The sequence below is a fragment of the Biomphalaria glabrata genome, chromosome 3, assembly GCF_947242115.1.
Source record: "Biomphalaria glabrata chromosome 3, xgBioGlab47.1, whole genome shotgun sequence".
In the NCBI taxonomy this organism is placed as follows: Eukaryota; Metazoa; Mollusca; class Gastropoda; family Planorbidae; genus Biomphalaria; species Biomphalaria glabrata.
Genome location: NC_074713.1, coordinates 16,354,337 through 16,476,306, shown reverse-complemented (window position 1 = coordinate 16,476,306; position 121,970 = coordinate 16,354,337). Strand labels below are relative to the sequence as shown.

General features: G+C 36.5%; 2 protein-coding genes across 4 annotated transcripts; one reads left to right on the top strand and one right to left on the bottom strand.

Annotated features, from left to right (window-relative positions):
• The first annotated feature begins 30,245 nt into the window (after positions 1-30,245).
• On the top strand, positions 30,246-113,836 carry LOC129925145 (neuroglobin-like). Of its 3 annotated transcripts, XM_056023701.1 has the most exons (6): positions 30,246-30,396; positions 35,068-35,205; positions 54,664-55,496; positions 97,151-97,253; positions 99,321-99,455; positions 110,936-113,836. In XM_056023701.1, the coding sequence occupies exons 3-6, from the start codon at positions 55,345-55,347 to the stop codon at positions 111,101-111,103; spliced, it is 558 nt and encodes a 185-aa protein (XP_055879676.1). In that variant the 5' UTR covers positions 30,246-30,396; positions 35,068-35,205; positions 54,664-55,344; the 3' UTR covers positions 111,104-113,836. The 3 variants fall into 3 exon arrangements, with proteins under 3 accessions (XP_055879676.1, XP_055879675.1, XP_055879677.1); XM_056023700.1 differs by lacking the exon at positions 35,068-35,205; XM_056023702.1 differs by lacking the exons at positions 30,246-30,396; positions 35,068-35,205 and adding an exon at positions 31,511-31,529.
• Positions 91,441-95,888, bottom strand: LOC106073260 (low-density lipoprotein receptor-related protein 1-like). Its single transcript, XM_013233777.2, has 2 exons — positions 95,741-95,888; positions 91,441-94,794 (listed from the first exon to the last, which is right to left on the bottom strand). The coding sequence occupies exon 2, from the start codon at positions 94,773-94,775 to the stop codon at positions 92,787-92,789; it is 1,989 nt and encodes a 662-aa protein (XP_013089231.2). The 5' UTR covers positions 94,776-94,794; positions 95,741-95,888; the 3' UTR covers positions 91,441-92,786.
• Positions 113,837-121,970: the final 8,134 nt, after the last annotated feature.

The following is a 121,970-nucleotide window of genomic DNA, read 5'->3' as shown; positions in this document are numbered from 1 at the left end:
TTTACTGACGTGAAGGGATACACTACATTTACTGACGTGAAGGGATACACTCCATTTACTGACGTGAAGGGATACACTACATTTACTGACGTGAAGAGATACACTACATTTACTGACGTGAAGGGATACACTCCATTTACTGACGTGAAGGGATACACTCCATTTACTGACGTGAAGGGATACACTCCATTTACTGACGTGAAGGGATACACTCCATTTACTGACGTGAAGGGATTCACTACATTTACTGACGTGAAGGGATACACTACATTTACTGACGTGAAGAGATACACTCCATTTACTGACGTGAAGGGATACACTACATTTACTGACGTGAAGGGATTACTTACTTAGACTTAGGTCCTCCCGCGCCGTTCGGCGCATTGGGCGGCAAGCTGTCTCCATAATGATCTGTCACTGGCAACGTCTGAAGCCTCCCCCCACCTGGTGTCCACCGTTCTGAGGTCCTCCATGAAGGTGTGTCGCCAGGTAATACGAGGACGTCCCTGTTGATCTTGAGAATTTAAATAATTCCAATTCTTACATAAAATATTACTTATGAACCCTGGTATGATAATATGATAATAATGGCAATGCCCTCGATTCCGAAGATTAAGGATGAGTGTAGCGTTTCCTATGACTACGCAAACCCAGTTTAAAAAATGTAAAGTTCCACTTTCAGACCTTGTGGTCTATAGGGCAGATGATATAAAGGTCATCTGTTTCTGTGGCCTACGGTTAACGGCCAGTACAACTACAAACCGCCTTTACTTTTCCCCAACTAATGTCAGGTACGCATTCGAGCTGGGTGGACTCAGAGGAGCCCGAAGACCCCTAAGTCACTGGTCGGAAGCCAAGCGCTTTATCGCTCAGCCACTGCGCCTTCACGCAAACCCAGTTGCGACCTGACTATTTTCCCGAATAAACTGTAGAGTGTGATCTACAAGGAAGATGTCATGCGATGACGCCTTAAAAAGCCATGCCATCAATTGATATGCTAGATTGATGCGTCTTCCTCAAAGGGAAAAGGAAAACGCTAGCAGGCAGTAACACTCGGAGTACAATTAGAAACATTCAGTAGGTTGTTGTTCTGCTTATTATCGAGTCCAAAGGTTTTAACGCAGTCAAAATTTGTCCAAAATACTGGAATCTCAGCTTAAAAATTGATATCAAAAAGTCATGGGGAAATTCATTATGAATTAAGTTATTAGATATTTGACTTTGAAAGCGTGAACATTGAGACTTTAAACTCCATCCACTATTTCACTCCACACGAGTGTGAGGAATTGAAAATCACTTTGATAAGCATGTCACTGATTTCTGTGCGAAGAAAAGTCAAGATGCAGAACAAAAAAAAAAACACTCTATTTTGTCGAACTATCAATTGCCAACTGTTGCCCAGTTACATGTCCATTAACAAAAAATACACTAAAAATAAACTAAAGCTCAGTTTAATTTCAAGTAGAAACCACAAAGAGTTATAGAAGGCCATCCTAGTTTTATGTTCATCATATGCTTAATATTGAATATTATTCAGAAATGCAAGATTTCAAAGAAACTTTTCATTTTGTGATTACTAGATAATTGAATTGTTGCTTTTTTTTTCTATTCAAGTTAGAACTTTATGGAACCAGGAACCTTCATGGAACCTACATGGGCGCTGATCTAAAAAAAAAAAACGGCTCTAACGATTTCCTAACAGTTGACGTATCTCGCTGAGAAAAGATTTACTAGCTCCTTGGTAGTGATGGGAACTAAACTAATTTTTTTTAGTTAAACTAAAACTAAGTTTGAACTAAAAAAAAGTAATTAAACTTTTAGTTAATCACAAATTGAAAAAATTAGTTAAACTAAACTAAGAAACTTTAGTTAAACTTTTACAAACTATTTTGACCTTTTTTAAGGACGAAACAGCCAAAAATGAAAAATATAAACAACAACCAATCTCTTTAGCAAAATGTAATAAACATTTATTTGTGCACATGAAAAAAGATTTAAATGTCTTTATGGGATAGATGTAGATCTTAATAGAATCACTAGATTAGACTAGAATGATACTATTATAGCAAGAAATTAGAAGTAATTGACCAAGTTCTAATATAAGTTACCTTTTTAGAAGTAATGATAAAACTGCATGTTGACTCGCTAACTAACTCTAGATTCTAGAATATTAATAATATCTTCTACAAACGAAATGATCCGAAATATAATCTGGATCTAGAATTAGATCTAGCTACTAGACCAAGATCAAATAATTAATATTTTAATCTAAAAATAATTTAAGAAATACTAGTTACTACTACTACTACTACTACTAGATTTAAATAGAGTCTAGTAGATATCTTAGTAACTCTAGATCTATCTAGAGATTTTAGATTATTATAATTATGATTATAACAAGATATGGGTATCTATAATATACTATAATATAATATACTCTAGTAGATAATACTAGATCTAGATCTAATAGATCTAGATATAAGTATAATTACAATAGAAGTAGAGATGTAGATCTAGTCTAGATTTAGTTAATTTAGTATTAGATATCTAGTATAGTGACGACTATTATTAGTAGGGCTATTATAGTCATTAATATTATAGAACAGCGATGCCCAAACTACGGCCCGCGGGCCAGATCCGGCCCGCGACGTGCTTCTATCCGGCCCGCCAACGCATGGGAACAAAATGTAAAAAAAAACAATTAAAAATTAAAAAAATGTAAACAAAAAAAAATTAAAAACTTTTTTTTTTAATTAAAAAAATTAGATTTTTGAAAAAGAATTATCTTTAAGTTAGGATTCTCACTCACTCTTTGATGGATTTCATCTTTATGTTTGGTATTCTAATATTCATAGTAAATATTTTTTTGTATTGTAAGAACACAAGTGTTGTTTTTTTTTCAATGGCGATAAAACTAGACAGCTATTTTAAATTCTTGAAAAATTCAGCCACTGTCTTGAGCTAGCCGTGTCCTTGACACCTTGTGTGTGCAACACAGAGATCATTGATGCATCGTTTTGGGTCGTGTTCTTTTGATGTCAAAGCGATTGGTACCGTATTGTTTAACGTTTGTGATTTAATGAAATGGAGAGCCTAAGAAACGAAAAGTGGACTCTGAATGTAGAAGCTTTACTTTTATGTGGAATATGATAGTAAGTCAACATGTTTGATTTGTAAAGAAAGTGTGGCTGTTTTTAAAGAACAGAACATTAAAAGGCATTATGAAGCCAAACACATAAACACATATGGTGGCATTCTTGGTTTGAGCCGCGAAGACAAGATTGTCAAGTTACGACTAGAGATTGGGGGATTGACAAGAATATTTAACAAAAAGAGACAAGAAAATGAGTCGGCGATAAGGGCCAGCTACAGAGTTGCTCACATCTTAAGTAGAGCAATGAAGCCTTTTTCAAGATGGCGAATGTGTAAAAAAGTGCTTACTAGCAGTGATGGAAAAAAAGTGTCCTGAAAAGAAGAATGCAGTAGAAGCTGTCAGCCTTTCTCCCATGACAATTACAAGGCGAGTGAAAGATATGGGGTAAATCCTCATTCACAATTAAAAGACAGAGCAGCGGAATTCGAAATGTTTTCTATTCCTGCTGAAGAGTTCACTGACATAACTGATACTGCGCAACTCTTGGTATTTATTCGCAGTACAATAAGCAACTTTGATATAACAGAGAAGTTAGCAGCTATGAGGAGCATGCATGGGACAACAACTGGAGAAGACCTGTTCAAAGAAGTGTCAACCATCATATAGGACCTTACTCTTCCTTGGAATAAATTAGTTGGAGTGACTACTGATGGCGCTAGAAATATGGTTGGATGTCACAGCGGACTGACAGCAAGAGTTATTAAAAAATTTGTTGAGTCAAATGGAACTGAACCCCTGCGGCTTCACTGCATCATTCACCAACAAATCTCTGTGGAAAGGTTTTGAATCTGGACCATGTGATGATGATTGTACTAAACACTGTACATTTCATCAAATCACAAGCGTTGAATCACAGAACTTTCAAAGATTTTCTGACAGAAATAGAGTCCGAATATGAAGACGTTCTATTTCACAGTGAAGTGAGGGGCTGGTTAAGCCGAGGAAAGGTGTTAAAACGTTGTTTTTTTTAAATCAAAACAAGTGCCACAACTGAACGACCCTTCATGGTTGTGGGATTTGGCTATTTTATGCGACATCACATCTAAATGAACTTAACACCAAACTACAAGGGAAAGACCAATTGATTTCGCATGTGTATGCAGACATATGTGCTTTCCAAATAAATTGCAACTCTTCATTCAACAAGCGGAAAGTGTGCATCTTGTCCACTCTCCAACCTGTACCACTCTACAAAATGATAAGCAGCTAAATATGTCTTCCCCTAAAGAAAGAATGATCCAACTTCTGAGGCTCTTGATGAATAATTTCAGTAAAAGATTTGTGGATTTTCAGAATTTAAAAAATGAAATCCGTCTTTTTGAAAATCCGTTTGCTGCCGATGTATCAAGTGCCCCGACAGATCTGCAACTGGAACTGATTGACTTACAAAGCCAGACATCCCTGCTTGACAAATTTCAAGTGATGCAGACCATTGACTTCTACTCCATGTTACCTGCAGAAGCGTTTCCAAATCTTCGAAAACAAGCGCTAAGGATGATCACAATGTTTTCAAGCACTTATTTGTGTGAACAAACTTTTTCAATGATGAAACGGGCGAAAACCATGTTACGTAATCGCCTCACGGATGAACATCTAGATTCAGTGCTCCGACTTGGTGTTTCATCTATGCAGCCAGATATTCAGAACATTGTTTTGGATAAACTTCATGCATCACATTAATTTATGCAAGTAGGTTCACAAATAAAACTATTAAAAATAGCATATTGCATTTTTTTTTCTTTTTGGTAAAATGGCCCGCGACACGAATGCCGAAAATTAAAATGGCCCGCAGACCGAATAAGGTTGGGCATCACTGTTATAGAACTATCATCTTTGCATCTTAGGTCTCAGTATAGGCCTAATAAGTAATCTAGAATTTTCTAGATATATCTAGATCTAATCTAGACTCTAATTCTAGAATAGTAGAATCTCTAAACTAATAGATCTATATTATTGACTTATAATTTTAAATTTACATTTAGATCTAAGACTACTAAGAGTTAGACTCTACTTAAGACTAAGAGACTAAAATAATTAAATATATAGACTATTATGACTATAGATCTAATAGTAGTAATAGACTAATACTAATAGACTAGACATCACTAGACTCTAACTTTAGATCTATCTAGTAAAAAGTTTTAAAATAAAAAGAGTCGACATTTCTTTTAGATCTATAGTAAAGCAAAATTCTTTGCCTGCAGCTATACAGGAACACACTGGTGTTTAATAAAAAAGCAGCAAAATGTAGATCTATAGAAGCAAGGAATTATCAGGATTTATCAAGCAGCGAAACTTGATAGAAATGTAATGAACACGTGTATTTTTTTTAAAAGGCGGGAAAAGCGGCCATTATAGGGTAAAGGTCAAAAGGCTTTCTAGTGACCTGTGCACCCTCTAGTTTATTCTCCTCTCTATCATTCATTATATATATTCTCTGAATTACATATATCTAAATATTTATTGGTATGACCGTATGTATGTTAAAAAAGTTTGTAAAATTTGTAATTAAACTTTTTAGTTTGTAACTAAAAAAAATTAATTAAACTAGGATTTTAACTAAACTATTTTTTTTAAATTAAACTTTGGCCTTAACTAATTTTTTTTAGTTAAACTAAAAGTTAGCAACTTTTTAGTTAACTTTTGCCCATCACTACTCCTTGGTCACACGAGGAAAACTCTAGTCTGATCGTCATAATTTTTCAAAATAAAAAAAAATGTAAATATGGCTTGAGAAACAGATTTACATAATTTTTCAAAATAAAAAATAAATGTAAATATGGCTTGAGAAACAGATTTAGATCTATAGCCAACCATGGGCGTAGCAAGGATTTTTTTTCGGGGGGGGGGGGGTTAGGGGGGGGGATTTTTTCTCCCCCCCCCCCGCCCCCCCCCCCTTCGATAAAAAATATTTGTATATATGTATGTGTGTGTGTGTTCATAATCTTTATTACATTCTGACCATTCATTCTTTTGGAACACGTTTATTGTGCCTTAGAATAGGTTCTTCCTGGAGTTAGTGGAAAAATTGTTGACTGCCCTCCATTGCCAGCAAGGGGCTCTGGGGGAGCTCTAGGCGCTCACCCTAGAGCCGGGCGGAGCCCCGCCGCCAAGCACTATTTCTGGCATAGAATGTCAACAAAATGCATATTCTGAGGTATCTACAGTGCATTTTCCTGCTATTAAAAAGTCTTATTTCAAAAATGTATGTGCTATTTTTACTAAGACCCTGCGCGCCGTTCGGCGCATTTGCCGTCAAGCTGTTTCCACAAAAATCTGTCACTGGTAATTTCTGAAGCCTCTTCCCACCTGCTCCGAGGACCTCCATGAATGTGTGGTGCCAAGTTGTACTAGGATGTCATCGCAACTCTTATTATGCGTAATTTATTTTGTCGGAGAACATGTCCCGCAAACCTCATGCGACGCTCTGTCACAATTTTCCTAAGGGGTCGACTCCCAGTTCGGCATAGGATTTCCTTGATTTAGACCCGATCTCAATAACTAACTCCTAAAATCTGTCTAAGCCATCTTTGTTGAGGCATATTTAGTGTTTTTCAATTTCGGCAGATGACTATTCATTTCACTTTATTAATGGAGCCCCGCAACTGGTAGAAATGTAACCTCTCTTAGATACGCTCTTGGAATTGGGTGACTGTAGTTTGTATTAGATTTTAAATCGAAAAGAGTAGTTTTATCGTCAAAATCATCTGTTAGAGGTTTTAAACTAAAAATCTCAGGACTTTGTTGTAGTTTTTTAAATTCAAAACCCCAATTTAGCTACGATCATAGAATTTGGTAACTGTAGTTTGCTTTAGAGTAACATTGATGATAGAGGTTTTCCACCTCAAAACGCTCTGTAGGGGGATTTTAAACTCAAAACCATCTGGAGGAGAGGAGTTTAAACTCAAAACCCCCAATTCGCTTGGCTACGCTCAAATAATTTTAGTGCGTAATTTGCTTTTTTTTTGACATTGATAATGTATTTTTTAACTTCAAACCCCGCTGGCGAGGGGTTTAAACTCAAAACCCATATGGCTACGCTCTTAGATTTTAGAGTGTGTAATTTGCTTTTTTTTTTATTGAAGATGTATTTTTTAGCTTCAAACTCCACTGGAGGGGAGTTTAAACTTAAAACTGAGTCAAAACCCATTTAGCTACGCTCATAACATTTTGAGTGCATAATTTGCTTTTTTTCCATTTTGAAGAGGGGGTCTATCGTAAATTTTGGAGGGGTTTTAAAATCAAAATCTTCCTTAACTGTCAACTTGGAATTTGGGGATTATCGTTTGCATTTTTTGTGTGTTTTGTTTTATAGAAAAGGGGGATTTAACTGCAAAAACCCCTGGTAGGGGGTTTCAAACTCAAAACACTCTGGTAGGGGGTTTTAAACTCAAAACCCCCTGTTAGGGGTTTTAAACTCAAAACCCCCTGGTAGGGGTTTTAAACTCTAAACTCCCTGGTAGTGGTTTTAAACTCAAAACCCCTTTAGCTGTGCTGGGGCAAGTGATGGTTTAGTATTAAAATCTTACCTAAAATAAAGAAAATCAAAGCAAAAAATCAGTCACTTAAGTCCGTCTCCCCCCCCCCCCCCTATAAGTTTTGAAAGGACTATCGCATCCTTGAAAGGACTCTCGCGTTTGGGAAGATTCAAGAGTTTTTAAATCCATGTTCAGGATTATATTTAATATTTTTTCTTTACTTTTATTATATTAATATTTTAAGATATGTAGTTGAAGGTATTGTCTTTTTTCAACAAAATGTAAATTTAAATGTTTTTCTAGTTTCTAAATTAACAACTACTTTTTATCATCAAGTTGTCCAATTCTTACTGCACACACGCTATTTGTTATTTTGCTTCTGACAGTTTGTTCAGCCAATTGACCGATGTCAAAAGTTGTGATTGATACAAGTGACGTACGTTCTGTGAGACAAAGCTGCTTGGAGTCCCTTGCAGTTTGTGTCCATAGTGATAAACAACAAATAACTTAGAAATAGACACACATTAGTTCTGACTTTAGTTCTGACTTTAGTTCTGACTTTTAGTTCTGACTTTAGTTCTGACTTTAGTTCTGACTTTATTTCGGACTTTATTTTGGACTTTAGTTCTGACTTTAGTTCTGACTTTAGTTCTGACTTTAGTTCTAACTTTAGTTCTGACTTTAGTTCTGACTTTAGTTCTGACTTTAGTTCTGACTCTATTTTGGACTTTAGTTCTGACTTTATTTCGGACTTTAGTTCGGACTTTATTTCTGGTTTTAGTTCTGACTTTAGTTCTGACTTTAGTTCTGACTTTAGTTCTGACTTTAGTTCTGACTTTAGTTCTGACTTTATTTCGGACCTTAGTTCTGACTTTATTTCGGACTTTAGTTCTGACTTTAGTTCTGACTTTAGTTCTGACTTTAGTTCTTACTTTAGTTCTGACTTTATTTGTGACTTTAGTTCTGACTTTATTTTTTTCACTTTACTTTTCTAAAACAAAGTAAATGTTAATATAAACGCTAGTCACTGGTGAAGTAACAGGTTGATATCTACTGATAAAGAATGGACATACAAAAATTAGATCTCATTTGTTGTCAACAAAGCATTAAGCTTAATGACACTATTACTTGTAAAAATGAATGCCAGATCCTTAGGAACTGTCGTCTGGATGGCCCCAGGCTTGAACCATGCATCCTGTCATCCACTGACGTCCTGCAGGAGGTTTTGGCTTGGACGTAATAATCCTCAGAGCTGAACGAACGTCCGAAACAAGTGCAAAAACTAAAGGTCACAAGTGGTCATTTAATTGAGCTTTATGACACTGAAGCTATTACTTGTTAAAATACTTGCATTGAAGCCTTTTTGTGCTATACATTTCAAATCGCATGATATTTTCGTAGCTTTTGCGAACTAAACGGGACAGAGGAAGGACATATCACACTAACACTATTTGCGGCTTCTCCCATTTAAGGGGCGCTAGAAGGATGCAATGATTACACCATTGCTGTGTTTTCATCTTGGTCTACAGCTCCTGTGTGTCGGGCCTAGGTACAAGCGTATTCACATTTCATCAAAAAAAAAAATAATAAAAACCAGATCGCTCACATTTAGAAGATCAAAAGTCTCCCGTTACATTTATTTGGAGAACGATACATTCGATGATGAAATTAGATTTTCAAAAGTTAAAAAAAAAAGGTTAAAAATCACTAGCAAGTTTTAAACTCTTCATCCCCCCCCCCCAACATGTATTAAATCTATAAAACTTTATTTATACATTTGATTCTTTGAACCTGATTTACTTTAAACATCAAAGTGGAAAAATAAATAAATAGAAGACAGGAAATCAAAGCATAGAATCAACTTAAATGTCTTTCCAATACCACATTTTCCTCATTCGACCATATCAGGGCCGTATTTACGATGCGCTAGACTGAGCAGTAGCATTATATAAAAAAAATATAATTCTAAACAGAATCACTAGCGGATCCAGAACTTTGGAGTGGGGGGCGATTTTTTTCCAAACCCTAACCCTAACGCCCAGTAAACCCTAACCCTATGCATAAACGTGTGTACAGCGCGCACACACACGCACACACACACGCGCGCGCGCACGCACACACATGCACACACACACATATTTATATATATATATATATGAGAATAAAAAAAGCAGCATTTCTTAAAATTCGTCGAAAAACAAAACAACTGGGGCAGCGCTATAAGCTTTCCTTGTGGGGTTCGGGGCGAAGCCCCGACGCCAAAAGCGTTTTCTTGCATTCTTCATTGCAGAAACGCATTCTCCTGACATCTACAGCTCATAATTCATCAATGCAGTTCGAGGCGAAGCCCCGACGCCAGAAGCGTTTTCTTGCATTCTTAATTGCAGAAACGCATTCTCCTGACATCTACAGCTCATAATTCATCAATGGAGTTCGGGGCGAAGCCCCGACGCCAAAAGCGTTTTCTTGCATTCTTCATTTCAGAAACGCATTCTCCTGACATCTACAGCTCATTATTCATCAATGGAGTTCGGGGCGAAGCGTTTTCTTGCATTCTTCATTTCAGAAACGCATTCTCCTGACATCTACAGCTCATAATTCATCAATGGAGTTCGGGGCGAAGCCCCGACGCCAAAAGCGTTTTCTTGCATTCTTCACTGCAGAAACGCATTCTCCTGACCTTAAGCTCATTATTCATACTATTAAAAAAGGACCTTTTGAATAATGTTGTACTTTAAAAGCCATTCTAATATAAATTTATAGGCTCTTAATACATTGCAAATAAAATCGATTTGTTTCTTGAAAAGATAGATACCCCACATATTTAGATTTTGGCTTTGAGGATCGCCGCCCAAATTTATTTAACTAGAAAAATATCAGATTGAGTAAAGGTTGGGAAAAGGCGACTATGAGATAATTGTTTGAGTTTAGAACTCTTCTCAATCATGACTCTTATACTGAAAAATTTCGTTTGAATTCTAACTTTTCCAATGCAAAGTCTTTCTTAAACTAATAATGATAAATTCATGTGAAATTACATAAACTCTGTCTGGAAATGGGAGGTGCGGTAGAGTGAAAATGATTAATCCTCGCTCCTTTAATAATTTCTGCTAAAGATTGCATTTAGCATTAAAGAATAGGGGTGGGGCGACTCGATATAAGAATTTAATTTATAGTATATATAAATTATATTAGTGACAGATTTTTAAAATATTGTAATTTCTTTACTATAATACAAAAAGAAAAAGTATTGATTTGTCCTATGGGGGAAATGCGATTGCATGTATCGCCCCTCCCACCTGGTACAACCCTTTTTCATTTAAATTTACTAATGATACAATTTGAGATTAGGGTGTGGTACGACATAATATACAATGGGTCACATCAATACGTAGTTTATATTATATATATATTTAAGTAATTTTGTTCACAAACTATGATTCTCCACAAAAATAGAACCGCCCCCCCCAGCACTCAGAGGGCTAGAGTGAGGAGGGCAGTACATGCAATCGCCCTCCCCCCAACCCCACCGAATCGGCCAAAATGCCTGAAAGGGAGCGACATAATATAAAATTTATATTTTAATTCAACTAATTTTGTTCACAAACTATGATTTCTCCATAAAAACGGACCGCCCCCCTCCCAACTCAAAGGGTTCAGGTGGGAAGGGCAGTAGAGGTATTCATCCCCCCCCCCCCAATCAATCGGCAAACAGGGAACGACATAATATAAAGATCGGTTAAAATATCAATAACAAGTTTTAAATATATATAGATATTTAATTGATTCTGTTAGCAAGCTGTGATTTCTACAAATAAATTGGACCGCCCCCCCACTCGAAAGTGTATGGGGGGGGGGCGGGATTGATACCATCGCCCCCTCCCGACCCCACCAAATAGGCCAACATACTAGAGGGGGGGGGGCGAAATAATCTAAAAATAGGTTGAAATATAAATAATTAGTATATATTTTTAACAAAAGTAATAAATTCGTATACAAATTGTGTGAATTCTATAATAAAATCGCCCGCCGCCCCCCCCCCCGAGGGGGAGGGGAGGTCGGCCGATTGGGGGGGGGGCGATCGCCCCTACCGCCCCCCCCCCCTGGATCCGCCAGTGAACAGAATATGCAAAGAGGAAAAATGAAAATAAATGTACCAGTACTCGCTATCTTCCCAAACACATGTGACATGTTATTTAATAAGTGCAGTTTATATTTCAGCTTGAAGAAGCTAAAATACTCCAAAACAAAAAAAAAACTGCGCAGAGCCTCAACTTCATAAAATGCGGCACACAATTTAATACCGAGACTTCTGCTAACTAAGTTTACATTTTGGGTGCTAGTTCATAACGTTCTGTTGAATAGGTCAATGACTGAACCTGGAAGAACTGTAAGGGAAAAAAAATATTTAAGGGGCTAATCCGTACAAATCGTTTCTCTGAGTGTAAAAAACAAAAGTTGCAAGAATTTCACCAAGACACTTGAGAAAAAGTTGCGAGAATTTCACCAACAAAAAGTTGCTTCTGTTCTGCTCGGCCGAGAAATCCCGTGAAAGGATTATGAGGCGGAAATCGATGGGGAGACAACCGCTGCTTAATGAGTTGTTGCCCTTCTCTTTAAATACAAACTCTTGAAAAAAAAACACACAAAAAAAAAACGAACTCTTTAAACAAAATTGCTCATCGTTATTAAGGTCATCAAGGAGTCGTTGCTCTTGGCAACGGATTGAAGTTTGTAAATAAATGTTTAGATCTAATTTATAATCTAAGTCAATATATAAGGCAGTTGGCTGGGGGAGGGAACATGCGTGCACTTAGTGCACTGAGTGGATAAAGGCTAATATTTGTTTTTTACCTTATCAGTGTTTGAGCCCAAGACGATTTGTTGCATACATGATACGTGTGCACATCAACTCTACCACCCAATCTCTTGTGCAATTCTAGAAAAACGTAATTAATTGCTGTGGTGTCAGGGCCGGCCCTGTGTGGTGCACATGTTAGAAATATTGAATACGATCTGACTTAATGTTAACAGTATAAAGATACACTTGATGCGATGGTTATAATACTGGTTTCACCTGATCAGTTTATAAGTGGCCAGGGCTGAAAGTAATTCTTCCACCAGTACAACTAGTCGAAGCAGGACGTTTTGGCGCCGCCATTTTGGCGCCGCCGTTTTGGCGCGAAGGTCGTTTTGGCGCGAGCCGTTTTGGCGACGGGACGTTTTGGCGCGAAATACATTATGTACGTTTATTGTATTATTTCTTTTAAAAGAATTATTCATATCTATGTTTTGCATTAGTGTTTGTGTTAAGACATATTTTTCACGTATTAAATGTAAATGTGTGTTTGTTTTTCACATCATTTTCTATAATAAACATTTTGGCTTGTGTATGTGTGTTTATTAAGAGGCACACTTTTATTTTCAAAAACGTTTTTTAAGATATTACTTTAAAATTAAAAACAAAATGAAACGATGATAGACTAAAAATTGATGCAATTATTTGTTTACATTAACATTGGTTTATTTAATGACTGTATGGTATCTCCAACTATACATACCAAACACTTGCTAATATAAGTAAAAATATAATATATGTACCATGTTTCTCAAAATACTTCAAGTTAATTATACGTAGACACCATGGTTATTTGCCTAAGTCGCTGGATCGCTGGAATTCAAGGGTTCATTAAAAAAAAAAGCTACGTGCTTATTAAATTATCGTCAAATGATATCTCGCGCCAAAACGTCCCGTCGCCAAAACGGCTCGCGCCAAAACGTCCCGTCGCCAAAACGGCGGGGCCAAAATGGCGGCGCCAAAACGGCGGCGCCAAAACGTCACGTACCGACAACTAGTATACCCCAATTTGTTTTTACTTGTGATCTTGAAAACTTTTTTTTAGATTAGTTTGTCATTTTAGCTCTCGTGTTTATGTTTGTAATGTTATCACAGCGCCTTGAGCCCACATTTTGTTTGTTAACAAAGCTTTATAAACAAAATTATTATAATTATAATCTTACAGTTCTTCTAATTCCATCCATTGTTGTCAGTTTTCTGTCTAAAGAAAATCTATGCTAGACAGAGCAAAGACAAAAAAACAACTCATAAATTCGCACAATTGGCAGATAGATACTAATGTTACAACAGTAGAAATGGGATAAAATGGTAAAATGTTGTTAGTAAAATGTTTATAATGTTACGAATATATCTTCGGAGTTAAACACATTTCTAGTCCAAACCTTCCGCAGGACGACGAGATATGGCAGCGGGCAAGGCATGAACCCGGGACCATCGGGGCAACAGAACGACAGTCCGGCGCATACCGCGGACCTGGCAACCATTCAACTAGTATTTCAGTAGTAGAGAAAACGAACTTGAACTCCTTGTATAACTGAGAGGTTTAATTGAGAATTGTAATCAAATGACTTTTCAAGTCTGTTTTAGATAAGTCTAACAAGACAATCTTCAAGTCTGTTTTAGATAAGTCTAACAAGACAATCAAAATTTCAATCTCAACTCTGTTTTTAATTGTGTTTTCTAGTATACTATTGAAATAGCTTAGACAATTGACCTCAATACTTCTGGACTATGTCACATGACATGCACAAATTAAAATCTAAATATAAGCGGCAGATTTCAGATCAGCAATGAACTGTTTCTGAACTTTCCATTTGCATTATCTCTACTTTTTAAGCAGAGCTACTTCCGGTGCATATTCCCCTTCCCACCTAACCTCTTTCCATTTTATGTTTTGTTTTGATTTGTTTTTTGTTCTATTTCTTTTTTTTCCCCCTAAAACATTTCGTTGGTTTCAACCAGTCTGATTGTTGTTTGTGTTTTGCCACGTTTGCCCTCCTTCTCGTCTGCTCCACAAGTACATGTCATTTAATAGTGCAGAGCTGATGAAAGCGGCTATCAGATTTTACTCCTTATAAGGAAGCATTGAACACAGTTAAAGAAAACTATTAACAGGAAACAAGAAACAAAAAATCAGTGAATGAAAACATTATAAACAGTAAACACATTGCAAACAGTAAACACATTGCAAACAGTAAACACATTGCAAACAGTAAACACATTGCAAACAGTAAACACATTGCAAACAGTAAACACATTGCAAACAGTAAACACATTGCAAACAGTAAACACATTGCAAACAGTAAACACATTGCAAACAGTAAACACATTGCAAACAGTAAACACATTGCAAACAGTAAACACATTGCAAACAGTAAACACATTGCAAACAGTAAACACATTGCAAACAGTAAACACATTCACAAAGGAAAAGCCTTTTTAAAAAAGTAAAAACATTACAAACATAAGACAATAACAACATTTTTAAAATAGGCCTAAAAATATTCAAACATATCAAAAACATTAGTGATAAAAAAAATTAACAAACTCTGCGAAAACATTAAAAACATTAAAAACAAAAAAACATTTAAAAAACGTACATCTTGAATCTTTATAAAAGTGATATCATTACAATTCAAGTGAATAGTATAATGAGCTTGAGTGTGTATGTGCACATGTGTGTTTGTGTGTGTGTGTGTCTTTGTATGTAACGTCTGTAACATATAAGAAGAAGAATATGTAAGTGTGTGTGTCTGTTTTTACTTACAAGAGCAATGAAATACACATTCGGTATAGATGGAGACGTCACAACCTGTGGGATGTGGAGACCAATAACTCGTTGCCACGTCGTACAGGCCTCTGACGTGGCAAAACGTTATTATTCTAAACTGCCCACAAGTTGCGACGTTGCAGGTCAATGTTTAGGTCTTCTACGACGATTGGTCTCTGTCAGACTATGAGAACTAGAAATACTTCTATGTATGACTTGGATCTGACGACGATGTAACATAGTCCCTATTAGTAGGTGTAGCTCTGCATTAAGTGTAGGGACTATATTCAAGGAGAAATGGGTGCAAGAAAGTTATGGTAAAGTTGAATAATGTCACGTGTATATCTACATTTTATAGAGAGAACTCATACACAGCTGCTATAACATGTATCTACTCTAGGTATCGAGCCTAGTTGATTGTGCTTTCTTCAATATAGAGTGTATTGAGAACTTACAAGTCTGGCTAAGCCTGATTAAAGCAATGACAAAAGGAAACAAATCAGTGGCGGTGTCAGGTTGATAGATGTGGAAGGGTCACTGTGACTGACTGAAAGTTAAGATCAATAAGGACAGAAGAAATAAAATGGAGAAAAGGAGGTTGGTGGAATGATTCGTACTAACACAAAGCACTACAATCTTAGTCAGGTCATTGATACACTCACAAAGCTCTACAATCTTAGTCAGGTCATTGATACACTCACAAAGCTCTACAATCTTAGTCAGGTCATTGATACACTCACAAAGCTCTACAATCTTAGCCAGGTCATTGATACACACACAAAGCACTACAGTCTTAGCCAGGTCATTGATACACACACAAAGCACTACATCTTACTCAGGTCACTGATACACACACAAAGCACTACAATCTTAGTTAGGCCATTGATACACACACAAAGCACTACAATCTTAACCAGGTAATTGATGAGTTTTCGCTCACGTCTTTCGCTTGTACTACGAACCACTAATAATATACACTTTCCTTTTGTGCTCATCACAATTTATATGCGCATGTCACTTCAACCGACCGCCTACAACATTGGCTTAAAAGCAAATTTGGATCATCGCAGACGATATGGTTGGTCATTTACAGGATCGGATTTAGATTTAATAAGGCCCTAAGCTATTTTAAATAAGGATCTATATGTCAATGCCAAATGTAATTTTCGTATATCTAGAGGAATGATAAACACGTGTAAATTAAGAAGTATATAGTTAGTAAAAAAAATATATTCAATATTATTCAAAACAAAATCTTTTGGATATCTTTTACCGCTTCCTAGAAGAAGAAATAATACAACTGAGAATCTCGTAGTCGAGTCCAAAATATAAACCCAGAAACTTGTCTCTGCATTGAAGTTGACACATCTAGTTCCCTCAATCTAGACAAACCTTCCATTTGGAAGACGTCTGAAATAATTCCAGTACCCAAAAAGAAGATCATTGCTTCCAACAACGACCTACATCCCGTAGCACTTACATCAATTCCAATGAAGTGCTTGGAGAAATTGATTTTAAAACATCTATTGAAAGAAGTCGAAACACGTCTTGACCCGCACCAGTTCGCTTACAAACCGTCAAGAAGTACAGAAGATGCAATACTATTTATGCTGAATTGTCTATACCATCATCTTGATACTCAGAGACACTACGCCAGAGTATTATTCGTAGATTTTTTTCCTCATTCAACACCACCCAACCGCATGATACAAAAACTATCTGAATTGAACGTTAGCAAAAACATACAAGCCTGGATTCTAAACTTTCTTATCAAACTCCCACAATATGTAAAAGTGAACGGGCATGTGTCAGGCACGAGAGAGTTTAGCACTGGAGCGCTGCAGGGGTGCGTCCTGTCACCAGTATTGTATACCATATACACAAATGACATTCAGAGCTCATCAGCTGACACTCCCATCATAAAATTTGCTGACGACAGCAATCATTGGTCTTATTGCCGGTGACGAAAATCTGTACCATTCAACAATAAACACCTTTTACCAATGGAGTATAGATAACTTTCTAATTTTAAATGTTCAGAAAACTAAAGAAAAGATTATTGACTTTAGGAAACATAAAGGCCAATTGCAGAAATTCAGATAAACAATCAAACCATAGAACAAGTGCAAGAATATAAATATCTAGGAACAACCATCAACAACAAACTGAAATGGAGTGAACACCAACAAAACCTTTACACCAAAATTCACTAAGGACTCTTCTATCTTAGAAAGCTAAGGAAATTTAACATCGACAAAACAATAATTAAACTTTTTTATACAGCAACCATCAGCAGTCTAATTAACTTTGCCATCACCTGCTGGTATGGTAATACTTCACTGAAACAAAGACTTAGACTAAATAGACTAATTAAAAAAGCATCGCATATCACTCGAGTACAGCTACCATCTCTTGGAGTCTGATGGAGAGCTTTTTCATGAAAGATGCCTTTCCAAAACACTCCCGATTCTTAAGAACAACATGCACCCATTAAACCACTGTTACATAAGATCTGAACGAAGTGGTCGTCTCCTTTCCATTAGGATTAAAACAGAAAGATTTAAAAATTCCTTTATCCCACTTTCGGTCAGAGTGTTACAAGATCGATGTCGTCATAGAGAAGTACATTGAAGTCTAATTTATAAAGCGCTGGTTATGAATGTGTATGTGTTTCATGTGTGAATGTTGTTCGTATTTGCATCAATATTGTTTTAGTACAGTAGCTACGCTGCGGTTGTCAATTGTAGTCAAACTAAATTTCCATTTGATTGGATCAATAAAAATTATCTTATCTTATCTTATCTCATCTTGTTCCCATTACATGTAGAAAAAAGTCAACCCAAAAATCAATAAAACATGACTAAATCAAAATTTCAATCAACTTTGAAAGCTGCTTAAATCAATTCATTTCTGTGGGGCATAAACCGCAAAGCTCTGAATGAAAAGGGGCCTCAGGTTCGAATCTGACTCGAGCTGATTTGTGTTTGATAAACATTCTCCCATTTACCTCGCTCTAACCGTGACCTCCGTGTATGTCGAAGGCGCCGCTCTTACACGGTCCACATAAGAGATCGGACCACAGCGCACCATGCAATAGCAAGCTAGACTAAATTAAACAACAAGAACAACAGTTTAAATACTTTTTCTCCTCAGAACTAATGAATGTTAGATTTTGATTTAAAAAAAGGAACATATTTTTTATCCCACCAAATTCCTACCCCCCCCCCCCTTTTTCAAATAACTGTCAAATTTTTAGAAATATCGTGAGAGTGGGTTTTTTTTTAAATCCGTGTCCATGTTTTTTGAGTTTTTAGCCCACCTGAGACCATTCTTCATAGAAGGCCTCAATACTGACCTGCAACGTCATAACCTGTGGGCAGTTTAGACCAGTTTTCATGCCTTCAAAATTGATTGGTCTAGGCCCATTCAGGTTCCCTGAAGTTAGGCGATGAGCTGAATAGATGTGTTGTAAATAAACAAATAGGTACATAAATAGTTTGAATACATGTGTAATTCTTGCAGGCGTCAGGCCTACTTTAGTTAGTAAACGCAAAGTTTTTTTGTTTATTGTTCAGCAAGATGAAGGCAAATCTGTTAGAAAGTGATGTGTAAGGTCAAAGTGCAGACTTTTTTTTTTCAGATCTTGTATTTAAAATGTGTTACAACAATTCTTATTTTGTTAATTTCACTACAGTGTCACATTAGTTAAAGTCTTATGGTTAAACTGACTTTCAACTTTGTTAAACACGTAGCAAACTATGTCAACAGTTGTGATTCTAAAACAGTGATTCCCAAAGTGGTATGTATAGACCCTCAGGGGTCTGCGAAAGTAAAAACGTAAATTGGGGGTCTATGAGATGTCCACAGGGGTCTACGATACTAATAGATTACATTTAAGCAGGTCGTGACTTTAATCCTTACATCCCATTAATGTAATTATTTCCTACACTAATATATTATTAGTACCTTAGTTAATCTTTTAAATATATATCCTGCTAACCAAACGAAAAATTGTTGTATTTAATTTCAATACTTATTTAAATAGCTTAATTTTGTCTAATTGTAACTAATGTTTAACAAAATGAATGTAGACCGTACAGCGTTGATTATTTAAAATTGGGATTCATTCCTTCCTTGTCAAACAAACGGTGCCCTAAGTGACTCTTTATGACGATATGAAACCTATTACGCCGGAGGATCATCTGAGACGATGCCACCCTGACAAAATAGATAAAGATTTGAAAAACGTTCGAACACTCAAAGATAAAGTTCAGACCCACATTATCTCTCTTCGACACCATATAGAGAAGATAATGGTTTGTGAGAGTCTTATATCTCTTTACTTATAGCGAAATATGGAGAACACTATTAGGTAAAACATTGATTGTATCAGCCGTTGTAGATTTAAACATGTTACACAAACCTACATCTGATATTATTCAAAGAAATTCTTAAAGCAACAATGCAATCTAAGCCACCACACGAGCACGTCGGTAGTATGAGTTATAAAATTAAAAGCTTTTTGTGTAATTCTTTGTAAACAAGTTTAGGATCAGCGGCGTCACAGGCTCTGACAGGGCGTATCGCTGTGTGCTGTAAACTGTCTAAGGGTCACCGGCTCCTGATTTTTACTCACCTTCACCCCTTCTCCTGTTAGTGAAAACAGTTCCTCAGACTCAATATTTGAGCCACACGTGAAAGATCAAGAAATACATGAGTAACTGTTTGCAAAAACTTTTACAATGTTAATTAAGGCAAATTAATTAATTCATTCATTAATATTTAATGTTTGAAGGACTACTTCATTGAACAAAAAATTCTTACATGAAGCATAATATCCCTAGTGACGAATGATAAACCTTAAAAAAATAAATAAATAATTTCCAGTGTGTTTGGGGATTCCAGTAATAAATAAAATATAAATTGTTATTTTAATTGTTTTAAATTGGAATGTTATCAATACAAAAGATAGAGATCTATTATTTTATATGTAGCTTTAAGTTACTTTTTCACTCTTCAACTCACAATAGTTAGAAAATAGTTTTTAAAAATGTTGATGAATTAAATAGTTTTTTTAAATGTTGATGAATTAAATAGTTTTTTTAAATGTTGATAAATTTGCAAAAAAAGCAATACAAGTTAAACAGGGGGGTCTACCGAAAACCAGGAAACATGGCAAAGGGTCTACGAAACAAAACAGTTTGGGAAGCACTGTTCTAAAACGCTTGTATCCGCGCCAAAGAAGTAGAGACTTTGGAATAGTGTCAAACACTCAGTTAGGACACACTCGGAAGTCTTCATCACATTTTTTGATGGAAATAATTAGAAAAGAAAAAAAAAGGAGATGAAATCCAAAAAAGGAAATATAAAAAAAAAACATTAAATATTTAGCAATCAAACTAAACACCATTGTAGGCCTATGTGTCATATGTCTTGTTCAAGTTGAATATGTTTGTTTTGCTACAATGGATGGAGAAAACCAAATTGGGCTGCAGCTTTATAACAAAGATCTAGAAGATAGAGAGATGTCCGTATTAATTAATCAGGAATAGCGTCTTTCTCTGACCAATGCTTAGTATTTGGTTCATAGTTCTTAAAGAAAGTTAACACCATTTTATTTATACTAAAACCTCTGACCAGGCTTTATTTGAAATTGCTATGAATATTGAAATTTGACAGGAAAACAAAGAGCGCAAAGTCCAAACGAGATAATAGACTTGTTGGGAGATGCAGTTCTGGACAAAATACCGAGGTCCAATCTACACCATTGTTCTCTTTCATTTCCACTCTGCTAACCACGACTTCAACTTGGTCCTAAATGATTTCGTCAGTTGTGTTCAAGAAGTTACAGATTTCTAGGACTTGGTATGTGTTTTTTGCTCACAGCATCTCAAGATGGGCTGGTTTTCAATCCCATAGGGAGAGCATGGTTTACATTACACTCAAATACTTTTCCCCACAAGGTTATGCTCTAAGAAAATGAGATTCATATATTTTGATGTACTAAAGTTGATCACTCAAATTAGTTTGTGTTCTTCAAAAGAAAAAGAACGCCTGGAAGCTGCAGCACTTTGAGGAAAATTAGAAACATTCGATACAATTGTTCTGCTAATTGTCTAGTACAAAATTGTAAGCGCAGTCAGCGTTACGTTACATAAAGCAGAAAGCATTGGAATGTGTTTTGGTTAATGTACCCATACATTCAGATGACTCAATTGTTCTGTCACACACTACATTCGTTTTATTTGGAGGAGGGGGGCCCAACAAGATATTCTTGAACCCGGGCCTACGGATACCTTGCTACGCCACTGAAGAGAACGCATGATGTATTTATGCATGCTATAAATTAGAAATACAAGTGTATAAAACCAAAAATTAATTTTTTTAATGGGGTAAAATCAACGATAGTATCGTCGATTAGGAGAGAAATACTCCATTAAATAGTTTTGAAGATAAAGCGTTTATCAGTTGTTAAAAATTCATATGTCTACATAGTACATTTATCCACTTCATTATAAAACTACTTAAGCAAGGCTTAAAAAAACAATAGACTCAAACGTTAGGTTGAAACTAAACAAGACCCAGTGATGTAGGAACAAAAGATTGAGTCTGTCATAGCCTAGGGAAAGATAACTTTACCCAGCTAATAACGTCGACAGTAATGGCTCTTTGGTACTTCCACACACACAAACCCCCCCCCCCCCACCAGTCTATGTAATAAGAGGTCGAAGGTCATCCAAGATATAAGCTCACTTCTACACATGCGTTCCAAATCCACATGATTCCTATTAGAAAAAGGGATTTGAAAATTGAAACATCAAAATATATCTGTTGAATTTCCACGAACCTTTTCTGTTCAATGCATCACAATACGCGGTTTTGTTTTTGTTTTTTTTTACAATACCTCTATTCAAGTCATTCCCTCATAGAGCCTGGATCCAGGAACCTGGACAACTGATCTCGAAAACGCCTATTTAACATTTTGAAATTTAACAGTTGTATATCGCTGAGAAAAGTATTACTAGCTCGTTGGCCACATGGAGAAACTCTACTTTGACAGTTATAATTTTTCAAAATAAAAAAATAAATAAATGTAAATTTGGTTTGACTAGACTTTAAAAAAAAAAACATATCGTAGTCAGCCATAGTGTTCGAAAATTATAGGCTAACAGAGTAAATTTAAAGTTGCTTCAATTTTATTGAAAGACTATCCAAGCTTTACTAATATTTTTTTTAACTTAAATCTAATAAAGAGTACATCTAGATTCCAGATCCAGAAAGAGGTCAAGATCTAGACAAGATCTTAAGAGTTCTAAATCAGAGGTCTAGGTCTAGTATTAGATCTTATCTTATATAATACAGACGTTACTTCAAATAAGATGATTACGTCCTACGCGTTATGTATCTAGATGTCCATATAATGACAATATCATTAAATAATTACAAACGTACGAATCTCCGGTGGCTGAGTGGGTAAATACACTTCAAACTACGTTTATGCATACGGCGGTATCAAAATCACAGATTCGATACCCGGTTTGAACCAATTATTTTTTATTTATATTTTATTATTTTTTAATTTGTATAAGGGAGGTATTACTTGTAAAAATGTATTTTATAATGTTTTTCTTGCTTCATTTTTTATTTATATCTCATTGACGTAAAATAAACTTCTCTGCCAAGATAATACTAAGGATAGTCATCAATCCTTTCTCAGATCTGGTATTGACAGCTTCAAAATAACGGTGAAAACAACATTCAGTAGCCAAGGAAAACATTCTGGAGATGAATCCCAGAGGGCCTTGTATTGTTTAGGTCATTCAGGGAAATGAGCAATTCAGATCTTTTCTGTGGCATTCCTTCTTTTGCTGGACCGGTGACTTGCTTTTTATTTTTCCACATTTAATCATACACAGATCGTGCTGAAAGTGTCCTCTGATTTTCAAAAACAATCTTAAGGCACTTAGAGTTCACGCCATGCTCAGCAAAGGGAAACAAACCGTAAAAATATCGAACAACTATAAATAAACCACAACGACTCTGACTAGCAAAAACAGAAAAATGTCTGCCCATGTATGTCTTTACATTTAATTATTGCTGGTGGTATGCCAGCTACCATGTCGTAATCTACTTTTCTGATTTACCCTAGACTAAGGGGATGCAGAATTAATACAAATTAACGATCTCCTCCCCTCCCCCCACCAAAAAAAAATATTGTGTACCCTGAGAGGACGAGATGAAAACGTTTCTGATGGATGAATTAATATCTGTAGAAAAATAAAAAACCATTCTAATGCTGGTTCCACGTGTGAAAATAATATCTGTCCAGAAATTTCTTTATGGTCATTTTCATTTATTGAAGTTTGGGTGGACACGTTTAATGTTAAAATAAATAACAATGAAATATTATAAATATGTTAAATATAATCTTCAGTTAAACATATTATAAGAGCAATTCTTTTTCTGAAGTGATTCAAACTATTCATAATCTTCATAACCTGATATCTTTTGAAAATTATATTTTACGCTCATCCACGAGGTCATTAAGAATGCCATCATTCTAATCTATTAGAATAACGACCCTGTAGCCATTTTAAATTAAAGTATTTGAATCCTTAAAGTAACTCACAATATCATCTGGGAGCCTACTAATGACTGTAAAGAGAATAACTCAAAAGTAATTGTGTCATCGATAAAGTTCGTCACATGACCTGTTGTCAATTACCAATCAAATGTCTGTAATTAAGTTCCCAAGCGGACAACGAGGCAATAAGCATTGTTTCTTTCAATTTCTGGTGTTGTCGAATCTCTGTAACGGACAATAGACGCAATTACAGACATCGACTATAACAGTCGTTCACGGAGAAACTCTGTAAGTAGGTCGCGGAACGGTCGGTCATTCAGTTGTCTGCTGGGTGGGGCTTCCGGAAATCGGACAAAGTAATCTTAATGTGTGTAACTTTATACAGACTGGTCAACGTATTGACCGCAGTTTTTCTCAGGGGAGGGATGAAAGAAGTCTGCCCTCGGGAAAGAAGAAGTTTGATTAGATGAAGTGGTCAAGTCTTGTTTGCCGCTGTGAGGGTCAGCGGTCAGTTGGGGTCAACTTGACAATGAAACATAATCGTGTTGTTTCTAACGCTGGTCACCACTAAGATATTTGTATCATAATGCTGTTCGTTTGTTTTTTTTGTTGTTAAATCTTATAGCGTGATATTGTAACCCTAATGCTAGATCTCTCCGTGTAGCCATAGAGTTAGTACAATGATAGTAAGTAGACGTTAGGTGGCATGGGTGTGTAGGGGCAGGGAAGGGGTTAATCTTCAAATCTATATACGTTTTATTTCAACTAGGAGTTAAGGAAGATTTTTTTCTGTATCATGTAATTGAATTATACATAACTCGTAGAATGGCATTGTAATTAGAGATTGTATATTTTACAAGACGAATTATTTTAAAGTGTAATGATTACATTTCAAGAAACGGCAGTCATTTCTCAACAGAGCTAAAAATAGCCTAAGGGAGTTATTAGAAAAAACAGGGATCTTCCCAATTGAGGATAAGCGTAGTCAGTCAATAAGTTTCAAGCTTCATGATGTCTATTTGTGTCTAAATAAGTAGCGAATATAGTATAGAATATAAAAGTTTATATTGTGTTAAATTGTTTTATTTTGTAAAGAGAAATTCTGTTATTTCCAAGACATACATTGGACTTTCGGACATCGTATTACATTTCTGAAAATTCTAAGATCCCACAACATTCACACATATTTTTGATATCATATTAAATTTTTAAAAAATAATTTAAAAAAATAAAATAATAATTAAGAAATAAAGAAAAATAAATAGATAAATAAACGTGTTTAATGTCTGTATATTATTCACACACACACACAAGATAAACGGCATGTACATGAAAGCCAAATCATAAAACAATGACAATACATTTCAGAGTAACATCACAGTAAAATGAAAATTTAAGGCATGTTCACATTGAGCGAGAGGCTTATCAGACCAACATGAATACAGCATTAGCACATTGTCAAGTTACGTTTAAGTTGATGGAGTGTATTCTCTGTTGCAATGATCAAACTAGTCATGTTAATGAAACAAAACAAACTGTTCCCTTACCTTCTAGAAACTCTAGCCCCTACGTTCCTAATCTTGAAAAACAAGCTTCCGGTCAGTTCCATTAACTCTTGCCAATTCTAGAGCACATGAGTGTATGACGTCATAATAATAATTTTTTTCATTACTAATACTAATAGTAAAAACGTCAAAAATACAGGACTAGCTTAAGCCCCTTGCATTGTCTAAAACATATAGACATTTAAATAACAAATTAACATATAATGGACCTCATTCACCAATCGTAAACAAACAAGATTGCCACGTGGTTCTCTATATTCTATACAAATTACGCAATCCATAAAGGCTGTCACGTGATACGTAATTTTCATTGTTTTATCAATATTGTCACGTGAATGAGGTCCATGATAAGCAGCGACAAAAATCGGATTACAAGTTTGTTTGTTTAACCAATGACTATCTCTACCTTTTATTTTTCAGTCACACCAAAAGTTGATCGCTCTCGTGTGAACATTCCTTAAAGGTTGAACTGTTTCCTGCGACAATGGCAAACGACGAGTCTTGTCTGAAGATGTATTTTATATGTCATTCAATGTCGTAACTATGGGGTTACTGGCGGCCACTGGCCTCCAATTGTTATGCGGAATGATATATTAATAAGACGAGTTTTTTTCTTTTTTGTCTGTTTGATGAATACACCTGAAATCAGAAGAACTCATGTCTCTCTGTATTCCCATGAGACACTAGTTCATAAAACATGGATGTCGGGCATTGAAGAAGATGTGCTTGTTATTTTTATAACATTGTTTCCAGTAGTTGATAATTCATTCGAAACTATTTTTTTCCTTTAATTTAATTTCTTCTCTCTTTCTCCCTTTCTCTCCCCCTCTCTTTTCTGTATCTTTTTGTCTCTCTCTCGCGTTTTCAATGTCTCTCTGTCTCTCTCGCACTCAGTCTCTTTTTTTCTTTCACACACTTTGTCTCACACTCTTTGCTCTCTCTTTCTCTCTCTCTCTCTCTCTCTCTCTCTCTCTCTCTCACCCTCTCTTTCTCCTTTCTCACTATCTCTCTCTCTCTCTCTTCTTCACTCATCACCTCTAACGCTCTCCATCTTTGTCTTACCTTTTTTTTTTCGTTATCTTTCTATCTTACTCTTTCTCTTTCTCTTTCTCCCTCTCTCTCTCTCTCTCTCTCTCTCGCTCTCATAGCAGAAGTAAAAAGTCTCATTTACAGCTCGTCTTTTCAGTCTTGTAATTTTCTCAAAACCATTTTCTGCCTTAATGTTTTATTTTACCTCACATCCTCGTTCTCTTCCAAGTTATCCCTCTCTCTCTTTCTCTCAGTTGTAAATGTGCACTCAACGTGAGTGTCTCTCACACTGCCATCATCCCATTCTCTCTCTCTCTCTCTCTCTGTCTTTCTTTATTTGTATCTGAGCCCTAACCCTGCAGAATTGAGTGATTTAATCTAGAGGCATCAACCCTACATTAACCTTCCAGTTGCTAATGCACCAAAATGTGAGACGACAAAAGTAAAGCGACATTTTCTGCGACAAAAAGAAATATATCATCAGGTCTTCCATGTCGTCGTGATCTTAAGACACCCCCCCCCCCCCAAAATATGCACAAAAATGTGTCCAGGAAATAGCCCATAACATCCGGCGTTTTAATAAGTTTAGTGACCTCCCCACCACCCCCGAAATACAAAAAAAGCTATTATATGATCATGTGATCTTGTTTTTGAGTCACGTGATAGGCAGAATGTAAAATAATTCTATGTATTGAAAGAAAATCATCGGGAATTTTCTTAGTCCTATTCCTGCTTTACTTCATACGTTTTTGTAGGCGTGAAGTGAGATAAGCGTTAGTGTTTTTTTGCAGTTTGTCCGTCAGTCTGATACGTTCATTTAAAATTCGATTTTACCACAGCTTCTAATTGGTACATTCAGTCCTCTCTTGTTTACATTAAATGGATTCAATCTTTTTATTTTAAATCCACACCATTTTCAAAACACAAATTTTAAGTTTTAAATAATATATTACTTTAAATTTGGTAACGGTTGCAACGGTTAACCCAATTTGTTTAAATTTATTACAACATATGTAATAGCAGTACATGTTATTTACGCCCAATAGCAGATCCTGGACAATAGTCACTTGTCATTTACACTGACCTTCTAGTTGTCCATCTTATTGTCAATGTGTTAAAAAAAAAAAGCAAGGTCACGCTGTCCGTATAAGAGCAGGTGACAGACCACATGTATTTCATTCACTACTCCAGCGTTGGATGGGATAGCCATGTACCTCAGTACAATGCACGTATTGTAGTAATGAAAGATTGGACTGTGGTCATTGATTGTAGTTGCTAGTTTTTGATGTCCTCACGCTAAGATTGACTGTGTCTTTTTGGTAAACTAAGCCCTTTATACTAACAATTAGTGATACAACAGATCCCTTGTGGTGTAATGAAATGTTACAAACAAATGGTCGCTGATGTGGAGAGGCTATGCCAGCGGTGGCAACAAGTTTAGCTACTACACTAGCTCACTAGACGCTTCACACAGCCTTTGGACCAGACAATTGTAATACAATTGTACTTGTATTTTCGTCCAAAATAAGAAGCCAAACTCTGGCCCTTGTTGCTTACTAAATAACACTAAGGCATTGTCCTAAGGGTCAGAGTAGTATTTCACTTGACCATCAGACCCAGGGTGGAATTTAGGAGAGGTCAGGCGGGGCCTCCACAAGAAATACGCATATTTTTTAAAAAGGAAAGTGGGATTGTATTAACTAGAATTATATTTCTTTCTTCTAAAATATAGCTCGTGCTTTTAGATACAAGTATGTTCATTCATAAGTGAATTTTTTATTAAAGCTTTCGAAAAATTGTAATGGCCTCGACAAAAATCCTGCCTCTACATCCGTAAATCCGACCATGAGCAGACCCGATTGCGACCTGCATATTTTGCCACATCCGAAGCCGTTGTCCGCAGTGGGGGGGGGAGCATAACTTTTCTTTTCTCATCTGCGACTGTCTTCGGCAAGGGCGTTTCCTTGGGTCGCAAATGTGGGCCCGCGACATTTGTGACATCACACCAACAGTATCTTTTACAGTACATCTACTGCCAGCTGCATTCCTTTACGCCAGTGAGTGCAAAGTGGCACCTGAGTTTATCTTTATAGCCCTTTCAGGTGGGGGGGGAGCTTTTTTGTTCTTAGGTTACGTAGGATTTCGGAAACACTGTAAGGCATCCTGACAGCGCTGTATATTTTTATAGTGGACATTGGGTTGAGCAGACCAAAACCAGACTAAATAAAGGACTTGCAAACTCCCTTGTTACTTTTTTGTACTCATTCTTCTCTTACACTGTGTACCAGCACGAGAAGATTGGAGAACATTGGAGAACATTGGAGAACATTGGAGAAGATTGTAGAACATTGGAGAAGATTGAAGAAGATTGGAGAAGATTGGAGAACATTGGAGAATATTGGAGAAGATTGGAGAAGATTGGAGAAGATCGGAGAAGATTGGAGAACATTAGAGAAGATTGGAGAACATTGGAGAAGATTGGAGAACATTGGAGAAGATTGGAGAACATTGGAGAAGATTGGAGAACATTGGAGAACATTGGAGAACATTGGAGAAGATTGGAGAAGATTGGAGAAGATTGGAGTACACTGGAGAACATTGGAGAACATTGGAGAACATTGGAGAAGATTGGAGAAGATTGGAGAACATTGGAGAAGATCGGAGAAGATTGGAGAAGATTGGAGAAGATTGGAGAACATTGGAGAACGTTGGAGAACATTGGAGAACGTTGGAGAACATTGCGCACTTTTCGGATTTGTTCAGAACTCTCATCATCATCTTTTTTGTTTTACAAAGCTTATACAACTCACTCTGTCCGTCTGTCTGTCTGTCTGTCACAAATTTAGTATGCGTTATTTCTTCCCCTTCCTATTCTCGGATCAAGTTAAAAATGATTCATTGTCCCTAACAACACATGTATCAAGTTTAAAAGTTAACTAATTTGTTTATTTAGCGGGAATAAATGTCACTGTAACACAGAAACGGGAAATAAATCTTACCGTATTGAGAGATATGTCTTTAAATGTGCTTTAATTTCCCTTTGGCAAAAGTATGTACGCATATGCAAATATTCAAACTGTTGAAAATACTTTAACATCTTATGTTGAAATATATAAAAGGCTTGTCTTCGAGCCTGAAGATTAGTAATGGATACAATATTTCCCGTGGCTGCGAAGCCCCAGCTGTAACCTACATATTTTGCCACATCTAGGGCAAGCATAATCATTGTCCGTAGGTGGTTGATTTAGATTTTCTTTTCGTCGTCTGCGTTTGTCCTCGGCAGCGGGTTTTCTGTTGGTCTCAAATGTGTATCCCACGGCCTTCGTGAGTGACCTCCAGCTGTCTCGTTCTGACGCCTGCATGAATATGAATTGAGTTTAGTTTAAGTTGAAAGAAGGAGTGCAAGCTTGAAATGAAAGTTGTGTCTTAATACATTCGGGTTCTTTAGAATGTGCCTCCCTGACAGACCAATGCGACTTTACCCTTTTATTACAGTAGAAACTATTCGGAGGATGGTGTGAATGTAATGTATGCTTGCACCGATGGTTCCGTGTGTTACTTTAAACTTAGAGGTACATTATAAATGTTCTATGACCAGGTGAAAGTGAAACAGATTCACTAATAACAAGAATGTCGGACTGAATGGTAACAAATAACAATGACGTCACAGTGAGGAGCTTTTCTACCTTTCAATCTTTCCCATCCCACAATCCAACTCCTCCATTCAGTTCCCGCCCCTGATCTCGTACAATAAACTTTTTTTTTTTTTACTCCAGAAGAAGAAACAGAAAGACAAGAGAAGACAGAAGGAAACAGCTAACAGGGAAAGGGGGGAGGCGAGAATACGTGAGCGGGTCGTGCAGTGACCAGAGAATACCGCTGGCTAGACGTCTGCCGTTGACGGCCTGCCACTGTTGAAGGACTTTGCTCTCGTGTGGACAGTAATTCACTGGCTTGGGTGAGTTTATTGTGTACTCTGAACTTAGCTGGATAGTTTCAAACGGCTGAGCACGTTAAGAAAAACATTATAGTTCATATCATAATTGGTTATTTTTCTTTGTTTTAACTGCATATAATAAAATGAAAATACTGAACGTAAAAAGTCGTGAAATAATGAACAAAACGTTTGAAACAAATCAATTCCAAATTCAGAAATCTGAGAGTGGTCTCTCATTTCTCATTGTATTTATTTCTTGCAGTACTTCAATAGTTCTTCCATTGAGGCAGTAAACGTAATTGGCTTCTTTCTCGGCATTCGGAACAATGTCATTGATAACATGCAAACTATGAACAATCCTTTTTGAATACAAAAATAATAATAAAAAAAATATAAAGTTTATCTGAGGGAATAAATTCCGCACTTACAACTATATATCTCAATAATTTAGAATTTATTTCCCTTATACGATATCAAACAAAATAATTAATTACCAATATAATAATTGACAAATGGGTTAATTTTTTTATTGATTCATGTTCTGTTCGATACAATAAATAATTGTTTAAAGTTTTAATTTCATTCGAGAATGTAGAATGGGTGTGGGAGATTTAAAGTGCTCAATTATCTAACTTACGAAACCCTACATATATATATATTTTACCAGACAGACAGAGTGAGTTGATATAAGCATTGCAAAAATACGTAAGCCAAATTTAATTTTTAAGATGATTGCATAGAAAAAAAAATGGTAACAGCCAAAATAGCTTTTTTTTTAAAGATGTAAGTAAACTCAAGTTTTTAAGGAAACTTATTAGAGCCGTTTTCAAAGTACAAGAACGTGTGTGTTCCATCTACCAATCACCTGTCAGTAGCATCTACTGTACTTTCGCTTGTAAGTAACCAGCGGGCTATTCACGTCTGTGCAAACGGGTGACAGCGGGGTATACAGAGGTGCGGGGTTTACACCGTTTATTTTACTTATAAACCTAGTATGACGGAGTCTATGGACATACCGGTGTGTTATTATGCCTCCTCTAGTTCGTTGTGTGGTTGTGAAATGTACATTGGAAAGCTTTATGTACATTTCAGTATAAACCTCAAGAAAACAATCAGTAATGATGCGGCCGAGTAATCAATTGTCACTTGGAAAAGTAAGTAAGCAGCTCAACTAATTTGTTGATATCGAAAAGTATAGACTGCAATGCATGTGCGATACACCCGCAATCAATCGCCAGTCTCACTAATGTCACTGTCCTCGCTCTAGTTAGTGAAGCCATCGAAACTTGTCTCATAGTCACTGTATTCTTCCAGTAAGCGAAGCAAGTTGGCAGAAGCTGTTGGGTCTTAAATCTACCCTTTACACGGGTGCGGGTTGTACGATTTTGTTTTTACTTATTTTTCATTTGTGCGGGATATACAATGAGTATACATGTGAGCGGGTATACGGGTATGCGGGGTACATAGGAGAAAATACGGTAGGTACTGTTCGTATTATTCATTTGTTATTTAAGGATGAAAGACTTACAATCCATGGTATGAAGAGAGTGCTAGCTAATAGTAGCAATGGTATAAATAACAATTTTTATAAAGATATTTTTAAGCTGCACATTTTTTTAATGACATTCAATAAAGATAAACTGAGCCTGTGTATAGACATGTGACCGGTCATTTCATCCCCGGCCTCTTCATCCCTGGTCATTTCATCCCCGGTCATTTCATCCCCAGTCACTTCATCCCCGGTCACTTCATCCCCGGTCACTTCATCCCCAGTCACTTCATCCCCGGTCACTTCATCCCCGGTCACTTCATCCCCGGTCATTTAATCCCCCGTCATTTCATGCCCTGGTCATTTTATCCCCCACATTTGTTGAACAAATAAGTACTGTAACATAGAAAAAGAAGAGACAGTGATCTGGGGAAATATTTAGGGCGATATAATTCTACAGAAAATTACAAGAGAAGGAAAGAAGGAAGACTGGAAGATCTTTTGAAATAAATAGATAACGGTTACCCGAGAAAATAACGCAGACAAAATAGCTCGCAAGACAAATTTTAGGTATCGTAAAATTTGAACAGAAACAATATTTTTTTTAAATCTAATGTTAATATTATTTTTCAGTCATTTTGCAAGAAACACTTTAGATTTCTTAAAATAAAATATTCAAACATTGTGCAAGAATTATAGTAAGCTTAAATGGATCATTTCAAAATAAAGCATTTATTTATAATCCGAAAATGCACTTGAAAACACGCGAATATACTTCCATTCTTGTCAGATATATACACACACACAAAACGTTCACAAATTCAAATTGTATTCAATGTCACCTAAAAGCTCCATCAGTGGTTTCTTTCCGTACATTTGGCAATATAGCTGCAAGATGTCTGTTAAGTTGGAGGCATCACCTCACCCTGGCGATAGACAGCTTAACCAATTTTGACTCACCCTACGTTTGTCAATGTTGCTACAAGAGACGCCCTGGTTAGATCAAAGAGAGATGCCGCAGATACTCAACATTTCTGATTATACTATAACACACACACCATCATGTCTAAACCTTGAACGAGGTCACTGAAATTCAAAATCATATATTTTTTGTAGCAAGGTATGCATTTTTGATAGTGTTGAAAAAGGAGAATGAGATCCAATGGTAAGTACTCTCTTTGAAAGTATGGCCTACCATGGCATCTATTGATATTGAAGAAGAGAGAGACCTCAACAAAACATGCTGCCCAGGACCTTCACTTACTAAACCTCGTACTTTTATACACATTATATACAAGTCCGCGCTATGTTGTCCCGCGCTAGTTTGTCGGCGCTATTTCGCCTTGCGCTATTTTGTCCGCACTATTTTGTCGGGAAATTTCGCGCTAGATTGTCGGCGCTATTTTGTCCGCACTATTTTGTCGGTTCACCATAGATAACACAAGCAATGTAAAGAGCACTAAATTGAAAGCGTATTTCAAGAGTAGCAGCTGCGTGTCAACTTGACGTTATTACTTCAACTTTAGTAGAATACGTTGTAACGACGCCACTGTCACAGAGTGAACCTCAAACACTTCTTCCATGTTGGTTTGTGCTACAAGCAAATTAAAAAAAAAGTTCTGCATTACCACACACACACACGCGCACACACACAATAATTACTTTTTAAAATGCCTGCCCTTCCTTCCACCTGTATGCCAGACACACCAAAGGGTTATAGCCATTTATTGTTAATGGACGAGCATCTTCAATGGTAGTTTTAAACACTTTTTTACCTTCTCATAGATAGGGAGATAGAAAGATATAGAGAGAGAGCGAGAAAAAGAGAGAGATTTGCGAGAGAGAGGAAGAGAGAAAGAGAATTTCCTAAATACACTTGCCAGTACTAGTACTTCACTAAGTAGATATACTTTTGGCCCGTGAATTCTTCTACTCCCCCTGAAATGCTTGTTATTATTTTTTTTTTGCTGTAATCCCCTCCCCCTTTTTTTTTGTTTTTGTTTTTGTTCATCTTTCGGATTATAACGCTCTCCTGGTCATTGAAATAAAACTAAGCTGTATTTGGAGCCAGCCCCCAATTGTTTTGTAATCTTTTGTTGTTTTTTTTATCAAATCACAAAGTTAGACTTCTTTTAAAACAATATTAAGAAATAACGCAATCTTATTATTATGCATAATTACGAACATCTTTTTTTTTGTCTTTTCTCCTTTAGTCACATAGATATCCTCGAAAATATTATTTTACAGTTGCTCTCTATTCTCTTTTGGAATAAATCCTCATTGGCATCGGAGGTTTTATTCAAATGTTTTTGATGTATGATATTTTTGCTGGAAGTGTCCTGCACAATTTCAATACTACCCTGGTTGCATTTTTAAAAATTATTTTATACTTAAATACAATGAAATTATCTGTTTGTATGTGATTTTATGTGTGCATTACTACAAAAAAAAATTTAAAAAAATGTATCAGCTGCAATAGTTATATTGCAATATTTTAAACAAAATGTTACAGAAATTGTGTAGACGGCGTTTGTTTAACTTGAAAGCTTAACTCGATTTTTTGAGTCAATTTAAATCTAACATGTTTATATTATCTCCCTTCCCTGCTTCTCTAACGTTACGCCTTTTGAATATGTCCTTGAACTTGGCCAACTCGGCACACTTGAAGACAATCCAAGAACTCAGCGAAGAACTCTCCTCCCGTAAGACACTCACAGAAAAGCCCTTTAGTTCGATTTATTTTTTCTACTGAAATTTTTTTAACTCTCGGGCAATCACAAACCTTCGTGGCGTGTTGAATACAAAATTGTTTCTATTGTTGATGCACTTAGACTGTAAGGATGAAATATTCAAGAAGTCATCCTGACATGATGCTATGAAAGAACACACATTTCTAAACTAATACTTGTGTCTTAATGTTTTTTAAACACATTTTATTCAATTTTTAGCGCACCATAAATCTCAACAACATACTAGGCAATAATATAGATCCTAGAGGTTATTTTCTACGGTACAGTATGAAGTCAAAATAAATTGTTACTGTTATATTTTAAAAATGTTTCGATTTAGACATTAGAAATTTGATTTTAGAAAGGGAATTTACAAGTTTATCTTTTTACAGTAGATGTGTTTATGATATTGTGAATTTCAAAATAAAATAACCATTAATATAAAAATGAATGTTCATTCTGTGGCACTGCCAGGGTTGAGCGCAGTTAAAGGGAAACAAACTTCCTTGTAGTCAACTGAACAGCATGCACTGATGAGGACGCAGGTCTGCAGCTAGTCTGCCCATTGGGGATCCTCTTAGGAATGCTCAGGGCTTCAAAAGTGTCTGCAAGGTCAGTTGGTATCATCCCCTTGATCGATATTACAACAGGGTGCATTGATATTTTAGACAGCTTACATGGTCGCTTCATCTCTAGGATTACATCGTATTTCAAGTTCAGTTTTCCTTTTTTTGTTGGATATTATTATTATTATTATTATTATTATTATTATTATTATTATTAGGTTAGAAACGAACGAGTATTCATTCTCTGGCGCTGCCAGGGTCGACTTTCGTTAAAGGGAAACAAAATTCATTGTAGTCCCTTTATCAGTTTCCACTGAGAAGTTTTCTGGTCTGGCAAGTCTGCAGCAGTACCGCCCTCTAACAGGCTAAGAGAATGTTCCTAGGTATGTTAATGGCCTTGAAGGTATCTGTGAGGTCAGTTGTTATTATCCCCTCGGTTGATATAACAATGGGGTATACTGTTGTTTTAGATCACTTCCATAGACGCTTAATCTCCAAGTCTAGCTGCCCAAATGTTCGTTATTTGTCTAACTCAAGTTTTTCTTCAATTATGAGATAGTGGTAGGGCGATGTTTGTTATTATTATTGTTAGTATAATTATTATTATTATTATTATTATTATTATTATTATTAAAGGCAAAATCATTGTCATCAACAATGTCTTCCTAGTTTGAGATGCGTAAGAGTCGAATACAGTTTTTATTATGCGATTGAATAGAAAAAACAGATAAGTTACCAATGAATGTACATTACTGTGGTTGTCTGAATTAATCGTCTGCTGTCTCAATATGTAAATAGCTCGTTTATTGTTCACACGTTTCGTTGACTTCTCTAGTGTTCAAGTATTGTTCACATCGCCATGTAGGCAGTGGCGTAGCTAGGAATTAGCCATTATTTGGGGGCCCGGGGAGCTTGACCTCTTTGGGGGTCCCTGCGTTTTGCGTAATATTTTAAGTAAAAAAAACACTCATTTGGGGGCCCCCTTCAAGTTGTGGCCCTGGGGGATTTTCTAATTCTCTACTCTAGCTACGCTTCTGCCTGTAAGTGTGTACTAGTTATGATGGTGGCGGAATTCTCGTTTATATTCAAAGTAAAAAGACTGTTTAGAGTTAATATTCTTAGTTTTTATTTAAGTTATTATCTATAAACACGCAACTCACAGATATATTCACACACATAGTTATATATTGTATCATACCCTAGGAAGTCTCTCTATATCCTATGTCTTACAAACTCACTACATAACATTTATGTTTATTTTTCTCCTACGTATTATTTTTACAAAGCTTATCTCAACCCACTCTGCCTGTCTATCTGGTAAAAGTTTGAACAAGTTTTTTCTTCCATTTCCCATTCTCAAGTTGAATTTTTGAACAATTATTTCGAACCTGACAGGACACGAATCAATAAAAAAAAAAATTAACTAATAAGTGAATAAATCACGGTTGATTAATTTTTTCGTTTGATGTCGAAATAAGGGGAATAAATGCTACTTGATGAGATATCTGGGTGTATATATTGATTTGATCCCTTATTACGTTTCGACACGTTTATGGTTTAGGGGCTGCCTATTGGGTTAGCAATGCTGGTCAATAGAAAGGTTTGAACATTTCGAGCACTGTGGTCGTGAATGTAGAATGACATAGCAGTGTTGCAGTAGCAATGGGTTGATAGTAATCTAGTACAGAAGCCATTGTCAATATAAAGAACTATGAGTCTTTTGAGTTAACAAACCGTCATAGTCATGAATATCAGAAACTATGTACAATGAACACTTGTAATTCCCATAATTCTCTCTCTCTTTAGTCTATACATACGATACATCAGTAACGAAGTCCTTACAATCACTTATGTCCAATGAAAAAACGTTATGCTTGTTGTATGTCCGATAAAACCGCAAGGCAAGCCTCTGTCCAGTGTCGGATTTCTAAAATTAAAAAAAAAAAAGGAATCTACGATTTGATGGAACGAAACTGATTCCCTACTAAAACACTTCCATAATCATCGCCTATTAAATATTCTTTTAAAATGTTTATTCATATGTGCATTTAGTCAGTATTCTTGGTTGTTATTTTTTTTTACTAAAAAAAAAATCTCAAAACTAAGTCATATATATAAAAATAAATAAAAAAAGATATATATTAAAAAATTTATATAACGCGAAATTGGATTTTCAATAGCTCTTTTAGATTTTGTGATGTAAACAAACCAGGGACGAACAGACAAACCACACAAATTTTCCACTCTCCCTTTCTCTGGACCGTTAAAAAGAGATTAATATTGACTAAACACTTCACGATAAGTACTTAATACATGTGAGATACAAAGTTGGTCATTATCATTTGCACTTAGTACAACAAAACAAAAAAGGCAAAATGACAAGGCATTTCGAGAGATTTATCGCCAGACTTCATTCCCAGATTTAATAGCAACATTAACACATTAACATTTGAAGTCAGCTACGCCTGGGACAGTTTCTTATTGATTTTATCTTCATAGTTGGTCTCTCGGAAGCGAAGATATTCCCCTACGAATCGTTCCAAGAAATATGTTGACATATAGAACGAAACGATTGAAATTCAAATCAAACTTACCGTTAACTATGTCTAGCAAGAGACTGAGTGAACAAACTATGTTTCACCAGGTTAAACTCGACCAGTAGCAATGAGTGAACAAACAATGTTTCACCAGGTTAAACTCGACCAGTAACAATGAGTGAACAAACTATGTTTCACCAGGTTAAACTCGACCAGTAGCAATGAGTGAACAAACTATGTTTCACCAGGTTAAACTCGACCAGTAGCAATGAGTGAACAAACTATGTTTCACCAGGTTAAACTCGACCAGTAGCAATGAGTGAACAAACTATGTTTCACCAGGTTAAACTCGACCAGTAACAATGAGTGAACAAACTATGTTTCACCAGGTTAAACTCGACCAGTAACAATGAGTGAACAAACTATGTTTCACCAGGTTAAACTCGACCAGTAACAATGAGTGAACAAACTATGTTTCACCAGGTTAAACTCGACCAGTACCAACAATACACTGTACTGAATCTGAAACCTCGACGATGTTTTTTTGTTTATCTCTCTAATTATGTCGACAAAAATCTGATTCTTAAAACAAATCTCCAGCGGAGTTTCAACTCTAAAGAAATGTTAACATTCTAAAGACGTTCTAATCTAAAGGCTAGAAGAGTGCATTGAACGGGAGCTACAAATAGAAAGCATTGTTATTATTGTCAATGTCTTTGCAAGAGTTGAAGAATTTCATTCTCTTTTAAAATAAACATTTCAGTGTGAAGAATATCAGAAGCTGTTGTATGTGCTATTAATAAAATGTTTACTCCTTAGCACCGAATGCTTGCCTGATTGGTTACGTCTGCTAATGTCTTCCCCAAAGCATGTCTCTTGTTTGAAAATTCCTCAAAGTCCACACCAGTTATTTTGGGATTTGAACGTGAGACCAAATCTCTCATGCTTGTAGGGTTGTAGTTGTTGATAGTTTGTAGTTCATAGTTTCTGATATTCTTTCTGAAAATATTGAAACCTGCCTATTTTTACCTGCCATAGCGGACCACTTTTTACCTGCCCTAGCGGACCACTTCGTGGGCCGATTTTGAGTTTGTGTTTCCACACAAACTGTCTTTGGAACCTTGTCTACTTTATAGTTTGTGAAGTTCCTGTAGATGTATTTAGTTCTTTCAACTTGGTCACCAGACATTAAAATCATTGTCATTCATTTCTTCCGAGAACATTTGTGTCATTTAATTAAATCAGCAGAGAATTAATTGTCCACGCCCGACCCCTTGACGAGAAATTAATGCTTGATCACATCTTGCTGCAGGTTATATTGCGGTGATTGATTACTTTGTTCATCAATGTGGAACTAAATAGATTATTAGAGAAATCATAAATCTTTGTTTACAGACGTAGGGAAACAAACTTTTGGTGCAATCCGTTGAAAGTCAATGAATTGAGATTTTATTTGCACAGAACTAATGTTACTTGACATATTGGTGTAGTTGGATTTGTGAATGGATGGATGGATGGATGAATGGATAGACAGATAGACAGACAGATAGATAGATAGATAGATAGATAGATAGATAGATAGATAGATAGATAGATAGATAGATAGATAGATAGATAGATAGATGGATGGATGAATGGATGGATGGATAGACAGATAGACAGACAGATAGATAGATAGATAGATAGATAGATAGATAGATAGATAGATAGATAGATAGATAGATAGATAGACAGACAGACAGACAGATAGATAGATAGATAGATAGATAGATAGATAGATAGATAGATAGATAGATAGATAGATAGATAGATAGATAGAAAGAAAGAAAGAAAGATGGATGGATGGATGGATGAATGGATGGATGGATGGATGGATAGATAGATAGATAGATAGATAGATAGATAGATAGATAGATAGATAGATAGATAGACAGACAGACAGACAGATAGATAGATAGATAGATAGATAGATAGATAGATAGATAGATAGATAGATAGATAGATAGATAGATAGATAGATAGATAGATAGATAGATAGAAAGAAAGAAAGATGGATGGATGGATGGATGAATGGATGGATGGATGGATGGATAGATAGATAGATAGATAGATAGATAGATAGATAGATAGATAGATAGATAGATAGATAGATAGATAGATAGATAGATCTGAACAATAGGTTTTCTTGTTAATGAAATAAAAAATGTGTGAGAGAAGATAGAGAACTACGTGAGAGAGAAAGAATGAGAAAAAGAGAGAGAGAGAGAATGAACAAGAGTGAAATTGTAAAAAAAAAAACTTCGTAAAAGAATGATATTATCCTCAATGTGTTTTTCTCCTCTATGCTGTGCTATACAGAACCAGACAATGGCGAAAAATCGTAATGTATTCATGAGTTCCGTGACCTGGGAAATCTGCATACAAATGTTTCTGTATAAGTGTCCGAAGAATAAAACTTGTTCCCGTTTTACACAAAACTCTCATATATGTCTTACATCCTTGATGAATAAAGGAAGATGTTTTCTTATTTACCGCGCTTGTATCAAGTAAAATCATGAACACTGTATTTCTTCCACTTGTTACGCCCATGCTAAATTCAGATTGCATACCATCATCCATTGACCACAACATAAGAGTGACTAATGCAAGATATCATCACTCAGCTGGAGACATTCTCCGACTCCTTGAAGCTGATATATAGACCTCATTATAAATGATTATCTTATCTTATATAATACAGACGTTACTTCAAAAAAGAAGATGATTACCCTAACCCTAACCGCGTCATACATCTAGTCATGCATGTTAACCAATGACTTAAATTCTGCCAGTCGCTGATTTTCTGGCTAGCTCAGGCAACCCATTCCATGCTCTTATAGCACTAGGGAAGAAGCAGTATTTGTACAGATTTGTCCTAGCATATGGAACGAGGAATGTGCCTTTATCTTTGTGTCTTTCAGAGTATTTTATTAGATTTTGTTTTTGTGTTTGAAGATTATGGTTCAGTGTTTTATGTATGATTGCTACTTTACTTTTTAGTCTTCTGTCCTGAAGGCTTTCTAAATTCAGTGATTTTACTAAAGGTGTTACTCTAGTCAAATGTGAATATTCGTTTGTTATGAATCTCACTGCTCTATTTTGTGTCTGTTCCAGTTACTTAATGTTTTCTTGAGTTGAGGTGTCCCAAAAGGAGATGCATATTCTATTGATTGAAAAAACATGCCTAATAATCTGAGTTCCTGTCGTCTTAAATGCACGAATTAGAAATGTAATTGTGTCTATGTCGTCCATTCAAACATCTGACATGAAAACACAAAGGAATATGTTCCCGCTAAGACTTCATATTTAATCACTCCTGTTACAGCGTATCTTTCACGCTATGACACGCTCAGTTTTCTCTGGTCCGTATCTTGCACGCTATGACACGCTCAGTTTTCTCTGGTCCGTATCTTTCACGCTATGACACGCTCAGTTTTCTCTGGTCCGTATCTTTCACGCTATGACACGCTCAGTTTTCTCTGGTCCGTATCTTTCACGCTATGACATGCTCAGTTTTCTCTGGTCCGTATCTTTCACGCTATGACACGCTCAGTTTTCTCTGGTCCGTATTTTTCACGCTATGACACGCTCAGTTTTATCTGGTCCGTATCTTTCACGCTATGACACGCTCAGTTTTCTCTGGTCCGTATCTTTCACGCTATGACACGCTCAGTTTTCTCTGGTCCGTATCTTTCACGCTATGACACGCACAGTTTTCTCTGGTCCGTATCTTTCACGCTATGACACGCTCAGTTTTCTCTGGTCCGTATCTTTCACGCTATGACACGCTCAGTTTTCTCTGGTCCGTATCTTTCACGCTATGAAACGCTCAGTTTTCTCTGGTCCGTATCTTTCACGTTATGACACGCTCAGTTTTCTCTGGTCCAATCTCTTTTGTGATCTTGAGGAGGGGAGGGGGGTCAAGGTGAATGGGGAAAAGTTTTTGTGGGCGCTCATAAACAACAACAACACAATACAAGGTCAGCTTAGGTCAAATCTTAATTAAAATGCCCTGGTCTACATCGAGATTCGAACTCTAGACTCCTAGTTGGGTAGCCAAGTGTCACATCCTGATCAACTCCATAAAATCTTTAAAAAAAAATGGGCATCTTTTAAAAAGTCAAGGTCGTCAGTCACGACAAGATGAACATATAGACTTCCAAACTTGAATCTGAAAGAACATAAATAGGAAAAGGAGGCGGGTGAGTCGCAGGAGTACTAGTATGAGTTCTGGATCAAGTTAGTGGAAACAGATTGCAGAGAGCGGATGTGTATGATGAGAGAGAGAGAGAGAGAGAGAGAGAGAGGAATAAAACAAATATTTAATGAGTCTAATAAAGGCAACAACAAAAAAAAAAGACACAAAGAGTAGTCTACAAGGGAGAGAAATGTCTGAAGTGGGAGAAATGGAACTAGTCATACAAGGGGAGGCAATACAAACGAAACCCAGCATTAGTTGACGTGTTTTCCTTTCGTCTGTCCCCCAACAAACCTGATGGACCAAAACTGAAAGACATATTGTTCTTATTGCTATCTACTCTTAACTTTGAACTTTCGCAGTGAAAACTTTACAACTTTTCTTTTTAGCAGCTTTTCATTATCCAATCGAGTTTATTAACTAAACATTTACTATTGCTGGATGGCGACACATTCCATGTACACTCCACACACTAAGTCACTCAGTACAATTTTATATATGTCATTTCTAGCACAGCCATTGTTGGAGGAAGCTGAAACTTTACACAATTCTAACAAAACATTAAACGATAAAAGAAAACAACAATTATTTAATAACCGATTGGTAATTAATTATTTGTGTGGTATGGGAAAGGGAAATAAATGCTACTAATTGAGAGATGTGGCTGTATATTTAGAGCTATCCCCCTTTATTACGTTTTTTATACGGTTTTTCTTCCAATTCCCATTCTCGGATCAAGTTGAGATTTCGCACAATTATTTATAGTCGATGACAGTACACGAATTAATAAAACAACCAATTAGTAATTAATTAATTATGTTTTTTATAGAAAAAGGGAGCTCATAGGGCATATTTCGTTTTTTCCTCGTTAGATATGCTTCGATTTTTTTATTATATATATATATATATATATATATTGTAAAATATTCACTTGTTCAAATTTCTGAATGATAACTTTATTAATTATTCTATTACAATACAAAAATATTTACCGTAAAGTTTTCCATCTATGGGACACAGGAAAATAACAAATATATTGTATTTTTTTATGTAAAGGTAATGCACAATGAATTCTATAATAATATCTAATGTATTGGGAAAAACACAGTCCCACAGATGTAGTTTATAATATTATGTTAAATGTATATTACTGGCTTCTCTGTTAGTTTTAGGAAGCCGTTGTGTGAGGCGATGTGTTGTGATTTGATGAGTGAGATGATGTGTGAGATGATGTGTGAAATAATATGTAAGGTGATATATATGGTGATGTGTAAGGTGATATGTGAGGTGATGTGTGATGTGATGTGGGACTTTGTGTTTAGTTATTTTCTTTGTTCACAAATTCTCTTTAAAATATAAATCAGGACTGACCAAAGTAAATAAGAACCCACGAGGTTGTCTTTTAAGCGATCACTAGATAATACTAATGATGTTATCATTTTGTGCAGTCCATTTAACAAACAGAAGAAAAAATTATTCACACACTTGTCTCGGACTGCAGGTAGGCACCCCCACCCTTCCCCATGAAGCCATTGATCAAATTCACTTTTAAATATAGAAACATTTTAAAATGATTTTTTTTTTCTATTTTACTTTATTTTGTGAATGGCTCCAGGCTCCAGAGGAAGTGCACCGCGCCTGGAGAGAAGAACACAATAATGTGTTCGTTTGTGTTTCAATGGTTTAGTCCAGCCAAGTTTTATTTGCGCTGTGGATTTAAACAGAAATGTTTGCGAGAATAAAAGTGCCATTAAATAGACTTGAACTAGATCGTCTGCTGTATAAAACAAGACAAGATCGTCTGCTGTTTAAAACAAGACTAGATCGTCTGCTGTTTAAAACAAGACTAGATCGTCTGCTGTGTAAAACAAGATTAGATCGTCTGCTGTATAAAACAAGACTAGATCGTCTGCTGTTTAAAACAAGACTGCTGTTTAAAACAAGACTAGATCGTCTGCTGTTTAAAACAAGACTAGATCGTCTGCTGTTTAAAACAAGACTTTTATAACCGTGAAAATGTTCCTTTACAAATGTTACTTGGTCAACAACTATACGTTTCTTTTTCTTTCTTCTTTTTTAGCCCCCAGGAAATCTATCCCATAATTTCATTTAGCACTGCCACTGATGATATGCCTTAAACGTATCTAACAAACTGCAGGTATGATTTCAGATTCAACGTGAGATAAAAAATAAAATGTAATTAGAGATAAAAACGAACAGGTCGTTTGGTTGTATACTCTCTAACAAATGAGCCTTGAATTTATAGTCAACTAGATGTATGTGGAAGTTTGGTGCATTTAGTGATGAGAGACATATACATGAGAGCATAGAAAAGATTGGTGCATACAAAAGATTGGTGCATACAAAAGATTGGTGCATACAAAAGATTGGTGCATACAAAAGATTGGTGCGTACAAAAGATTGGTGCATAAAAAAGATTGATGCGTACAAAAGATTGGTGCATACAAAAGATTGGTGCATAAAAAAGATTGGTGCATAAAAAAGATTGGTGAAAACAGAAGATTGGTGCGTACAAAAGATTGGTGCATAAAAAAGATTGATGCGTACAAAAGATTGGTGCATACAAAAGATTGGTGAATACAAAAGATTGGTGCGTACAAAAGCTTGGTGCATACAATAGATTGGTGCATACAAAAGATTGATGCATACAAAAGATTGGTGAATACAAAAGATTGGTGCATACAAAAGATTGGTGCATACAAAAGATTGGTGCGTACAAAAGCTTGGTGCATACAATAGATTGGTGCATACAAAAGATTGATGCATACAAAAGATTGGTGAATACAAAAGATTGGTGCATACAAAAGATTGGTGCATACAAAAGATTGATGCATACAAAAGATTGGTGAATACAAAAGATTGGTGCATACAATATATTGATGCTTACAATAGATTGGTGCATACAAAAGATTGGTGCATACAAAAGATTAGTGCATACAAAAGATTGGTGCATACAAAAGATTGGTGAATACAAAAGATTGGTGCATACAAAAGATTGATGCATACAAAAGATTGGTGCATACAAAAGATTGATGCATATAACAGATACTGTGAATAATAAAATGTTACATATATGTCAGTGCACTGTATCGGTCATAGAGCGATGTCGCCAGGCACACATAGAATTGAAGTGTCTAGAGATCTACGAGTTGAGAGCATTTATTACTTTGGTGAGTTCTGAAGCTCGTTACATTCACAAGTTTCGTTCCTACAGATGCTTGTTTATTATGGCAACCCAGTTTTAGTATGACAGAAATAGTGGGCCAGCTCAGGAGGTGTTATGTATTGGAGGGGAAACAGCGTGATTTTAAATCAAGCTCCAACATTGTTCTGGTTATTAACTGGCGGTCTTGAATGCTGGAGGTTATGATGACATTGGAATGGTGGGAAACACAGTTGAAGTGTACACTCATTACCTGGGCTTTAGTAGAAGTCTGGTGTTGGATACAAATTTAATACAGCCAGCTGAGACATTGAAGATAAGCAGGAGAGAGAGAGAGAGAGAGAGAGAGAGAGAGAGAGAGAGGGGATTTAATGAGTCAACAGGATGTTGTAAGGGCTGCAATGTTTCAACGCTGTTACTTCGTTAGGGTGATTTTTTTAAAAATTCTTTTGATAAGCCACACGTACAGTCGTTTGTTTTGATGTTTACTTTCTTCTCGATAACTTCTTTTTATCCTTTCTTCTCTCTTTCATTTTGATAACTCTCTTTCTCTTCTCTCTCTTCATTTCTTTATCTTTTTCTCTTTCTTCCTTTCTATCTTTCTATTTTTTAACTCATTCTTCCTTTTTATCTTTTTATCTTTATCCCTATTTCTTCCTTTCTATATTTCTCTTAGTATATCTTTCTCTTTCTTTCTCTCTCTCTCTCTCTCTTTTCCCATCTTTTTTTTTTTGCTCTCTATTCACTCCCCATCATAGCCAGGTAGACTGTATTGTATTCCTGTATTTCATTCTCCAAGACCTGCTCAACTCACCTCTACTCTAGCCCAGGCATAGACCACTGCTCAAACTATTTCCCCCTAGACCCAGCTGACCAATCGAGAGAAAATCTTTTATTCTGATGGCGTTTTTGTCTTTGCATCATCAAGTCTCTACAATCTAGTTCACATCTAATTGCACGCCACAGAGGCGCCCTTCAGGGAGTAGGGAGGGAGGAAGATGAGGTGCGTTAACACAGCATTTTTTTTGGTTTTGTTAGTCATTCTGATTGGCTTCTTTTTAAAAGTGCAATGTATTTTTACTTTATATATTCAGAAGGTCATCAATTCAAAATTTCTTATTTTAAAATGGAAGCTTTTTTTTAAAGTTTTACAGTAATATATTTTATAAACAGAAATTTACAGTATTTCAACATCTCAAATTTCTCCTTCCAAAAGCACGTGCATTTCTTTGTCAAGTCTCTCGTCCTATTGGTTTGGTCTTTGCGAAGGTTTCTTTCATGTCAGCTCAGAATACAAGTTGAAATGTGTACAGACTAAAATAACTCTTGAATAAAACGTATGCAAATAATTAAAACTTTTGAAGTTGGAACCCTGTTGGACAAACAAGCGTGTCAAAGAAATGACCATCTAACTAGGCTCAATGTGTCATTTGTCTGACATTTTACATGTACGTGACTGTCTCAATAGCCAGTGTTGCCATGACTACATCTTTTGACCACATCTAATTATTTTTAGACCAAGACAAATCTAGAATATGACTGTTAGGTATAAAAGGAAAGAAGTGTTAGCTGTTAGTTGAAATGTGAAAGTTGATAGTTAAAGTTGAAATTTGGAAGTTGATAGTTGAAGTTGAAAGTTGATAGTTGAAGTTGAAAGTTGATAGTTAAAATTAAAATTTGAAAGTTGATAGTTAAAGTTGAAAGTTGATAGTCAAAATTAAAATTTGAAAGTTGATAGTTAAAGTTGAAATTTGGAAGTTGATAGTTGAAGTTGAAAGTTGATAGTTGAAGTTGAAAGTTGATAGTTAAATTTGAAAGTTGATAGTTAAAGTTGAAAGTTGAATGCTTGGATGATGTGCTGAAGTGCTTCTGCCTCTCTTTTGAAATCTTGACATTCGATCTTTGCTAAGGATGAACTGCTTGATAAGAACTTACTGTTAGAGCTTTCTTGACCCCATGGCAAGCGATTCCTTCTGTATATACGTGTGTTTAGAAATCTTCTTAGACTCTTTGTGTTAGCTATCTGTGTTAGCGCTTTGGGCTACTTGTTTGTGTTAGACCTTCATGTCAGTTCTTCATGTTAACTCTTTGTGTTAACTATTGAAGTTAGCTCTTTGTGTTAGATCTATTGTTAGCTCTTCTTTTGCTCTTTATGTTAGATCTTTGTGTTAGCTCTTTTTGTTAGTTTTTAGCTATTTGTGTTAGCTCTTTAAGTTAGCTCTTTTTGTTATCTCTTCTTATTAACTCTTTGTGTTGGCTCTTTGTGTTAAATCTTTTCTAAGCTCTTTGTTTTAGTTTTTTGTGCTAACTACCTATGCTAGCTCTTTTTGTTTGCTCTTTGTGCTAGCTATTCATATTAGTTCTTTGTGTTAAGTGATTTGTTTCAACCTTATTCTGGAGTATATCAATATATGCAGTGATTTCCTGGTTCTTCCTCTTAGATAAGTTTTGTTCTTTTAAAAAAGATGTTTTTTTATTTCGCTTGTTTACTGACCTACTTCCTAATGTCACTAAACTATATGTCTACATGCAATGTTTCTTATGTGATTTTCATATGTTGAATTTCTAATGACATATATTTTCTATTCAAACTTTAAAAAAAAAACATGAAAAGTGAGATTAAATGTTGGCTGTATATTTCGGCTTTTCTCCCAGTAAGCCTAGTAAGCCCAGACAGTTGTGACGTGTCCAACTGAACTGATGACGTCATTAAGAGATTGCAAGGATCGCTTAAATCGGATTGGTTCGTCTGCCTTGACATTTAAAAAAGTTGAACCTCGTCTTACCGATGCGTGCGAAACAAAAACAGGCAGATAAATTTATTTCTCATGGAAATGTAAGGGCTAAGAACAGAAGTGGTGAACATTGAAGATATAACACCACGGTCACATATGCCGAGATATATATTTGTTTATTTATACGGGGATAGAGCTCATTGAGGAGCCAAACGGCTTAGAAGCGAAATAGACAGTAAAACTTAAGTACAGAATGACCACAATTGGCAACTCTATATTAAATACTAATAGGTTTTAAGAACTGTGTGATATACAGTGGCGTAGCATCCATGGCACTAAGGGGTCCCACGACATCGGGGGGGGGGGGGCTCAGCCCGTGGTTAGCAACAAAAGCGCGTAGGCGTTTCATTGCGCTTGGGTCCATTAGTCATGACCAATTAGGGCCCACATATTTTTTGGGAGTAAAAGCTAAGTGGAAAAAATAATTGTAATTTTGTAACAGAGATTTCACAATATTGTTTCGTAAATTATTTTAGAATTACTATGACACAATGCAGGCTTCACTTGCTGTTCTTTCCATTGGACAAGAAACAGCACTGGTTTCTGACTTTTACTAACAAGAGTGCCATAAAAATGACATTTTTAATAAATAGATTTTAGACCAATTTACATAGAACTAGATTATAGTTTTTATCTAGATATATTTTTGGAATGTAAATTTATATAATGGGAAAAAGAACTACTCAAACATTTGTTATCTTGAGTTTTAAGACATTATCAGTTGTACGCAATAATAGACAAACGTAATTACAAAATTACTTACGAAAAAGGTTACATTGGAATGTCCTTTGTTAAATGTAACGTTACATTGGAATGTCCTTTGGTAAATGTAAAGTTACATTGGAATGTCCTTTGGTAAATGTAATGTTACATTGGAATGTCCTTTGGTAAATGTAACATTACATTGGAATGTCCTTTGGTAAATGTAACGTTACATTGGAATGTCCTTTGGTAAATCTAACGTTACATTGGAATGTCCTTTGGTAAATGTAACATTACATTGGGATGTCCTTTGGTAAATGTAACGTTACATTGAAATGTCCTTTGGTAAATGTAACGTTACATTGGAATGTCCTTTGGTAAATCTAACGTTACATTGGAATGTTCTTTGGTAAATGTAACGTTACAATGGGATGTTCTTTGGTAAATTTAACGTTACAATGGGATGTTCTTTGGTAAATGTAACATTACATTGGGATGTTCTTTGGTAAATGTAACGTTACAATGGGATGTTCTTTGGTAAATTTAACGTTACAATGGGATGTTCTTTGGTAAATGTAACATTACATTGGGATGTTCTTTGGTAAATGTAACGTTACATTGGGATGTTCTTTAATAAATGTAACGTTACAATGGGATGTCCTTTGGTAAATGTAACATTACATTGGGATGTTCTTTAATAAATGTAACGTTACATTGGGATGTCCTTTGGTAAATGTAACATTACATTGGGATGTTCTTTGGTAAATGTAACGTTACATTGGGATGTCCTTTGGTAAATGTAACGTTGCATTGGGATGTTCTTTGGTAAATGTAACGTTACATTGGGATGTTCTTTGGTAAATGTAACGTTACAATGGGATGTTCTTTGGTAAATGTAACGTTTCATTGGGATGTCCTTTGGTAAATGTAACATTACATTGGGATGTCCTTTGGTAAATGTAACGTTACATTGGGATGTTCTTTGGTAAATGTAACGTTACAATGGGATGTTCTTTGGTAAATGTAACGTTACATTGGGATGTCCTTTGGTAAATGTAACATTACATTGGGATGTTCTTTGGTAAATGTAACGTTACATTGGGATGTCCTTTGGTAAATGTAACATTACATTGGGATGTCCTTTGGTAAATGTAACGTTACATTGGAATGTCCTTTGGTAAATGTAACGTTACATTGGAATGTCCTTTGGTAAATCTAACGTTACATTGGAATGTCCTTTAGTAAATGTAACATTACATTGGGATGTCCTTTGGTAAATGTAACATTACATTGGGATGTCCTTTGGTAAATGTAACGTTACATTGGAATGTCCTTTGGTAAATGTAACGTTACATTGGAATGTCCTTTGGTAAATCTAACGTTACATTGGAATGTCCTTTTTTAAATGTAACGTTACATTGGAATGCCCTTTTGTAAATGTTACGTTACACAGACTACTCCATTTTGTTTTTGCTTATTGAGGGTGGGAGAGTCACCTATATATTCTTGAACCCCAGCCCACGTTGTACCTTGCTACGCCACTGGTGATACATACCATCATATATATATATGGGCACGTAAGAACTGTCATAATATGTGAAGTGTTATCTTAGTAATGAGACTGATCTTTTACTCTCAGACTATATTTCCTAGTAGGTTTGACATCTACATAAACTATAAATCTAAATAATATTACTACAATATATGTTCACACACTCATTTACTCTGTTTGTCTCTGACGTCATCCATTCATCATTACACTTGCATTGAGTTGTCTCAATCTTGTGTTGGATATTTCCTTTTTTTTTGATCGATGTGCATCGAAAGTTAAATATATATATATTTATATTGTCTAGGCGTAATATTTCTAGCTAACACGCATATCTATACGATATATACAATACATCCCCGCACAGTAGACAAAAAAAAAACAACAACAACTATTAGTTAATATAAACATCTCTATATAGATCTCTATACTGTCATCATATCCCTAACATAATGTATGGCCTAAAAACAAAGATTTACGGATGCAGGGGTCAACGACTGTATAGAAACTACACTAAACATGCGTAGATGTGACCCTGTGGAACCAAGTAAAAGCAAAGGACGATTGGGCCACGAGGCCTTCAGCAGCTACAAAACAAACAAAAAAGAAAATGATATGCCTTACATACCTATATATTTGTGTATGTATGTGTGTTTTATAGCAACAATGTAGAGAACTCTTCAATAGTTCTGTAGCCAGTGACTGCTGGCCCTGTGTCCCCTCTGGCTCCAAAACATGGCTGGAAACATGTTAACTATAAACAAAATAGATCATTACATTATTTGGCTGGAACCCGAAACATGTTAACTATAAACAAAATAGATCATTACATTATTTGGCTGGAACCCGAAACATGTTATTATAAACAAAATAGATCATTGCATTATTTGGCTGGAACCCGAAACATGTTATTATAAACAAAATAGATCATTATATTATTTGGCTGGAATCCGAAACATGTTAACTATAAAATAAATAGATCATCACATTATTTGGCTGGAACCTATGTTAACCAATGAATGCATGGTGCACTCATTATTTCGTGACTTGTTGATTTTCATACTCTCTTTATATTGTTCTAGTGTGTGATCTCTTAATGCTATTCAAATCTGTAGGTAACATGCTCTACTTTTTTAAGTCATAGGGTTTTTGTGTTGTTGTTTTTTTAAGAGAAGAAATTTTCGACCTTGACATTTCCAAACGCTTTCGCCACATGACAAAGTGTCACTTACAAACACGCAGCCCGCGACAAACACGCGACCTTTATTGAATGCGTATCAGCGTGGTTTACACATTTGGTTCTTCAATGACAAAAACTGCTTTCTTTTATTATTTTCAATGGATTTTGAAGGTTCATCTATCTCCCTGAATCGATTCAAAATGGCTCACAGTCACTTCAATCAAATTCAAAGTGAAAACATGATAATAAGAGTGTGATATGAACTCCCAGGAGATTAAATCATTGCCTACTAAGTGCAGTCCGCTCAAAGTGTCTTTAAAAAGGCTTTTTTTTCCAACTTGTCTTTTAGTTGGCAGGAAACCAAACGATTTCAACAATCGCAATAGAGAACTAGACAACAAGATTAACACAATATAAGCTCAGAAGATAATGATTTGCTTTAATACTGACTTCTGTGTATTACAAAATCGGAACATTCTTGCAGAAAGAGAAAATGAATAGTCAAGAGATTTCAAATCAAATTTAAAGAGAATAAAAACGTTTATTTTTAACGTTGTCTATCATAGTGCTGGAAATATACTAAACGTAATCTGTCGTAGTACTGAAAACATACTAACGTAGTGTATCATAGTACTGGAAACATACTAAACGTAGTCTATCATAGTACTGGAAACATACTAAACGTAGTCTATCATAGTACTGGAAACATACTAAACGTAGTCTATCATAGTACTGGAAACATACTAAACGTAGTCTGTCGTAGTACTGAAAACATACTAACGTAGTGTACCATAGTACTGGAAACATACTAAACGTAGTCTATCATAGTACTGGAAACATACTAAACGTAGTCTATCATGGTACTGGAAACATACTGAACTTAGTCTATCATAGTACTGGAAACATACTAAACGTAGTCTATCATAGTGTTGGAAACATACTAAACGTAGTCTATCATAGTGTTGGAAACATACTAAACGTAGTCTATCATAGTGTTGGAAACATACTAAACGTAGTCTATCATAGTGTTGGAAACATACTAAACGTAGTCTATCATAGTGTTGGAAACATACTAAACGTAGTGTACCGTAGTACTGAAAACATACTAAACGTAGTCTATCATAGTACTGGAAACATACTAGACGTAGTCTATCATTGTACTGAAAACATACTAAACGTAGTCTATCATAGTGTTGGGAACATACTAAACGTAGTGTACCATAGTACTGAAAACATACTAAACGTAGTCTATCATAGTACTGGAAACATACTAGACGTAGTGTTGAACCTCGAGCCCCCTTCATAGGTAGCCAAGCCAAGCTAAGTTCAAGCGCACTTAGTAATTGAAACATACTTAACTATGTTTAATTTTGTTTTTTGTTAGCTTGCAACTTGGAGACTTCTCCGGGAAGACCCGATGATTTGACCTAGAAAAGTATTTGGAACATACTCTCTGACCTACACACATTTTCTGTCTCATTGCTTTTTCTGGTACAACTTTGTACGATTATATGTATCAGTGTTTCTCAATGTGGAGAGAATGCATAGGCCTGTCAGTGAAGTAACCGTTGATACATACGAGAGGCACTATCACTGGCAGACATAGATTGTCAAGAAGAAAATCTAGCTTTATATTTTTGTTTGTTTGTTTTGTGTGTGTGTGTGTCTGAATGTATTGAAGAGATAAGAGGAGTGTACAAGCTCAAATGTCTCCATGGCCACCTTCACTTAAAGGGAAAGCAGTGCTGATATCTCCAGCTTCTTGTAGAGCTCTTTTGATTGAAAAATAGAAACATGCATGTTTGTGTTTGTTTGTGTGAATTTTATATGGGTTGGTGAGTCTAATCATAATTACACAGAACACTATCAGACTATACAAACTATGGTAATTTAAGAAAATTAAATAATTAAATTAATTTTTTAAAATAATGCATTTATGACTGCATTTATTGACCATTACTTTTATTTTTAAAGTGTTAATTAACCTTTTCCAGAGAAATATGTTCTTTTATATTGGTATAGTAAAAAAAAAAGCATAAAACCGTTAATGCTTTACAATCAGTCCTGGTGTCTGCGTAGTTTTCTGTTTGATACTAAATTTGTTATAGTTTCTGTTTTCAGCATAAATTCATCATCAAATTCATACATACATTTAGCTCATTTAAAATCATAATCTATGACTTACACATATTCCTTACACGCTTTTAGACTGTAGTAGCCGAGTATCTATATATAGGCTATAATTCTCTTCGTCGCCCGACCATGCGGGACACGCATCATGGAAAGATAACTCTATTATTTCTGCAAGTCGGATTATAGTTACCCGACGTAACTTTCGCGGCAAAAAAAAAAAAGAAGGGGGTTGGGAGAACAAGTAATCTTCTCTGTATTCACCCGTCACCGAATAGCGGGGCTCTATGCAAAAACGGATTGCTCGGGGCTCAGTTTGGAAAGAGATACGGATAATAAGTGAAAATTAAGACTTTGTATTAGAAAATAAATTCGTCTTTGCATTTTATTTGTTCTTAACTACGTTCAGAATTACTTTTGGAGTCTTGCGTGTAGCGAAGTCATACATTATATCAAAAAAATTCTTTTTCCTACATAGATCACGCTCAATAGCAAGAATTACCAAATGTTTCAATCTGTCTTCGAGAACTGTTGACCTCAAGTAATTCTTCATTAGTTTGAGGCGCGAAAAGCTTCTTTCATCAGGTTCCACAATTACCAGTATTGTATAATGCCGTTTTTTTATCGCTCGTAGAATTGGCGTTTTCATAATGAATGACACCCCAACATGACAATTTTATCTATATTTCAGGAGATTTTTATGAGTTTTCAAAAGCTTTCAATAATATCCGGAAATTTCCAGGACTTTTTCGTATATTTTTGCTATTTCAGGAGATGTCCAGGAGCTCCTGGTAAATCAGGAGCCAGCGAAAAATCTGTTATAAGTTATAAAATGGTTTAATTTAATAATTTACACATAGAATTAGCGCGGGTCCTATGAAAGTGCTGGGTCCTGCTAAATAGCGGCGTATGCTACGCCGCGAGTCGACTAGTCTTAATTATTGTATTCATTTTCACCTTTGTATTAGTCTGTTGAACCGTTGGAGCACCGAACATGATCTGTCAAACGTCTATCGCCACTCCTCTCTGTCTTTAGCCTTCACTAAAATCTCTCTTAATGCTTGGTCCGTCCATTTCATAATGTTGTCTTCCCATCGCTTTCTCTGTCAGCCTCGTCCTCTTTAATACTACAGAACTTTTGTACAGTCTTTGAAAATATTAACCTTTAGGTTTTTGTATCTCTATTTCAGGCGCAGATCTACAGACTCTGTGCAACGATTCTGTCAAACAAAGATAAATGCTTCGGACTTGACAGATTTAAAGAAATAACGTTATATTTTAGACACAATCAATGTCACACAAGGCGATGAAAATATTTATTTCTAGTCTGGAACCCTAAAAAAAAAAAGACTCCACTCACTTGAACTTTGTAAACAATTTTCACTACTCACACAAGGCGACAAGAATTTGGTTAGACTAGAAAAAGTCACCGTTTTAACAGCGGCGACAACCCTGATACTAAATTCAAACTAAGGGCAGACAAATAGAATGGGAACTATAAATATCCCAGACATGTTTCTGTTCACATATTAAAAAGACAAGAGCGAACAACAAAATCCTTTTCACAGAAGCGTAAATCTACACAAGCTAGAAATAAGAGTCACTGACGCTGGACATCATCAAGTATCATTTTCATGCCTAGACTCTTTCTCTCCACAGAAAGGCTAAGCAGTGGAAAGGGTGATATATGAAAGACATAAAATGACAGAAATTTTGTACAATCTGCAAATCTAACATGTCTGTAAGAACCACAAGTGACAATCTGGGTTGACATCTCTTAAAGTTTTTTTTTTTGTTTTTAAAAAGCAATAAAATAACTCAGACAACACAAGGGGCTGTTTGCCTTTTCCAGTTACTTTGGCAGTAGAAATATGGGCAACGCTCCTGTGTCTTGTCTGACTGACTCGGGGGAGTTAATGCACCTTAACAAGTACCTGACACAGAGACAATTACAGCTGGTGCATGATACTTGGGACATCATGAAGCAAGATTTGCCTACCCTTGGTCTCACAGTTTTCTTGCAGTAAGTTTGACTGTAATGTGAAATAGGTATAGTTTTTATTAGATTAGCTATTTGATAGATTTGATACAAATAGTCCTGTTGCGGTAATTTAAATAGTACTGTTCACCTTCACTTATCCCTTAGTCCAGTGTTTCCCAAACCTTTTCCTTGACGGAACACCTCGCTCAATCGGAGTATTTAACAGAACACCTCGCTCATTAAGAGTATTTAGCGGAACACCTCGCTCATTCGGAGTAGGCCTATTTAGCGGAACACCTCGCTCATTCGGAGTAGGCCTATTTAGCGGAACACTTTGCTTAATTTTTAGAGAGAGTAATTCTGGTGTGATGGCCGACTAGTTAATTATTCCAGTAGTTCGTGGAACACCTATTCAGTCCTCGCGGAACACCAGAGTTCCTCGGAACACAGTTTGGGAAACACTGTCTTAGTGTGTTGAATCGTCAGGGCACTACACAAGATCTGTTGACCGTCTTTCTCCATTCCTCGGTGTCTTTTGCCTTGGATAGAATTTCTTTCGATGGCAGGCGTGTCCATTCTTTTATGTTGTCTTCCAATCGTTATTTTTGTCTGTCTCTTCTTCTTTTTCCTGGTACTGTTCCCTGAACGAAGGTCTTTAGGTACCCTCAGGATCTTGTGATATGGCGTAGAGTTTTACTTTGCGTTGGTAGGTCATCGTGAGATCCAATGGCTGTATTAATCCTGTTTCTAATCTTTTTAGTTTGTGATGCGGTGTTTGTTTGTGATACCTAGGCTATAGCACTCAATAGCATCTCCATTCAAGTACTGTTACGCTAATACAAATAGTCCTGTTGCAAATATAAAACACACAATATTGAGTAACGCCAGAATGATTGATATTTCATTGATGGAACTTAACGTCTACAAACTGTTCAGTTTAAGATCTAGATCTAGATTCTTTAATGCATTTTACATTTAACATTGGAATTTATTTCTTAGTCAATTATCTTTTTTTCTGAGCTAGATCTAAATATCTAAAACATTTGTCTTGTAGTGTTTGGTGATTTTATCACGACTAACAGTCAACAGTCTCATTAGAATTGTTTTCAACACTTTCAACCAGTGGCGTCACTAGGAGTGTGCAGGGGGTGCGGTCCGAACCTGGTGACACCGATCCTAGTGACGCCACTGCTTTCAACCATGCTATAACGATTTAGCAACAGACTTGCCTCAACCAACAAACGATTCTAGAAGATGTGTAGGTAATCTTTTTTTCCCCCGAGTCTATGGTCTTGTATTCTAAAAACTGAAGATTGTAATCCGAAGGTAACTTAGAGCCTTGTTGACCTCTGACATTTCGTTAAATAGAAGGACTGTTGGTCGTTGTAATAGCTACATTAACTATTGGCTATTTATAATTGGCCAGAAAGAAAACTTTTTTTTAATCCTCAAGGACAATTTGTTTGGTTCACTTTCTATTTCTAGATCAGGACTGAACCAAGGGGGCGTGTCTTCTGTCACAAACATGCCGGAAGGAGGAGAAAATCTTTTCGTAATTAAAATGGCTGTCTATATAATGCGATACTATTTTAGTATCTTCCGGAAATGTCAACGTTGCTTTGGTATAAAAGGGAAATGAGAAGAAATAGGGTTAGTCAGTTCAAATGTCTTAGCTGAAAATACATGTACTCATTCTTTCATTAAGTTTAATTTTTATTATATTCAATTCATTTCTTCGTAGAAACTGCTGTTCCTGTTCATACATTAGCTGTCCGGTCGTGGGGTTTGCGTTCCTGACTTTTGTTTTCAAACCTGCACGGCACTCAGTCAAGTAGCAACGAAATCAATTCCTGTGACATCTTGTCATTGAATGTGACATTTACAGTAGTTCTAATCCTCTGTTCATATTCTCACTCACGAAGATGTCACAAATTTTTTGTCACATTTACATCCGACCGAACAGTTAAAAACTCGTTTGTACTCTTGCCAGACATTATTGAGTGCGCGTGATGACTAGGGAACGTGAAACTGATCAAGAGGCCTGAGGGTGGTCAATGAACTTTTATGTATGTTGTGTCTTTTCTATTGATGTCAATGTTGTTTTTAATACAGAAAAGAGTCTTTGTCATGAGAACAAATTTACTATAAAGACCAAAAAAGAAATCTTAGTCTTAGTCTTATATCTTAGCCTTAGTCTTAGGTCTTATGTCTTGGGTCTTGGTGTCAGGTCTTGGTCTTGGTCCTTGGTCTTGGTCTGCTTTACGAATTTGTTTTCCCTTTTGTAAAATTAAAAACTTTGACCAGAAGTCAAACACTTGTGGTGTCTTGAACGAACATGAACGTGACACTAAATTCCTTTCAAACAAATCACAGCTCAAATGTACCAGCCAAACACAGCTCAAATGTACCAGCCAAACACAGGAAAGGGGGGGGGGATTACTAAAAAGAAAAAAATATCTATAAAAGCTGGGGAGGGGAGAGACATGGATGATACATTCGGGTCTAAATTCAAAATCCCAGGGGAGAAAGTTAAATGATGAGAGAATGAAGAGAGAGGAGGGGGGGACTACCAATGACAAATAGAGGCCTGACAAAGACAAGAGTGGAAATGAAGACAAACTCATAACAGGGAAGAGAGGTGGAGAGGTGACGAGGTTAGAAGTAGAAGAAATGAAAGAAAGAGACACATTGAAATGGAACTGCTCCATCGTCAAGTGAACAATTTGTAGGAGAGATCTCAGCTAGTCCTCGTCAAATTTATAAAGATTTTATTTTCTTTGTCTTGCTTGATACAGAGAATCACAATCTATGATATGTCTCCAAATTCTCAATCACAAGCTTACACAGACACTGGCATTATACACATGTATTCACTAACCTGCTTACTCACGTACACTGGCACTTAATCACTTCCACGGGCATTTAGTCACGTACACTGGCACTCAATCTTGTCTTATCTTATAAAATACAGACGTTACTTCAAAAAGGAAGATGATTACGTCCTATGCGTCATGCATGTTAACCAATGAGTTAAACTGGCTGGCTCAGGCAACCCATTCCATGCTCAAATAGCACTAGGGAAGAAGGAGCATTTGTACAAATTTGTCCTAGCATATAGGATGAGGAATGTGCCTTTATCTTTGAGTCTTTTATTAGGTACACAGGCACTTAATCGCGTACACAGTCATTCAGTCACGTACAGAGGCACTCAATAATGTACACTGGTACTCAATCACTTAAACAGTCATTCAATCACGTACACAGGCATTCAATACGCATTCAATCAGGTACACACACACTCAATCGCGTACACAAGCCCGTACCACACTAGTTCTCACAAAAGATTCATTCATTACACACACACACACACACACAATCTCATGCTCACAACGCACTCAGTCATGTGCACTGACATTAAATCACGTACAAACGCACACTCAATCGAGTACACAGGCCCGTATAACACTAATTCTCAAACAAAGATTCACTCATTACACACACACACACACACACAATCTCATACTCACACGCGCACCCACATTCACGCACCGCACAGACTCTTCAGCCTTATTTTCTCTTGTAAGTGTAAGTCTTACATCCAAAGACAAATGTCATTCAACTGAACCAACAGTAAGCCGATGAGAGGTCGGTCATATCTATCATTTTCACTGCGGTATGAACTTTTTAATGCTACTACTACTAATACTTTACTTTACATATGGATAGGGTCCATAGAGATTTCCATCAATGGGGGAGAAGAAATAGACTTTTTTTTTTATTGTTGTTGTATTGGTGTATCCAGTGCTCAGAAACAAAAAAAAATGAAAGTGTTGATAAGTGGTTGGTTTTTCTTTACAAAGCTTATGTCAGTCATCTATCCGTCTGTCTGTCAGTCTGTCTGGTACAAATTTTGTCAACGTAATTTCTCCCATTTCCAATCATCGGATCAAGTTGAACCTTTACACAAGCCATTGTTTCCTGACAACACATGAATCAATAACAAAAACTAATTAATTAGCGGTAATTAATTCATTTTGTTTGATATAGAAAGGGGAAATAGATTCTACAGTATTGAGAGATAAATGTACATGTGCAGCTCCTTCTCTTAGTGAAGCTTTTTTTTTAAAAAAAAAAGAAATTTTAAAAATATTTTGAGTTATATCATAAATTTCAGCACTTTTTTAGTACTTAGTGCATAACTAGTGTTTGTGCACTTTTTAGTACTTAGTACATGCTGATAACTGAAAGAAGTGAATACACTCCATTAGTTTTGGTCTGCAATAAACAACGTTGTCTCGGAAGTAAAAATCTTAATGTAGTGTGTCCCCCCCCCCCCCCACGGCTTAATCTCAGTACACAACGTGACTTGAATCAAGCTGAGCTACAGGCACTTCAACCACACTGATCACGTGACCGATGAGGTGTCTCAACTACGCTCTGGGCTCCACGTGTCCCTGAAAGATGTTTCTTCCGTATTCATTCTTGCTTCCCGTTCCGTGACATTTATAGAAATAGAGCATCCTCTGGCAGTGTTGTCGTGGCCCGTTCCCTGACATTTATAGAAATAGAGCATCCTCTGGCAGTGTTGTCGTGGCCCGTTCCGTGACATTTATAGAAATAGAGCATCCTCTGGCAGTGTTGTCGTGGCCCGTTCCGTGACATTTATAGAAATAGAGCATCCTCTGGCAGTGTTGTCGTGGCCCGTTCCGTGACATTTATAGAAATAGAGCATCCTCTGGCAGTGTTGTCGTGGCCCATTCCGTGACATTTATAGAAATAGAGCCTCCTCTGGCAGTGTTGTCGTGGCCCGTTCCGTGACATTTATAGATATAGAGCATCCTCTGGCAGTGTTGTCGTGGCCCATTCCGTGACATTTATAGAAATAGAGCCTCCTCGTGCAGTGTTGTCGTGGCCCGTTCCGTGTCCAATCTCTCAGACTTGTAGCTAAGAGTTTCGTGCCTGATGCATGTTCAGGTTATAGCGTAGGAAGAACTTCCCTGTAAAGGGGGGGGGGGGGGACACTGTAGTGAGGGCGGATACCATAGCTTTTGATTGAGGGAGTGAAATTTTTTGGAACCTTTTTACTCACACTGGCGCATTTACGAACATTTCTGCCAATATTTTCAAGCAACAATAAATACAACAATAACAACAACAACAAAAAAAAAGGGGGGGGGGTCAAAACTAAAATTCAGAGAGGGGGATTAGTAGGGTTCTAAACAAGGATATCATAAAATCAACAGATTATCAATTTATTCAAACATAATAATTATATGAGCACTTCTAGGTCAAGAAGATCTTGTATCTCTAATAATGGCAATGTCTTCGATTCGAAGGTTAAAGAAGAGTGCAGTGTTTCACGTGACTAAGCATAAACTCTAGTAGCGAATTAGTTTATTGTATCATACCAACTTCTTTCAATTCACTGGGAGCAGATTTACCATGGCACGAATCGGCGATTTTCTCTTATCATTTAGTCACAATGGAAACTACCCACAATTCTAAATGACGTATGTGTAACGTTTCAAGGAGAGAGAATATATGCAAGTGATTTATGTACTGTTAACCACTGACATCGAAATATATAGATCTGTGCTGTCGACACTTCCTGTTTAAAGAAAGAAAAAAGCGCTGCCAACATAGTTCACTTATTGACATTTTCATTTCTTTAAAATGTTTGTTATACTTAATGTGCCAATCTTTGATATTCCTTCATCTATTGACTTCTGTCAAATCTACCAACTTGGTCATCAAAATTCTCCCAGTCTAACAAAGAACGCCATCCTCTTTATTTCAGTCCCCAAACAAAGAAACCCTCACTGTCATTTTAGTACTCTTTTTTTTCTTCCCCCCCTGGATAATGAAAATAGTCCAAACAATCATTTCTGACTTTCAATTTGTCAGACTTTAAAGATAGAAACAGAGTCTGCCGAGCTCTAATAAGCAGTCTTGGTGTGTGTGTGTGTCTTTTAGGTCTTTTTCGTGTATGTGAGTATGCGTGTGTGTGCGCGTGTTGTGTAGCTTTGTGTATTCGTGTTTAACTCTGTGCGTGTGTGTTTAATGTGGTAGAACTGTTTGTGTGTGTGTCGCTTTGGTCTAAGGGTTTAGAAATAACAGAAAGGGGAAAAAAAGGATTTTTGTTACAAATGAGGACAGGACAGTGGACTGAAAACTTTTGATTAAGTAACTCTGTAACAAAAGAAACTGACACACGCACAAATAATCCGAAATAGAAATCAATATATTTTTGTTTGTTTTGTTCTGGAAGTTAAATAAAAAATGTGGGAGAAACGAAGAAATAGACAAAGGGGAGGTAATAAGCTGAGCAATGCATTGGAACACGTTTCCAAGTCAAACAATACATTAACCATAAATCGTGTTCAAAGTCCTAACACTTTTTATAATCCTTCACGCCATCTTTTCTTTTGCTGCACTTGTGAACAGCAGAGTCAGCACAATTATGTGAAAGTAAAGAAATTCTTTCAGATCTATGGGGCAGATCATTTTAAAATCATCTGTTTCTGAGGCCAATGTTTAACGGTTAACGAGGGTGTCAGGAGGCTAGCACAATAACAACCACCTTTACTTTTCCCAAACTGTAAGGTAAACATTAAAGTTGGATAGAGTGAGGGGTGCCCTAAAAATCCCGAAATTCAAAAACCCTTTCTTCATACCTGAGTCCAGGGGCGGACTGGAAGTCAAAATCGGCCCGGGCATTACTATACAATCTGACCCATAAATTGTATATCATATGCTGGGCATCTAATTATAGGCCTATCTGTCCTCAAAATCATTATAATTTTGATAATGTAGTGATAACTTTACACGTGTATGAAGTTAAATCTATTTCTTTACAAGAAATATTTAGGCCTTATGTTGCTTTGTAATCGCTAAGTGTGTAGGCCCTAAAAGGACAAAGTAAACTAGAAACATTTTCTAAGGATGTAGGCTATTACATTACATGGGAAAATGTGTGTTAGATTAAATTACAATTTAATTTAGAGTCTTTCAAAGATTATTTTTAAACACGATTATTATAAAACCATAAACAATTTAATACGTGTCATAGCGGTATACATGCGTCCCTTTCAATGGCCCTACTGGTCCATTTGGGTACAGGTCCACCGGGCTTTTGCCCGAATGCCCATATAACCAGTCCGCCCCTGCGCTTTACCACTGATCCATCACGCGCCCTCCAAAACATGTGTCTAGAAACAAAAAATCCAACCTTACAAATAGAAGGTGAACAACGCTCTAGATTCTAAATTCAAAACTGGCCAAAATGTCAAGGTCAAAGTCCTAATCCTATTCAGAAGGACCATTATTCCAATAATAATAATCATTTAGACTTTGGTGCACTAATGCCAGCATGTGACATGATATTTATGTTGACTTTCAGACGGTTCCATGAGAATCAATTCGCATGTTCTTGCTATGAAATATCATACACATGAATGGTCATTAACACTAGAACCACTGTGATTTATTAGTTTGATGATGATTTTTGTTTAACATTTATATTTCTTATTGCCTCTAAGACTATCTACATGTAGAAATACAATAGGGAATGTAAACCAACATATGAATAAGTTCCGTTCAATAAATCGTTTTAGGGGCATTCACAAGTCAAAGCAATAAGCTATTTAAAGACAAATTGTGTAAAGCTCATGTCAGTATAGAGACAAGATAGCCAATAACACTCTTGCTTCTATAAGAGAAAAACATTTTTTTAAAATACTTTTTTAATCTTACATTTCATAATGAATCATTAAATAAAAACAAAATGTCGTCCCGACTGAGAAAGTATATCTTGATTGTTTTGAAATATACCCAAGAAACCTCTGTTAATAGTACTGTCACATGGTCAGTCAATGTAAATATGGTCTCCAGTGGAGACTGATTTCGGTCTAAGGTCAACAGTGTCTAAATCACAACTCGCATTCTGCTCCAGGTGCCCAAGGTTCCAGATTAGTTAGACCGTCTGGCTTCATCTAGTTGTCTGATCTTGAATGTACACAATTTAATCCCGTTAAGCCCAGTGATTTGTAATACATTTCTTAACTCAACTCTTTTGTGAGATAATCATTCGAGTTTAGACCGAAACACTTGAATGTAAACATTTGAATTGAAACGTAAACATTTGAATATAGACCTGTACATGTGAATCTAAACATTTGGATATAGACCTGTATATGTGAATCTAAACATTTGAAGATAGACCTGTACATGTGAATCTAAACATTTGAATATAGACCTGTATATGTGAATCTAAACATTTGAAGATAGACCTGTACATGTGAATCTAAACATTTGAATATAGACCTGTACATGTGAATCTAAACATTTGAATATAGACCTGTATATGTGAATCTAAACATTTGAATATAGACCTGTATATGTGAATCTAAACATTTGAATATAGACCTGTATATGTGAATCTAAACATTTGAATATAGACCTGTACATGTGAATCTAAACATTTGAATATAGACCTGCATATGTGAATCTAAACATTTGAATATAGACCTGTATATGTGAATCTAAACATTTGAATATAGACCTCTATATGTGAATCTAAACATTTGAAGATAGACCTGTATATGTGAATCTAAACATTTGAAGATAGATTTGTATATGTGAATCTAAACATTTGAATATAGACCTGTATATGTGAATCTTAACATTTGAAGATAGACCTGTATATGTGAATCTAAACATTTGAATATAGACCTGTATATGTGAATCTAAACATTGGATTATACCCCTACACGTCTTGCAGGACGATAGAGTTTATTACGTCCTAACGAAAACGTCTTGCAGGACGATAGAGCACAAGATCTACAGAAACTTTTTGCCACAGAGAGAAGGGCACAGTACACGCCGTCATATTCACCACAAGCCGTCTCTTCGTCCGTCGTCCGTTTTTGTCTCTCGCCTATTTCCGTTCTTACTTTTTAATGTACTGTCGCGTCACTAAGAAAATATCCAATGAAACCCAACTTCTACGCATCTTAGTGTTGAGTCATTACACTATAATTGCGAAACAAGAGTTCAGAAGAGTGAAGTCATTTCAGTCTAATCACTCAGGCATCTACATTTCCTTGTAAGTCTATTCACAGAACACAGAAGCTACTTCTTCTTGACTGATCACATCAGAACGTCATAGAATTATAAAAGACATATACCAAGGAGAAATGTTCATCCTTGAAGTTCGTGATAATTCGATCTCTTGGAATGAGAATAAATCCAATTATCCCAGAAACAAAAGCTACAAAACTGACTGCTTTCTGGTCACTTAGGTAAATACATTTAGCAACTTGTGTGATTTTTTAATTTCAGCTTTGGAAGTAAAAAAAAAAAATTAAAACATATTTTAATATTACAAGACACAGTAAGACCCACACACACCAATTTTACAACTGGCCTTATCAAAGACATTGGCCTTACCAATAGTCTTTTCCAACATAATGGAGGCAGGGAAATGTACTCGGACAATTGCTTTGAATCATGAACAAGAAAACAAACTGACTTCTTTCCCTTTATTATTTCACCATTGGCACTCTCCTGCCTCTAGTCTAAACAGAGGACACGGAAGGGTGAGATCTGTGTTACTACAAAGTGTAACCGTTTGGCCTTAGCTCCCCCTACACTTCATCCAACGTAAAGCTGGGTTTGTTTTTCACATTTGAGAATCTCTGCAACGTTATACACTGTGGTAGGTGGGGAGGGGGAAGGTAGGAGATGTTTACCCCCTTTAATAGATTGTAATAATATCTTATATATACTCTATAATCAATGGATGGGGGGGGGGGGGAAATCAGATGATGTTATGGGGTGTGCTTGACCAAATCTTCCTAAGAAGTAGGCCTCTGTATCTTCAGGAGAGTAAAAGCATTCTACAAATTAATGCCAGAACCTTATATTTATGAGACCCGAGCCAGAATATGCCAAGAGAAATCTTGGTCTAGTTTGTTGTTGTTTTGTAACCCTGTTTTAGACTTTGTCCTAAATCTTTGCCAATTTTTTCAACAAAAACAAAACATGCTTATTCCAGTGTATATTTCTGAGAACATTATTTGTTGTTGCAGACTTCTAGAAGCTTAATACTGACCTCATGTCTCATTGGTATGACTCATACACCCATTGTCACGTGACGTAAGGAATCACTCATTCACCAATTGCCACATGACGTAAGGATTCACTCCTTCATCCATTGTCACGTGACGTAAGGACTCACTCATTCACCAATTGTCACGTGAGATAAGGTATCACTCATTCACCAATTGTCACGTGACGTAAGGAATCACTCATTCACCCATTGTCACGTGAGATAAGGTATCACTCATTCACCAATTGTCACGTGACGTAAGGAATCACTCATTCACCAATTGTCACGTGACGTAAGGAATCACTCATTCACCCATTGTCACGTGGCGTAAGGTATCACTTATTCACCCATTGTCACGTGACGTAAGCTGCACAAAGCCATCGTTACGCCCATATATTATTACTTGACCATGCTTAAGTACCGAAGAGGACCAAAGCAGTCTCGACCTTGTGTCTATTACGTGAAACTGGACTACGATAGACCAGATCTGGACTCGATTACTACGACATAGTTTAGTCAGAGATTAACAGCTAACTTTGGACTTCTTAGTCAGAGATTAACAGCTAACTTTGGACTTCTTGACACTTGGTACCATGCTCGCACACTTTTATTTTGGGTTGAAAACATTATTAGTTTTTTGTTTGGATGGGAAAGTTTTGAGCTAGTATTGTCTTAAAGCAAATAAAACCAGTGAACTTCTTTTTTAACGTGTGTTTGAGAAGTCACTCAATGAAACTAAAAAACAAACTATTCCATGTAATACATGCGCAGATCTACTGAAAACATTTCGATTGAACGTCTGATTCACGTGTATTTATTTATACTTCGTTGCTATAACTGGATAACCTTCACCCCAGCTGTAATCTGTGCTTCAGATTGTTGGGACTTCTTAACTACCAAAATCAAGACTACAAAAATATTTTACTTCTCAAATCTGAGGATTATTTGTTTCATGTTCAAATACTTTCAGTCTAGCATCTAGGTCAAGGCTTTGCTTAATGATCAAGACTGGTCTATTCATTGAATTAGACCTGGCATAGCACAGTTCACACTTTCTCTTAGTTCCAATGTTGTTACAGGCCCAGCTCCAAACGTCGTGACAATGTGCTCGTTCACGTCATTGTCCCCAGCAAATCTTCACGAGTTGACATGAGTGAAAGACCCACAACTCTATCTAGCTCCAGCTGTTCTTGTTTTTAACTAGCATTCATTTCAGTTTGTTTTTTTTTTACACAGCCACCGAAAGGATAATAGCCCCTTTTCGTTTTGTGTGGTCTGTCTGTTCGTCTGTCCAATTTAGATCTCGAAAATTTGATATATTGAACTTAATATATTGAAAATCCGAAATCCGAGATCATGATATTTTAGATTTTACAAAGTTATAATACAACGGGTACTTTTTTTTTTCTTTTCTGAAAGCGAAACATTTAATTTTTTTAATTTCATTATACACTAATTATTATATAAATTACAACTATTCACTAATATTTTTTAAAGCGTACATTAAGACTAGTATCAGTTAGGTGAATGTTAGGTGAAAGTTAGGTGAATATTAGGTGAATGTTAGGTGAATGTTCGATGAATGTTAGGTGAAAGTTAGGTGAATGTTAGGTGAAAGTTAGGTGAATGTTAGGTGAATGTTAGGTGAATGTTAGGTGAATGTTCGATGAATGTTAGGTGAATGTTCGATGAATGTTAGGTGAATGTTTGGTGAATGTTCGGTGAATGTTTGGTGAATGTTAGGTGAAAGTTAGGTGAATGTTAGGTGAAAGTTAGGTGAATGTTAGTTGAATGTTCGATGAATGTTCGGTGAATGTTTAGTGAATATTAGGTGAATGTTAGGTGAATGTTTGGTGAGTGTTCGGTGAATGTTTAGTGAATGTTAGGTGAAAGTTAGGTGAATGTTCGATGAATGTTAGGTGAATGTTCGATGAATGTTAGGTGAATGTTAGGTGAATGTTACGTGAATGTTTGGTGAATGTTTGATGAATGTTCGATGAATGTTAGGTGAATGTTAGGTGAATGTTCGATGAATGTTAGGTGAATGTTCGATGAATGTTAGGTGAATGTTAGGTGAATCTTCGATGAATGTTCGGTGAATGTTAGGTGAATGTTAAGTGAATGTTCGATGAATGTTAGGTGAATGTTCGATAAATGTTAGGTGAATGTTAGGTGAATGTTCGATGAATGTTAGGTGAATGTTAGGTGAATGTTTGGTGAATGTTCGATGAATGTTAGGTGAATGTTAGGTGAATGTTTGGTGAATGTTTGGTGAATGTTCGGTGAATGTTCTATAATTACAGTAACAAGATTTTCGCTTGAGAACGTTTCTAATTTTTTTTTCTAACAAGCATCCTCATCAGAGGCGTAGTGAGGGAAAGGTGGAAAGGGGGCACGATGTCCCGGGCGCTACCCACAGGGGGGTGCCACACACATAGAGGCGCCAGTATATGTTCATGGTAAATGGGGCAGGGTGGGGCAAATAAAATACCTTGCCCCCCCCCCCCCCGCTTATGATCCACACACATCCAATGCAACACATCAAAGGAATTGCTACACCATGGTTACACTAGTCAAGAAACAGCTTAGCATTTTTAACGCTACATTAGCAGCACTAGTCGCCCAATTGAGACAATTCATTGCTCCTTGATTTCTATGCATGAGCTAGACATGAAACTATTGCTCGACAAACAGACCTGGTGCATGCTAACGTATTTTAAAAGACTCTGTTTGAGTTCTGATTAAGCTCGAGGTTTATGTAAGAACGAATCCACAGAGAATAAGGAGATATTTCACATTCTGACAAGGACGCCGAGACTGCCGATAATAAATTTCACAAGACAGTCGATAGAGCACCATTTATTCCACAGTTGGGTATTTCCCACTAGATTTTGGTCCTTTCTGTGCAGGCCTGTGCCTATATAATGCTTGAGTGTTTATTGTTGAAAAACAAAAGGCTTAACATAATCGTTATTATTTATTTCTCTTTTTTTTTTGTAATTAACTGTGTTTTGTTTTTCTCAAGCATAGGTTTATTTTCTGTCTACATTGTTGAATTATTCTAATAAACTTCTAAGGTGCTGGTTTATTTCGCCTTTACTTTGAACGAACTTTATCAAATCCAAAGCGGAGAGAGATGTATAAAGACATAGAGTATGGTCCGAGCGTGGTGGCCAACAGGTTAAACGCTGGGTTTTTTAACATGGAGTCTTGGATTTGAATTTCGGTGTAGACTGGGATTTTATATTAGGGATTCTTAAGGCGCCTCTAAGTCCACCCAATTCAAATGGGTAGCTCACTTTAGTTTGGGAAAGTAAAGGCGGTTGGCCGTTGTGCTGATTACCTTAACATTATCTGCCCCACAGATCGCAAGGTCTGAAAGGTGCAACGTTAATACTTACTTTACTTCCAAAAGTTGGGCAGGGCAGGGCACGTATCCCGTGTGGGGGACGAACGTATCATGTGTGAGGGACGAACGTATCCCGTGTGTGGGACGAACATATCCCGTGTGGGGAACGAACATATCCCGTGTGGGGAACGAACGTATCCCGTGTGGGGGACGAACGTATCCCGTGTGGGGACGAACGTATCCCGTGTGGGGGACGAACGTATTCCGTGTGGGGGACGAACGTATTCCGTGTGGGGGACGAACGTATCCCGTGTGGGGTCGAACGTATCCCGTGGGGGGACGAACGTATCTCGTGTTGGGGACGAACGTATCCCGTGGGGGGACGAACGTATCTCGTGTGGGGGACGAACGTATCCCGTGTGGGATGAAATGTGGTCGACGTAACAGAGGTGCCCCGCGAAAACGCTATAACAACCAGACAAGGCGCCAACTTACTTTAACTGATATAGAAGAGAGCACCTGGTGGCAGGCTACTTCGGAACGAGACAGCTGGAAGTCAATTTCAAAGGCCGCGGTAACGCATTTAAGACCAAAAGAAAATCCGCTGCCGAGGACAGATGTAGACGACGAAAAGAAAATCTAAATCGACCACCGTCTGACAATGGTTATGTCTACGCTGGTTGTGGCAAAATATATAGGTCACAGCTGGGGCTGCGTATCCACGGGAAATACTGCATTCCTCATTAATCTTCGAACTCGAAGACAAGCCTTATTATTATTATCATCATTATATAGAGATTGTGTGTGTGTGTGTGTTTGAGTGTATGTATATTCAGATTTTATATAATATAATGATGTCAATGCAAGAGCACTGGATTATCAAATATTCATGTATTCCATCACTGACACACATACTCCACCTTCATGTCACAGGACACATAGGTAGGTGACAGAACGATCTGTTTCAATTATATAAACATTACTTCGGCCAATCAGCTTAACGGCACGGGGCTGCCAGCACAAAAGACATCGCGGGCCGCGGTCATATCGCTAACGCCAATCTTCACACTTTGGATCTTATCCATATTCCTGACCTGTCCACCCTCCGCCCCCTTTCTTTTCCCTCTCTTTCAGACGTTGACATTTGACCTTTCCGTGTCTGCCTTTTGGAAATCTCAACCTATTTTCCATCAATGTCGCGATGAATTCAACAAAATTAAACATGGTCGAAGCTAGACCAGTTATTGACGATTATTATTGATGAATGGAATGCTTAATTATGAAGGAAATAGCTCAAGGGAGACAACAGCTAGCATGCAAATTGTAATAAGGGAACTTTTGAATATTACGTAACATTTAAGGGGAAAGCGGCGGTTGTATAAAAATTTTTTACTGTTTGTTACAAGGGGGAGGGGAGTCTGCAGATTTGTTACGTAACAAAACAAGTAACATATTCAAATGACATAACACGTACAGTGGTCCCTTGACTTTAGCGGGGTCAGACTTTTGCGGTAGGACTATACCGGTACGGGTTTTCAAAAAATATTTATGGAAAACTATTCTACGTGTTGTTTGTTTCTAACCCCAGCCGGCGGGCGCCCGATGTATATGTACAGTATTGGGAAAACAACAACTGTATACGTCATCAAAGCGCATAAAGGGATGCATACTGTTTTGTAGATTTATGAAGAATGTGATTTTGGAAAATGATTATTAATAAATAAGTCTTTTGTAAAATTCGATATTTTTTGCTGTGTTACTTTACGTGTGTGTGTTGGGGGGGGGGGGCTATTGAGTCTTGTTATGATTTGTTACAAAGGGGGGATGGACGGTAAAAAATGTAATTTTTTGTTTGGCGTTACGTAATATACGAACGTTTCCTAAATAGAAATTATAACTCTATTAGGGCATCGAAGTTCTCTCCCTTTGAATGGCTTCATGAACTAGTAAACAGTATGCCTTAACAGAGAAAATGTGCAATCATAATAAATAATAATAATAATTCAATCAACACCATTAACAAAATTACAAGTAAGATCAATGTGTTTGACCAGCTATAACAAACAGGACTAATACACACACACAAATACGAATATTAATCTCATGGTAAGTGCGCTTGCAAAAACTACAATAGGCGGACAAAGTGACGGTCACTTGCGTTCAAACTAACAGAAGTGTACCCGGTGTTTTTGTTGCCCGTGGTGGCTTGGGAGGGGGGGGGGAGAGGTTCTAATACATTCTTCGGTCTCCGCAATGATCTAAAGAACATTTATGCAAAGTTTCATAAAGTTTGTTCAAACGGTTTTGATTCATACTCATGGTAATGATTTGAATGAACAGTTTTTAATGTCAAAGTCTGAAATATTTGTGTGAGGGGTGTTTCATGCTGAAATAAGTTTTTTAATGACCCAATTAACTGCAGATTTATACAGATTGTTTCTGAAGGCTATTCAAATTGCTTTCTAGAAGTTAGGCTTCTAATGAAAGAAACCATGATACATATACATAGCGGAAAAATGTAAAACGTCTATAAGCCAGTAAACAAATGTTAATCATCTGTGTATGGGTTTAGTTTAAAATTGTTTTATTTTAATATAAATATCATAAGCTCCTGATAGAAAATCATGTAAGTCTAAATCTAGGTCTATCTCAGTCAGATGTAATTTAAGTCTATATCTAGTTCTATCACAGTCTATAGCTTATATCTATATAGACCACAATAGAAATAAAAAAAAAATATTATTTAACTTTAGTTAGGCCAATAGTAGAATCAATAGAATATTCATCTTCTTTTTGAAATCCCTCAACTCAAGAAAAATTTTTTTTTTAAACTAGATCAAATACAAAATAAAGCATTGAGATTTATAACAAACGAATAGTTTAATTTGATTAGAGTAACACCATTAGTAAAATCACTAAACTAAGAAACACTTCGGAACAGAAGAATAAAAAGTAAAATAGCTATAATACATAAAACACTAAACCAGAACTTACAAATAGAAAAACAAAACCTAATGAAATATTCATTAAAACACAGGGATAGACGCACATTTCTTATTCCATACGCTAAAACTAATTCGTACAAGTGCTTCTTCTTCCGTAGGGCCGTTAGAAAATGAAATGGGTGGCTTGAATCAGCCAGAAAACCAACTACTTGGCAGAGTGTAAGTCATTGACTAACATACATGACTAGATTGACACACAAAATGCGTAGGACGTAATTATCTTCTTTTTTTAATTAAGTAACGTCTGTAATCTATAAGATCAGATATCTTGGTTTCAACAGCATCTACTTTCTAGGTTATATTATGGAATCACCAGCAGGCTGTTTATATTACTACTGGTTCACTTCTGCTCATCAAAATGTTATTTGTCAGCGTCTATCTCGAGCTTTCCCTCAAGGGTCATTATCGACTCAACCTTTCCGCCACGCCCTCAACCATCAGAATGGATGCTCCCCAGAACTACATTTTTTTTGTCTTCCGGAACTTGGCATCAGTTTTTATGTCAAGGCCACGCATCAAGTAATAAGCTTCCAATTGTGTCATTTTATACTGCCTATAAGTGGGTCGTGTAACGATTTTTTTTAAATTTATATTGGAAAAGAATAGTATGTGTGTATGTGTGTATCTTTCGTTAGCAAACATCTTTAAATATGTCTGGTGTTATAGACTACTTAAAAACATTTCTGACATTCTCTACTTTACCAATTGGCTTGTAGTTCTGTATTTTATGTATTTTTATTTATTTTAATCCTATTGTTTGTATGTAAAATATATTTTTCGTTAAAATACAATTTATGTTGAGAAACTTCTGGGGAAAAATAATCGATTGCGAAGTGCTGTGGACGTTCTTTGACTTGTAGACTAAACTACTGGTAGACAACTAAACTGTTGGTAGACAACTAAACTGTTGGTAGACAACTAAACTGCTGGTAGACAACTAAACTGTTGGTAGACAACCAAACTGCTGGTAGACAACTAAACTGTTGGTAGACAAGTAAACTGTTGGTAGACAACCAAACTGCTGGTAGACAACTAAACTGTTGGTAGACAACTTAACTGTTGGTAGACAACTAAACTGTTGGTAGACAAGTAAACTGTTGGTAGACAAGTAAACTGTTGGTAGACATGTAAACTGTTGATAGACAACTCAACTGTTGGTAGACAAGTAAACTGTTGGTAGACAACTAAACTGTTGGTAGACAACTAAACTGCTGGTAGACAACTAAACTGTTGGTAGACAACTAAACTGTTGGTAGACAACTAAACTGTTGGTAGACAACTCAACTGTTGGTAGACAACTAAACTGTTGTTAGACAACTAAACTGTTGGTAGACAACTAAACTGTTGGTAGACAACTAAACTGCTGGTAGACAACTAAACTGTTGGTAGACAACTAAACTGTTGGTAGAAAACTAAACTGTTCGTAGAGAGGCAAACTGTTGGTAGAAAAGTAAACTGTTGGTAAACAAGTAAACTGTTGGTAGACAACCAAACTGTTGGTAAACAAGCAAACTGTTGGTAGACAACTAAACTGTTGGTAAACAAGCAAACTGTTGGTAGACAACTAAACTGTTGGTAAACAAGTAAACTGTTGGTAGACAACTAAACTGTTGGTAGACAACTAAACTGTTGGTAGACAACTAAACTGTTGGTAGACAACTAAACTGTTGGTAGACAACTAAACTGTTGGTAGACAAGTAAACCGTTGGTAGACTACTTAACTGTTGGTAGACAACTATACCGTTGGTAGACAACTAAACTGTTGGTAGAAAACTAAACTGTTGGTAGACAAGTAAACTGCTGGTAGACAACTAAACTGTTGGTAGACAAGTAAACTGTTGGTAGACAAGTAAACTGTTGGTAGACAAGTAAACTGTTGGTAGACAAGTAAACTGCTGGTAGACAACTAAACTGTTGGTAGACAACTCAACTGTTGGTAGACAACTAAACTGTTGATAGACAACTCAACTGTTGGTAGACAAGTAAACTGTTGGTAGACAAGTAAACTGTTGGTAGACAAGTAAACTGTTGGTAGACAACTAAACTGTTGGTAGAAAACTAAACTGTTCGTAGAGAGGCAAACTGTTGGTAGACAAGTAAACTGTTGGTAGACAAGTAAACTGTTGGTAGACAACTAAACTGTTGGTAGACAACTAAACTGTTGGTAGACAAGTAAACTGTTGGTAGACAACTAAACTGTTGGTAAACAACTAAACTGTTCGTAGACAAGCAAACTGTTGGTAGACAACTAAACTGTTGGTAGACAAGTAAACTGTTGGTAGACAACTAAACTGTTGGTAGACAACTAAACTGTTGGTAGACAACTAAACTGCTGGTAGACAACTAAACTGTTGGTAGACAACTAAACCGTTGGTAGACAACTTAACTGTTGGTAGACAACTAAACCGATGGTAGACAACTAAACTGTTGGTAGACAACTAAACTGTTGGTAGACAAGTAAACTGCTGGTAGACAACTAAACTGTTGGTAGACAACCAAACTGCTGGTAGACAACTAAACTGTTGGTAGACAAGTAAACTGTTGGTAGACAAGTAAACTGTTGATAGACAACTCAACTGTTGGTAGACAAGTAAACTGTTGGTAGACAAGTAAACTGTTGGTAGACAAGTAAACTGTTGGTAGACAACTAAACTGTTGGTAGACAACTAAACTGCTGGTAGACAACTAAACTGTTGGTAGACAACTAAACTGTTGGTAGACAACTAAACTGTTGGTAGACAACTCAACTGTTGGTAGACAACTAAACTGTTGTTAGACAACTAAACTGTTGGTAGACAACTAAACTGTTGGTAGACAACTAAACTTTTGGTAGACAACTAAACTGCTGGTAGACAACTAAACTTTTGGTAGACAACTAAACTGTTGGTAGACAACTAAACTGTTGGTAGAAAACTAAACTGTTCGTAGAGAGGCAAACTGTTAGTAGACAAGTAAACTGTTGGTAAACAAGTAAACTGTTGGTAGACAACCAAACTGTTGGTAAACAAGCAAACTGTTGGTAGACAACTAAACTGTTGGTAAACAAGCAAACTGTTGGTAGACAACTAAACTGTTGGTAAACAAGTAAACTGTTGGTAGACAACTAAACTGTTGGTAGACAACTAAACTGTTGGTAGACAAGTAAACTGTTGGTAGACAACTAAACTGTTGGTAGACAACTAAACTGTTGGTAGACAAGTAAACCGTTGGTAGACTACTTAACTGTTGGTAGACAACTATACCGTTGGTAGACAACTAAACTGTTGGTAGACAACTAAACTGTTGGTAGACAAGTAAACTGCTGGTAGACAACTAAACTGTTGGTAGACAACTCAACTGTTGGTAGACAACCAAACTGTTGGTAGACAAGTAAACTGCTGGTAGACAACTAAACTGTTGGTAGACAACTTAACTGTTGGTAGACAACTAAACTGTTGATAGACAACTCAACTGTTGGTAGACAAGTAAACTGTTGGTAGACAAGTAAACTGTTGGTAGACAAGTAAACTGTTGGTAGACAAGTAAACTGCTGGTAGACAACTAAACTGCTGGTAGACAACTAAACTGTTGGTAGACAACTAAACTGTTGGTAGACAACTAAACTGTTGGTAGACAACTCAACTGTTGGTAGACAACTAAACTGTTGTTAGACAACTAAACTGTTGGTAGACAACTAAACTGTTGGTAGACAACTAAACTGCTGGAAGACAACTAAACTGTTGGTAGACAACTAAACTGCTGGTAGACAACTAAACTGTTGGTAGACAACAAAACTGTTGGTAGACAACTAAACTGTTGGTAGACAACTAAACTGTTGGTACACAACTAAACCGTTGGTAGACAACTTAACTGTTGGTAGACAACTAAACCGATGGTAGACAACTAAACTGTTGGTAGACAACTAAACTGTTGGTAGACAAGTAAACTGCTGGTAGACAACTAAACTGTTGGTAGACAACTCAACTGTTGGTAGACAACTTAACTGTTGGTAGAAAACTAAACTGTTGGTAGACAACTAAACTGTTGGTAAACAACTAAACTGTTGGTAGACAACTAAACTGTTGGTAGACAAGTAAACTGTTGGTAGACAACTAAACTGTTGGTAGACAACTAAACTGCTGGTAGACAAATAAACTGTTGGTCGACAACTAAACTGTTGGTAGACAACTAAACTGTTGGTAGACAACTAAACTGTTGGTTGACAACTAAACTGTTGGTTGACAACTAAACTGTTGGTAGACAACTAAACTGTTGGTAGACAAGTAAACTGCTGGTAGACAACTAAACTGTTGGTAGACAACCAAACTGCTGGTAGACAACTAAACTGTTGGTAGACAAGTAAACTGTTGGTAGACAAGTAAACTGTTGATAGACAACTCAACTGTTGGTAGACAAGTAAACTGTTGGTAGACAAGTAAACTGTTGGTAGACAAGTAAACTGTTGGTAGACAACTAAACTGCTGGTAGACAACTAAACTGTTGGTAGACAACTAAACTGTTGGTAGACAACTAAACTGTTGGTAGACAACTCAACTGTTGGTAGACAACTAAACTGTTGTTAGACAACTAAACTGTTGGTAGACAACTAAACTGTTGGTAGACAACTAAACTGCTGGTAGACAACTAAACTTTTGGTAGACAACTAAACTGTTGGTAAAAAAAATAAACTGTTCGTAGAGAGGCAAACTGTTGGTAGACAAGTAAACTGTTGGTAGACAAGTAAACTGTTGGTAGACAACTAAACTGTTGGTAGACAACTAAACTGTTGGTAGACAAGTAAACTGTTGGTAGACAACTAAACTGTTGGTAAACAACTAAACTGTTGGTAGACAACTAAACTGTTGGTAGACAAGTAAACTGTTGGTAGACAACTAAACTGTTGGTAGACAACTAAACTGTTGGTAGACAACCAAACTGCTGGTAGACAACTAAACTGTTGGTAGACAACTAAACTGTTGGTAGACAACTAAACTGTTGGTAGACAACTAAACTGTTGGTAGACAACTAAACTGCTGGTAGACAACTAAACTGTTGGTAGACAAGTAAACTGTTGGTAGACAAGTAAACTGTTGGTAGACAAGTAAACTGTTGGTAGACAACTAAACTGTTGGTAGACAACTAAACTGTTGGTAGACAAGTAAACTGTTGGTAGACAACTAAACTGTTGGTAGACAACTAAACTGTTGGTAGACAACTAAACTGTTGGTAGACAACCAAATTGCTGGTAGACAAGTAAACTGCTGCTAGACAACTAAACTGTTGGTAGACAAGTAAACTGTTGGTAGACAACTAAACTGTTGGTAGACAACTAAACTGTTGGTAGACAACTAAACTGCAGGTAGACAACTAAACTGTTGTTAGACAACTAAACTGTTGGTAGACAACTAAACTGTTGGTAGACAACTAAACTGTTGGTTGACAACTAAACTGTTGGTTGACAACTAAACTGTTGGTAGACAACTAAACTGTTGGTAGACAAGTAAACTGCTGGTAGACAACTAAACTGTTGGTAGACAACCAAACTGCTGGTTGACAACTAAACTGTCGGTAGACAAGTAAACTGTTGGTAGACAAGTAAACTGTTGGTAGACAAGTAAACTGTTGGTAGACAAGTAAACTGTTGGTAGACAAGTAAACTGTTGATAGACAACTCAACTGTTGGTAGACAAGTAAACTGTTGGTAGACAAGTAAACTGTTGGTAGACAAGTAAACTGTTGGTAGACAACTAAACTGCTGGTAGACAACTAAACTGTTGGTAGACAACTAAACTGTTGGTAGACAACTAAACTGTTGTTAGTTGGTAGACAACTCAACTGTTGGTAGACAACTAAACTGTTGTTAGACAACTAAACTGTTGTTAGACAACTAAACTGTTGGTAGACAACTAAACTGCTGGTAGACAACTAAACTTTTGGTAGACAACTAAACTGTTGGTAGAAAACTAAACTGTTCGAAGAGAGGCAAACTGTTGGTAGACAAGTAAACTGTTGGTAGACAAGTAAACTGTTGGTAGACAACTAAACTGTTGGTAGACAACTAAACTGTTGGTAGACAAGTAAACTGTTGGTAGACAACTAAACTGTTGGTAAACAACTAAACTGTTCGTAGACAAGCAAACTGTTGGTAGACAACTAAACTGTTGGTAGACAAGTAAACTGTTGGTAGACAACTAAACTGTTGGTAGACAACTAAACTGTTGGTAGACAACTAAACTGTTGGTAGACAACCAAACTGCTGGTAGACAACTAAACTGTTGGTAGACAACTAAACTGTTGGTAGACAACTAAACTGTTGGTAGACAACTAAACTGTTGGTAGACAACTAAACTGCTGGTAGACAACTAAACTGTTGGTAGACAAGTAAACTGTTGGTAGACAAGTAAACTGTTGGTAGACAAGTAAACTGTTGGTAGACAACTAAACTGTTGGTAGACAACTAAACTGTTGGTAGACAAGTAAACTGTTGGTAGACAACTAAACTGTTGGTAGACAACTAAACTGTTGGTAGACAACCAAACTGCTGGTAGACAACTAAACTGTTGGTAGACAACTAAACTGTTGGTAGACAACCAAATTGCTGGTAGACAAGTAAACTGCTGCTAGACAACTAAACTGTTGGTAGACAAGTAAACTGTTGGTAGACAACTAAACTGTTGGTAGACAACTAAACTGTTGGTAGACAACTAAACTGCTGGTAGACAACTAAACTGTTGTTAGACAACTAAACTGTTGGTAGACAACTAAACTGTTGGTAGACAACTAGACTGTTGGTAGGCAACTAAACTGTTGGTAGACAACTAAACTGTTGGTAGACAACTAAACTGTTGGTAGGCAACTAAACTGTTGGTAGACAACTAAACTGTTGGTAGACAACTAAACTGTAGGTAGACAACTAAACTGTTGGTAGACAACTAAACTGCTGGTAGACAACTAAACTGTTGGTAAACAACTAAACTGTTGGTAGACAACCAAACTGTTGGTAGACAACTAAACTGTTGGTAGACAACCAAACTGCTGGTAGACAACCAAACTGCTGGTAGACAACTAAACTGTTGGTAGACAACCAAACTGCTGGGAGACAAGTAAACTGCTGGTAGACAACTAAACTGTTGGTAGACAACCAAACTGCTGGTAGACAACTAAACTGTTGGTAGACAAGTAAACTGTTGGTAGACAACCAAACTGCTGCTAGACAACTAAACTGTTGGTAGACAAGTAAACTGTTGGTAGACAACTTAACTGTTGGTAGACAACTAAACTGTTGGTAGACAAGTAAACTGTTGGTAGACAACTTAACTGTTGGTAGACAACTAAACTGTTGGTAGACAAGTAAACTGTTGGTAGACAAGTAAACTGTTGGTAGACAAGTAAACTGTTGGTAGACAACTAAACTGTTGGTAGACAACTAAACTGTTGGTAGACAAGTAAACTGTTGGTAGACAAGTAAACTGTTGGTAGACAACTAAACTGTTGGTAGACAACCAAATTGCTGGTAGACAAGTAAACTGCTGCTAGACAACTAAACTGTTGGTAGACAAGTAAACTGTTGGTAGACAACTTAACTGTTGGTAGACAAGTAAACTGTTGGTAGACAAGTAAACTGTTGGTAGACAACTAAACTGTTGGTAGACAAGTAAACTGTTGGTAGACAAGTAAACTGTTGGTAGACAAGTAAACTGTTGGTAGACAAGTAAACTGTTGGTAGACAACTAAACTGTTGGTAGACAAGTAAACTGTTGGTAGACAACTAAACTGTTGGTAGACAACTAAACTGTTGGTAGACAACTAAACTGTTGGTAGACAAGTAAACTGTTGGTAGACAACTAAACTGCCGTAGGCGTATTATATTTTATCTTGTTATAGTTGAAATAATGTGAATAACTTTTTTTGTGAACAAAACTAAATAGAACTTTTATCTATATTATAAAGTAGAAAGTAAGGCGTTTGTATGTATGTTCCGAATAGAAATCAAAACCTTTTGACCAATCTTGATAAAACTTGGCAGAAATGTTCCTTGGGTGTTAACTTGAACCGTGACTTATGTAAAGTAGCCCTAAAACAAGACCCCCAAAAAAAAAAGTTGCCCATCTCTATAAAAATATTGTATCTTAGAAATCTAGGTCACAAAGCCATGTCTACATCAAGACGAAGAGGTCACGCATGCACAGAGATGAAAATGTCTAGGTCTAAATTAGCTCTCATTCAAGAAAACATATTTTTTTACTTTTACACATGAACATACATATTAGTGTCTATTCATTTCATTATGTAATGAAAATCAACCTTCAAATTTGAGTTTACAAAACATTTTTTACATAAAATCGTTCGCTCTAAATGTAAATAGCTTTAAACGTCTTGACATACTTTTCCGTAACTTGCGGCTCCATTACATGAACCGCGTAGTGATACAAATTAAATGAACGTCAGAAGTCATAATATCGTGCATTATAAAGGCATATTATTAAACTAATAATCTACTTACATAATACAATTTACTTTCCAATGTGTTTTTTTAAAGCATTTAAGCCTACAGCTACCGATTCGGTTTTAATTTTAAGTCTTTATTTTCAATTTACTTTTTTCTTTAAGATTTACTTATGCGCATTAAGACCTCTTAACATAGCTACATATATACAAAAACTTTTCATTCATCATGTCGTCATAGATAGCGTGTAGCTAGATCTAGGTTAACACAAGCCATTTACTAGGCTCAAAGTCTTTAGTTTTTGACTAGACTACTATGGCATTCAAGTTTTTTTTTAGATTTTAGATCTATATCTACATTAAATTAAACTAACAATGTTATATTAACAGTTACATTTACGCGATCGGTTTAATTATAAAATATATTGACATCTTGATATCGCGGACTTCTAAATACACAAGCCAAGGTTTTCATTTAATAATTGGATCTAAATATCTAGGTCGAATAGCTATTTTTAGCTCCATCCAAAACAATTTTATATTCTTGAATTCATGCATTCGCTTTACTTATAACATTATTATTTCCTTGAATTGTTTTTAATGCACTATATCAGTGACTATCAGGGGCGGACTGGCTATATGGGCAAACGGGCAAATGCCCGGTGGGCCGGTACCAAATGGGCCGGTCTAGTCGCGACCAAAGAAAAAATTCAATGCAGACAACTTAAAAACAAAAGTGACAGCAGCAAGACACAAAGGCCAGAATATGTTTTCTTTTTTTTTGTAAATTATTATTAAAATTAATTTTGTTTCAAATTCAACAAGAATATAATTTTAAAAATTACACAATACAGTGTACGTATTTAACTATTATCATTTGTAAAACGTAAGACCGTACTTTCTGCTATGCACGAGCGGCATGGCCTTCAACACTACTTTGATGTCTTCGATACTGTGTTTGGCCTGATCATTTTGCTGGTCGGCATGGGCCTTTGATGGCACTCCTATTTTTGTTTTGCTCCTTCCCTCCCCATTTTGTAATGGTTCCATTGAAAGTTAACGAAAAAGAGGGATGGGAGAGGTTAAGTAAGAAAACATTGATATAACGCGGCAAAAGGGGAGACAATTAGCTCTTTAACAGAACTTAATAGAAGTTAACAAACACATACACACAGCCGCGAAATTGCAAACCACCCAACTTATTCATAGCTCAATATGGGTATAAAGCTCTACTTTCTGCGATTTGAAAAGAAAAAGTAAGTTTCTATTTGTTTATTTTTAATAACAGATCTAAAAATACTACACTTAAAGCTTACAAAAAAAAATTATTATTTAATTAAAATATAAATCTACATCTAAATCAATCGAATATCAGTATGATTAATGGCTAACTTATGCTTAGTATGAAGTCATTAATAATGAAAATTATTACAGTAATTAAAATAATTTATATAGCGCTGTCACATCCGATATTTAATGAAAGGAGATTTAGAATCATTTATATTTTAAATAATATATTCATATACAAATCGCGTTTTTTGAGAATGTACTAGGACGAAGCAAGAGCTTTTCACATTTAGAAGTACCTCTCTAACCGTTCTGCATTCTCTTACCTTTTAAAGGAATATATATATATAGTTCGTCCATCGTAGTTCTATTATGACCACTTTGTCATCCAGGGGGCTGAGGGCTTTGCATTGGGTTTTATGTCTCCCCGTGTGGCTGGTGAGACCTATGTGAGCCCGGAATGTTCGGCCGCACACTAGGCAGGTTATTCAGCTGGAGCTATTGTCATTGGCCTTGCTTTTCTTCTCTGGCGTTTTTCTTCTGCCAGCATTGTTCTCTTTTCCTCAGCAACCTGTGCGCCGGTTTTCACAGCGCGACGTCATGATTCTCTGTCATGTGCCTCTGTCTCCCAGGTGGCTGGGTCAATGCTGAACGCCTTCAGAGAAGCTTTGAGGGTGTCCCTGAAGCGCATTCTTTGACCACCTTGCGAGCGCTTTCCTTCGCTTAGTTGGCCATACAGGAGTCGTTTAGGGATGCGGTGATCTTTCATTCTGCATACGTGTCCTGCCCATCGCAGCTGTGACTGCATCAGCATTGTGTGGATGCTTTGCAGACCCACTCTTTGAAGGACTTGAGTATCTGGTATTTTGTCTTGCCATTTGACATTCAGTATTTTTCACAGACGTCATGTGGAAGTGATTCAGTTTCTTTGCATGTTAACTGTACTCTATCCATGTTTCTGAGGCATAGAGCAATGTAGGGAGAATGACGGCTCGATAGACCCCTAGTTTTGTATTTGTGGTGATATCCCTTTAAAGGTATGGGTTGCCTGAGTCAGCCAGGAAAACCAATGATTTAGCATATTTTAAGTCACAGATCAACATACAGGACTAGATCGGCACAGTGAAATACGTAGGACCTAATTATTTATTTTTTTTTGAAGAAACGTCTGTAATCTATAAGTAATACCAACAAGTTTGAAACTCATTAAGGCTGCTATTGTAGTGTTTATAGTTTTGAGACTACATACATGTATAAATAGAATACATTATATAAGCCTACGAAAGCATACATCCAGTTTTCGATGCGTTATCAAACTTTATATATTTTGAATAGAATTAGGCTTACACCTATGATAAAACACATGGGCGTAGACGAGAGGGGAGGAGTTCAAACCATCACTGGCCTCAGACCTCATTGTCTGAAAGGGAAACTTTACTTACTTCCTCAGTGCAGCCAACTTAAGCAAACTACAGTCACCAAATTTCATGAGCGTAGCCAAAAGGGGTTTGTGATTTCCCCCCCCCCCCTTTTTAATACAAAACTAAAGCATTTTACCATTTTCTACCAGTCGCCGGACTCCAGTTAATAGAAGATTTAGTTTTTGATTTTTTTTTAGCTGGCTAATTGCACTGTAGATACCTCAGAATATGCATTTTTTAAAGCTTAAAATAACGGAAATAATGCTTGGATCCGGGGCTTAGAGCGCTCCCCCAGACTCCCTAGCTGTCCCTTGGCGATGTGTACTGCCTTTCACTAATTATAGGAAGAGAGTATTCTAGGGTAGAAAAAACGTTTAAAAGAATGAAAGATAAGAATGTAATGAAGATTAATTACATACACACACACACTAATATATATATATATAAATTGCGGAGGGGGTTTAAAATCCCCCCCCCCGCCACACCGAAAATATATGACATGCCATTTATGGGCCGGTTTATATGGTAATGCCCGGGCCGATTTTGATACCCAGTCCGCCCCTGGTGACTATTTCAGTTATACGCAAATTAAGACCCGCGAGCCACGGGCAATATATGGCTAGTTACAATGTAAACAAATTCAACCTGAGATGAAATGAAATAAATGTAGTGGACTTTAGTAAGAATATGAAATAGTATTTCGAACAAAATCTAACTCACTACAATAACACGTCTTTTCACTCTGGCAATCTTGAGTCGTCTGTCCTACCTAAGACCATTGACGACAATTCTAACGTCGTCCCACCGTCACCATAGAAACACACACACACTCCATAACACGGGGGTAAGGGGAACATTGTATATTTTCAAGTTTAGTGCTTTCACAGATCAAATATCTCGTCGCAGAGTAATCCTGTGTCGCAGACTAGTTCTGTGTCGCAAAATAATCCTGTGTCTCAGAGTTTTCTTGTGTCGCAGAGTAATCCTGTGGTCGCGCTTACAAATTGAACTGGATCAAAGTAGATCTTTAGTTCCAGTTAGTTTAAACTATACACAACAACATAGTGTGTGTTTCTCTAAACGACATACTGATTTATACTAAGTTTAAAACTATAGACAAAATAAGGATTCGTATTTTGAGGCAACAGTATAAAGCGTTTGTATCATTACAATTAGGATCAATTACAATAGTGTCATACTGGCTAATTCTATCATTGAAATCTTTGTATTCGCAGAGGTATTGAAGAGATTGTCGTTCTCATCCTATCAAAAGTCTTACAGTTGGTAACATCCGAATCAAGTTGTTAAGTTTTCTTTTCATTTCTTTTCGGTTAATTACTTGAGCATTACTTTGACCAGGTCAATTTAGGCTGTTGGAATTACGACTTCAAGTTGTTCGCTTCAATCAACAGAACAAGACAATAAGTAGCAATAGTTGTACAGACTAGAACGAATAGTTCAAGTTACATACCCAACACCGATAGTGTTTTTATATTTGTATCTGTGTTTATATCTGTGTCTATGTGTATGTGTTTATGTGTTTTGTGTGTTGATCAATGTCCAAGCAATTTAAACCAAACTTTCTCTATCACTAAAAACTTTTAAGGAATTATGGGAAATAAAAAAAAAAAAACAAGACAGACAATATTTTGAAAATATTATTTAAAAAAAACCCCCACAATTTTATGAAATGGAAAGTTTTTTAAAAGCTATTAATGTTCAAAGTGTTTTATCGCGTTTTTTTAATACCCAACGAGTACTTGTTAGAGTACTTGATAGAGTATTTGCTAGAGTATCAACTTAGTCACAGATGTCACAGATTTGGTTCTTGCGAAAACTGAAACATTTATAGATTTCAGTCCGAGGGATCAATCAATCCAAGCGCTTCAAATGTAGAAAGTGTTTTATAGACACTTGGAAATAAATGGAAGTATCCGGTAGTTCACAAAACGTTTTGAGTGTGTATTAGAAAAAAAAACAGAGAGAGAGAGACAGAAGGAGAGAGAGAGACAGAAGGAGAGAGGAAAGAAAGATTGATGTGTGAGAGTGTGATACGAGAGACAACTAAAAAAAAAAAGACCAAGAAAAGAGACAGAGAGACGTAAAAGAGAGAGAGAGAGAGCTTAGAGAGAAAGAAAAAAAAAGAAAGAATTGTCCATCTATCTATTTATCTATCTATCTGTCTGTCTGTCTGAGTGTCTGGCGTCTCAATCTATCTAACCATTTTGGCCTATCCAAATCATGTACCAGTGCTGACCAGTCTAATCTTTATATTACAATTGTAGAGACGATGTTAGCTCAAATCGCTAAAAAAAAAAAAATTATTCCAATTTCCCATAGCCTTGGGAAAAAAATACCAGTTTCTATAGTTACCTGTAACTTTTACTTTGGTAAAATAGAGAAATAGTAAAACAAAAAAACTGGAGAAAATGAATTGTCAACGCTTGTACCAAGCTGTTTATATTTAATCATCCAGGAAATAGCTGAAGCTACGCCTGATCAGATAATGAGGAAGACAGCGTCAAAGCCACGAACCAGCTTCCCAGTGCCACACTCACAGACACCTCGGGCATAAGTGTTGTGTGTTTGGGAAAGGGGAGGGGGTTCTCGCTCACGGAAGAGATATCAAACCTAGAGACTACTTTGATCTCACATGTGGCCCGAGAAAGGAGGGGCGGGGCGGGGAGGAGGCTGTTGATCAAGAAAGAGTTAACGGGAGGAAGTTGCCTGGTGCAATCCCCTGGAGAGACAAGATTTACTTTGACACTGCAAGGTGAAGTCAGTAGAGACACACAATCCTGGCTTTGTCTATGGGGAAATTCGTTTCATATTCAGTTCAATTCCATACCGTCCTGTGGTCATAAAAAAAGCGCAGGGGACAGAGAGGAGTTTTAAAAGAAATGAGACTGGGTGGAGAGGGAATACAAATAGTGGCTGTGGGGTTAGATGGATTGACTAGCTCGACGACTGCCCTGTGTTCGAGTCCCTATGGAATATCGGTAATTTTTATTAAACGCTAAAATTTCGATATAAGATTGTATCAGAAGAAAATTTAAAGAGAGAGATATCTTTTTGTTACAGTTTCTGTTACCCACAAAAAGCAAAACCAAACATTAAAGTTGACATCGTTCAAGACATTAGTAAAGAATGTATTCATCTTTAAGTAGTTTTAAATACATCGGAGCTATCGTCTCAGATAATGGAACCCTTGAGACTAAATTCAAACTGATGCGCTCCATGGTCAAGGCAATATTCTTAGGCCTACATGCTTGCAAATCTTGGACGCTGACTGCAGATCTGGAGATTCTACGGAAAGATCTTAGGTGTCACATACAAAGGCTGCATCACAAACGAAGAGATTAGAAACAGGTTTGATAAACAGCAATCTGACCCCACGATGACCTGCCAAATACTGGGAAAAAAAAAGCAAACTTTAAACTCTATGGCCATAACACAAGGTCTTCAAAGCTCGCAAAGACCTTCCTTCAGAGAACAGTAAGAGAAAAAAGAAGAAGAGGCAGACAGAGAAATTGATAGTTGAACGACCTAAAAGAATGGACGGGCCTGTCATTGAAAGAAATTCTATCCAAGGCAAAAGACAGAAAGAAATAGAGAAAAGCTATTAACAAATCTTATATGGTGCCACAACTATTCAACAGAATAAGAGATTGATAAGTTAAGGTTAGGTGAAAATGTGCGTGTAATCACTCCAGGAATCTCGGTATCAATATACAAAAAAATCTAGGAAGGTCATCAGGTCTTTGGGTTCCTAGGGGCAATAAGAATGATTAACAGAAAAAAACTTGATTATTGCTCTTACCCGATTCCCTTGTCTTGGTTTTTACTTTCAAGTTGAAATGGACACTATTTTAAGATTTACATAACCTATAACAGCTATCTTTTTTTTTTAGTTCAATTGATGATTGGAAATTTCACAGATAACGATGACGTAATTTCATTTTTAAATCTCTTGGCATCAGTTCAATTACGTCAGCATATTTTGTTCTCTTACTTAGTCCTATCTCACTGCTATTAATGACGTTTATTTTAGCCCAACCTCCGATTGGCCTAACCACTTAATAAGATGCTATTTTCAGCATTCATTTCTTATTGTTCCATCCCAATCGTTGGCCAATCCAAGTCCTCGTCAGGTCATTAGGTTTCCCAGACATTGCGCTGTCTCTTTATCTAGTCCACTTACTCCTTGCTAATTTTGTTCTTAGCCTTTGGATCTTCTAAGTCTATTCTTTTAAGTTCATATTCTTTCTATCCTCTTATTCTATTCTGTTTAGTTCATCGCCTTTTTTTACCTTCTGGTTCTATTCTGTTCATAATCTTTTGTATCTTCTAATTCTATTATGTTTTGTTCAAGACCTATGTATCCTCTATTCCTTTTAGTTTATATTCTTTAAACCTCTATGATTTAATACGGGCTTCTTTTTTTTTTTTTTTGGGGGGGGGGGAGGGGGGGTTTACAATGTGTTTAACTTTATTTTGCATTAAAAATGGTTGTTTAACTTTGTATTTCACTTTTTATTCTGCCCGAAAGTATGCCGCATATTTCATTTTAAAATTAATATCTATCTGGTCGAATGTTAATTTTTTGTTTGCTACTGGTCGATTTTTTTAGTAATGTTGTTTTTTTAAATTTAATTAGTATTTCATAATCGAGATGACTATCTAATGGTGCTAAAGACTTGGTGGAGTTAAAGACTTGATGGAGCTAAAGACTTGTAGGAGTTGCTGAGAAGCAATCGAGAGTATTAAATGTTCGCTTTCAGATTTCTATTTGCAAAATGAAAAAAAAAATATGCCTTAAAATATATATTAAAAAATATATTTTAATTAGCTAATGAGACATGGATCCTTGGCCCTTCGTCGATTATGTGATCTTCAAGTGTCTTGACATTATCCAATAAAACACTCTACCGCTCCATTGACAGACTCAACAAAAACTAAATGAAAAATAAAACCTATCCATGTCATTTTACTATAAAAAAAAACAGCCATTGATTGTAGCAAACAGCGGTTAGTCATTTCAAATTCTAGTTTCATTTTTCTTAATTATTTGTGTAATAAGAAATGTTTTTGTTTGCTGAGATAAAACCCCATTCATTGTTGGGAAAAATTAAAGACCACATTGTCTCCGACACGGATTGATATCAAATGACCTAGGGATGGGGGGGGGGGGGTACATTCAGTTCAAAGTAATCAAAGATTTACTGTTACAAGTTAAAAGTGAGCTTAATATATGCAACTAATTCAATACATTCAGGGCCGGATGTAGGGACGGCAGGTGAGGATATTGCCCAGGGATGTCACTTGAGAGGGTCCCCACAATGAAGATTTTTTTAAATATCTGAAATTTCGAAGGTCACAAACTTTTACGTTTTATTTTACTAACATTTTTTTTTTCGCATTTTTACAGACAATATTTGAAATCAAACAGTTGGCAACAATGTCTGCGAATTGTCTGATTGCGTGATAGTTTGCTCATAATATATAATTGCAGCTCCGGGTCTACGACAATGCGTCAACCCAGTGCCTTAACCATCACTAGCGTATCCAGAACTTTGGAGGGGGGAGGGAGATTTTTTTTCAAACCATTACCCTAACCCCCTTGTAAAATTAACCCTACGTATAAACACGCACACACATATATATAATTTACAATTACTTTCTTTTTTTTTCTAAATTATGACATGCTTTTAAATATCAGTTGTTGTTGTTTAATAAGTGGATTTTTATTTTTGGCTTTCGGAAAAGTGTAGTGGCCTCCACAAAAAAAAAATCCTGACCTGGGGCCTCCTGTTACTTAAATCCGACTCTGAATACTCCGAATTGCTACACATGCTAGATGGATATGTATAGCACAAATTCTAATGTTCTAGCCTTCGTTGAAAGCCAGATTGCAAAAATACTGATTAGGTCTTGCCTTGTTTTAAACTTAGGTCCAAGATACTGGTGACGCCTTGTCTTAGTTTAAACCTAAATCTCAAGATATTTATGTATGACCTTATCGTTTCTTTACTTAAAGGCGCTAATTTCTTTTTGTTAAACTGACTATTTCTGGTGGCAGAAATAAACTGTTGGGTTTCCGTTCAAATAGTCAAGTAGCTTTCCAAAAAAAAAAAAAGCCCCATTGTTAGGTTATATGTTCTATGGTCTTCTTCAGAGTAGCAAAGTGAAATCGCTTGTTTAGAGTTATACTATATAATAAGCAATTTTGTGACAGTTTGACATGGGTTCACAAGCTTTGTATATTTACGAAGAGTGGGCTAGAAAAGAGAAAATCTATTTTTAGAAGATGACCCAACATCTTACCTTGCCTCCCCCCTCCCACCTCTACCCATCTCAAAATCAAAATAGTAGGAGAATAATGATTGGCGGGAAATGTCAAAGGTCAACTTAAAAGTTTATTTCAAAAGTGTGAGAGTGTGAAATTATTTCAGTGTGTGAAACTGTGTGGGTGTATTAGTGTGTGGGATTTGTTCTCTTTGTTTATTACTTTGCCAGAAGTCCAGAAGCTCAGGTTTCCAAGTTTTCTGGACTGTTTTTCTCTGCAAGAGAACGTTAATTGGCAACCAGATCATGTCGGACAAAAACCTTGCCAAACATCTTTAGCCGCCCACATACACACATCGCTGTGATATTGACACTTCATTAAAACTGTGGATACTTTCAGAAACACCTTTTTTTTTGTGACTTATCTTTTTTTTATTTCAAAAATACGATCCAGCAAAATATTTTGAAAAAACAAGGTTACAAAGACAGTTTGGGTGGAAACACTAACTCAAAATCGGCCCCAGAAGTGGTCCACATAGAGTTTTCACCAGGATTCGAACACGGGATTTCCGGTTCTAAGTGCTTTATCCCTCAGCCACAGCATCTCCATATATTTATTTAGAGTACACTTATAACTTTTTTTTAATAATAATTACTAACCTTATTTATAGCATATTACTAAAAAAAAAAAGATTTATTCTTCTAATAAAATTAGATACATTTGCAACACGAAAGCAAAAATTCTTGACCTACTTGAAGCTACAATTGTGTACAAGACTTTCCCCTCGCAAATAAAAATTAATATCTCCATTGTCATTTGTCATACAAACTAGACATAGATCTAGCTAGATCTAGACCTGGTTTTAGATCTAAATCTAGATTCAAGATCTAAGTCTAGGTCTAGAACTAGATCGTCTGAATTTACACGTTTAATCTTCAAATTACTAGACCTAGGCCAATTTTATGACCATGAATAGTAGGCCTTTTGTTACCAGGTTAAGGTGTAGGCTACTATGCTGTACATATCCGATTCATTTCATAATGTGATACTTGTGATACTACTGTTTACATAATAAATAAATCTGCACCCAAAGCTGTCAGAATATAAGTTATTGCCTTAATAATTCAAATTTTGTTCAAATGATTAATACATTTATCATATATATATATATATATATATATATATATATATATATATATATATATATATATATATATATATATATATATATATAATATATATATAATGATTAATAGATTTATAATATATATATATATAGATAGATAGATCTGGGCTCTATTTAGTCTTATTTAGACTGTCAAGTGTAGGCCCCTATAATGAGGATATGTCATATGTCAAAACTGCGCGCTATAAAATTAGTTTGTTATTTTTTAAACTTATAACTATAGACATAAATATAAATATATATATATATGTCTATGCTTATAACTAAAACGAAGTTCGTATCAAAATTCTTTTTTAAAAACAACATTTGAATCAGTATTCTATTCAACGAGCTAGTTAATAAATGGAAAATATATTTTATAATGATCCATTGACACCTTTACCACTGTGACCTTTGATGCATATCTTTTTGTATCAATGCGCGAATCTGTGAACGAAGCTTGAGTTATTAATGAAGAAGTCCTTAACGTTTTTAAAAACGTTGCCTCCCCTGAAGTTTTTCATTTAAAAAAGTAATTTTTTGAAAAATCTGCTTGCATATATAATTTTAAAAATTAAATGGTTCACTTTCGGTAAAGAAAAAAGCCGTTGCATCAGAACTTTGACTGATCGTGATGTCTAATTTTCATTTTCTCTAGTTTCTGAGATCTAAACTGTCGGACGGACGGACGTGCGGAGAGACAGGCCACACAAAACTAATAGTGTCTTTTCCCCTTTCGGGTGCCGCTAAAAAACTTATCGAAATGTATTTTAGAACCTAAGTATAGTGTTGCTATTGAGTCAAAATAGTTGATGGTTCTGTTAAAGGTAAAAACTAAGTTACGATTCTATAGTTTTAAGCAGAGTTGATATAGTTTGTCCACTTTAGATATAGTGTAATTTTTGTAATACCTCTATGGCAGGCAACTCAACGAAAGGGAGTTAAGAGATGTTGAGTATGTTTATTGACCCAAATGAGATCGAACAGATAAATACACAAACATACAAAAATAGTCCGCATTTCACACTCTTCTTCTTAGCTACCATCTCAGCTACTAGACTTGGGCGGACGGAAGAAGTTCTGTCTCTCAATTTAAACCGCCCAATCCATGTCCCGCGTTGATGAGTGCGCTGGTAGGAACCATAAATGCCACTGTAGGGCATATATGCTGCACTTGTTTCGCACTAAACCAGGGGTCGCCAACCTTTTGCTGCGTGCGCCTATTGTTTTTTTTCATCTAATTCAGATGCGCCACTTTTATTTTACAAGTTTCAGTCCTCTAGAGTATGGTCATTTGTACATTTGTAATAGGTTATTTGTACATTTGTATTAGGTCATTTGTACATTTGTAATAGGTTATTTGTACATTTGTATTAGGTCATTTGTACATTTGTAATAGGTTATTTGTACATTTGTATTAGGTCATTTGAACATTTGTATTAGGTCATTTGTACATTTGTATTAGGTCAGTTGTACATTTGTATTAGGTCATTTGTACATTTGTATTAGGTCATTTGTACTTTTGTATTAGGTCACTTGTACATTTGTATTAGGTCATTTGTACATTTATATTAGGTCAGTTGTACATTAGTATTAGGTCAGTTGTATATTTGTATTAGGTCAGTTGTACATTTGTATTAGGTCAGTTGTACATTTGTATTAGGTCAGTTGTACATATTTGTGTGTATTGAGGGGAAGGTATTTTAGAAAAACAATTAGATAAACTTTACTTAGTAAGTCTGTCTTTGTTAACACTTTTAGATTGCATTTATAATTTTAATAACTATTTCTGTACAACCTATAGACTAATAATAATTGATGAACAGTGTTAGCAATTTTAAATTTTAAACAAGTTCTCATGCATGCAGGTCAAATATATATAACTAGCTTTGGCAAAGTTTGTTCGACTTTGTTGTGCTTTCACCAACTCTGTAATAATAAGAGTTCATTCCGTGACCTCAGTTTGTTGTTCATAATTTTCATGACAGGCCTATGGGCGAATGTTCTTTGTTCTGTAAAATGTTAACCTGACGATTGGAACAAATCAATGGTGTGCCTAACCGGTGTGTACTGCTAGTAAATTATAGACGTTGCTTTTAGTGATCTAATATTATCATAGTAAATTAATATCAATGTATATTATAAGTGCGTTTTATATTTTTCATCTCAATGGTTGCAGCTATGTTTTAGAGAGTCTCTCATTCCCTATTACTATTTCACTGTTCTTGAACTAAACTTCACTGCTAGAATCACGTCGGGATAAAACGAAGTTGGATAAAGTTGACTTTTAAGGAGCTACTGGTACTTTCAACTCATGCAGAGGGTTTCCAAAGCCGTGTTCTGTCCTGATGTTTCGAATGGACGCTTCGTAGGAAGGAGGCCTTCTGTATATTACTGACTTCGCCTTACTTCTCTTGCAGTAACATACGGTGACGATAATGATTAGTATTAAGAGGAGGGGACCCACGACGCCTACGCTGATAATGAGGTAGATAGGAAAATTTTCACTTTGAAGATAGTATTGGAAGCAGAAGTCTTCGTCAGAATTGTCCCCACAGTCGTCAGCTCCATCACACACGGATTCTTTTACAATGCACATTCGGTTGTCGCAGGTGAAATGACCTGGACCACAGTACGACGTGACTATTTTAGGGTGGCATAGGGAGAAGAGCTCGTCAGAGGAGTCCAGGCAATCATACTTCCCGTCGCATTGCTTGCTCTTATCGATGCAGGTTCCATCGTCGCAGAGGAAACGCCCGCTGGAAAAACTGCCGCGACAGTCTCTGGGTAAATCGTTCAGCGCACAAGTTTCATCGGATCTGTCGCCGCAGTCATCCATTCCGTTGCAAGTCGCGTTGTTTGGAACGCAGTTACCGTTTTGGCACGAGAACTCTTGGCAAGGACAGTGAGGGAAAGATTCATCCGAACCATCATTACAGTCCTGAACTCCGTCGCATTTCGAGGAAGCCACCACGCAATACAGCTTGTCGTCACAAAGGAACATGGACTCATCTTCGCAAGAAGAGGCTTCCGTTGTCGAGATAGGGCTACAGAGTGCGAAGTTCGTTATCATAAACTGGTTGACACATGTGTCTTTAGTGCACTGCAACTTAACATCAGCGCATTCTAAACCTCCAAATTCATCACTACCATCAATGCAGTCGTCAATTCCGTCGCAGGCGAGTCCTACCACCATTGACCCATCATTGCACTGGAAGAACGAAGTATTACTGCAGCTTTGAGCCATGGGATCCGTTATTTCGGTAGATATTTCGTAGACCGCAGTTGGAGTCGTGTTCGAGATGCTGTTGATTTCCGTAACAATAATATATTCTTTTGTAAAGTTTGGGTTACATAATTGGGGAATTAATGTTGCAGTGTACAGATTCACGCAGATGTAGGTGTCGCACTGGACCTTCACATCAGAGCAACTTAAACCCTTTGCGCCCAGCTCATCACTTCCATCAGTACAGTCTTGGATTCCGTTACAGGCAAGACCTGGCACGATAGCCCCATCATCACAATGGAAATATAAACAATTACTGCAGCTTGGAACAATTGGGGCTGGTGTTGGTTTAACTATTTGGTTTGAATTCGCATCTGCCGTTCGGTTAAATACTGTAATATTTAGATCTACACTTCTGCTAGTAGAACTGGGCTTTGGATGTTGGTAGGTCGTCTCGTGACGTTGAGCTGTGGCCATGTTGTGTTCATTCGTCACAACATTATGTCCGGTTATTGCTTGGTGTCCACTTGTTATCAAACTAGGCTTGGAACTGACAACATCCTTATGTGTTAGGCCATGCTGTTTTACTGCCGTTGCAATAGATCTCTGGCTGGTGTTTTCTACATTCTGATCTTTGGGCACGAACACGTGTTGCTGTGAACTGCTGCTGAAGCTGAGGTGACTTCTTAGCTCATTAAGCCTCTCCAGGTTAAGCCATCTTTTCGTGGTGCTGTCTCGGTGGGTAACTCCCACATGACCCAGTGTTGTTCTTTCATAGACGCCTTGAGTAGAGCTCGGCCTTAGCCACCTAGCTGGGTTGCCTCTGCTCTTAGCCTTTAGCCAAGAGAGATAGGGACTTCTTGTCGTCACCGGTCTGTTGGTTCGATCACTTCTGCTTGTTACTGGTCTGTCGGTCCGATCACTTCTGCTTGTTACTGGTCTGTCGGTCCGATCACTACGTCCAGTTCTTGGATGAGTTGTGTAACTGGAGGCTAGTGTTTCTGCAGTGATGAAAATCACAATGCAGATGACTGCAACTGCAATCTTCATTTTTATTCCACAGCTACTTCTGAAAACAAAAAAAGAAAGAGATATACTCTTATTTCCCATAATGTGACATGGCGTGGGGTATTTATTAACTCTGTGGTGTGCATTTATCGTCACGTATTAATAATTGTCAAGATCAAGGCTGTTTCAATTGACTTTGGATGATCGGATTGGACTTCTGGAAATACAAAGATGAAATAAGCACTGTCTTCCGTCGTAACATTTATAAAATATCTGTGTATCGTATTGTTGTAACTCTGTCAGTGCTCATAACTGAGTTTAGATTTCAGTTTTTAATCACTTCTTTGATGTACTAGAGTGGGACAAAGAGTGGTGCCGAGGTATCAATCATTGATTAGATATGACTTCTTAGTCCAATGTGTCATTCATTACTGTTGTTTTTTTTTTCTTTGTTTTGTTTTGGTTTTTGTTTGATTTTTGTCTTTTTTTGGAAGCTTGGGCATCAAAACTAAATTTGTCTAGATAAGTATTTAGGATTTTTTTTTTCTTTCGCTAAAATACAATTGATGCAAACCATAGATATATATCTACTACTAGACTGGAAACCGGAAATAAATTCTTATCCGCGACTGATCGATCGGGAACATTGTGTAGAAAGTTGGATCAAGGCGTTGTTTTGTCAAGTAGTTCAAAGAAGTCAAGTTGTTGTTTTTTTTTTCAACCCTAACATATGTAGCATATATATTTATTTTTTAGATCTAGTAATTGATTATCAAAAATAAACAAAAAAAAACACAATTTAGTGTTGCATTCAGTCTTTTGATAAAGAAGATTATGTATCTGAAAATTGAAAAATAATAATTATGAGACGAGAGTCCTCTGCTGTCCAATGATTAGAACAGGGCTGTACGACGTGTTGAGAGGACCTTCTCTAAAGGACGGTCTTGATTGGACTCCCAACTCAACAAGTGTATAACATTATTTTAAAAAGAAAACAAACAACGTACCTATAGCTCTAGTTCGATTTTTGATTGATAGGGAAAGTCAAATTGTTATCACAGAGTATTGTGTTTCGATTTGCCATGTGATTAGTGTACTTATACAGAAATCAAATGTTATCGGACTAGAGAGGGGGGCGCGGTGGTGAAAGATTCAAATGACTAAATTGTTATTTTCTAATGAGATAACTTTGTTTATCACGCATGTCCGTGTGTGTGTGTTTGTAATCTTGTTTCTGCTTTGTTTTATAAATAAAATGATATGTTAATCTTCTTTTGATGATGTATCAAGATCACAGAAATAGACCTAGATACCCACACACACAGTGTGACACACACACAGACTAATGGATAGCAACACAGATAATGCTATATACACACTAACACATCGATACACATACAATCAGGCATCGATACAGACAAAATACACTCAACTACACACACGAGTGTGTTTTTTAACTCCCAACATTAGGGTTATAAATAATAATAATAATAATATACCCTGTTATATCATTCAAGGGGATAGTGACAAATGGCCTGGCCGACACAACATCCCTAAGAAGATTTTCGTGACCTGTTTCCCAAAGTTAAAACTCTTATGTGTAACGAAATAAAAAAAAACATCTTTCTTTCAAACTCTGCTTATTTTTAACTCCTCAACTATGTTCCAGGGGCGCCTGAAGGATTTTTTTCAGGAGTGTGCAAGTTGCTACCTATGGCTTTAGTCATAGCTATAACTTTCTTATTACTTTCTAGTTGCGCAGATTATTAAAGAAAAGTATTAGTGCGCCCCCCCCCCTTTTTTTTTTTGCCATTTGTGATATTAAGAGCACTTTAAACGCTTGTTTCATGAAAAAAAAATAAACAAGCGAAAAAAACTATTTACTGTACACGTTGTTCAGTTTATCCGTGCGTCCCGTGCCTACATACGGTCGAAAGAAAAATTTACAAACGAAACTGCTGGTTAAGTTGCTACTTTCAAGAAGTTAATGGATTTGAAGGTGCAAAAGATTGTCTAAAATTTGGTTACTTGGAAGGAGCACAGAGGTCCGCATCAATTCCTGATAAGCCTCTACGCTAGTTTTGTTTGGTGTAATGCGTGCACATATTGTAAGAAAATTTCCTTCTCGATAATAAGGATTATTATTATTGATATTAGTGGAAGCACTACAGTTGCTACTTAGAAGAAGTTAATGGATTTGAAGGTGCAAAAAAATTGGCTTGAATTCGGCTACTCAGAATCCAGGGCGATTAGTGCCGATTAAATATAAATTAGACTCCGCCTTGACTTTAAAGTCATTCGCAGCCAGGCCTTCCCCTTTCCATATAAATTAAAATGATAGAAATATGTGGGCCTAAATAGTTATTTAAATTGAAAATGGCGCCAAATGTTCGTCCTTGACACGACTCCATTTCCAGTCTATTCCAGAACGAGCCAGATCTGAAGCGATTGTTTCCTAAGATTGTCCAGATGAATGAGAAGAACGAGTTGGAATGGGACGTAGACAGAGACATGCTGCAAGTAAGTGACCTTTGACCTGAGCCTAGTTACAGTATCAATATGTATTATTTCAAAGACATTCACTTCTTACAAATGTTTACTTTACATATAATCACGCTAGAATAGATTTCTTCCGTTTTTATTTTGAAGTCTTGAAGTATTTTTTAAAGATTTAGGTTATGGATTTTTTAAAACCAAATTGAAGAACAAACTTCAACTATTAAAAACAAAATGTAATCCGTTTCAAAATAGCTTCGTCAAAGTTTGCTTTCACTAATTAACTTCTAACTTCAATGAACCAAATCACCTTACAGAAATCTAGACTTAGTCAAATCACTCGTCGTCATTAGACTCGTAAAGAAGTCTAGATGATTGGTTTGCAACATTAAACTTGATTGAACGGATTCGACAAGCTTGATCAATAGGGAGTTTGAATTATTGCACAGAACTGAAGTGCTGTAAACACGAACAGTGGCAAGGTTGAGCAGCTGTAGAGGAGAGAATACATTGAACATGAACCAAGATAAAGAGAGAAGTATTTCAAATGGGTACTCGATACAACATTGCAAAAGACAGATTCAGTTTTCACCACGAACTGTTCCCACTTCCATGTCGTTTATATATTGGAGTTTTCTTTGATTCAACTTTTGAATCACATAAGTCAGCTCTGCCAGTGTTTCTGTTTGCAGCTGCGCTAATTAGGCCAGATCCGACCACATTTTACAAAGAAGTCAACAACAAAAAAAAGCTAGCTTTGGCATTCATACTCTCTTACCTTGACGACTGCAATGACATGCTGGCAGATATCTCCCATCTATACCTGTGGTCTCTTCTGAGGGAATAGGTCTCCAACCAGCTTCCTCCAGGCGTCTCAGTTCTGGGTAATTCTCAACGTCCTCAAAACTTGCCCGTTTGTTTTTCATCTCTTTCCGAATCTCGGCACCATCTGGGTCGGCCCTTCTGCCTCTTGCCTTGTGTTCCAGGTGAGGACTTTTTCAGAACAACGCCAAAAAAAAAAACCCACTCGATTCTGCTACTATTCCCCTGCTTACATTCCACTGGCTACCCGTCAACCTCTTGCGTACACACAATTGGCTACGTGTGAACCTCCTGCGAACACTTCATTAGCTACCTGTGAACCTCCTGCGTACACACCAGTGTCTACCCGTGAACCCCCTGCGTACACACCATTGGCTACCTGTGAACCTCCTGCGTAGACACCATTGGCTACTTGTGAACCTCTTGCGTACACACCAGTGTCTACCCGTGAACCTCTTGCGTACACACCATTGGCTACCTGTGAACTTCCTGCGTACACACCATTGGCTACCTGTGAACCACCTGTGTACACTCTACTGGGTCCTTGTGAACAGAGTACAAGGTGGCCACAATTTGTCAATAAAACAAATGCCCTCGTACCTTAGTGAACTGATCACTTCATATGTCCCTCAGAGAATGAATGAATAATGTATTTAGCTGAGCACCTAGTTCTTTGTGTACTTAGAGCTCAATAGGTGATGCTGATGAATGCAGTTTACCAACAGGCCGTCAAAGTTAAAATACCACGTATCTAACAAAAGCAATCAGCCGGCCTGGTCGTGTGGTGTGCGATTTGAACTGTCTTTAAAATGATCCCTAGGAAGTGGGAGAAAAAAATGTGTACAAAGCTATAAAAAAGGGAAATAGCTCCATAAATACAGTGCATCTCTTAACAAGTAGCACTTATTTCCCTTTTTCGATTCCAAACAAAGTATTTAATTACCAATAATTAATTAGATAATTGTGTACAGTTTCAACTTGATCCGAAAATGTGTGGGGGGGAAATGACGTGTACAAAAAATAGTACCAGACAGACAGTGATATAAACTTTGTGAAAAAAAAGGTGCTGTCGTAATATAATGATGTAATAAAAAAAACAATTTCAAACGTTAGGGAGCCCATTTAGAATACCGTATTTCTAATGCGTAGTTAAGTATTCTTTTCAAAGCTTTCTTAGTTCTATTTTTGTCTAAAGGCTTCTGCTTTGTATTAATATCTAGCTTCCCCCTATCTTATTAGTTCTCTAATTATCTGTGTGTACATTCTCAGAGACATGCTGTGACTGTCATGGAGGGTCTAGGGGCGGCAGTGGAAAGTTTGGACGACTCCGACTTCCTAAACAGTGTGCTGATCTCTATAGGTCAGACTCACATCAAGAGAAACGTCAAGCCACAGATGTTGCGGGTAAGACCTAGCACCGCCCCAAAATATCACAAGATTACCCACATAGCCACGCCACATGTCACAATCAAGACGACTTGTTATTTTAATGGCAATGGGAATATTTGATTTTGTACCAGCCGGATATGACCCGTGGCCTGCGGGCCTTAGTTTGGGTATTACTGATGTACTGGATTGAATTAAGACCAATGTCAACTTGGTGAATGTTCCCTTCACATTTTTTTTTTTAATTTTGCCACGAAAATAAAAGTGGGTGTTTAAACGGGTTTACCCGATTTGCTTAAAAGCTTCGTTCTTTTCTAGAGATGAATTTAGATACTTTTTTTATTTTATTTTAAGGGCCCTCCCGTTGTGTGAGGGGCACTAAACATACACTACGGTCTCCGCCAAGATCTAAGGACCATTTACTCCAAGTTTCATCAAGATTGGTCTATTTATTTCTATGCGGACATATATATATACAGACATACCTTCAATCTATATATATAATTCTCTTCATCCCTCAACAGTTTAAACGAGTAGTAAGGAGTAAAGGAAAGATCACTCTGCGGATAGTCCACGAGAAAACAAAAAAAAAGGGGGGGGGGATAAGCACGTAGTCACAACATAGCAGGACAGGACCGGTGCAATATTTTATTTTTTATTTCTACCTCACGTTAAAAAAAAAGGGGGGGGGGTGGGGAGTAATCTACTCTGTAGTAACTATCGAAGCGACAGAGCACGCTCAAGAGTTTGGACACAATGGAAAGATCACTCTTTTATTTTTGCAACTCTTAGGTAATTTAGGAGTGAAAAAAACGACAATTTTCGTCTCTATATTTCAGGAGATTGGTTTGAGTTTTCAGAAGATTTGAATAATTTCCGGAGATTTCCAGGACTTTTTCGTATATTTTGCAAATTTCAAGAGATTTCCAGGACCTCCTGTTAAATCGACAGGAGGCCGCGGGAAATCTGTTATAAGTTATAAAATGGTTTAATTTAATAATTTATACATCTAAAATGAATGCGGGTCCTATAAAAGTGCTGGGCCCACTGCGGTCGCATAGGTTGCACTGGCCTAAGGATGGCCCTGCAAAATAGCGGCGTATGCTACGCCGCCGGTCGACTAGTTATAAATATTAAATAATGTGTGCATTGTAAATAGTGCAACCATTTGTGCTATTAAATCTTTAATCTTTATATTGTTGTACTTTGGGGTTAACTTAAATAATTGAGCTATCCAAGCAATATTTTGAAAGTGAAAGTTGAAAGTCAAGCCTTGTGCTGTTTTGATGTTAGGAATAAAATTATTATAACAACTGAATGTCAAATAATAAACATGGTATTATATTGTTAGTTAATGAAATATTATATTATTCAATCCCATAAATCTGATTTGGCACACGTTTTTACCTCCCCTTGTCTGTCCATCCAATCATTAAAAGACTGATTAGCAAAATTTTTTATCGTCATTCTAGATTTTATTCCAGCAGACATAAACACTGGCCGTTTCTGTGATGTAAACTGTAGAGTTTTGTTTTTTGTTGTTGTCTTTGTGGGACATATATGCACTTTGATTATTATCTTATCAAATCTAACCTGTGTTAAGCGCACCACGAGTTTATTTGGTGAACAGGTGTGTGCATAAAAGGTCAGGAAATTCGCAATATAATATAACAGCTCCCCTAAGGAATATTACTTTTCATCCATCATAAGAGATAGCTCTACAATAGTTTTACAGATCTTCTAGGTTGTTGTTTTTTTATCATCTATTTCTTGCTTTGTTTTATGTTTCATAAGTTTCATCAGAGTTGAAGATAATCACATCGATGCCCAATCCTTCCGCAGGATACGAGGTGCGGGGGGTGATGGCATACAGTTTACGAGATGACATTCCAAAACGCTAACCACACTACCAATTAGTCATTTTGTAATAAATCTGTCAATTGTGTTCAAGTTTTTTTAAATATAAATGTACAGGCTTACAATTAATGAAAAAAAAAAGGTTTTAAAAATACTTTATAAAACAATGGGTCATTTTAAAGTAAAGCAATAGTCAATTCAACCAGATAATGTTATGCATTCGTTGTGCATTTTTACAAGGATTATTAATTGTGCACTGATATGTATAAACTCAGTGGTCAATGTTTGCTAAGTAAAATATAAGCGAGTTGTTGAATGTTGAACTTAGCCATCACTTCTTCGAGAAAGAAAAACATGAATGGAGCAATGCTAAAGGACAAAGAGACAAAATGAGAAAGAAGGGAATAGAAAAGAGAGAGAGACACAGACAGACAGACAGAGGAGAAGATGAGAAATATTTTAAGAAAGAAGGCCAATACAATATCTGTCTCAGATATTATAGACAATTTATGAACAACATTTTGAAAAAAAAAATTTTGTTAATGTAATTTTTAAAATCTTACACAAAATGTTTCTTTCAAATATCAATACAACTACAGCTTGAGATATTTTTTATTGAGATATAGGCCAGTGATCCCATTTACAAAAAAAAAAAATCGTTTCGTCTGCTCCTAACTTCCTGTATAAATGGGAGGGAAAATAGAAAAAGGCAATAAACTTCAACCCAAGACCCAGATATTGACAACGTGAACTTAAACAGACCCTCTGAATTCAGACGATGTATGACTGTATGACTAAGTCTGTCAAGACACCACCCCCCACCTCCGCTCCACAATCATTTTGTTTTCTTTCGGCAATCTACACTAAAGATAGTGCTCTCCCTTCCTAAGTGTTGTTTGCTTTGAAGAGGATTCAACAGAACATTGTTAAGCTCGTTAATTATCTCGGAAAGCTGTTCGATTGATACGTTTAAAACAGATCAATACTTTTTAGACTTTCATAGAAATGTGCATGGCATGTATCATGGGCGTAGCCAGGATTTTTTTTCGGGGGGGGTTTGGGAGGCATTTTTTTTCTCCCCCACCTCCCCCCCGCGAATTTATTTTTTTATATATGTATTTATGTGTGTGTGTGTGTGTAAATAATCTTTATAGCATTCTGACCCTTCATTCTTTCGGAAGACGTTGTGCCCTAGAATAGGTTCTTCAATGAGTTAGTGGTAAAATTGTAGATTCCTCGCCAATACTAGCAAGGGGGTCTGAGCGCTAGGAGCACTATTTCTGATATTGAAAGCCAACAAAATGCATATTCTGAGGTATCTACAGTGCATTTTCCTGCTATTAAAAAGTTTTATTTCAAAAACCTAATGTGCTATTCTTACTGACTAAGACCTTCCGCGCCGTTTGGCGCATTTGCCGTCAAGCTGTTTCCATAAAATTCTAGATTCCCTGCCATTACTAGCAATGGGGTCTGGGGAGCGCTAGCGCGGAGCGAAGCCCCGCCGCCAAGCACTATTTCTGGTATTGAAAGCCAACAAAATGCATATTCTGAGGTATCTACAGTGCATTTTCCTGCTATTAAAAAGTTTTATTTCAAAAACCTAATGTGCTATTCTTACTGACTTAGACCCTACCACGCCGTTCGGAGCATTTGACGTCAAGCAGTTTCCATAAAAATCTGTCACTGGTAATGTCTGAAGCCTCTTCCCACCTGCCATGAGGACCTCAATGAATGAGTGGCGTCAAGTTGTACTAGGATATCATTGCAACTCTTCTTATTTTGTCGGAGAACATGTCCCGCAAACCTCATGCGTCGCTCTCTCACAATCTTACTAAAGGGTCGACTCCCAGTTCGGCATAGGATTTCCTTGATTTAAACCCGATCTCTATTACTGACTACTAAAATCTGTCTTAGCCATCTTTGTTGAGCCACATTTAGTGTTTTTCAATTTCGGCAGATGACTATTCACTACAGTTTATTAAGGGAGCCCTGCCACTGGTAAAATGTGTAACCACTCTTGAATACGCTCTTGGAATTAAGTGACTGTAGTTTGCTTTAGATTTTATATCGAAAAGAGAAGTTTTATCATCAAAATAATCTGTTGGGGGTTTTCCACCTCAAAATGCTCTGTAGGGGGATCTTAAACTCAAAACCATCTGGAGGGGTTTTAAACTTTAAACAAACGCCATCTGTAGAAGAGGGGTTTAAACTCAAAACCCCCGATTGGATTGGCTACGCTCAAATAATTTTAGTGTGTAATTTGCTTTTTTTTTTTTTATATTGCAGAGGTATTTTTAGCATTAAACCCCTCTGAATGGGGGTTTAAACTCAAAACCCCTTTTGGCAACGCTCATAGCGTTTTGAGTGCGTAATTTGCTTTTTTTCTTACACTGAAGATGTATTTTTTAGCCTCAAACCCCCCTGGCGGGGGGTTTAAACTCAAAACCCCTTTGGCTGCGTTCATAGATTTTAGTGTGAGTAATTTGCTTTTATTTATATTGAAGAGGTACTTTTTAGCTTCAAACTCCACTGGATTGGAGTTTAAACTCAAAACCCCTTTGACTACACTCAAAACATTTTGAGTGTATAATTTGCTTTGTTTTTATTATTAAAGAGGTATTTTTTACCTTCAAACCCCGCTGAAGTGGGGTTTAAACTAAAAACTAAGTCAAAACCCATTTAGCTACGCTCATAACATTTTGAGTGCGTAATTAACTTTTTTTATATTGAAGAGGGTGTTTATCGTAAATTTTGGAGGGGGTTTTAAAATCAAAATCTCCCTTAACTGTGCTCTTGGAATTAGGGGATTTTCGTTTGCATTTTTTTGTGTTTTGTTTTATAGAAGAGAGGGGGGGGGTTAACTGCAAAAACCCCAAGTAGGGGGTTTAAAACTCAAAACCCCTAGTAGGGGGTTTTAAACACAAAACCCCTGGTAGGGGTTTTTAAACTCGACCCCCCCTGGTAGGGGGTTTTAAACTCAAAACCCCCTGGTAAGCGGTTTTAAACTCAAAACCCCATTGGTTGTGCTTGGGCAAATGATGGTTTAGTATTAAAATCTCAACTTAAATAAACAAAATCAAAGCAAAAAGTCATTCACTAAATTCCGATCCCCCCCCCCCTTGGGGGGTTTAATTTCGGGGGGGGGGGGTTGAACCCCAACCCCCCCCCCCCTGGCTACGCCCATGGCATGTATTAATAATGGCGTAGGGAGGAGACGTCTGTCACGTGATATCTCATACATATTATATCAAAGTAACTAAAATTATTTTCTTTCGTAAGTATTTAAAAATGTATTGCTCGTAATAAATGTAAAGACGTTGACACAATTGAACTCGAAAAGTCACTATTTACAAAATACTTTTTCAATTTTTTAAAATAAGTACAAAAAAATGCATTAAGTAGAGGTTCCGGGTCTAGCTGGGGGGCAAAAGTTAGTTTTAATAGAACTCAAGGCGTTATAGAAACAAAATGTATGCGCGTCAATAACACTCGTTCATGTCTGAATGTTTGCAAACTGCTGCAACAGCCCCAGGCACAATTCCAGATTTGTAGCAGACTGGGCAGAACAATAACTCAATTCTGTTTGAATTTTAAAAAATGTTTAAATGTTAAAGGAAGAAATGTCGATAAATTTAACATTGCGAAGTTTTTTTGTTGACTAGTTTATTGTCTAATTATTTTAAATGTTAGGAGAAACTAAATTTAGCTTTTTTAATCAGACTCTTATAGGTATTATTTTTCACATTCTGAGGTTGTAGCGTCTAGATTTTGTAATGTCACATTATTATCTGAAAATACTTGTGTTCTTTATTTAATCAGACGCTAAATGGAACGTCCTCCCCAGACCCCAACCTCGAAGGATCCACGCACTTAAGAACTATTTAAAAATTGATCACGGTATCATTAAAAGAGATACCGACTTCTCCCCCCCCCCTTTGCCTTTCTTCCCAACTGTCCCAGACAAGTGATAGGATCATATATAATGGGAGTGTATGTGTGTGTGTGTGTGTGTGTGTATTTAAAAATTACAAGTTAGGAACATTAAAATATAAACGTTCCTACTTACAGCTATGCATCATGTCAAGCCATTTCACACTTGTACTGTATTATACATACACATTTTATTATTGCGCGTCAAATTCAAAGTTAACAACAACATTTTAAATCAACATTTCATCACAATTTGCCACCCCTCATTTGCGGCCCCTCATTCTCAGAAAAATATTTATATGCGGCCCTCCATAGAGAAAGATTGCTCGACCCTGGTCTAGAAGTATTACAGATTTAATGACATGACTAATCCAAACTAATTGATACAATTACACCTCGTATTAGCATTGTGCTTGTTTTGTTTTAAAGTTGTTGTTTTTTTTTTTTAGTTTTTTGTTCTTGTTTTTCTTTTATTTCTGCACAAGAACTGGAACCATGGAATATCTTTGGATTGAATATCTTTGGATTGTATCTTAAGCGTGAAATGAAATCCGAAAAACAACAAAAAAAACTGTTTTTGTAAATGTCCGCCATGTGTAGACTTTAATTAAAGATGTTTTAACTTTTAGCTTTGTGTTCTAAATAAGAACTCGCATCTCATGGCTGGTCTCTTCGATTGGATGATGATGAGAAACTGAGGAAAGAAAAAGTAACTCCAGATAAGTTCTCTTGTACAGATTGGAAGAGTTATCTTTTAATGAGCGACGGTCGCGTTGGACTTAGCCTTTAATTACTTCTTAGACAGTACTTGAAACAGTGAAAAGCACAAACACACGAGCACATTCACACACACACACACACACACACACATACGCTTCTTTAAATAGAATATTTTTACGTTATCCATGTGTGAAACAAATCCTGTGTGTTCATTCAAGATTTACACTGTAAGGTTCATGTTGTTGGTTCTTAAAGGCAGCATGTTGTTGGTTCCTACAGGCAGCATGTTGTTGGTTCTTACAGGCAGCATGTTGTTGGTTCCTACAGGCAGCATGTTGTTGGTTCTTACAGGCAGCATGTTGTTGGTTCCTACAGGCAGCATGTTGTTGGTTCTTACAGGCGGCATGTTGTTGGTTCTTACAGGCAGCATGTTGTTGGTTCCTACAGGCAGCATGTTGTTGGTTCCTACAGGCATTCAAGATTTACACTGTAAGGTTCATGTTGTTGGTTCCTACAGGCAGCATGTTGTTGGTTCTTACAGGCAGCATGTTGTTGATTCCTACAGGCAGCATGTTGTTGGTTCTTACATGCGGCATGTTGTTGGTTCTTACAGGCAGCATGTTGTTGGTTCTTACAGGCAGCATGTTGTTGGTTCCTACAGGCAGCATGTTGTTGGTTCTTACAGGCAGCATGTTGTTGGTTCTTACAGGCAGCATGTTGTTGGTTCCTACAGGCAGCATGTTGTTGGTTCCTACAGGCAGCATGTTGTTGGTTCCTACAGGCAGCATGTTGTTGGTTCCTACAGGCAGCATGTTGTTGGTTCCTACAGGCAGCATGTTGTTGGTTCCTACAGGCAGCATGTTGTTGGTTCCTACAGGCAGCATGTTGTTGGTTCCTACAGGCAGCATGTTGTTGGTTCCTACAGGCAGCATGTTGTTGGTTCCTACAGGCAGCATGTTGTTGGTTCCTACAGGTAGCATGTTGTTGGTTCCTACAGGCAGCATGTTGTTGGTTCCTACAGGCAGCATGTTGTTGGTTCCTACAGGCATTCAAGATTTACACTGTAAGGTTCATGTTGTTGGTTCCTACAGGCAGCATGTTGTTGGTTCTTACAGGCAGCATGTTGTTGGTTCTTACAGGCAGCATGTTGTTGGTTCCTACAGGCAGCATGTTGTTGGTTCCTACAGGCAGCATGTTGTTGGTTCCTACAGGCATTCAAGATTTACACTGTAAGGTTCATGTTGTTGGTTCCTACAGGCAGCATGTTGTTGGTTCTTACAGGCAGCATGTTTTTGGTTCTTACAGGCAGCATGTTGTTGGTTCCTACAGGCAGCATGTTGTTGGTTCCTACAGGCAGCATGTTGTTGGTTCCTACAGGCAGCATGTTGTTGGTTCCTACAGGCAGCATGTTGTTGATTCCTACAGGCAGCATGTTGTTGGTTCCTACAGGCAGCATGTTGTTGGTTCCTACAGGCAGCATGTTGTTGGTTCCTACAGGCAGCATGTTTTTGGTTCCTACAGGCAGCATGTTGTTGATTCCTACAGGCAGCATGTTGTTGGTTCCTACAGGCAGCATGTTGTTGGTTCCTACAGGCAGCATGTTGTTGATTCCTACAGGCAGCATGTTGTTGGTTCCTACAGGCAGCATGTTGTTGATTCCTACAGGCAGCATGTTGTTGGTTCCTACAGGCAGCATGTTGTTGGTTCCTACAGGCGGCATGTTGTTGGTTCCTACAGGCAGCATGTTGTTGGTTCCTACAGGCAGCATGTTGTTGATTCCTACAGGCAGCATGTTGTTGGTTCCTACAGGCAGCATGTTGTTGGTTCCTACAGGCAGCATGTTGTTGATTCCTACAGGCAGCATGTTGTTGGTTCCTACAGGCAGCATGTTGTTGATTCCTACAGGCATCATGTTGTTGGTTCCTACAGGCAGCATGTTGTTGGTTCCTACAGGCAGCATGTTGTTGATTCCTACAGGCATCATGTTGTTGGTTCCTACAGGCAGCATGTTGTTGGTTCCTACAGGCAGCATGTTGTTGGTTCCTACAGGCAGCATGTTGTTGGTTCCTACAGGCAGCATGGTGTTGGTTCTTACAGGCAGCATGTTGTTGGTTCTACAGGCAGCATGTTGTTGGTTCCTACAGGCAGCATGTTGTTGGTTCTTACAGGCAGCATGTTGTTGGTTCCTACAGGCAGCATGTTGTTGGTTCCTACAGGCAGCATGTTGTTGGTTCCTACAGGCAGCATGTTGTTGATTCCTTCAGGCAGCATGTTGTTGATTCCTACAGGCAGCATGTTTGTTGATTCCTACAGGCTTCATGTTGTTGGTTTGTTTTTCCTGGTTCCTACAGGCAGCATGTTGTTGGTTCCTACAGGCAGCATGTTGTTGGTTCCTACAGGCAGCATGTTGTTGATTCCTACAGGCAGCATGTTTGTTGGTTCCTACAGGCAGCATGTTGTTGGTTCCTACAGGCAGCATGTTGTTGGTTCCTACAGGCAGCATGTTTGTTGATTCCTACAGGCAGCATGTTGTTGGTTTGTTTTTCCTGGTTCCTACAGGCAACATTTCTCTTGCTGCAATGGCACTTGGAATAAAAATATTTTTTTCTGGGATTGTTTCTGAAAAAAAAAAACGCTTAGCGTCGTTGCTCTTTACAGGAGTTGTTCCAACGTACCGGTAATCTTTCGGCTGAAGATTGAGAAACACTAACTTCTGATAAAATCGCCCCCTCCCTTTCCTCAAATACAAATATTAAAACAGCAAGTGATATCTATATTTTTATTATTGTGCTGTGTTATGTGTACTACATAAAACTGGTTTTCATTAAAATTTGACTTACTTGACTTGGGGCTCCTACAGTACTTCGCCATAGGGCTCTCCCTGAGTTGGGTCCATGTCCAGCCTGCCGTCTTGATTTCTTACTCTACTGATCTCTACCATGTTTGCTTTGGTCTCTCTGCATTTGTCTCCCTTGTGGGGTGCAGTCTAGAGACTGTTTTATAATTAAATTAAATATTCAGTGGTGTATAGTTAACAGTTCAACTCACCCACTGGCCAACAGTGAATTCCTTCAGTTACTCTATGAGGTTTATGACACTATGTTTTGAATCTCTTTTTTTGTACAATCTTATCTTATATTATACAGACGTTACTTCAAAAAAGATTTAGTTTTGAACTCTATTTTATTTGTAATAATACGTTTAAAACATCGGAAATATAAACAATGTATTAACATAAAGAAATAATAGCACATACGTGAAAATACTTACAGCAGGTTTTAGAAAAAAAAGAAAAAACAAAAGCGACCTGAAAATTTACAAAAATTAATGTAAGTCACCCATTCAGATCTTGCGATTTATGGTTCAAATGATGTGAAGCCCATCTGTTTCTATGGCCGACGGTTAACGAGGGTGTCAAGTGGCCAGCACAAAGACCAACCGCCATTACTTTATCCAATAAACGTAAAGTACCCATTTGAGTTGGATGGACTCAGGGGCGTCCTAAAAATACCGATATTAAAAAAAACAATCTTCACCGAGCTTCGAACCTGAGACATCTCGGTTAAGAAAGCAAGCCCCCTCCCCTCCCACCACCACCACCACCAGCTAGTTCTATATTACGTAAACATTGGAACTATGGTCAATCAGATTAGGCTGTGTGTAGCATTAACAAACAACAACAAATAACAAGCAATAGCAAAAATATGACTTCAAAAACAACGCTTATCTAAGGGAAAGAACCGCTAATTACTGCCATTTATCTGCAAATGGCATTTTCTGCTATATAAAATATAGTTAATTAATTCGTACTGATTTGACTGATTCATTAACTAATTGGATTGATTCGTGTATTGTCATCGACTATGATCCGAGAATTGGAAACGGGAGGAAAAAAAGTGTCAAAACGTAATAAGGGAATTAAATCTATATATACATCCACATTTCTCATTAAGTTGCATTTATTCCCTTTATTTCGATATCAAACAAAATAATTAATAACCATTACTTAATTAACTAATTGGTTAACTAATTTGTTGATTTTTTTTTTATTGATTCATGTAATGTTGGTTGCTTTACACATGCCTAATTGTGAAAAGTTGATCCGATAATGTTTACAAAAGTTTGTAACCTTATTAGGTTTTATGGATAGACTCTGGTTCTAGCAGAGTATTTGAAGTTGTACAAGTCTTAGATAAAAAAAAAAAAAAAAAAACAGTTAAGGATATTTTTAAAATGTCTAGCACCATAGACATAAATAAATATAGACTGGAAGTAGGAAGTTATTTTTATTTGGGGGAAGTCAAATATGTTTTATGTACTTTATCTATGTGAAAAAAAAATGGCGGCGATTGAGCTATAAATTCTAGGACATAGACATAAATAAATATAGACTGGAAGTAGGAAGTTATTTTTATTTGGGGGGAGTCAATATGTTTTATGTACTATATCTATGTGAAAAAAAAATGGCGGCGATTGAGCTATAAATTCTAGGACTAACATTTTAGCCAATATGTACCTTTGATCTTTAGTTTTGAAAAGTACAAAACTGCCATATTCCCAATATTTTGTCTTTGTTTTACAATCATAGACATAGGCAAATATATATAGGTTTGTGATGTGGATCTACAAACTTATCTTTTCCCAAATATTTCCGATAATAATGTGTTCTTTATCGTCCAGTCTATATATATATATGTCTATGTTCTAGGACTAACATTTCAGCCAATATATACCTTTGATCTTTAGTTTTGAAAAGTACAAAACTGCCATATTCCCAATATTTTGTCTTTGTTTTATAATCATAGACATAGGCAAATATATATAGGTTTGTGATGTGGATCTACAAACGTATCTTTTCCCAAATATTTCCGATAATAATTTGTTCTTTATCGTCCAGTCTATATATATATATGTCTATGTCTAGCACGTTTGGAGTTATCCCCCATGATCGTTATTTTTTTAAATAACTCTTTTGCTTCTTCCCAATACAGCGACTGTGGCCATCTTTAAACGAAGGCTTCACTAAGATGCTTGGGGAACAGTACAACAAAGAGACCATGGAGGCCTGGAGGAGGCTCTACAACTACATTGGCTTTCAGATGAAAAAAGGCATGTCCGACCCTGACGGAAAGTTGTTGGACGACGACGCTACCACGTGACCAGCATAACGCTACAATCTATCACCAATTGTGTATACATAATAATTTTTTTTTTTTTTTTTTGGGTGGGGGTGGGGGTTTGAAGAAAATAATATTTATCTAAATGCTACTGCTTTTATTTATCTTATTTGTGAAGTAGGTATAAACCTACTGCTAAGAAACTTTTTTTTTTGGGTTGGGGGGGGGGGTGCAGTTAGATTTCCATCTTTGTTTACACAAGAACTCATTTTCAAAGAACAATTTTTTAAAATATTATGATGCACACACGCACGCACAGACTTATTTATTGAGATTATTAGAATAGATGAAACGAAACAAAAGGATCTGGAGAGGATAGGCATTCAACTTGTTCCTACCGTCTCCATTCTTTGTCATAATAGACCAACCTTCGGACCCTCGAGCTAAATTCGGCCCTTCGAGCTATATTCGGCCTGTAATTCTGTGCTCTTGAGTCCTCGAAAGTTCTGCCCGTGGTACATAGGCTCAGCTCCATGAGACTTGACGATAAATATCTCAGTTATTCGGCCCGCGATATATCGGAAATTTATCTGGCACCCAGATCTAGAGACGTAAGCCCTACTGATAGACACAAGAAGCAGACTTGCGCTAATTGTGCAGCATCGGCATAGAAAACAAAACATCATGATGCAACTGAAATTTAATGCTTGAAGAAAAAAAAGCTTGAAATAGTTTCGAAAGGTCTTTTAGCTACCCTCCTATTTCTTCTTTCATTTCGTACATATATACACTACGTACTTTCATGGGTTAGTTGCTGTACGATATTCAAATTGAAGAGCTCATTTTTAAAGATAGAATCAAGGCATATAAAACGAAGAGTTACGAAATATTTTGTTGAGTTCCGTATCCTGGGAATTGTCTCCTACTTTGATTAACACATAGACATAAATAAATATAGACTGGCCAAAGGAAGTAACTTCATGTAACTTGAAAACATGTATATCTATTCTATTGTATTCGGATTTCCGAATTATGAAAAATTGCATGATCTTCATTCTTAGAGATTAAAAAAAAACACTAGTGAAAATCATGTAGGCTAATACTTATATAAGTTATGGCTGAAATAGATATGAATACTTAACTTTTATACTGCTTATAAATGCTGTATAATAAAGTACACAAAATTGCAAGTCACAAATTTTCATTTCATAAAACTCTTTAATCGGCCAGTCTATATTTATTTATGTCTATGGATTAACATTTTGCGACATTAAAAAGAATGCTAGAGAAAGACTGCTTTCTTATTCATTAAAAGTTAAGGGTTCAAATAAAAAGATATCGCCTACGTTCGTATATTAAAAAATATATAGGTACACTATCACTAACATTTTGTCAGCCTACGTCTGCTCAATGAAGATGATTAGAAACTTGACGTGTGTTCATGACTTTATTAATGTGTTCACTAATTTCATTTCGCACTTCTTGTTTACATTGGTCATGATACGGATAAATGAACTTTTTGATTTAAAATTGATCGTTCAGTGCACTGATGTATAGTGATACAAAGCACATTGGTGTAGTGATACTTATTGGTTTTATTATCTAGATTTAGACTCAAGCAATTTTTTTCTAAAATATCATTGTACAACGTCGCATATATGTACCTGGGTCTCTATCTATATAATATTCTGTATACAATATTGTGCTTCTCCGAATTCGGTAATTAAAAATAATTAATTTTATAAACTAAATAAATATTTAGCTCTGACTCTGTCATATATATCTTTATTATAATGACATACATGTTTGTATTTTGTATTTATTTTTTCTGATCAGCTTCTTGTGTCAAATAATTGTAAGTCCCATGGCACCTTTTTTTTTTTTTTAGCGTTGAGATGTGCTAGGAGGTAGAAGTAGGACATTATCTCCTCAGCCCTTTTTGAACAAAACAAAACCATTTGGTTTCAATGCCCACAAACATAAAACAATAAGATAGGTTGTTTCTTTTTGTTTGTGTTCTGCCAGGTCTATCTTTTCCTTCTGTTTCAGTTCGGGCCGTTTCCTTTTGTGTGTGAATGTGTTTGGTAAGTCAAATGTATACTTTTGTTTGTGTAGGTCAATTGTTTACTTGTCTTTCTTTTGTTCTTGTTGTTGCTGTTCTTGTTTTAGGACAGCTCAATTTTTGTTTTCTTTTTAACTTGTAGGTTTCTTGTGTGTTTGTTCCAACTGGTCAATCTTTTCTTCATATTCAGATAGGTTGATTGCTTTTATACATTCGTGTTCTGGAAGAGTTAACTTCCTGATTCAGACCTTGCGACCTATGGACCAGATGGTGTAAAGCTCATCTGTTTCTGTGACCCACGGTTAACGAGGGTGTCATCATGTGGCCAGCACAACGACTAACCGCTTTTACTTTTCCCCAACTAATGTCAAGTACCCATAAGATCTGGCTGGACTCAAGAGGCACATTAAAGAATCACAGTCTTCACCAGGATTCGAACCTGGGACCCCTCAGTTCGAAAGTCAATCGCTTTACTACACAGCTACAGCGCCCCCGTGTTCTGGTGTTTTATTTCCTTTTTTTCTTGTCTGTTAGTTGTTTTTTTTTCTTGTAGGTCTATTACTGGCTTGTGTTTGTGACAGAAATCCTTATGTGCAAGTTGCTTTCACGAGAAATATTTTTGTTCAAGGATTTGGACGTTTGTATTGAGTGCAAGATTTCTAAGTTTCAGATTTCCTTTTCAGTCAATAAAAATCAATAGCACTTGAAATGTACATTCCTTGATTGTTGTTGTTTTTTTTATTCCTTTTATGAATTCAAAACTAGTCCATGCCAAGGTTGACCAGCAGCATTGAAAGCAGCAAAATGTAAGTTAATTGGTTAATTGATTTTCATTTTTGAAGGATAGTCCAGAAAGTACTAGTCAAAACAGATTGCTGAATGGAGTAAAAAGTCCAACTTGACTTTTGTATTTTGCCTTTGTTCGGGTATTTAGACTTCATACCTTTGTCTTAAGAAGCGAAAAGGGGGGGGGGTACTTAGAATGCTAATACTAAAAATATGTAGTCTAGCTTGTAGTCGATGTACAACCAAAAAGTAATACCAGGGTCGGCCTTAGATAATTGGAGGCCCTAGGCGAATTGAATCTGGTGGCACTATATGAAATAGAAAAATATTATTTAAAAAAAAAACACTAAAATTACTCAATTTATTAAAAACCTAGTGTAGTCCAACATTAACATTGAGGACAAGTTTCACTATTTCTTCTATTAAATAATTGTTTAGAGTACTTTGCGAGGCCTTTACCAATCGGAGGCCCTAGATAGCTGCCTAGTTAGCCTATGCATAAGTTTGGCCCCGATGACATGTTTCATTTTCTGTATAAATTTGTTACTGATTGTAAACATCTAATGGTCACTTCAGAGTGCTAATACTAAAAATATGTAGTCTAGCTTGTAGTCGATGTCCAACTAATAGTGATACACCATGATTTGACTATGTAAACATCTATATGGTTAGAAATTTATAAGAGGCAGGAGAACACTTGAGATTTCAAAGGATTATTCTATGGAGATGAATCTGTTGTATTTCTAGCCATTTCTAGCAAGCATAGGTCTAATGTGATTAGTCTACACTTGTGGTCTGATTAAATCTAATAACTACTTCAAATTAAGTATTAAAAAAGTGCCTCGTGACTGTGGTCAAAGAAACAATGTCTATATTTTAGAATGTCTACATTACCATCGCAAATTGACGTTTGTTTGTTTGTTGTTGTTGTTTTTTCGCTTTACTTTATAAAATTTAATTATTTTTTAGAAACTTGAATATTTAAAAAATATACTAAACCTGATACCAAAAAGGTTAAAAAGACTGTGCAAACACAAATTCAAAAATAGCCTATGAGGTGGTCCATTCAGGCAGGTACTAAGGCAGATCTCAATATTTTCTCCATGAATATCAGAAACTATGAAGCACAAACTACCAACAACCACAACCCTAGCTCTCCACCAATACAAAAAGAAAAGATGTGGAAGTTTTATTACTAGTTTAAAAAGTTAGGCAATCCATCACTGAGTACCGGCACTTATTTTTTTTTTACAAAAAAGCACTGGTCATATGTATTCAATGAACTGATGACGAGGAAAGCGCAAACAGGGACATCCTAGTACAAATTGGCGCAACACTTTCATGGAGGTGCTCAGAGCAGGTGGAAAGTGGCTTCAGACATTACCAGAGACATATTTTTGTGGAATCAGCTTGCTGCATAACGCGCCGAACGTGGCGGGAGGATCTAAGTCAGTAAGAATAGCACATTAGGTTTTTGAAAAAAATGCACTGTAGATACCTCAGAATATGCATTTTGTTGGCTTTCAAAACCGGAAATAGTGCTTGGCGGCGCCCAGACCCCCAGACTACAACTTTTCCACTAACTCCAGGAAGAACCTATTCTAGAATAAAATAAACGTTTTCCGAAAGAATGAAGGGCCAGAATGTAATAAAGATTAATTATGTACACACTTTTACTAACACACACATACTCATATTTTTTTTGCCGGTGGGGGGAGGAAAATTCCCCCAACAACCCCCCCCCCTCTTTTTTTTCAAAAAAAAAATCCTGGCTACGCCCATGTATTTTAGTACTAAGAGCTATTTCCCCTTTACTGCATAAACTAATAGGATGTTAATGATCTACCATATATTTTTATTACAATAGTCTTTATGCGGCGTTGGCGTAATTCAACCTTTTGGAGAATAAATATTTATGGGATAAATAAATGTATAGAAATAAAGTAGCATTGTGCAATACTTCGATCAGTTTTTTTAAAGCAGGTTCCATAATCATCTCAAATGTCATAAATATGATTTTATATTTGTTCTTATCTACCCCTTTTTTTTTTTTATCTGTTAGTGGACAAATTAGCAAAATTATTTTATGGTCGCTCGAGATTTTATTCAAGCAGACATAAACTCATGGCGTCTCTCTGTAACATAAATCTTAAACTGACAGACGTCGCTTATTATTATTATGCCCTATTATTATTATTAGTACTATTACTTTATTCATTCCTTAGTTTTTCTAATTTATCCATCGCTAAGCCCAAAAAGTTGTCTGGATGATTATCAATTTAAGAGGTAGGTCACTCGAAATAAAAGATGTAATGGTTCTTGTAAATATGGAGATAATTGTGTCTATGCAATAATGCCATACCATAGGAGGAAGGATACAAGAAAAGGTAATGTCAACATACGTTAAAACAAAACAGTGATAGTAAGTAATAGGGTTAGGGTTACACAGAGAGAGAGAGAAGACCCTGCTGTGACCTACACATTTCCTCTCGAAACACAACAGCCTAGTTCCAAATGATCTGGCGACTGTACAGTATACAGGTATTAAGCCAGGCATTTAAAAAATCATAAAATAATAATTTACAATTTTTAGCTAACAACAGTTTGTTCTTTCTTCTCTCTCTCTCCCACCCTCTCTCTCTCTCTCCCCCTCTTTCTTTCCCTGCCTCCGTCCCTCCATCCCTCCCTCCCTCCCTCTCTCTCTCTCTCTCTCTCTCTCTCTCTCTCTCTCTCGTGTCTTAAAAGTAACAATTTAAATAAAGCGAAGATAACTGCGACTAATTTAATTATGAAAATTCTTTTTCAACATTTTTTTTTTGGGGGGGGGGGGGGAGGAGTATTCTGTCATTAAATAGCACAAAGTGTGTTGTTTAATTCATTCATTTATTTATTTATTATTGCCTCTAAACCAGGCTCATTTCTAACGATTCGGGTGAAAATTGCATTTTCATTTTAACGCAGATTGGCTGAAACCTTTAAAAAAGACAAAAAGGCAATAATCATCACAAGAAATATATGTTGCAATTAGCGCTGCCTCCATGCCGGGCTGATGAGTAGCCTACTGAGCGTAGAGGCATTGTAGATTTAGATTTAATTATTTTCTTCTCTGCTCCATATTGATGTCCTTCAATATAAAAAAAAGAAAATTGCATCTATTGTTTGTCATGTATGAATATGTTTCTATGAAATTAAATTATTTCTTTTTTTCTTGAATTCCTTTTTTTTTTTCCCACCCTTTTTTTTCTAGAATATAGATCTACAGGATAAAAGTTTATAGGCCAGTGATATTATTGAAATACATCTACAGGATAAAAGTTTATAGGCCAGTGATATTCTAGAATTGTCAAAGGTATCTGCGTGAACTGTTGTGAATCCATGGTGAAACATTCCTAGGCAGTATTATTTTTGTTTCGAATGTTTCGTTTCTTCTATTCAAAGATTTTTGTATATGTATTTTTCAATTAGACCTATATATATATTTATTATATATAGGTCTGTGTTTTTTTTATTTGATCAGAAAATGGGTGTGGGAGAAATAACGTGTACACACTTTTTACCAGACAGAGAGACGGACAGACAGAGGGAAACTTTGAAAAATTTAATTTGCAGTCCCTGAAATAAATTTTATACTGGGGTTTTTTTTTTTCATGAATTATATCCCTTTCATGGCCTACTCAATTTATTTCGAGGTATGGTTGTATTCTTAAGAGGGCACTATCCCGGTCTCATCGTGGCATCTTCATAGAAACGTCTGTTAGGAGAGACAGGAGAGCAAACATTTCCTACAATGGGCTTTCACGGCACGTTCCACGCATTGTCGTTATAGACGGTGAAAGAAAGGCTCGCTAAACAGTACCATCCACCAGGTCTTAGGCTGAGGTGACTGCTCTTTCACGAATATTGATGGTACAGCATAGGAATACGGAGTAATCTCTCGTGTGCTCGGCCTCCGACCTCTCCGAGATGAGGAAACCGAGACGGGGCTCAAGAAGCTTTGTCTCACAATAAACAGATTTTGTTAATATTTTTTTACTTCATGGGTAGACCTCCAAGTAAATATTTTATTATATTTTTCTAGTATGTATATTTCTTTTTACTTTTTAGGTCATGATGGTAATTAAAGTTACGAGCGGGCTGCTTAGTTAACAAGTAACTCATTTTGCATTCGCTTTGTTACAAAGTAAAATAATGAATAAACTTGACATATGTTTATGGAAAAAATGTTTATGGTCAAGAATCTGAGCAAGACATGTGATCAAGGGTAGATTACTCCATACGCTGTTGGCTTCCTAAATCGGACTAAAAAGAATAACCACAGGCCTATAATATATATATATATATTATATATATATATATATATATATATATATATATATATATATATATATATATATATATATATATATATATATATATATACTATAAATGGGTTTATGGGAATAACTTTCAATCTTACATCTAGATCTTTACAAATGGGTGCTAGTGCGGAATGTAGAAGCAGTATTGCCCACTAAGGCAGACGACATGTACTCCATTGCACTCTGGTGAAACCATGGGCATTTTAGTTGGAAAATTTTCTTGATTGAATGTACCTAGAAAACGTGAACGCTACAGACTCTTATTGAGACGTTATGTGTCCAAATGTATGTGGGCACTTGTAGTCAAACTGAATTTCCATTAGTTTGGACTAATACAATTATCTTATCTTATACGGTTTTACATTCTGGTGTGTGTTTGGGCCTACATGAATTGTAGCACGAACTATCCTGTCAGAACTGGTTTGTTATGATTCCTAAGTAAAAAAAAAACGTTTTTAATTTTTTTGGCTTGCATCTAGAGTTATATATTCTAGTTTGAAAATATGAGTGTGAAAACACAGAGAGATATGTTCGGGTTGATGAATGGTACAAGGGAAATAACTAAGTAAAATGAGATCGAAATACGTTTGTACCTACACTAGTGTGTAAGTAGAAACTGTTCAGAGTTACACTGCGGACTTACTTAGTCCTATTACAACAACAACAAAAATGTTTAATGTCGTACTTTTGTACAAGGAGGAGATACGGGTGCAAGAAGCCGTATGTATACACACTAACACAGTCAACTCCGATGACACAGGCCAGCGTAATTAGAAGCGGTCAACCGTGACGAGTGAGGATGGGCGACTCTTCAGTGTTGTACAATATTGTCTGTGAATGTTCTGTTGTGAAAGAGAAATAAATAAAATACGGTAGACATTAATAATAACAGAGACTTCGTGTTGCTATAAGTAGACATTGAAGACTATCATTTTATTACGTCACATCCTTTTTAAGTACTTTCTCACACACACAAATCACAACAAACTATGACACAATAAAAACATATTAGCACAGTGAATTTATCAGGCCTGATACAGAATTACATTACTGGCTGTGAATGTATCCACTCATTAATGAATTACGTTACTAGCTGTGAATGTATCCACTCATTAATGAATCACGTTACTGGCTGTGAATGTATCGACTCATTAATGAATCACGTTACTGGCTGTGAATGTATCCACTCATTAATGAATTACGTTACTAGCTGTGAATGTATCGACTCATTAATGAATCACGTTACTAGCTGTGAATGTATCCACTCATTAATGAATCGCGTTACTAGCTGTGAATGTATCCACTCATTAATGAATCACGTTACTGGCTGTGAATGTATCGACTCATTAATGAATCACGTTACTGGCTGTGAATGTATCGACTCATTAATGAATTACGTTACTGGCTGTGAATGTATCCACTCATTAATGAATTACGTTACTGGCTGTGAATGTATCCACTCATTAATTAATTACGTTACTGGCTGTGAATGTATTGACTCATTAATGAATCACGTTACTGGCTGTGAATGTATCGACTCATTAATGAATCACGTTACTGGCTGTGAATGTATCGACTCATTAATGAATCACGTTACTGGCTGTGAATGTATCGACTCATTAATGAATCACGTTACTGGCTGTGAATGTATCGACTCATTAATGAATCACGTTACTGGCTGTGAATGTATCCACTCATTAATGAATTACTTTACTGGCTGTGAATGTATCCACTCATTAATAAATTACGTTACTGGCTGTGAATGTATCGACTCATTAATGAATCACGTTACTGGCTGTGAATGTATCGACTCATTAATGAATCACGTTACTGGCTGTGAATGTATCGACTCATTAATGAATCACGTTACTGGCTGTGAATGCATCGACTCATTAATGAATTAAATTGTTTGGAGCCTGTGGTATCAAGTTCTTGGTTGTGTTGTGCAGTGCTAGCAGAGAGCCTAGTAGAGAGTCGTAACAATAAATCTATAGATATCTAATAAACATAAGGTCATGATACAGTGATATATCAACTGAACTTTAAGTCATTCAAAATACTCTTTCAATTCTTTAGAAAGATGCGCATATTTATGTTTGGTATTATTTCATCAACTTTGTTTTACAAACCTTATATCAATTCACTCTGTTTGTCTGGTAAAAAGTGTGTAGGCTCCACGTGATTTCTCCCACACAGAATCTCAAATCAATCTGAAATTTTGCACAGTTACTTGTTTTCCCTGACAAAAAAAAAAGCATTAATTTTTTTAATTAATTAGTTAATTAACTATTGGTAATTAATTATTTTGTTTGGTATCGCACAAGTTGAATTAGTCCTCTTTATACTTCTCTTTAACGTTTGAAACAAAGATAGATAACTATAAAACCTTTTATTTTCATGAAGACTTACTGTGGTACAGTGGTAGTTCCATGAACTAGAAGAGGCTAGAGCAGTGATGCCCAACCTAATTCAACCTGCGGCCATTTGAATATCCGACACTCGTGTCGCGGGCCACATGAACGAAACGGTAAAAAACGAAATGAAATTGACCTAAAACTATTTGATTAGAAACTCGTGGATCTAGTACTTACATTAATCAATAGCATGTTTAAAGTTTATCTTTTTTTTTTCAGGCGTCAGAACATTGCTTCATCTCTCTACTTAAAAATATGAGCAACTTTGTAGCACCTTTAGTACCAACTCATTTTCTTGTCTCTTTTTGTTAACCATTCCCATCGAGCCTCCAATCTCTAGACGTAGTTTAACAATCTTTTATTCGCGGCTCAAACCAAGAATGCCGTCATATTTGTTTTATATAAGTTGTTTTTGACAGCCACACTTTCTTTATAAAACAAATATGTTGGCTTATTATCATCTTCCACAAAAGGTTAAAGTCACTTTACCTGGTAGATTCGATATTCAGAGTCTCATTTTATAAATGCACAAATGTTAAAGGACAATGTACCAACCCATCAGAGAAAAAAATGAGGGCCCTAACGTAGGTAAATATATTTTTTTTTCAACCTTTTTTTTTTTTTGGAAAAATAAGGAAGGGGAGGTAGATTTGCTATACTTAGCATTTTGACGGGCCGGATTAACCCAAACGCGGGTTCGAATCCATGTCGTTCAACTTTTTTTTGTGTGTTTTTTATAAAGGCATTTAAAAAGCGATCACGTTAATATTCCCCCAGATCTCCCTTCCCCACCCCTTTCCTAACTGGTCCAAGTGATAAGATCATAGCGCAGAGAGAAAGCTAAAGCCGTGAAATTGAGCTAACCAAAAACAATTGGTAAAAATAAGCGCTGAGATTTATTATTGTTAGTCTAGATCTATTACAAATTTAATTCCATGACTGATCCAAACTAAATTTCTTTTTAAGTATTTACATTTTTTTATTTTTGTTTGTTCTTTCTTGACATTCAGTATAAACTATAACAGTCCCAGATAGCCTAGTCCACTAGTTCTTGACATTCAGTATAAACTATAACAGTCCCAGCCTAGTCCACTAGTTCTTGACATTCAGTATAAACTATAACAGTCCCAGCCTAGTCCACTAGTTCTTGACATTCAGTATAAACTATAACAGTCCCAGCCTAGTCCACTAGTTCTTGACATTCAGTATAAACTATAACAGTCCCAGCCTAGTCCACTAGTTCTTGACATTCAGTATAAACTATAACAGTCCCAGCCTAGTCCACTAGT

Excerpts from the sequence above, each read along its gene's own strand:
- LOC129925145 (XM_056023700.1), top strand. The coding sequence starts at position 55,345 with ATGGGCAACGCTCCTGTGTCTTGTCTGACTGACTCGGGGGAGTTAATG. Across the intron at positions 55,497-97,150 it reads GGTCTCACAGTTTTCTTGCA|TCTATTCCAGAACGAGCCAG; the intron begins GTAAGTTTGACT and ends CTCCATTTCCAG. Across the intron at positions 97,254-99,320 it reads TAGACAGAGACATGCTGCAA|AGACATGCTGTGACTGTCAT; the intron begins GTAAGTGACCTT and ends GTACATTCTCAG.
- LOC106073260 (XM_013233777.2), bottom strand. The coding sequence starts at position 94,775 with ATGAAGATTGCAGTTGCAGTCATCTGCATTGTGATTTTCATCACTGCA.